A 144,179-nucleotide genomic window follows, 5' to 3' on the forward strand; every position below is an offset into this window, starting at 1 on the left:
GCAAGCAATGAAAAAAGCACGAAATCGCGAATATGCATTAAAGCGAGTGGCATTTTGCGGACCTCTGTTACACAATCATACACCCAACATCGATGATGTGAAAATATTACAAACGGAGAACCATTACAACTACAGACTAATGCTAGAGACGCCAGAGCTTCGAAATACTCGCTCGAATTCTACTCGCGTGTGAAATTCGAGCGAGTTCGGGCGGGAGTACTCGCGCTAGTAGAAAAAGTAAATCGAGTATATTACTTTTACTCGGCACTTGCGAAGCATATTTCAGACTTGCTCGATTTTACTCGCGAGTGAAAAGTGCTTGCGAGTACGAGTACTTGAAGAGTACGAGTTTTGCATCGAGTAGGAAAAATTTATTTATTTTTTGTCCGTTTGTGTGTTCGGAGGTTCGGATGAGGTTGTTAGGAGGTTCGAATTAGGTTGTTCGGAGTTTCAGAGGAAGTTGTTCCGAAGTTCGGAGGTTCAGAGGAGGTTGTTCCGAAGTTCGGAGGAGGGTGGTTGCAGTTTTAGAGAAGGTTGTTCCGAAGTTCGGTGAGGGTGGTCTGAGGAAGGTCGGAAGAGGGTGGTCGGAGGTCCAGAGGAGGTTGTTCCGAAGCGCGGATGTAGGTGGTCGGAGGTCCAGAGGAGGTTGTTCCGAAGTTCGAAGGAGGGTGGTCGGAGGTCCAAAGGAAGGAGTTCGGAGTTCCGAACAACCTCCGACCAACCTCTTTCGAACTTCGGAACAATCACCTCTGGACCTCCGACCATCCTCTTCCGAACTTCGGAACAAAACCTCCTCTGTACCTCCGAACAACTTGCTCTTTCCATATTCAGTCCACAGGAACATAAAAACCTGTTCGCTACTACATACGCATCAACCCACAAACAGCAAAAAATATTTTTTCACTCGATTTTACTCTTCGAGCAAACTCGTACTCTATTTCGAGTATTTTCACTCGAACTCTTATTTTTAAACCAAGAGTGCTCGCGATTGCTCCCTAATAAAACAAAAGAGTGGAGAGTAAACTTCTTGAAAACTCGTACTCTTCGAGTGCTCCCACTCTCAGGTATTTTTCACTCGCGAGTAAAAACGAGCAAATCGGACTTTTTACTCGCACTCTACGAATACTCCCACTCGCGAGTAAAAATGAGCAAATCTGAGCTCTAGAGATGCTACACATAAAAATTCTCACAACAGTCTCCCGGTATGACTACTATTGCGGCCTCCACAGCAGCTATAAAATTTTTTCACGTCGATAAATGAAACATTTTATACAACGAGTTTTTCGCGGTGTTACATGAATTTTGGTCAAAACAAAGGCCAAAAGGCCAGAATTTCGTGGATTTCGTCGTTATCACCGGTATGTAAGTACATATAAACGATTTATTAGTATCGATTTATTGGTATGTTAGTATTCCCTCCACAATAATATTAAATCTGTTGAAATCTAGGAACTGCTCGCAATTTTTAAGACATAGCTTTATAATTTGGTACAGAAATACCTATTACTCCTAGAATGTTTGGTATTGCAAATGAGCTATATCGGTCCACGTTTTTATATAGCCCCCATAGAACAGTACCTCCCGATTTTCGGTATTTTGGAGGTTGTGGCTTCAATATCCCACCGAAATGTCTAAAATTTGGTATTTAGTATTCCGTGGTTGTACAAAGTAACCCAGAGTAGAATTTTCAGTATAGGTTCACATCTTCATATAGCCCCCATTAAATCGTAACTCCCAATTTTCGGTATTTTGGCTGTTGTGCTCTCAATATCCCACTGAAATGGGTGAAATTTAGTCTTCGTTGAGGGTATAATTTTTTAAGATCTCAGTCACATGTTTCTTCCGAATTGGTTGTTAATTTAAATTTTGTGTTCCCAGAATATAGAAAGCTTGATCGCAAAATATTATCCATGTAGATACGGCATTTAGTTTTGCCGGTATTTCCCAATTTTATGTATTTCACGTTTTTTTGTGAAATTTTCGACCCGATGCACAGTGGTGCCACTTGTATGGGAAGGTGCGACAAAAATATTTATAATCGTCGGATCAATCTGATTTTTTCAGTATATGCTAAAAATAACTAAAAAATACTTTAGCCAAAAATCATCAATATGGGTCCAGTTTTTCCTATAGCCCTCATGTAGCGGTACCACCCGATTTCAGGTATTTTGAAGCTTCTATCTACATTCTCGACCCTAATAGCCTGTACTTTGGTATTTGGGGTTCCCAATGGTCAAAAACCTTCTGCACCAAAAATTGTGGTCTTAGGTTCAGGTTTCGGTATAGCTCTTATATTACGATACCTCCCGATTTCAGGTATTTTGAAGATTTTATCAACATTTTCGGCCCAAATTGGTTGTAATTTGCCATTTGGAGTTCTGAATGATCAAAAACCTTCTGCGCCAAAAATTTTGGTCTTAGGTCCAGGTTTCGGTATAGCCCTCATATTACGGTACCTCCCGATTTCAGGTATTTTGAAGATTTTATCACCATTTTCGGCCCGAATTGGTTGTAATTTGCCATTTGGAGTTCTCAATGATCACAAAACCTTCTGCGCCAAAAATTGTGGTCTTAGGTCCAGGTTTCGATATAGCTCTCATATTACTGTACCTGCCTATTTCAGTTATTTTGAGGTTTTTATCTTCATTTTCGGTTCGAATTGGTTGTAAAAACGTCTCCGACTGGTATCATCGTGGACAGGAAAGGAAAAAATTATTGCATTTGAGGTCACAGTATTTCATGGTAGGGGATATAATAAAGTTCGGTCCGACCGAACTTTACAAACTGATACCTTTTACTTGCTAAATTTGATTATACTAATTAAAAAATTGCCGACTAGTTAATTGTAAAGGACGGCGTAAACAAATTTAAATATTCTGAGCAATAAGTCACAGAAATAATGTGTACTCTATGCCAGTTATGGCTAAAATATAAAGAGAAATATACAGCTGTTTGTTTGAATAACAACAAAATATTTTAAAGTGGATATGAAATTGATTAGTTGCGGGCGAAGGGTAGGGAATACTATAGTTTCAGTTGTCACCAAACAACTTCATCAGTTCCCTTTTTCGCCGACTCTGTATCGATAAACAGGTCAATAAAGCCATCTAGCAAATTAAATAAAATGAGAAATTTGCTGTATGGCCCTAAAGCTGTTTACCCTACAATTTGAGTCGAACTAAACAACATACCTATGTTCGTATTCTTTGCGAAGCAAAGACGACATAAAAACAGTGGTGGATATGAAATTTTTTAGTTCAACTCAAATTGTAGGGTAAACAGCTTTAGGGCCATACAGCAAATTTCTCATTTTATTTAATTTGCTAGATGGCTTTATTGACCTGTTTATCGATACAGAGTCGGCGAAAAAGGGAACTGATGAAGTTGTTTGGTGACAACTGAAACTATAGTATTCCCTACCCTTCGCCCGCAACTAATCAATTTCATATCCACTTTAAAATATTTTGTTGTTATTCAAACAATTGAATTACAACAAAATATGGACTCAAGCTGAAATAAACACAAAGATGTAAAATTCTGCAGTCCAACAATAAAAAACGCCAACATCATTTGTTTAGCATAAAATGTTCCAATTAAAGAACAAAACTTTATGTTAGCTATACACAGAGTTTATGTGAATACCGTATAACGTGTAACGTAACTTAAATTTCCAATTCAATTCATATGTAGGATAGATTTACACATACACCAGCACATGTAGACACACTCACTTATTCAAGCAATGGTTCAAGGTAAACCAAGCAATTACGTACAATTGTGCAGAAGTAAATTCCGCAATTAAAGGACACCCAACAAGAAGTTTGCTTCGGTTGCCTTGGCAGCAGTTGTATAAATGGGTAACAAACAGTTTGTAAACAATACAAACCCGAATATACCAGAAATAACTGAGCCAATGAAGCAATTACTGTAATTGCCATTCAAAACAGGTTACGAACATGATGGTACTACTTCAGTTTTCGCTCTGGGGCATAAACATTACAATTTAAAATTGTGTAAGAATGGCGTAAGTCAATTTTAATACATTTACAACGTAATAATTTGTTTATGGCCAAAATATGGAAAAAAGCAAAGGTAAAGAACATGTGAATATTAGGGTTATAATATTTAACAACTATTAAGAAGCATAGCCGGATAGATCATGGAAAATGTTGGATAATGCGGTGGCTCTATCGAAAAAAACGTGTTAGCTCCCATATAGATGTACCGCACTGTATTGTACAATTTTAAGCTACATTTTCTTTCTTTATTGGCAATAATTTGGCATTTAGGGATCCCTGCGGTCAAGAAAATTTTCTACAAAAAATTGTGAACATAGGTCTAGGGATTAGTATAGTCTCATATAACATTACCCGGCATAAATTGGGAGTAATTTGGCAACCTTTTCAACAACCATAAGATTCAAAGTAATCAAAATATTTTTCTACAACAAGTAAGAACGGCGTTAAGTTAGGAACACCGAAAATTGTATACCCTGAAATAAAAAGGAACAATTCGTTTCCTTTCGTTTATGAAAGAATGTACTAGAAACTCTTCCTCCTACTTCTTGCATGAACACTGATATGTTCTCTTCAAATCATGGACCAATATTTAAAATGTTTGGCAACCTCAGATATTAAATTACAGCAATTTCGATTTGACAAAAAGCCCTCGAAATACATGACAGTTTTTCGGGAGCACAAAATTCATATTAACAAGCAATTCGGTAGAAAAATGTGACTAAAATGCTCAAACAATTTTAAATCGGGCTACCCTTATATACAAAAACGTTAACTTATACTATCAGATTTTTTGCAAGGAGTAACTTGAACCTGTAATAATATTTTGTATCTTTAGCAAAAAAATCGGTAGTACTGTTCTATGGATAACACGTTGACCTGTAAAAAATTGAAATTTCTGGAGGAAAGTTTTGTACCTCCAACCAAGACAATATATCAAATTTCTGTCATTTCGGTTGAACAATGTGGCTAACATGTTGGGTGTACCGTTCTTTGAGAGCTTTATGAAGACGTGGGCCTGTACCGACAAATTTCAGGTTGAAAGTTGTATATCCCCAAAGAAGGCTAAATATCAAATTTCAGTCATTTTCCAAAATACCGAAAATCGGGAGGAACCGTTTTATGGGGGATATATGAAGACGTGGACCTATACCGACAAATTTCCGATGGAAAGTTGTCTAATCTCAACGAAAACTAAATACCAAATTTCAGTCATTTCGGTAGGATATTGAGGCCACAACTTTCGAAATACCGAAATCGGAAAATTCCGTTCTATGGGAGCTACATGAATTTCTGGTGAAACGTTTTTTCCCCACACGAAGACTAATCGGTCGATTATGGATAGGAACTCTACTGTAGTTGTGGTAGTTGCGTTGCCAGAAGAGAAAAGTCATACAATTAAAATAAGTCAAACGAAAGAAATGTTTGTCAAATTCATTCAATATCAGTGTTCTGAACCTTCAGTTTAATTGTTAACAAGTATTCGCTTTAATGCGGAAATTGAAATTTCTATTATAAAATTTGCTGTCGGCAACGGAACTGAAGTTGGGTTGCTATCCATAATCGACCCCTAAATACTATATTTCAGCCACCACCTTCCAACCACAACCTTCCAAATACCGAAAATCGGGAGGTATCGTTCTATGGTGTCTATATGAAGATGTGGACATATACCGACAAATTTCAGGTGGAAAGTTTTATAGCCCCAACGAAGACTAAATACCAAATTTCCGCCATTTCGGTGGGGAAATTTTTGTGCACTCCACGATTATTTATTCTGAACCAAAATATAATAACACTGTGCAACATTTTTAAGGTAATTTTGTGCAAACAATTTGTGCTGTGGATTTTTTGAAAGTACAGACCCAAACGACAGAAACCCTAGTTGGGTTTTGTTGTGTCAGATCTAGCTTGGATTTTATCGCCCCATTTAAACATGGTTAAATATTGACTTTTTTAAATCAATTCTGGGCTATGTCTCTGAAACCTATGTGAATCTTCATCTGAACTCTGAAGCGAATTTATAGATAGGGGTAAGAATAAAATATTTGGAGAAATAATGAACTCGAAAAACTACATTTATTGCCTCAAATTTTATAAAATATCGAAAATTTCCTTAATTCGTATACATTTCGCACCATATCTCCAAAAAATATTTGCTGAGATGTAATACACAACTCTTCAGAACATACCATTGTTGTAAACTGCCTCTATGACGTTGTTTTCAGTCGACGACGATTTAATAAATATGTCAATAATGTGGTGATATCAGAAATGCGAGAATAAACTGTTGGCGTGAACTGTGTTTGAAATACGTGTTGTAAAAGGTATGATGCAAAATACCGCTGAAACAACATGAAGTTAGTATTTTAGAGTTTCAGAATGTTCTAAAGAATTGCTGGGAACTTTATTCGGAAGATTTTTGCAAACGGTTACTTGGTTCAACTCCTGATACTGACTAGAATTTCAGCAATTGTGTAAAATATTATATATTTTATCGATTTTGATGCCATAAATGGAGTTTTTCTTATGTGGTTTGTTCAGAAGATAAGTTCTACTAGTTTAGGGCTACAATATTGGCTACAACGGCAGTTAGGCTAAATTCCTAATCGTTTCCGAGATAAAACACCGATATATGCAAAAAACTGTAGTTTTAGCCCGGTTTAGATGAGGCCATAAAATCCGAACTGGATCTGACAGGACAAAACCCTACTAGGGTTTTTGTAGTCTCAATATGTACTTTCAAAAAATTCATACTAGAAGTTGTTTGCATTTTCAGTGTTGCATAGTGTAATTATCTTTCATTCTGTTATATAAGTCCATAATTTGTGTTGGGGAAGTTTTCTGACTTTAGACCGAAAATGTAGACAAAGCTTAAAAATTCCTGAAGTCAGTCTGTACTTTTATGCATATATGCGGCTATATTCTATGTTCATAATTTTGTGTGGAGACGTTTTTTGACAACTAGGAACAAGGGGCGTACACAGAGTGTTTTAAGGGGAATTAGCTGAAAATTTAATACTATTGTGGAGGATATAAAATTAATTTCGAAAATATGAGAAAAAAACGCAGTTTTGCTCACCTTTATTTTAAACACACAAAAATATCAAAAGCTCTAGAGTGCTTTTCGCTTTCGTTGCTAAAATATTGCTGGTCATGGTACTGGCAAACTAATTTTTTAGTTGTAGCCCTAATGTACATTCATATGTATTCACGCTCAAGAGAATCCTAATACATGTGTAGTAAGAATGCCAACAAAGACAGATTTTCATAAATTTATAATTATATATGAAAGGAAACTGTTCATTTCCAGTAAGCATTCATTCTGGTTGGTTCAGAATTTTATCCCACCATAAACATATTTTAAATATAATTTAATATATGTATTTCAACTCCATAAATTTGTTAATAATATACATATTTAAATATTTTAGAAGTAGTTGTCCTCACAAAATCAAAATAGCATTTTTTCAGTAAATGATCATTTAGGCAATTACATATTAATAACCTGATCCGTGGAGAAATTTATCGAAGCCAGCACAGGTTAAGGTAGGGAACATGGTCGGTACTCGTAACTATGTATCTATATCCCTAAGGAGGGGATTGCCTTTCTTTGATGTTGGCATGTGTTAGAAATGTGATAACGAAACGTCTTGCAATTTATCGCCTTCTTTATACCCTCCACCATAATAGTGTGGGCGGTTTTAAAAAGTTTGTCATTCGGTTTGTAACACATCGAAATATTCGTCGGGGACCCTATGAAGTATATAAATATATATTATTTGAAGAGTATAAAATTCTAATTCGATATAACCATTTCCATCTGTCTGCCGTTCGTCTGTTGAAATCAAGATACAGCTCGCAATATTTAATTTGGTACAGAAATTTAAATGGGATTAGTATTGTAAATGGACTATATCGGTCCACGATATAGCCTCTACAGAATAGTACCTCCCGATTTTCGGCATTTGAAGGTTTTAGCCACACTGTATTACCGTAATGGCCGATATTTTATATTTAATCTACTTTGGGGCTACAAAACTTTGCATCCGAAATTTGTCAATACTCGTATAGGCATATGTTTTGTAGTACCGCCTATTTTTAGGTATTTTCAAGGTTTCAGCATTATCCTACGTTCGCTTTATGTATAAACTTCTCTATAACGAACTTCCCTGTAACGAATACACTAAGACCTCACTTTGTGTTGTTTTCGAAGTTGCATCGTTGCTTAGTTGATACCAATTTTTCACTATACGATGTTGCGTTGTTTTAAGTTTGAGTGGCTAATTTCTTATACACTCCTCCATAGTATTTAGGGCATATTAAGATACTTTTTGTTTTTGTTTCTTGAACAGCGTAAAATTCTAAGTCGATTTAGCCATGTCCGTCCGTCCGTTTCTTGTAATCACGCTATCTTTCGAATAAATTGAGATAAATGCCCGAAGATGAAACCCACTTAAAAATAAAAATTCGTTTTTTGATGGAATCTGATACATAAAGCTAAAATAAACGATCTGGCAAAATTTTAACCTTCTACGTTCAAAAATAACAATCCTATTCAAGAAATGACATTTCGGAAAATGTGATAATATTGCAGATTTTGTTGTAATAGCGGATCCCAAATCCAAGCGTTTTCGCGGTATTAGTTTCATCACTTACTACCGTTCGTGCACACTGAAAGAAAAAGCTTCATAATATAAACGAAATCTTACGTTCCATCAATGAAATTTGTCATTGATTTTGAATAAACGAAAAAAGTTTCATTGAGTTTCATTGAAGTAAAATTAACGAATTTGTTCATTATTGCAATGAAACTTCTTCATTGATGCAATGAAATCTCTTCATTAATGCAATGAAACTTCCTCATTGATGCAATGAAATATCTTCATTAATGAAATGAAACTTTTTCATTGATGCAATGAAACCTCTTCATTAGTGCAATGAAACTTCTTCATTGATGCAATGAAACCTCTTCATTAGTACAATGAAACCTCTTCATTAATGCAATGAAACTTCTTCATTATTGCAATGAAATACTTTCATTAATATAATGAAATACTTTCATTAATACAATGAAATACTTTCATTAATGCAATGAAATATTTTCATTAGTGAAATGAAATACTTTCATTAATGTAAAGAAATACTTTCTTTAATGCAATGAAGCCTTACGTTGGCTCAAAATCAATGATACATTTCATTGATGTAACGTAAGATTTCATTTATTTTATGAAGTCATTTCATACTCACGTAATGCATAAAAATTAAGTCAACGCTAAATATGTTTAATTCATTTTATTGCAATTAGTTTTGACCATGGATACAATACGTCATTTTTGATTCCTTAGGTATTAACTAAATACATTAATGATACCATTGGTCGTTGTCATCTGTAAGTAAAATTGAAAGAATAAATAATTTGTTACTAAATAACTGGTTTTCTACACAATAACTTACCTTCATATTTTGCAACTTAGTCATCCCCTGTGTACTTCCATGATGTTGGGATACATAAAACAACTTTACATATAAAAAACTATATGAAAGAGTTTTAGTTTAATATTTGTATTTTCTTTTCACATTAAACACTTCATACCTACTTTCAACGAAGTTTATGATCCTGTTGGGCGTTGTCATCATTAAGTAAAATTGAAAATCATAAAAACTGTTAGTAATTTATTTGTCTTTATTTGTCGCTGGACACCAAACTCTTGGCATTTTCTCCGTCATTCCATTCTTCTTTAGATTTTCTATTGCTTGCATCTATTACAAAGAGAAAAACCAAATAAATGTATATTCACTTATATAAACAAATGAATACATAAAACTTAACAGAAATAGTTTGTCTAATATTTACATACTTACTTTTCTAAGTTAAAAACACGAATCGTAAAATTTTTATTCATCCGCACATGGCGGCGTTATAATGTCAACTAAAACAATGTTGTTGACAGTTTGCTGATCAACTTTTTGGCAGACAGGGTTGTTTTGCTTAATCTTGTTTTCTGCTTGTTAAACGCACACACGCACATTCACACCGCACAGCTGGAATTTACTTCATAACAACAATGAAATACATAACAAGGAACGATAGAGAACAACACACCGAGAGAATAAGCCTTGATACCCAAGTAGAAAAAAATTAGACAAACATTTTAATGAGAATGAATATGTATGTATATCAAAGCCAATCGCTAGTAAAGCAAGTAAGGAATTTCTGTACAGTTACGCTTTTAGAGACGCTTCTGCTAATATTCGTACATACATATGTATGTTTGATGTATGTGATTCTATACACACATATGTATGTACTTGGCAGATTTATAAATGTGTACTGTTTATGATTGTGGAATATTTAAAACATTTGTTTAATAAGGAAAAATAATTAGAAGAAAAATGATAATATAAGGGTCATACTATAGATAAGATTTCAGACCCTTTTTTCATTCCGCAAAATAGTATTGGGAACTTCAGAAATGTTTCAATTATTTAATGAAACTCTTCCATTTATTTAATGAAAATGTTTCATTTATTTAATGAAAATGTTTCATTTATTCAATGAAACTTTTTCATTTATTTAATGAAACTATATCATTAATTTTTGGAGCCAACTAAAAACATCAAATATATATAATTTTCCACCATTTTCTTAAGAGATGTTTGAATACTAGTTTTTTTAAGCACATACTATTTAGCGCAGTTTCAATACTCACATATTTTTTAAAATTTAAAGAAATTAGAAGTTTCATTACATCAATGAAATACGTTTCATTTATTCAATGAAACCAAAAATCATTAAATTTTTGTTAACGTAAGGTTTCATTGCATTAACTAAACATTTCATTGTATTAATGTAACATTTCATAGCATCAATGAAAAATAATCAATGAAACCCGTTCACTGATACAACGAAGCATTTTTCTTTCAGTGCATGATTGATAATACTCAAAAGACTCGCACTCATAAGATTGGTATTCTGTAAAACAGTTTTTCATTTTATAACATTTTTTGCTATGTTATCTATATCACTGGTAAACGGTTCCAACAAAAATTATGAACTTGGGTCCACGTTTTGTTATTGCCCTCATATAACTGTACCTCCTGATTTCAGGTATTTTGACCGTTTTAGCTAAATTTTCTGGCCGAATTAGACCAAAATAGTTACAATTTGGCATTTAGGGTTCCTAGTGTTCAATTAATAAAATAACCAATCTCCGAACTTTACATGATTTCCAAAGAAAATCTTAATTCGGTTTGCGTCGTTTTACTTTTAGGCGTGTTTTTGGAACGTATCATCGACGAAAAGCGAGGTCTTGGTGTACTTATCTATAACGAAGTTGTCTTTAAGACACAAGTAGTACTTCTCAACATGGGGGTAGCGAGGTATGTGAAGGGGATCCTACAAATAGGTTCAGTTATATGTAAAAAATTATACATATGACGAAAAAAACAAGCATTTGCACACAAACAATCACACACCTATCTGGCTTTTATACCAAATGGCTTAAGGCGAACTGAACCAAAATAATTAATATTTAATTTTATATTTGACTACTATCGACATCACCAACATCAATATGCTTCTATCTCTGTGAGAAAATTTCGTGATGATCCGATGAAAATTACGACCTGTAGTGTGGTTGCAGAAAAAGTGGAAAAAAGGGATGCATTACCGACTATTGCGATATCTCTATTATTTGACCACCTACGCCAACCTAATTTGCATAATTTTAAAGATGGGATTTTTTACTTTCTTAGTCAGGCTTTGCTTTAAAAAGATCCCCAACCAAAGGTGTGATATCCGTCATTATTATTAAAATGGCAAAAATGAAAAGTTGGGTTCTATTAACGACTATTGCGATATCTTCGTTGTTTGACCACCTACAACAACCTTCGTTACATGGTTGTAAAGGTGATATTTTCTACTTTCTCACCAGGTTTTGCTTTTTATATACGCTTATAGACGCTGAGATATTTGCTTTGGAATAAAATGTTGACTTTTTCTCCAAATAAATTTTTTGCTCATTCCGACCCGTAAATATTATCCGACCATCACCAAAATCAATAGGCTTCTTCCTCTGTGAGACCTCCATTAACCCTTAAAATTTCGTGACGATCCGATCAAAATTGCGACCTGTAGCGTGATTTTCAAAAAAAAAAATTGAAAAATGGGATGTATTACGGACTATTGCCATATCTCCGTTATTTGATCATCTACGCCGACCAAGTTTGCATCATTGTAAAGATGGGATCTTCTACTTGCATAGTCAGGCTTTGCTTTTGGAAAGTCTTCAACCAAAGTTATGATATTCGTCATTATAATTAAAATCGCAAAAATGAAAAGTTGGTTTTTATTTGCGACTGTTGTGATATCTTCGTTGTTTGATAACCTACGAGAACCTATTTAACATCATTAGAATGGTGATATTTTCTAATTTCATTGGCAGGTTTTGCTTTTGCTATACCCTTATAGAAGCTGAGATATTCGCTTTGGAAAAACGTTGTCTTTTTATCCAAATAAGTTTTTGGGCCATTACGACCCCTAAATATTATCCGACCATCACCAAAATCAATAAGCTTCTTCATCTGTGAGACACCCATTAACCCTCAAAATTTCGATCCGACCAAAATTCCGACCTGTAGCGTGATTTCCAAAAAAATGGATAAATGGGATGTATTACCGACTATTGCGATATCTCCGTTATTTGGTCAACTACGCCGACCTAGTTTGCGTCATTGTGAAGATGGAATCTTCCACTTTCATAGTCAGGATTTACTTTTGGAAAGTCCCCAGCCAAAGCTGTGATATTCGTCATTATAATTAAAACCGTAAAAATGAAAATTTGGTTTTTATTTGCGACTATTGTGATATCTTCGTTGTTTGATCACCTACGAGAACCATCATTAGAAAGGTGATATTTTCTACCTTTATTGTCAGGTCTTGTTTTTGGTATACCCCATATAGAAGCTAAGATATTCGCTTTGGAAAAACGTTGTCTTTTTATCCACATAAGTTTTTTGCTCATTCCGACCCCTAAATATTATCCGACCATCGCCAAAATCAATATGCTTCTTCCCCTCCGGGACCCCCATCAACATCCAAAATTTCGTGACGATCCGATCAAAATTGCGACCTGTAGCGTGATTACAAGGTTTAGATGGATAGACGGACGGACGGACACACATAGCCAAATCGACTCAGCTCGTCGAGACATTCATTTCGGTATATATATAAGTATGGGTCTACGACCATTATTTCGATGCGCTACAAACTTTTTGGCCAAAACCAACTTATAATACCCTCCCCACATAGAGGTGTAGGGTATAAAAAATGAATTTTAATTGACCTATATATTATTAACATAACATTTTGTGTGAAGTGTGTGAAAACGAAGCAGCAGATAATCAAAACAGATAAATGAAATATAATGTTATCGAATGCTAGCAATTACAACAGATATATTCAGCAAACTTTCTTCAACTTACCCAATTGCTAAATAGAAGCTCACCTCGTCCGAATGCTTAGAAGTGCAATGGAAACGAATTGCCCACTCCATGTAAAATCAGAATTTTTCGCGAAGAGAATAATTAATGCATCATTTGGGCATACGTTGCATTATGTATTCGAAATATAGAGAAATATCTCTTTCCTATCGCATAGAAGACACTGTCGGACGTATATGTTTGATTACAGAACAACGGTGATCAAATTGTTGAGAAGAGCAATGAAATAGAAAATTCCAAAGAAGTCGGCCTTGTGCTATTTGCTCAATAAAATATTTTTACAACACAAATTCATTAGAACCAAGTAAGAGAACCAGACCAATCCACGTTTATTCCACCACATCAACCTCAACAACAAAAATTGTGGACATAGGTCCCCGTTTTGGTATAGCCACCATTAACCGCTACCACTTGGTTTCTGGAATTTTGAAGTTTTTATTTACATTTTTGGCCGTCATTGGCTGTTATGGTTATAAGTCCAGGTACCGGTGCCGGACTTTAGGAAGCTACATTTTCAGACCAAAATAGCAGTACAATTCTACTTAGGGTTTGTCCATCCCGCAAATACTGTTGACATGGGTTCACGTTTTGGTATAGCCCAGACATGACAGTATCGCCGGAATTAAAGTATTTTACAGTTTTTATCTCTGCATTTTCTGTTACCATTTTGCTATAAATGGTAATCAGGATTCACAGTGGTCAGAAAACTTTCCCGCCGCACAGTGTGAACATTGGTAATTTTTTAATAAAAAGGAATGTAATTATTTCATTTCAGTTGGGAATATTTCATGGTGGGGGGTTTAAAAGGAACTTGATGCTTACTTGTTATTCTTAAATCCATCTTGCCTTAAGCAAGTTGACCAACTATCTTCCCGACATTTTTATCACAACTATTTGTAGTTATACCCTACACCACTATGTGGGGAGGGTATTATAAATCGGTTTTGACCAAAAAGTTTATAACGCATCGAAATAATGCCAATGAAAGTAAAATATATCACCTTTACAGCTATGTACAGTAGGTTGCCGTAAGCGGTCAAACAAAGAAGATATCGCAATAGTCGCTAATAGAACCCAACTTTTCATTTTTGCGATTATTATAACAATGACAAATATCAAAACTTTGGTTGGTGACATTGTGGCACTGTACCTCCTTACACTTTGTAAAAGGTAACAAGTTCCGAAAATGTGAAAAACCATAGTTCGTTTGAAAATATAAAAATTGGGTTTTCAAAAGTTTTCACATGAAAAATTAAAAATGGAATTCTGAAAATATTATTGAAACGAAAGGTCGACAATTTTAAAAAAAGATTTGAAAAAATAAAAGTTTTTTTGTAAAAATTAATATAAATTTTGCATTTGACCGAATAAGCTTCTACTTAAATTTCCGTTATCCTTCATCATCAATAATCTGGCGAATTATTTAAAAGAAGTTTTGTCCCGTGCATATTCCTTTATTGGAGTTTGGTGAAGATTGTTTTATTCAAAGGAGATTGTCTGTGCATATTCCGCTGTAAGCCTATCCAATTTACGCATGCCAATGGATCAATATCTCTCAAATTTGTAAATCTCTGAAGCTAGCAATTTGATACAATATTCGATTTTTGAGCTAATGGGTATTTAGTTAAGCATATGCAATCATTACGTCATTGAGCCGAAATATTCCGGAGACTTTAACCACAAACATCACTTTAGCATGGAAATTAAATTTTTATATGAACTTATTGAAGAAACATTTTGTACAACGCCAATTCGTTGTTAGAATTAGAACTCAGCAAATCCTAGTTTCAAGAAAACACGAAGTCCTTATCACACAAAATCACTTATGTTACTATATTAATCAATATTTTACTCTGATGCAGCGATCGCTTCATGGCAGAAGAAAATACGTAAGTTAATCTCATATCTTATAATTAGACAGCGGAATTTTATGCAACCCCTATTTTTGGTCCGATTCATGTCAAATTTTGAGACTGGGCATATTTTTGGCTTCTGATTACATTGCAATCGAAACATATGACATATGCAAAATTATGCAAAATGCATAAATTTTTGCATATGCAAAATTTATGCATTTTTCATATTTTCTTATGCAACAAATATTTCAATAATAGGTATAAAAATGTTTGTGTGTACAATTTTTCTGTTTAAAATTCTCTTCAGACAAGTCAATAAAATAGAGAAATGTATAACCACAGCAACAACCTTCAAAATACCGAAAATCGGGAGGTATCGGTCTATGGGGGCTATATGAAGGCCTGCACCCAAACTGACAAATTTTAGGTGGAAAGTTGTTTACCTCCAAGGAAAACTTAATACCAAATTTCAGCCATTTCGGTGGGATATTGAGGCCACAACCTTCAAAATACCGAAAATCGGGAGGTACCGTTCTATGGGGGCTATATGAAGACGTGGACCTATACCGACAAATTTCAGGTGGAAAGTTTTATACCCACATCGAAGACTTAATACCAAATTTCAGCCATTTCGGAGGGATATTGAGGGCACAACCTTCAAAATACTGAATATCGGTAGGTACCATTCTATAGGGGCTATATGAAGACGTGGACCTATATCGAGAAATTTCAGGTGGAAAGTTTTATACCTCCAAGGAAGACTTAATACCAATTTTCAGCCATTTCGGAGGAATATTGAGGCCACAACCTTCAAAATACCAGAAATCCGGAGGTACCGTTCTATTGGGGGCTATATAAAGGCGTGAACCTATGCCGAGAAATTTCAGGTGGGAAGTTTTTTACCCCCAACGAAAACTAAATACCAAATTTCAGTCATTTCGGTGGAATATTGAGGCCACAACCTTCAAAATTTGGGAGGTACCGTTCTATGGGGCTATATGAAGACGTGGACTTATCCCGACAAATTTCAGGTGGAGTGTTTTATACGCCCAACGAAGACTAAATACCAATTTTTAGTCATTTCGGTGGGATATTGAAGCTACAAGTTTCAAAATACCGAATATCGGTAGGTACCGTTCTATGGGGGCTATGTGAAGACGTGGACCTATCCGGACAGATTTCAGTTGTAAAGTTGCATACCCCTAACGAAGACTTAATACCAAATTTCAGCCATTTTGGTGGGATATTTAGACCACAAATCCTTGAATATATTTTTGCATAAGGTTTTGCATATGCTCATTTTATGCAGATATGTACAAATATGTCAGAATATGCACGATATGCAGAATATGCAAAATATGCAAAAATTTCTGGGCATAATTCGTTTTATTTTGTAATAAAACGAGTTTCTGTCTAATCAGATTTTCTCTACGACCATCCTAACTAAATATGCATTTGCATAGGATTCCGCAGTCTACTTATAATATACTTAGATACAACTATTTTTATATTATACACTAAAATAACAAACATTTCCATATATCCTTAATCTTAAAAATACATTAATTCTAAAGACCACCATCTGTGGCATCGAAATATTCATAATCATATCCATTTTGTCATTTTTATTGTTTTGTACATACTCATAGAATTAATTTTTTTGATAATAACAAATATGTTAATGTTAATGATGAATTTTAAATAAATACCGCATTATTATTGATGAAATATAAGGTAATCTGGGTAAACATGATCACTTAATATCTCGACGTCCTTACGCTCCTACTTTCTTTGACTTCCTCTATCTAAATTATCTATCTTCTTTAAAATAAGTTATGTAACTGGCAGTCCGAAAAACCCTCGCATTTTCCCTGAGCAAGGCCGGATCGGAGTTTAGGACAGCGGTTTCGTTACATAATTTTTGGCGCCCAACGTGGGGCACAGCATCTTTAAACATTGGTCATTTATATCTATACCAAACATTTGTACTTATACAGAATGTTGTGCCTCACATTTTCAATCGAATTGCTCTTTTGAATTTTGGAATTGCAATTTTGGCAGTATGCCAACTTTGACCAAATTCAATAAGCAAATCGATTATCCTGATTTTCGTTGATTTGGAACATTGGAATGATGTCTTAAACACATTCTTAGCCAACCAATCAGAATAAAGGAACAGCAAGTTTTGTGCTTTGAGATTTTATAGTTTGGATCGCATTTCAAAATATACTTAAGCATATATTCTTGGTAATTATATTTCGTAATAAGTTAAAGAAAGTTTATGGAACTAACATTATATCAGGACTTGTGGTTGTGTTTCCCGTTTGCCTTATGGAGTAGTCAACCTAAACGATTTAATTTAACTACTACTATCGAATATTGTATAATTTGTTTGTCGATACATTTTATTATTATTTTTTTTTTTTACAATTCGAATATGCCTTTGGTTCGAAGCCCAAATGCGAGCAGAACTGCGAATTTAATTGAGGATTCAGATATTGAAGAAGTAGTTCAACCGGAAGAACGACAAATTGAGGAAGTTGCAGCAACAGGAGTTAGGACAAGACAACAGACTCGTCGAGAAGCTGAGATGAATCGTCCGACTGCAGATGAACAACCAGCTACTTCGGGTGGTAATACAGATAGTGATCAATATATTCAACAAATAGTTGAGAATTCTTTAGCAGACTTCCGCAGAGAAATGTCGGAAACTATATGTAGGGAGTTGAGAAATGTCATGTCAAACGTTAATTTGTCTTCGGGTTACGTAGGTTCAGGAACTAGTATTAATCAAAATACTAACTCATTCGATCCCCATAGAGGATCCAGTGGATCTATGACTAATCAGCCTGCATTATCAGCACATGCAATTTCTGATAGTATCACCACTCCTTCTGAAAAGATAGCGAATATGATAAATAACTGGCACATTACTTTTAGAGGAACATTAAATGACGTTCCCATAGAAGATTTTATATATAGGGTTAGAACTCTAGTCACACTTCATCTGAACGAACTTCATCGGTCTTCTTTGTAAACACGCACATATTTTGTTCGACGGCAAAGCAAAGTCGTGGTTCTGGCGTTTTCACCGTGAAACTCAAGGTACATTTTCATGGCAGAACTTATGTGAAGCGTTAAGAAGACAATTCCGGGACGTTTTGACCGATAGTGAGATTATGGAGGATATGCGTCGAAGGAGGCAAAGAAGTAACGAAGGTTTCGAAGATTTCTTAGACACATTAACCTGTATGAGGGATCGGCTACAGTCCCCACTGTCCGAACAAGAATTTGCACAAATAGTTATAAGAAATCTCCGCAATGAACTTCGATACGAATTGCTCCACGTAAATATTCCGAACCTCTCTGTTCTACGTTCAGAAGTAAGGAAACATGAGAGATTTAATGAAGAAATAAAACAATGGCCCATTCGTTATAATAATCTTGGACTTAGAAAACAAATTTCAGAAATTGAGGTTGATAAAAAGGAAGAAGTAGTTGAAGAGGACGTGGATGTTTTGAACATGTCCGTAATACGCTGCTGGAACTGTGAAATGGTCGGACATAAATACCAAGACTGCTTAGCACCGCGACGCATATTTTGTTACGGTTGCGGAAAACAAGATGTATATAAACCTAGCTGTCCAAATTGCTTATCCAAGTCTAAGTCTTTAAACTCGAAAATGGATGTGAGTCACCCAAAGGATTCACATCCACGTCAAAAACAAAGGAACTAGGGGGCGTTAAACTGAGTGAAGAAAGACCATTAAACGAGAAATTATTATTTCACAATCAGTTGAGATATACCAAAGAAACAGCTCATAAATCTAAATACAAGTCTCGTTCTGCAGCTAGAATGTACATGTTTTGGAAAGCTCGTAAGAGTCTTAAGAAACATTGTATATCTTCCATGAATATGAACAAAAATGACGCTCGGCCTTTTGTGAATATTAAGGTATTTGGAAAGACATATTTATCTTTATTAGATAGCGGAGCTTCTATTACATGTATTGGAAGTACTCTTGCGGACGAAATTATTTTGAAGCAAAATTCAAGCCTTATAAAATTTCATGGGGATGTTAAAACGGCAGATGGTCAGAAGCAACGAGTTGTAGGTATTGTTACTGCAGAATTAACGAATGGTGATGCAACAAAACCCTTGAAAATGTTAGTTATACCAAGCTTAAAACAAAATTTAATTTGCGGAATCGACTTTTGGAATTTATTTGATATTAAAATTATACATAGTGTTTCTGAAATATCAGCCGTTGAGGCAAATGAGGAAAGCTTAGAATTTACTCCTTTACAACGGCAACAGCTGGAATCGGTCATTGCAATGTTCCCTTCGTCTGAGAAAGAGGGTTTGGGCAAAACAACGTTGGTAGAACATAATATTGACACAGCAGATGCCAAGCCCATTAAACAAAAGTTCTATCAAATTTCTCCAGCCAAAGAGAAAATTCTGTGTGAGGAAATTGATAGAATGCTAGATCTAGGCGTAATAGAAGAGGCAGATCACTCTCCATGGTCTTCACCTGGAGTATTGGTGATAAAACCTGGTAAAGTCCGATTCTGTCTAGATTCGCGTAGACTAAATGAAGTCACAGTCAAAGATGCATATCCAATGCCAAATATAGAGGGCCTATTATCGCGTTTACCACCAGTATATATAATTTCTAAAATCGACCTGAAAGATGCCTTTTGGCAAGTCAGCCTTACCAAAGATTCAAAACAAAAGACGGCTTTTTCGATACCAAACCGACCTATGCACTATAGGTAATTTGCCCTGTTTTTGAGGCAAAAAGTCGATTTTGCAACTTTTAATAATAATAATTTTTTAGTTGGCATTGAAAAAAGAACATGTCAAAATTTATTAATATGAATGATATTTTTCAAAATAGCGCCATTATCGCGGTTTAAATTGCAGTCAAAGTGAGAGTTTCGAAGAAGAACTAAAAAAATATATAGTGTAAGGCATATTTCAATGTACTTAAAACCGCGGAAAAATAAACCAAATATAAATATATGTAAAATGGAATAGATTGGCAATTGCGAGAGGAATTTATTTCAAATATAATATAGCTTTAACAATTTGGGTCGCGAGCAAAAAACACAAAAAGTCAGAAATAAATATTTTATTTTTCCTAAACTCACTTCATATAGACTTATACTAAATTGGCCGTGTTTGGCCGTGATTTTGCCACCTAGAACACATTACTGAAAGTCTTCTGCATTGGTACTACTAGGTTTCAAAACCCGATTTTGCCCGTTTTTTGATATTTATGAGATTTTATTATGTTACTTCTCAATAAAAGTATTAAAGTTGTGGAAGTTTGGTTTGAGGAAATAAATAATAAGTGTAAAAAATATTGTTGTTTACAATTTCATTGCAAGTAAAATTAGTAATGGCGACAAATTGTTCGGTATATCCGTGGTTTTCTATAAACGGTGCGGCAGTAGTAAGCTTTATTTTATCTCTCTATTACATATTAATCATTAATACGGTTTAAATGAGTACTAAACTAGTCTTTATTAACGTATATTCAAAAAATATACAAAACTGTAGTAACAATTCGTTGGAAAATCTACTCGCGGGGACAAAATTTGTGTTACTTACTACCGTGATCGTTTTTATCAGTTTGTTGTGTATAAGAAAACTAATGAAAATGGCATTGGAAAAAATAGCTTTGTTCGTTATATGCGTAGTTGCTTATAACCGTTGTTCCTTATATCCGAATTTATCCGTAAAAATCTTTGTTTTATCTCACTTTTACACATAAATAATTTAAAAAGTTAAAAAATCCTTTAATTCCGCTATTATTAATTTTTGTCTCAAAAACAGGGCAAATTACCTATAGTGCTATGTATCAGTTTTGTCGAATGCCGTTTGGGCTTTGTAATGCCCCTCAAACTTTATGCAGACTTATGGATAAGGTCATACATTACAAATTAAGGAACCACGTCTTCGTCTACTTAGACGATTTATTGGTGGTGTCCAACTCATTTGAGGAACATATGTCTCATTTGTTTGAAGTGGCACAATTGCTGAGAAAAGCCGGTTTGACCATAAATGTCGGTAAGAGCAGCTTCGGTCTAAAAGAAGTTAAGTACTTGGGATACGTAGTTGGGAATGGATGCATTATGACTGACACAGAGAAGGTAAGAGCGATTTTGGAGTATCCAGCACCTAAGCACATTAGGCAGCTACGCCAATTTCTGGGTATGGTTGGATGGTATAGGAGATTTTTGGAAGACTTTGCCACCATTACGTTTCCTCTAACCGAACTGCAGTCGAAGAAAAGGTCATTCAAGTGGTCATCGATCGAGCAAGCAGCATTTGAAAAGCTGAAATCCAAGCTTGCGTCTGCACCTGTGCTAGTGCATCCTGATTACGGGAAAAAGTTTATTGTGCAATGCGACGCCAGCAGCACAGGACTAGGTGCAGTATTAGCTCAAGCCGATGAAAACGGAGTAGAAAGGCCTATTGCATACATGTCAAAGAAGTTGAATGGTGCCCAGCGTAACTACACAGTAACTGAACTAGAGTGCTTAGCCGTAGTAGTAACGATTAGAAAGTTCCGAATATACATAGAAGGACATGACTTTACTGTAGTAACCGACCACGCGAGTCTGAAATGGCTTATGCGACAAAAGGATCTCAGTGGTAGGTTGGCCCGGTGGGCACTCAAACTTCAAGGGTACAACTTCAATATAGAACACCGAAGAGGTAGAGAAAATGTCGTACCCGATGCTCTTTCTCGGAAGTTTGAAGCCGAAAATATTGCTGAAATAGACACTAATGTTATACCGGCCATAGATTTACAATCAATAGCATTTGATTCAGCTGAGTATAAATCCCTTCGAGAAAATGTTGAACAGACAAAATTACCAGACTATCTGGTGGTCGATAAGTTTGTTTATTTTAGGGCCAATTTTGATGAGAACTCTCAATGGAAATTGGTCGTTCCAAAAGATCTCAGAGAAAGTGTAATATTGTCATGTCATAACCCACCAACATCAGCACATATGGGCATTGCGAAGACTTTGTACAGAATCCGAAGATTCTTCTACTGGCCTGGAATGGTTGCAGATGTGAGAAAATTTATTAGGAATTGCGAACTTTGTCAGACGTCTAAAGTGCCAAATCAGAGCTTGCGGCCGTTAATGGGTAATATGTCGGAATCTCAGCGTCCATTCCAGAAATTATATGTCGATTTAATCGGTCCATTTCCCCGCAGCAAAAAGGGCAATATCGGCATATGCATAGTATTGGACCATTTCTCGAAGTTTACCTTCTTGAAACCGCTGAGAAAATTCAGCACTAAGGACATAATAAAATTTATAAAGGAGGACATTTTTCACTGTTTTGGCGTGCCAGAAACTATAGTTTCGGACAATGGCAGTCAATTCAAATGTAAAGAATTCCATAACTTTACAACAAGCCATGGCGTTAGTCATGTATTTACGGCCGTCCATGCTCCTCAGGCTAATGCTAGCGAGAGAGTAAATAGATGCATTAATGAGGCACTCAGATCCTATATTCGGAAAGACCAACGCGAGTGGGATGAATACCTTAGCAGTATTAACTGCTCACTCAGAAATAGCATTCATCAGTCTATAGGTATTTCCCCTTACTACGTGGTATTTGGTCAAAATATGGTCAATCACGGAGACGACTACAAATTAATGCGGAAATTGGACAATTTGTCAGACGGGCCTCCGGAATTGAATAGATCGGACAGATTTTCTTATCTTAGAGATATGGTACTGGAAAAAATGAAAGTAGCATATGATAGAAATGCAAAATCGTATAACTTGCGCAGTAAGAATAGAACATTTCAGTTAGGACAGATAGTTACAAGAAGAAATTTTCCACAGAGTAGTATGATAAATCATTTTAATGCGAAATTAGCACCAGTTGGAATAAAAGCACGCGTTTTAGATAAAATTGGAAACTGTAACTACAAATTAGAAGACTGTGAAACCAAAAATATAAGTGTATTTCATGCCAAAGATATTTGGTGAGGTACACATAATAATCTTTTTTTTTTTTTTGTAATGGTTGATGTAATTTGTGGCACTGTACCTCCTTACACTTTGTAAAAGGTAACAAGTTCCGAAAATGTGAAAAACCATAGTTCGTTTGAAAATATAAAAATTGAGTTTTCAAAAGTTTTCACATGAAAAATTAAAAATGGAATTCTGAAAATATTATTGAAACGAAAGGTCGACAATTTTAAAAAAGATTTGAAAAAATAAAAGTTTTTTTTGTGAAAATTAATATAAATTTTGCATTTGACCGAATAAGCTTCTACTTAAATTTCCGTTATCCTTCATCATCAATAATCTGGCGAATTATTTAAAAGAAGTTTTGTCCCGTGCATATTCCTTTATTGGAGTTTGGTGAAGATTGTTTTATTCAAAGGAGATTGTCTGTGCATATTCCGCTGTAAGCCTATCCAATTTACGCATGCCAATGGATCAATATCTCTCAAATTTGTAAATCTCTGAAGCTAGCAATTTGATACAATATTCGATTTTTGAGCTAATGGGTATTTAGTTAAGCATATGCAATCATTACGTCATTGAGCCGAAATATTCCGGAGACTTTAACCACAAACATCACTTTAGCATGGAAATTAAATTTTTATATGAACTTATTGAAGAAACATTTTGTACAACGCCAATTCGTTGTTAGAATTAGAACTCAGCAAATCCTAGTTTCAAGAAAACACGAAGTCCTTATCACACAAAATCACTTATGTTACTATATTAATCAATATTTTACTCTGATGCAGCGATCGCTTCATGGCAGAAGAAAATACGTAAGTTAATCTCATATCTTATAATATACTTAGATACAACTATTTTTATATTATACACTAAAATAACAAACATTTCCATATATCCTTAATCTTAAAAATACATTAATTCTAAAGACCACCATCTGTGGCATCGAAATATTCATAATCATATCCATTTTGTCATTTTTATTGTTTTGTACATACTCATAGAATTAATTTTTTTGATAATAACAAATATGTTAATGTTAATGATGAATTTTAAATAAATACCGCATTATTATTGATGAAATATAAGGTAATCTGGGTAAACATGATCACTTAATATCTCGACGTCCTTACGCTCCTACTTTCTTTGACTTCCTCTATCTAAATTCACCGTCTTCTTTAAAATAAATTATGTAACCGGCAGTCCAAAAAAAAACCCTCCCATTTTCCCTGAGCAAGGCCGGAACGGAGTTTAGGACAGCGGTTTCGTTACAACATTCCAAAAGCAAAGTCTGACTATGAAAGTAGAAAATCCCATCTTTATAATGCATTGCACAGAGGAGAAACCTATTGATTTTGGTGGTGGTGGGTTATTACTCAAGGTTCGGAATGGGCAAAAAAAGATCAACGTTTTATTTCAAAGCGAATATCTCTGCTCCTGTAAGAGGTATATCAAAAGCAAAACCTGGCAAGGAAAGTAGAAAATGTCACCTTTACAGCGATGTAAAGTAGGTTGTCGTAGGTGGTCAAGGGTACCAGAGAGGAAGAAGCACATTGAGTTTGGTGATGGTCGAATAATATTCAGGGGTCGGAATTCAAAACAAACGTATGTAAAGAAAAATCAAAGTTTTTTTCTTAAGCGAATATCTTTTTAAATTAGCATTGATGCTAAAATATCAGAGTTATTGCAAAAGGCGCTATCCCAATTTTAATCTTTTGAATTTTACCAGTCAAAATCTTATGCACAGGGGTAGTGGCGTAGGGTATCACATAGTTGGTTCTGTGCCGACAATAGCTTTTGTTCACTTGTTTTTTTATAAATATGAACAAAAAAGTGCTAATTTTCTTGGTTCGAATACTTACTTTACTTAATCAAATTGTATGTATTTGTTATGCCAGTTTTTAACTAACTCTCTAACTCATTTTTGTGTTACCGGCAGAAATCGGTAATATTAAAATGCCAAATTATGGCAAATGAAAGTTGACAGCACTCTTGCTACCGATAGAACTTCACTACTACTTTTTATTGGTCCCTTTTTGTCGGTAACTCAAAAAATGAGTTATAGAATCGCACTACTGAATGCAAAATTTTACTCCTGTCGAAGTTTATATATGTATATTATGAAGCATAATATGGATTACAATTCTATACCATTAACTCAAAAATACAGTTTTTGAATTATGCCATTTTCTGAAAAATTAGCAATATGTACTTCATTAGTCATGCAATTACAGTACAAACAAAATTGAGATGAATGTGATTTCGTGCCGGTCTCTTCGGATAAGAAACGTTACTATGTTGAATGCAATGAAAACTACATCATTAATCACAATTATGTCTATACATTCATTGACGTTTTTCAGTTCAGTTAGAGTGTAATGAACTGTTGGTATTTAAAGAGGAGTATGTGTATATGGAAAATCAAACAATAAATGAATAAATACGTAAAACAGAGATTTATTTGATATTTTGTACAATTACACACACACGTACAAAATTTTCGAGAAGTACAAATTTTTTAAACAATCTGATTTTAAGAAATTGTAAGTTTTTATCTATATTTTCTGCCCCAATATGCTATAATTTAGAATTTGGGCTTCCCAGTGGTCATAAACTTTTTCCGCCTAAAATTGTGCGCATGGGTCCAAGTTATAATATTTATAAATTTTGTACCTACATTTCTGGCAAAATTTTCTGTAAATTGATATTTAGTATTCCTTGTTTTCAAAAACTTCTCCACCAAAAATTCTGGACATTTGTACAGTTGTTGGTATAACGCCCATATAACAGTAGCGCCCAATTTAAGGTATTTCGAAGTTTTATTTTCTCAACGAACTCGGCGTAATTTAACATTTGGAGTTCTTAATGGTAAGACAATTTCAGCCAAATACTGGTACCGGTCAATCGGGTTCTTAATGGTTAGAAAGCTTTCGTGCACATCTTTTTTAAGATAGATCATGATTTTTCTGACCGATTAGAATGTTTACTAAAAGTTTTATAAAACAAGTAAGAAAGTGTCTGTCAACTGTGCTGACGGAGATATATATATATATCTATATATATATATATATATATATATATATATATATATATATATATATATACACTGACCAAAAAAAAGGAGCTCCTAAACTTCACTTTTTTCGAATTTTGTGTGGAAGGTACCCGAAGGAGTGGACCGATGTAGCCCATATTCCAACCTGATACATGACTGGAAGAAGCAATACGACATGCAAAGACTGCACCAATCAGAAACTCCATGCGAGAATTATCTTGCGGATTTGCCATTTTGGTTGGTGCCGTCAGTTTTTAGGCCAACATCTCAGGAAATGCAAGAAAAAAAATTGTACCGTCGTAAAAAGGCCGCAACAACAACCTACTGAAAAAAAATCAAAACGATCCGAAAGGAGCTCTAAAACTTCACTTTATCCGAATTTTTGCCTGGTTTCGACCAGGGTTTCGGAGTCAGAGTCTACGAGTCGGAGTCGAGCAATTTTGCTGGAGTCGGAGTCTGAGTCGAAAAAAAGAACTCGACTCCGACTCCGGGCAATTTTTTCTACAATATAAAAATATAACATTAAATTCGGGAAACCATTTTTTATAAATCATTATTTATTTTAAAAGATAGATAAAAAACATATAAGCAGACGGTATATTTTAGAAATTTAGAGAACGATTCATAAAGATATTTACTGTCCTTTGAAGTCTACGCTTTTCATCTCTATTTTAATTACAAATTGCATGTCCAGAATATTTTTGATCCAGTTGATCCTTTATTTTTGTTGCAAGCAAAAGTAATGTTCCATGGAATTATTATTGGACATTTAACGTCTTTTATATAAGCCTTACAAGTCTTCTGTCTTCTCACAAAAATCTACTGATCTTCTCATCTTGTCTTTTGTGAGATGTCATCTTTGTATTCTACTAAAGGAGCTGTTGGACTCCTATGAAGGACATTGTGGTCGCTATGGGAAATCTTACTGACATCAAATGGAAGCCAACGTCTGGGGGTAGAAAATTGATGTTGGGATTGAAAGCGCCTATTGAACATATTAAAACTCCAAAAGACCCATAGAAGAAGCTTCTGAGTTATGACGTAAAGATTTTTTATTGACCCCCAATAATGCTTGAGTAAGTACCCAGCAAAAATCCCCATTACAAACCTCGTTTCCCACCCATTATTTTAACAAAGGCATGTCGCGCGAAATATCTGGTTATTTTGTAACCACTGAAATAGGTAGATGGTAACCGCTGAAATAAGTAGATACTGAGTAGATTTTGACTACTTATTTCAGTGGTTACAAAATAACCAGATATTTCGAGCGACATGCATGTTAAAATAATGGGTGGGAAAGGAGGTTTGTAATGAGGATTTTTGCTGGGTAGCTTTATATCTTTGTTTGGCGATACCGTTTCATCATTTTGAGATGAAATGTTTTTAGATAAATGGAATGAATAATCCTTTGTAGATTATTTTGTGCTTTTAGCTCAGTTCCTTCCATGTCTTTCTTGTTTTTGAACTGAAAAATAAACACAGGATCGGATTTTCTTCATGAAAAAATATACAGAAATGTTCCTCCGAAAATTTTGGTAAGGACGTCAAAATCGATCGATTTTAAGGGGTTTTGGTCACTTACAAATTTTACAAAATCGAACATTTTTATTAGCTTATTTTAAAGAACAGGTAGATTAGAATACTTTTCAAACGTTTCGAGTCGATCGGACAAAAATTAGCTGAGATATGAGCGTTAAAAAGAGAAAATTCATTCTGATTTGTATGTATCATCGAAGTTTGAAACGCGGTTTTCTCAAAATTACATTTTGGAATGTAGGGCCCACTGTTGCTCAAAAATGGATGATCCGATCTTCATATGTTTTTGTGGAATTACTATACATATTACTTAAGCGAGAGACTTTTTAAAAAAGGCGTAAAAACTATCCATTTTTTAGTTAAAATCTAATAGTCGATTTTGACAGTTCACAATTTTTTCAAAAGTGGATATTTATACCCTATACCACAATGTGGAAAAGGGTATTATAAGTTTGTTTTGGTAAAAATTCATGTAACACCGCGAAATATTCGTCGGAGACCCCCAATGTGGTATACCAATCTTCATATCTCGACGAGATAAAGCGATTTTGAGATGTGTGTCCGTCCGTGCGTCCGTCCGTCCGTCTGTCCATTATAAATTGTAAACACGCTCCAGGCCGCAATTGTGGACCGATCGTCACGAAATTTTGTATGGACGTCGGGTTCGGATCAGAATAGATCCCTATTCTTATTGGTGATGATCGTGAAATATTTAGCGGGTGAAATGGACCAAAAACATAATATTTATCCATTTTTCTAGCGCTTCTGTAGGTCTCAATAATCGTCCGATCAACGCGTAATTTTAAATAAGGTAAGAGTATATCACAAAGGAGAAGCTTGCAATTTGAGATGGCGATCCGATAATATTTCGAGGGTTAAATGGACCAAAACTTTTGTGTGAAAGTTGTGAACATTTTTAATATACAGCTTATATCTTAATTCCTGGAAGTGACATTGCAGACAAGTGAGATATACTTAAAAGTGGAACGCTTGACCTTTCAATTGATGCCAATTATGTTGGTGTGCATGATCAGATAACAGAGTTACAGCCTAATATATTCCGTTATTTGTTTGTAGTGTAATAACAAACTCGCTAGAAGTCGCAATTATACATCAATAGTCACGAAATTTTGCACCGGGTAAGAGTATAAATCGAAAAAGATGCCTACAATTTTGAATGATGATCTGATATTCTTTAGCGGGTGAAATGGACCATTACTTTTGTATGAAAAATATAAAAATTTTATTTTTGGTCGATATTTTAATTCCTTGAGGACATATATATTTCGCAAAGTAGCCTACATATGGGAAAAACTACTGACCTTTCCTGTGATGTAAATTGCAATAAAGTGTTTGGTAGATAACGGGCCTACTGCCTAATATATAATGGGTTCTGTGTAGAGAACCTCATTTTTATCCCATGCTACATATTGTCTCTCCAAAAGTTTATGTAACACCACGAAATATTCGTCCTAGACCCCTTATTTGGTATGCCAAAATTCATATCTCGACGAGATAAAGCGATTTAGCGATGTGTGTCCGTCCATTAAAAATAGTAAACAAGCTTAAGGCCGCAATTATGGAACGATTGTAACGATTTTTTTAAGGAGGTTGGGTTCGGGCCAGAATAGATATGATTAGTTTTTGCTGATGATCGTGAAATGTTCAGGGAATGAAATGGACCAAAAACTAAATTTTAACCAATTTTTTGGCGGCTCTGTAGGTCAAAATAATAACCCGTAAAATTTTAAACAAAGTTTGAGTTTATGATGAAGAAGAAGCGTACAAGCCAACGTGAAGATCAGATAATACTTAGCGGGTTAAATGGACTGAAACTTTTGTGTGAAATTGGTAAAAATTTCAATAACGTAGCGGTTAAACAACGTAAGTATTAGTACTACATAAGTGGGTTTCATTACATTTTAGTTTGTGTGAACTAAATTTTCCTTTCCTGCTACAAAAATGTCTTTGTCATGCTAGATAACTTTTTGGTTTTGGTACTAAGTATTATACATTACATCTCTGATATTTGATAATTAAATTTTCACAATCATTGATAAGAAGTTCCGTGGAGAGCGATTGTCCAGGGATAGTGGTATAGGGTATCCCATGGTCGGCTCCGTCCGACTATAGACTTTTCTTACTTGTTTTTTAATCCATTTAGCTTAAGTACAAGTTTATTGGTTCTTAATGATCCCACAAAAAATATGCTGATCGGTTTATTCGTTTTCGAGCTACAGTGGGTACCGCAAAATGCTTTAGTAAAAACAGTGTTTCTAAGGCGGCCATTTGTCAGGAAAGAGCACAATATTTTTCAACAAATAAACAAAATCCAGATAGATAGATTTTTCGTGCTCAATAAGTGGCCATAACCCCTAAACTTTCAATTATTGTTTTTCCTTTTTATGACCAAAAACGTAATTTTATTAAAGCCAAAAATTGAAATTGTGTCATTGTCCACCATTTCAGTAAAATCTAATATTTTTTTTTTACAAAATCGATCGATGAATGCCTAGATTTTGATGCCCTTGTTAAGCCCACACAAAATATATGATAATCGAATTATTAGTTTTCGAGCTAGAGTAGGCACCGCAAAACGCTTTAATAAAAACAGGTTTTCGTAGACGGCCATTTGCACAAAACTTCTTAATAATTTGTTGGCTTATATCCGTTTTAAAACCTGGTTATGAATTGCTTATAATTTTTACTGCATATAGTCCTTTTGATTTGTATTGTTCCTTCATTTTCACATAGTCTTGTGCCAGACTAAGAATATTTTCATGAGAATGTTTTGAGCTTATGGGTAAGAAGGGAGAAAGGGACCTCCTTCACCTCCACTCTATTCAAAAAGTTAAAAAATGTTCAAGTTATATTTTCAATGTCTGGCACATGAGATATTTTCTCACGAAGAAAAGTTCCTCCCAGAATATTCTCGCGCTTGTATTTGTTGCTGTTTTCCAATGTAAGATTCAGTAGAAACAATATGGATATGGATTTTACTTCATATTTATCTTCTGAAGTTAATTACGGATGTCCTTTCTAAAGAATATGTTAGGAAACACTTATAGATTAGCTTATATGGGCCCAAATATACGAAAAAGTTAAAATTTTTGCACATTTTATTAGTTTTTAGCAGTACAGGAATTTACACTCGGAGTCGACCCGGAGTCGGAGTCGGAGACGTGAAAAAATTGGTCTGGAGTCGGAGTCGACCCAAAAATACCTCGACTCCGAAACCCTGGTTTGGACTAAATCGGTTGCTCTCTTCGAGAGTAATGGTTCACACCATTTTACAGAAAAATTTAACTTTTGTGGGGGAGGTACCCGAAGGAGTGGACCGCTATGACCCATATTCGAACTTAGACTAAGTTTGGACAAAATATTACGATACACAAAATTTGGTTCTAATCGGTTGATCCGTTCGAGAGTTCTTATGCGCACAAGCCAGACGGACGGACAAACAAACATTGTTCCACAACATCCCATACGGGACAAGGGAGACTTCTCTCATATCAATGAGTGCACCCCGATTCATATTAGCTCAATGATATGGGACCTACTGTTTATCGCCGAGTCCGAACGGCGTGTCTAAAGACACCACTTGTAGAGAAGTTTTACAAGGCTGAAATACTCAGGAAATGTCGCCACCATTTCTGAGGGGTATTTTGCCACCGTTGAAAAATGTTTGATGTTGCCTGGCCGGGGAATCGAACCACCGACCTTCTGTGTGCAAGGCGGGCGTGCATACCATTGCACCACGGACGGACGGAAATGGCTAAATCGACTCCAAATTGTATGAAACGAATTTCGTCCAAACATACTTGGGATCTAAAACCGTTGTTTCGATGAGGCACATTTTTGGTCGTATCAAAGTGTATATACCCTTTCTAGTCTAAAGTCTGAGGGTATAAAAAGACCGGTCGTATATTAGAAGAGTATAAAAAGTTTGGCCTTATCGAACACCATAATATGGAGGGTATAATTCAATTTGTCATTCTGTGTGTTAAATATTCGTCGGAGACCTCATAAACCGATATAACCGTCCGTCCGTCTGTCTGTTGAAATTAAGATACAGCTCGCAGTTTTCAAGATAGAGCTTTGTAATTTGATATAGAAGTTTCTATTACTCCTAGGACGTTTGGTATTGAAAATGAGCTATATATGTAGGTCTACGCTTTGATACAGGCCCCGTAAACAGTACCTCACAGTTTTCAGTATTTTGAAGTTTGTGCTCTTAATATCTCACCGAAACGACTGAAATTTGGAATTTGGTGTTAGTTGAGGGTATAAAACTTCCCACCCGAAATTTTTGGGTGTAGGCCCCCGTCTTCATATAGCCCCCATTGAACGGTTCCCCCGATTTTCGGTATGTTGAAAGTTTTAGGTATCAGGTATCCCTTGCTCAAATCAGACAGTACGGGTCCACATTTTGGTATAGCCCTCGTACACGGGGGCTATTTAAGAATGTTTGAAGATCTTAATCACATTTTCTACCGAATTGTTTGTTATTTTGTGTTCCGAGAAGTTAGAAAACGTACTCGCAAAAATCCTATCCATCTCTGAAGCCATACGTTGAAACTTTCATACGAAACTTTCACAGCTTTTGGAAGAGAGCGGAGGTGAATGAGCTCCTAAGTTCGGTCCAGCCGAACTTATCGCCGTTCTTACTTGTTTATGTTTACTTCAGCGGTCAAAGTGTAACGTCAGTCACATCTCACTATACGAAAACCTTGACCATAAACATAACTATTTTTTAGTATATACACAATGCACAATATGCTTGAATAATAAATTGCATTCATGTAATCAATAATCAAATATTGTATGTATTCTGCCGTTTTAGTGGATGGATTGGAATCAGCTCATTGTCATGCGAGATTCACGTGCAAATTTTTAAAACAAACATAAGTTTTAGGTTCCTAATATTACAAACCTGTACAGACAGAGTATCCATTTGAGGTATGCAACAAAAGAATTGAAATCAAAAAAAAAAAAAAAAAATAAAAAAATGAATATCCTGTTTCAGAATATTAGCAAACATTTAAGTGGATGCAGTGGATGTTAAAAAAATCGAAAGTTGTAAAATCAGCAGTCCTAAAAGAATAATTTAGGACATTATTTAGTTGCACCCTACGATTGTAAGAAAAAATTAGAAAATTCTAAATTCTCCATTTTATATGGATGCAGTAGATTAATAGATTACTCAAAATATCGTAAATTAGAACTTTATGGCCCAATGGGTAGGTCTCACAGGTCTGCGCTTTGCGAGATTGAGCCAGAACACAGGAAAGTAAATAATGTCGGTTTTTTTGGAGTCCATAGAAGACGAAAATATCCAGATTACTTCGTAATGTGATTTTATAATGGTAACCAGGGTTTCGGAGTCGAGGTATTTTTGACTCGACTCCGACTCCAGATCAGTTTTTTCACGACTTCGGCTCCGACTCCGGGTCGACTCCGAGGGTGAATTCCTATAGCGCTAAGGGCATCCGTTCAAATATAATACTCAACTACAGAACATAAATATTAATAAAAATTCATATCAATATTGTTTCTACTGAATCTTACATTGGAAAATAGCAACAAAATACAAGGTAGAATGTATTTGTCGGTTTTTGCATGAAAATATTCTGGAAGGAACTTTTCTTCTCGCGAAAATATGTGACAATGGAGGGGCAATACAAATCGTAAGAACTACACGCAGTAAGAATTATAAGCAATTCATGACCAGAAAACGATAAAAATTTCAATTTTTGGCTTTTAAAAATGACGGGCAAAAAATATTTGAAAAATAAAATCGATCGATGAATTACTAGATTTTGATGTCCTTACCAAAATTTTTCTATAGAATTTTTTCAAGTTCAAAAACAAAAATGACAAGGAATGAACTGAGCTAGAAGGACAAAATAATCTACAAAAGGATTCTTCATTATATTTATCACAGAACATTTCACTTCAATGTGATGAAACAATATCGCTAAACAAAGATATAAAGCTACTTACTCAAGCATTATTGGGGGTCAATAAAAAATCATTACGTCATAACTCAGAAACTTCATTCCCAACGTGAATTTTCTTCCCCCAGACTTTGACTTCCATTTTATGTCACAATGTAATGAGTAGGATTCCCATAGCTTCCACAATGTCTTTCATAGGAGTCCCACAGGTCCTATAATAGAAGACAAGGATGACATCTCACAAAAGACAAGATGAGAAGATCAGTAGTTTTTTTTTGTGAGAGGACCTGTAGGTCTTATATAAAACACGTTAAATGTCCAATTATAATTCGATTGTCGTAGAACAGTACTTTTGCTTCCAACAAAATTAAAGGATCAATTGGACCAAAAAATATTCTGGACTTGCATTTTGTAATCAAAGTATGAAAAGACTAGATATCAAATGACAGTAAATATCCTATGAATCGTCTATCTATTCTTTTAACATAGATTATGATTTTTGAAAAAAAAATTGGTGTCCCGATTAATGCTATATTTCTATCAGGGTTTCGGAATTGAGGTATTTTTGGCACGACTCCGTCTCCAGACCAGTTTTTTTCACGACTCTGGCTCCGTTGGTTATTCCTTACATATTCTTTAGAAAGGGCATTCGTTGGAATATAATACTCAACTCAGAACAGAACAAGTAAAATTCATATTTGTTTAAAAAAATTAGAAAGTTTTTGCCGGTTTTACGAGATTTTTGCACGAGTATATTCTGGACAGAATATGGACATATGAAAATGAAGGGGTAATACTAATCGTAAGTACTAAATGCGATAAAAATTATAAGCAATTCATGGCCAATTTTTAAACTGGATGTAAGTGAATGTGCTTAGCCTTAAGAGAAGACCCCCAGTTGTAAACCCCAATAAAATCTATTTTTCATGCGGTGCTAAATCTAGCTCGAAAACTAATAAACCGATTGACATATATTTTTCTGGCCGATTTCTAAATGTTATTTCGAGAAAAACATGTTCATATCCAGGGTTTCGGAGTCGGAGTCGGAGTCTACGAGTCGGAGTCGAGTAATTTTGCTGGAGTCGGAGTCTGAGTCGAAAAAAATAACTCGACTCCGGGCAACATTTTTTCCACGTTATAGAAATATAACATTAAATTTTGAACAAGAACATTTTGTTAAAAATCATTATTTATTTTAAAAGATAGGTATAAGAAAACAATTATGCAAACGGTATATTATACTATATTAAAGGACAATTCTCAGGATTGGACCTTTAACCTCTTTCGTCAGAAGTCTTACTGGTCTTCTCATAAAGGTCCATAGGTATTCTATTAAAGACATTGTGATCTCTATGGGAAATCTTACTGAATACCCTATGACACAAAATGGAAGTTAAGATCTGGGGAGGAAAAACTCCTTTTCGGAATGAATGCCATCATTGAGAACCCCAAAGGATACCATAGCTGAAATCTCTGAGTCATGGCATAATGAATTTTTTTATCATTGAGAAAATAGCTTTAAACTCTGTTTGGAGATATTGTTTCATCATTTTTAGATGCCATGTTTTCAGTTAAAGAGAATGAGGAACCTTTCTGTCGAATATGCTGTCCTTCGAGCTCAGTTCCTTCCCTGTCATTTTTGTTCTTGAACTCAAAAAGTAAAACAAAATGAAATTTTTTACAAAAATGTTCCAACGAAAATTATACGAGGGCGGTTCGGAAACTTCTTAGCCTAGCACAAAAAGCGCGGTATAAACAGAAAAAAGTTAAGTGTTTTGGAAACTTCCATCTCTGTTATGAACACATGTTAAATTTTGTTTCGATCTGGCAACTCCTTCATATAGAAACAGGTGTTCAAAAAAGGCGCTTCCCCAATTTTTTTACAATGGAAAAATTAGAAATGCTTGCTGTCATTAAATATTTACATAAAAAAGGTTTATCGGGACAAGAAATTCATAATGATGATATGGTGAATGTGTTAGGTGAAAGTGCTCCTTCATATGCAACAGTAAGAAATGGGGTTGCTGAATTTAAACGTGGTCGTACAAGCATTGAAGATGAACCACGTAGTGGACGTCCAAAAACAGCAACAACAACAGAAATTGTAGCCAAAGTGCATGAAATTGCTAATATCATGGGCATCTCAAATGATCGATCGAGTCCATTTAATTTTGCATGAAGAACTACAGATGAAAAAGCTTTCTGCAAGATGGGTGCCGCATTTGTTAACAGTCGATCAAAAACGCATAAGAATGAACATTTCTCAAGCTTGTTTGGATCGTTTTAAGCGAAATAAAATGGATTTTAAGCGTCGTTTCATAACTGTTGATGGGACATGGATCCACCACTATACTCCAGAGACAAAAGAACAATCCAAACAATGGACTGAAGCTGGAGGAAGTGCCCCAAAGAAGGCAAAAACAATTCAATCGGCTGGTAAGGTTATGGCAACGGGGTTTTGGGACTTCAAAGGTATTTTATTGATTGACTATCTGCAAAAGGGTAAAATAATAAATTCAGTGTACTATTGCAATCTTTTGGATCGATTAAATGTACAAATTCGAGAAAAACGTCCTGGCTTACAACACAAAAAAATAATTTTTCATCAAGACAACGCACCAGCGCACAAGAGTGTTTTAACAATGGCTAAAATCAACGAATTAAAGTACGAGTTGCTTGACCACCCACCTTATTCTCCTGATTTAGCTCCCAGTGACTTTTACTTGTTCTCAAATCTAAAAAAAATTCCTTGCTGGCAAGCGTTTTACCTCAAATGAAGATGCAATTACAGTTGTAAACCACTATTTTGAAGACCTTGAGGAAAACTATTTTAATCAAGGGATAGAATTGCTAGAAAAGCGTTGGACTAAGTTTATTGAAGTTTCAGGAGATTATATTGAAAAATAAAAATATTTTTGAAAAACTAACTATTCTCTTTCATTGATAGGCTAAGAAGTTTCCGAACGGCCCTCGTATGTAGGTTTCCCATATCCATGAAATCGATATTGTCACGTTATCATTTCCTTTATCAGTTTTACCTGTTCCTTTTTTAAAAAAACCGTATGTTTATGAATTCGGAAGGTTACGCTTCTGAATTAGGGCATCATAAATTCGTTGTTGGTCAACGACAGATTCATCCCGCTATAACTCAGAAGTTTGATAAACGGCGAATCTTTCTACTAGAATTCATGAGGGCTTTATATGTAGACATTCAAATAACTGGATCTGTCCGCCAGGAACAGATGTAGTTCATGTGTATCCGAGTTTTCTATACAATCAATTGCATATACGAAATTCAAGGAAATACATAATCATTGGGGGCCACCGTGGTGCAATGGTTAGCACGTCCGCCTTGCACTCAGAAGGTCTGCGGTTCGAATCACAGGCCAAGCAACATCAAATTTTCAACGGTGGCAAAATTTCCCCTCAGGTGGCAAAATTTCCCCTGGCGACATTTCCTGAGTATTTAAGCCATGAAAAACTTCTCTACAAGTGGTGTCGTAAGACACGCCGTTCGGACTCGGCAATAAAAAGTAGGTCCCATATCATTGAGCCAATATGAATCGGCGTGCACTCATTGATATGAGAGAAGTCTCCCTTGTCCCATATGGGATGTTTGTGGAACAATTATTATTATTATTACATAATCATCTCAGCAAAATGTTCGATGCCAAAGATGCCATTCAATCATCGGTGCAAGTGATCTGGCATGTCATCTTTTTAGCATCTTCATCGATGAATTTTATATGAGCGTGGACCCCTAAAGATGCTATTCATTTTTGGACCCAAAGCGTGTCATTTACACCAATGCTTTGACATGTCATTTTCACTAATGCTTTGTCATGTCATTTCCACCAATGCTTTGGCATGTCATTTTCACCAACCCTTTGCAATGACATTGTCATTACGACGAAAGTTTTAACAAAGTTGTTTGCGATTTCGAGTCTCCGACAACATCAAACCTATTTTAAATAATTAATCTTATATATTTAGAAAAATGTGTATAAATAAAAACACAAAATTCGTCTCTATTGGATCGATGGAATGGGTTCAAATGCTGATGAAAAGATCGGATCTTTCACGACTTCCTTCGCATAGGTTCAAATGCTGATGAAAAGATCGGATCTTTCACGACATCCTTTGCATTAGTTCAAAGGCTAATGAAAACATCGGATCTTTCACGACTTCGTTTGAACCAATGCAAAATATGCCATGAAATCACGTCATCGCATGGAACCCCGTCCTTCAAATTTTGCTGGGATTGAGTTTTCATGAGAAAGGATCGGCTAAAAGTGATAAAGGACAATGAAAACATGACAATATCGATTTCTTGTCCTCGTGGACCGACCCGACATAAAATTTTCTTAGCAACATTTTTGTAGAATATTTTCATGCACGAAATCTCATCGAGGGCTAATTTTTCAGTTCCAGAAAACATCAATCTGTCTACGTGCTGGGTGGTGTACACAATATATCTCAAATATTTCAATAAAATTATACACTCCACACCAAAGTTCAAAATGTGAGCGCTGAATTTTAGTTTAAGGGGTGATCCCTACTTAAAAATTTTAGAAAAAAGTAGAAAGTAGAAATAGTTTATATACTAATATGTGGTCAGATTTTTAAGTCGATCGGAACAATATTGCCTTAGTATGAGCGTTGGATGGGAAAAAATTATTTTATTTTGTATGCAGCATATAAACTGCGTTTTTCTCGAAATCGGCCACAAAAATATATGACAATTGGTTTATTAGTTTTCGAGCTAGAGTTGGCACCGCAAAATGCTTTGATAAAAACAGGGTCTTGTAGATGGCCTCAAAACTTGATTCAGATGAAGAAAAAATCTGCCAAAAAGTTACGTCGTTTTCTCGGAAAAAGTCATGAAAAATGGTTTTTATTGAGCTTTACAACTGGGGGTCTCCTTTTAAGGTTATGCGCACTAAAATGTTGGCTTACATCCAGTTTGAAACTTGGTCATGGATTGATTACAATTTTTATTGCCCCTTCATTTTCACATATTTTGAAAGCTTACAGATTTTCTCACGTGGAAGAGTTCCGTCCAGAATATACTCGTGCAAAAAAGGAAAACCGACAAAAACTTTCTAACTTTGCTATTTTTCAATGTAAGATTCAGCAGAAACAATTTTGAAATGTTCGAATGTATTCGAACGAATGCCCTTTCTAATGAATATGTAAGGATAAACTTACACATTAGCCTTTATAGGCCAAATTGTAAGAAAAAGTTAAAAATTTGTGCACATTTTATTCATTTTTAGTGGTATAGGAATCACTCTCGGAGTCAACCCGGAGTCGGAGCCGGAGTCGTGAAAAAAAACTCGTCTGGAGTCGGAGTCGAGCCAAAAATACCTCGACTCCGAAACCCTGTTCATATCTAGGGCAATAATGTTCCAATCGACTGGAAAATTTGACCACATATTCTATGATATTTATCCTTTTTTCGTAAATTTACAAGTGGGGATCACCCCTTAAACTAAAATTCAGCACACACATTTTGAAATTTGGTGTCCTTTATTACTTTTACCCGATCCTACATAAAATTTAATCTTGTCTTACTTTTTCAGTTCATGACCAAAAAGAACATGGAAGGAACTGAGCTAAAAGGACAAAATATTAGACTATTTAACTGAAAACATGTCATCTCAAAATGATGAGACAATATCTCCAAATAGAGATATCAAGCTATTTTGTCAATCATTGTTGGGGTCAATAAAAAATTTATTACGACATAACTCAGAAATTTCAGCTATGTAATCCTTTGGGTGCTTAAAATCTTATACTTATAAAAGAGTTGAGTAATGATGACTGACTGACTCACTGACTGATAATCAACGCCCAGACTAAACGGCAAAAGCTAGAATCTTGAAATTTTGGGTGAGGGTCACTCTTGGTCCGAAGGTGTCAGATAAGGCTGGATTTTTGGAAATTCGAACTAGAACGGTACGAAAAGTACTAAAAGGTACTAAATATGGTACCCTTTGTATTAGGCCAACGCGAAGAGCTAGAATTCTGAAGGGTGAGGTTCACTGATGGAGAGTTAGAAAGGTGTACCAAAGGGTTTTTGGAAATTCGAACTATAAGTGTACGAAAAGTACTAAATGTTACTAAATTTAGAACCATTCGCTATTACGTGAACGGATATAGCTAAAATCTTGAAATTTGGAATGAAAATCAAGATTTAGAAGATGAGTTTATATAAGGAGGTGGTTTTGAAAATGTGTACTCATGTGTACGAATAGTACTAAATGGTACTAAATTTGGTACAATTTGAATTTGGGCGAACTGAATTTGGAATTACTATTACTGTTGGAGCGTAGGTTTGAGATATGGAGGTAGTTTTCGAAATTCGTACATATGGGTACGAAAGGTACTAAATAGTACCAATTAAGGTACAATTTGGATTTGGGGGAACGGATGGAGCTGGAATCCTGAAATTTAGAATAAGGATTACTGTCGGAGTGTAGGATAGAGGTATTTCGGAAATTCGTACTTTTGGGTACGAAAAGTACTAAACGGTACCAAATTTGGCACAATATGAATTTAAGTGATCGGATAGAGCTGGAATAGTGAAATTTGGATTTAAGATTACAATTGGAGTGTGGGATTGGGATACTTTTGGAAATTCGTACTTATGGCAACGAAAAGTACTAAATTCGTACTTGTGTGTACAAAAAGTACTGAATGGTACTAAATTTTATACAATTTGGATTTGGGTGAACGGATATAGCAGGAATTCTGAAATTTGGAATTAAGTTACTGTTGGAGTGTAGGATTGAGATAGTTTTGGAAATTTTTGGTTATTCGAATGCTACTAAATTTTGTACAATTTGGACTTGGGTGAACGGATATAGCAGAACTTTTGAAATTTGGAATTAAGATTACTGTTGGAGTGTGGGATTGAGATAGTTTTGGAAAAAACTATGGTACTGAATGGTACTAAATTTGGTACAATTTGGATTTGGGTGATCGGATACATTTAGAATCCTGAAATTCGAAATTAAGATTACTGTTGGCGTGTAGGGTTGAGGTAGTTGTGGATATTCGTACACATAGGTACGAATAGTACTAAATAGTACCAAATTTGGTACAATTTGGATTTGGGTGAACGGATATAGCTGGAATCCCGAGATTTAGACTAAGGATTGATAAAGTTTTGGAAATTTTTAGTTATGGGTGGGAAAAGTACTAAATGGTACTAAATTTGGTACAATTTGGATTTCAGTGATAGGATACATTTGGAATCGTGAAATTCGGAATTAAAATTGATGTTGGAGTGTTGATAGAGGTAGGTTTAGAAATTCGTACTTTGGATACGAATAGTACTAAATGGTACCAAATTTGGATTTGAGTGATTGGATATATCTGGAATCCTGAAATTCGGAATTAAGCTCATTGTTTGAACTTAGCACTGAGGTAGTTTTGAAAATTTGTACTTATGGTACAATTTGGATTTTGGTGATCTGAGTCAGCAATCCTCAAATTTGGAATTAAAATACCTGTTGAAGTGTAGGATTGAGGTAGTTTTAGAAATTTTTGGTTATGAGTGCAAAAAGTACCAAATGGTACCAAATTTGGTACAATTTGGATTTGAGCGAACGGCTAGAGCTGCAATCTTGAAATTTGGATATTTTTTTGATATATATATTTGGATATATATATTTTGTATATCTTATATTTTAAGACAAACGCAACAAATCGGTTGTTAATTCGTCGAGTTTTTGATTCACGTACGAACGCCATTTGAGTTTTATATAATAGATTATGAGATGTTGCATAAAAAACTAATTTTATAAAAATAAATTCATATTATATCGATGACTTAAAAACGGAATACAATCTTAGTATATCCTCCATATATGGTGGAATTTATAAAAACGTGCCGAAATTCAGTGTTCAGTGATAGCCTTTACACATAATATTTTGTGTGATACAATTTCTGTGGGTGGTTCAGATAATAAAACACACATAGTTCAGATACGTAATCTTAATTTTGTTGAAGTACACGCAGGGAAAAATATTTTTCGCTTTTGTTGGAACAACAATATCCATTTTTGTTCATCAATTTATTTGTTTTGTTCAAAACAACTTGCGAAATTCCTCAATATTGTAAAAATCATTGACAATACCGATGGTAGGAAATATCATAATCTAGAATTAAAAAAAAATCAATTGTCAGGCCAGAAAACCTGTTACTAAATTTTTTTTTATATGATTGTATGTAATTCTCATTTTCACTGTTCTCATAACTTTGATATAAATGTCACGTACAGTATTATGAATATTGACAAACACAACCCATTGACAGGTTTTGCCAGCTTTAACTAAAAAGACAATAAAGTGAATGAAGTGCTCCATAGCGTCAATCCAAGCACCTACTCCAACATAAGGAATAAAAAACCATAACAAATATGAAAGGAAAAACAAATTACACACGAGGAAACCTGCCACCCAAAAACACTTCTCTGATTGTGCCGGTATAACTCAAACATCAAAACCCAAAGAAGAATGAAAAAGAAGAAACAAATAAATACTAGAGTAGCATTGTTGGTGTACAACAAAAAAACAAAGATAAACGAAACTCACCAAAATTGTTTTGTTTTTCACCATGGCATCAAATACCGAGAGAAGATAATAAAATTGTCGAAGAAAAGAGAATAATATTGTCCAGTGGACAAAACCTATTGTTGGATATGACAAAATTGTTGTAATTGACAAAGACGATTGCCGGAGTCACAATACTACATACGAAATCTAACAATATCTTTACAACACATATTTTGCTCTTCGAATATTGTTGGATAAATCATATTTTTTTCTCTGTGTGTAGTATCATGTATTGACGTCTTGTGATCTACAAAAAATAATTCGTGATGATTCCTTTAAATAACGATAATATCAGAACATTTTACATTTGTGTGAATCATCGTTCGAACAACCTTATCCAAAAATAATTTTATAAAAATTTGAATCTAGTTTCAGCATACTCGTGTGTATTAGAGATGATTGAACAAACTCCAAAACTGTATAAAAAATTTTAAAATCAAAAATTTCAACGTAAGTACACTAGTCTAACCCCTGCATAATATTTTGATGAGTTTTTGTTTAAAATTAGATAAAATCTTAAAAAAAACATATAAGGTAATTCAGTAAATAAAAAATAATTTAAAAAAATTAAGTTTCAGTGTTTTATTTAGAAATGCACTTAAAACTAAAAAATAATTTGTCGCTTAGCCTCAATATATATATTCTTTCTCATTGTAGAATCTCTCAAATAAAACGCTTGCCGTTTAATTTTGCCACCATTCATAATTTAAATGCAAGCGTTTTATTTGAGAGATTCCATCATGAGAAAGAATATATATATTGAGGCTAAGCGACAAATTATTTTTTAGTTTTAAGTGCATTTCTAAATAAAACACTGAAACTTAATTTTTTTAAATTATTTTTTATTTTTAACTTTTTAGTAAATACAATTTTTGACCACTGAGATCCCCAAATGCCGAATTACAGTCCATTTGAGCAGAAAATGTAGATTAAAATGCTTGAAATTGGGTAGTACAGTTATATGGATGCTATATTAAACCTTGACCTTCGTCCACAATTTTAGTGGGGAAGTTCCTGGACTATTGAGAACTCCAAATGCCAAGTTACCGCAAATTCGGGCTAAAAATGAAGACAAAATCCTCAAAATACCAGAAGTCGGGTGGTACCGTTATATGGAGGCTATAGGAAAAAATGGACCCATATTGGTTTTGGTTTCATATTCATGTATTGTCATCTAAATCTGAAAAATGTGCAAAGTGTTAGTTCAATTGGTTAACTGCAACCGTGCTAAAAATCAGTTACCAGATTTTAAAAGGGGGTCAAGTTAGACACCGTAATAACACTGTAAGAATGGATCAATATTAGTTTTGATTTCATATTCATGTATTGTCATCCAAATCTGAAAAGTGTGCAAAGTTTAAGTACGATTGGTCTCCTGCAACTGTGTGAAAAACGAGTTACCAGATTTGAAAAGCAAAATACCGGAAATCGGGTGGTACCGTTATATGGGGGCTATAGGAAACAATGGACCCATATTTGTTTTGGTTTCATATTCATGTATTGTCATCTAAATCTGAAAAGTGTGCAAAGTTTTAGTTCGATTGGTCAACTACAACCGTGTTAAAGATCAGTTACCAGATTTGAAAAGGGGGTCAAGTTAGACACCGTAAAAACACTGTAAGAATGGACCAATATTAGTTTTGATTTTATATTCATGTATTGTCATCCAAATCTAAAAAGTGTGCAAATTTTAAGTTCGATTGGTAAACTGCAACTATGTGAAAAATGAGTTACCAGATTTGAAAAGCAAATTAGATAAAACACTGTAAAACAGTGTAAAAATGGACCAATATTGGTTTTGATTTCATATTCGTGTATTGTCATCCAAATCTGAGAAGTGTGCAAAGTTTTAGTTCGATTGGTCAACTGCAACCGTGTTAAAAATGAGTTACCAGATTTAAACTAAACATACACCAAGGCAAGTTAAATAAAACACTGTAAACACTGTAATAAAAAAAAACTTCTGCACACTTTGAAATATTTTTTTTATTAATTTTTTTCATAAATTTTACGTGAGGGTTTTTATCCAAAAAATTGATATATAAGATTTTAGCTAATCTTACATAAAAACCCATAATATGATATAGGGAAACGAGGTTGTATAGAAGTAATCAACCTAAAAGTCATCAGCCTAGTACACACGCCACGCGCTCATATTCATTAAAACAATATACATATTTGAAATGTTTTAATGTTTTTTAATTAGCGCTTGAACATATGTATGTATAGTCGATCTTGCGTTTTAAATGACATTATGTTTTGTACTACCCACTTTTACCTTCAGATTTTATATATTTAGAATTTGGCCACATTTTGCAAAATATGTTAATATTACTTGGCTCTTAAAGTTATGGGGGTCAGATACCACTTTACGAACAAATTTCACCATATGTCCACATTTTGGCATCTTTCCCAAATTCTTTTTTACTTATTTTATTTAGCTGTTTACACACGTTTGATCCTAACTCTATGTATAAATTGGTGTGTGTCGCACTTTGCTGAGAAAGTTCTTATTGACAACTGACCCTTTCTGTATAATAAAGGTTGGAAAACTTTTACAAATATTTGCAAACCATAATGGTTTGTCACTGCTTCATTGGACGTAACCAAATACATCCTTTTATACCCATATTTATGTAAATGTCAATCGATACAGAGATAAAACACCAATACCAATTGTGATGATGAACACAATGTAAACGATTTATTGTGACCTCAAAAGTTTTCAAAATTGAGTGCCACAGCTGTGAAAAGTGAATAAAAAGTTAACATATCAGTTTCCGTATTACATTAGAATCGAATTGGAACCCTTTGTTTCTGAATTGTTAGTATTTTTGGTGATATATTCTATTAAAATAAGTTTTTTTTACTATGACATTAAACGTGGGAAATACACTACCGGTCACTTGCATGTTTTCCTTTCATAATTGTATATACGGTTAACACGAGATATTTTATAGATTGAGTTTTATATATTTAGAAGGAAGGTGTATGTAACAAACTGATATATGTGTATAAAAATTATACAACGACGCACAGTGCGAAATATGGGAATTTTAGTCAAACTTTACTCAAAAATTAAAGTACATAAAACTAATGAGATTCTTGTTGAATTCTATTGCTAAGAGTCCCATGACTAATACCTCATATTCCGTTTTGCGATTTACCCCGCGAAACAACTAGAAATGCACTTAAAAGTTGCACTCTTGTTTTACAATATTTATTTTCTTAAAAAATTGCTTCTAGCTAGTTGTTTTGGTTGCTATTCGTTCCCCACAAATGTGGAATTTTTTTTATACCCTACACCACTATGTGGGGAGGGTATTATAAGTTGGTTTTGGCCAAAAAGTTTGTAACGCATCGAAATAATTGTCGTAACCCATACTTATATATACCAAAATGAATGTCTCGACGAGCTGAGTCGATCTGGCAATGTGTGTCCGTCCGTCAGTCCGTCCGTCCGTCCGTGTGTCCATCTAAACCTTGTAATCACGCTAGAGGTTGCAATTTTGATCGGATCGTCACGAAATTTTGGGGGTTAATGGGGGTCCCAAAGAGAAAGAAGCCTATTGATTTTGATGATGGTCGGATAACATTCAGGGGTCGGACTGGGCAAACACTTATTTGGAGAAAGGTCAACGTTTTATTTCAAAGCCAATATCTCTGTTTCTTTAACAGGTATATCTAAAGCAAAACATGACAAGGAAAGTAGAAAATATCACCTTTACAACGATGTAAAGTAGGTTGTCGTAGATGGTCAAACAACAGAGATATCGCAATAGTCGGGAGCACCCTAATTGCCGATTTTTTTGTAATCACGCTACAGGTCGCAATTTTGATCGGATCGTCACGAAATTTTAGGGTTTAATGGGGGTCCCACAGAGGAAGCAGCCTACTGATTTTGGTGAGGGTCGGATAATATTTAGGTCGGAATGGGCAAACACTTAATTGGAGAAAAGTTAACATTTTATTTCAAAGCCAATATCTCTATTTCTTTAAGAGGTATATCAAAAGCAAAACCTGACAAAGGAAAGTAGAAAATATCACCTTTACAACGAGTAAAGTAGTTTGTCGTAGGTGGTCAAATAGCAGAAATATGGCAATAGTCGGTAATGCATCCAATTTTCCGATTTTTTTTTGTAATCACGCTACAGGTCGCAAATTTTGATCGGATCGTCACGAAATTTTGGGGGTTAATGGGAGTCCCGAAGAGAAAGAAGCCTATTGATTTTGATGATGGTCGGATAATATTCAGGGGTCGGAATGGGCAAACACTCATTTGGAGAAAGGTCAACGTTTTATTTCAAAGCCAATATCTCTGTTTTTTAAGAGGTATATCTAAAGCAAAACCTTTCAAGGAAAGTAGAAAATATCACCTTTCCAACGATGTAAAGTAGGTTGTCGTAGCTGCTCAAACAACAGAGATATCGCAATAGTCGGTAATGCATGCCATTTTCCGATTTGTTTGTAATCAAGCTACAGGTCGCAATTTTGATCGGATCGTCACGAATTTTTGGAAGTTGATGCGGGTCCCACAGAGGAAGAAGCCTATTTAGTTTGGTGATGGTCGGATAATATTCAGGAGTCGGAATAAGCGAAAAGCTTATGTGGAGAAAAGTCAACGTTTTTTTCTTATGCAAATATCTCCGCTTCTGGTTGGAGTATTCCAAAAGGAATACCCGTCAATGGAAGAAGAAAAGATCGCGTTTATATTGATGCAAAGTATGTTGGCGTAAGTGAGCAAACCGAGATATTGCAAAATTCGGTAATATACTCAATTTTTCCTCACTCATTTGGAGACAAATTCAAAGTTTTATTCTTTGTGAATATATCGGCTTCTAGTAGGGGTATTCCAACGGCAAAGCCTGTCAATGGAAGAAGAAAATATTACCTTTACATTGGTGTAAAGCAGGTTGGCGAAGGTGGTTAAACAAGGGAGATACCACAATAGTCGGTAATGCATCCAATTCTTCCATTTTTTGCAATCGGATGGTCACGAAATTTTGGTTGCTTATGGGGGTCCCAGAGAGAAAGAGGCATATTATTTTTGGTGGTAGTCGGATTATATTCCCTAAAAGAAATGTTTACCAGTGAAAATCTTATGCACAGGGGTAGTGGTGTAGGGCATCACATGGTCGGCCCCGTCCCGACTATAGCCTTTGCTCACTTGTTAATGTATTGTGGTGAATTGCAGAATAAATCGCACATTTTCTGAGATGTAGGATATTTTTCTATAGACAAACAAAAATTAGCTGCAGGTTCGCTTTTAATAGTTTTATGACTATTCTTGCGAATTTCATTCACATTTTATAGAAAAAATGGTCAAATTTGAACAGATTTCTCAGGACATCGTTAAGTAACATTTATATATAAGATAAAATAAAATAAATTATTTTATGTTTTTAAAAAACCGGACGTGCGAACTGCACGTCTTACTTTATTGAGTAATAAATGGACACAAAACTTTTAACTTAATTTAATCATAATCCAAACCTAATTTTGCTGTATTCCCTCTACACGTGTAGTTTATTCAGCATTTCCCATAGTGAAATCCAATACTCCTCGTTGGCATATTAAATGAACTTATGCGAATACGTTTGTCCAGACGTTCACATGCAAACTAAGCAGATCATGTTGCGATATGATGTGATGTTTGGACAGTGGTTTGAAGAAATATATTTGATGTTAACTCCTCCCCCTTTAAATTTCATACGTCCCGTATGAACATTGGTTTGCACGAAAGTTTTCCTCAGAAAAACGGGATGTTATTTAGACTTGTAAATCTTTTATTCCTTTTTGAAGGTGTTGGCTTGTTTTCGATATCGATTTGCACCTCATCATTTTCTGTATTTCTTGCATCATTTCTATTTCTATATTGACGTACCAGGATTAACAAAATTAATAGTACGAGTGTCAAACCAAGAGCCACGTTTATCCAAATGTTTATGTGTTTGTCAAGCTTTAGAGATTCAATGGTGTTGATGTTATCGCTTCTGAGTGTTTTCATCATTTCCAATGATAAGGTCTCTTCCTGAGAGTGGGATTCGTCAATTTGCAGCAGCGCTGGCAAGGGTTTTGATTTTGCAATCTGTGTAGTTAGAAATGATCTTCCGTCAATGTTGAGGCTTGTATTCGAGTGATGAATGAGGAAGGTGCCGTTTAGGGAAATGGGGGAGTCATCGGCCATGATTTCTCCATTAAACTGATTAAGGAACAGCAATCCGTCTTCTATTTCTTCAACCGAGGGTATATTTTCGTTGTTTGTTACCGTGCATGATGATGGTTTACTAGTTATTAATTTGGGAATACAGCTCGATTCTGTTATGTTAATTATATCATTAAAGTTACAAATATTTATATTGTCAAAATGATTACAATTAGTTTTTAGGCCGTATATTTGTTTATTACAAATTAAAATGTTTCTGAAATTTATTTTATAAATATTGTTTTGAAATTTTACAGGTTTAATGATGTTTTTTCTACAATTTTTCTCATCTGTAGTAGGTATGCTTATGATATAGAGAAGTGTTTCTTGATTGGAAGCAATTTTAATATTGGCAAATTTCAGAAGTTCATCAATGTTGGAAAATGGTATTTCGGATTTTTCGAATATTTCTTCAAGTATTTTTATTTCCACATTGGAAAACACAACTGAATTCACTATGTTGGCTTTTGCCCATTGGATGGCAAATTCTATATTTGCTAGTTCTTCTTGAATTATTTGCAATGTTTGTTCCTCTTTAATTTCATTAATTATCCTATTTGTTTCATTTGTAATTGTATTTAGTTTCTCTATTGTTAATTGATTTATAATGGCTTGATTATTATTATTATTCTGTAACATGTTATTTATTTTTTGTGATATTATCTCTAAATCATGGTGGTCTGGTGTTCCAGCCAACCATTTCCAAGCACTGCCTAGCAAATCTATAGATCGCTTAGGTCTAAGTTTTGGTTTTAAGCGGGATAGGCAGGATTTTATTCGGGATGTATAGTGGAGTAGGTAAGGAAGGATGGGATGGTGAATGCCAATGTTTTTTCCAATTAGTGTTTCCATATTTATAGCAACATCTTCATAATTTTTCAAATCAAACACGTGTACTAGCTTAAATGTACCAGACTGGATTTTTGCTAAGCCAGCATCAATTGTAACCAATTTGGTGTTGGAATAATCCAGAATTTGAATATTTCCGGCACAATTGCCTAGAATCAATATAAACCTGTAACGAAAATGCTTTTAATTTCTAATATGTTTCTTATGGACGACTCTTCCACTTTGTGTCACTATCGTGGAAGTTCTATCTTCTTTTACTATTTCTTCTTTATATTTTTGGGTCAATTTGTTTCCCAATCTTTTATTGATTTTGACAAAAACAGTTTGACCAGGAATATAAGTTTTAGGTTCAGATTTTTTCTTATTATGAAATTTTAAATCATTTTTCTGCTTCTTTCGTAGCCTTTCTATATTTGTCTCCCGTGTCCGTTCATAATCCCCAGGTGAAAAGTCGACGGTTCTTCCAAAGAACAAATCTACTGGTTTTCTACCCACAGTCGAATGAACAGAATGATTATATTCATTCACTGCTCTTTCTACCAAATCATCAAAATTTCTACATATTTCCTCTTCTTTAAGGCATCTCATAATTTCAGCAAGCGTAGAATGGAAACGTTCAATCTGTCCATTGGCTTCGCTTCTGTATGGTGGTGTTGTGAATACATTTATGCCTAACTCGTCTTTCATCATAAAGAGTATGGAAGCCGAATTTAAAGATTTCTCATTGTCCATGACGATTGTTTTAGGAACACCAAAGAAAAATATAAGTTCTCTTAATGGTCTCCTTATGTCTTCAATTGATTTTCCATTTAGTATTTTCGCTTGCGCGTATTTAGAAAATTTATCCAAGGACGTCAAAATTACTTTTCTATCTGTAGAGAACAAATCTATGTGCACTACTTCTCCGGGATATGAAGGAATTGGAGTTTCACTTAATCTTGGTTCATTAGGGTGTCTATCATATTTGCTTTTCTTACATATGGAGCACAGTTTTACTATTCTTTTGATTTTAGACAACATACTAGGAAAATAAAATCTTTCTAAAATATGGGCCTTGTTTTCTACGGCATTTCTATGGGCTCGCTTATGAGTCTCGATTATAATGCCTTCTTCTTCATCTTCAGATGTAATGTCCTCGACAAATTTTTGAGTATAACGTGCCTTATAATTATCGAAATGATTTGGATACAATTCTTGTATTTTTCCCATTACTGATTCCGGAGCTTTAATGCCATTTATAACCGAAGGATTGAGGTATCTTTTTAACAAATTTGTTAAATTTGTGCTGTCAAATACCGGCTCTACAATGGTGTGCCTATGAAACCCAGGGAATATTATTTTAAACTGATAAGATGAAATTTCCCCAATAATTAAGAAGATCTGATTTTTAAAGACGTTAATAGGGGCATCTACACTAGGTATTAAATTTTCAGATGAGCTTTCGTCGCTGTGGACGGTACCGGTCAGAGTATTTATGCCAGAAGTCGGGGGTCTTGATAAGGCATCTGCAACTATGTTAGTGCTGCCTGGTTTATACCTTATTTCATGGTTGTAATCCTCAAGTATAGCTTTCCACCTTTTCATTTTCATATTACTATTTTTATTGCTAAGTGCATACGTTAGGGGCTGATGATCAGTGTAGATGATTACTTTTGATTTACCATATAGGTAGTTTCTAAGATTATCTAATGCCCAGACTATTGCTAACATTTCTCTCTCATTAGTGGCGTAAGACTCTTCTTCTTTTGAAAGAGCTCTTGAGATAAATGTTATAGGTCGACTTTCTTGGCTTAGCACAGCACCTATAGCTATATTTGAGGCGTCGGTTGTTAAGTGAAATTCTTTTTCAAAATTTGGATAGGATAATATTACTTCCTCAGATATTAACGAATTTTTTATTGAGTCAATGGCTTTTTTTTCTTCCTCCTTCAGATGTAATTTGATTTTACTAGATTCATTTCTAGAAACCCTTCCATTATTTCCTCTTAACAGGTTTGTTAAAGGTTTTGCCATTTCAGCGAATCCTTTTATAAACCGTCTGTAATAATTAAAAAGTCCCAGGAGTGAGCGAAGTTTTTTCAATGTATTAGGATATGGGAAGTTTATGATAGATTCTACTTTTTTGGGGTTTGTCTTGACCCCGTCAACCGATACTACAAATCCTAAGAATTCTAGTTCTTGTTTTAAAAACTCGCATTTATCTAACTGAACTTTCATGTTCGCTTTCTCTATAGTATGAAAGATAATATTAAGGTGATTAATATGATCCTCTTCAGTTTTGCTAAAAATTATGATATCATCTATGTAAACGTAGCATATTTTCCCTATAAAGTCGCGAAGGATGTCATCTAATGTTCTTTGGAATATTGCTGGTCCATTTTTTAGACCGAATGGGAGTCTAGTAAATTCATACTTCCCATTACATATAGAAAATGCAGTTTTTTCTCGATCCTCTTCTTTAAGTGGAATTTGGTGAAATCCACTTTTTAGGTCTATTACCGAAAATAATTTATTTCCTCCAAGATTAGACAGAACTTCTGTAATCTCGGGAATGGGATACTTGTCTGAAATTGTTATAGTATTTAACTTCCTATAGTCTATAACTACCCTATATTTCTTTTGACCAGAAGCATCTTCTTTCTTCGGTACCACCCATATGGGGGAATTGTATGGGGATCGAGACGGTTGTATAATTTCATCTCTTAGTAACTTCTTTATTTCCTCGTCAACGACTCCTCTTAAGGAAAGTGGGTAAGGATAATTTCTAGTGTACAGTGGGGTATCTGAAGTCGTTCTTATTTCAGCAACCACCTTTGTGGTATAAGTTAATTTTTCATCAGGATCTGTAAATAAGATAGGATGTTTTTTTATAACTTCCCCTATGTTTGTTGATTGCTCCTTAGTTAGGTGCCCTGTTCTTAATTCTATGTTGTTGACGTCTTGAAAGAAATGTTGAGATGTAGCTATTTTTCAAACATGTTTTATCCAAAAATAGTTCTCTGATGTGTAAATAACAGCGGATAATTCTCTCATGGAATCACTACCTAATATTGCATCAAATGTTTTTAATCCTGGCAAAAGGAAAAATTTTATGGGCTCTATTTTTGGTCCGAAAATACTTAAAAAAGTATGATGGGTTATTTTTATATTTTCGCTAACTGAATTTGCTGTAAAATGTCCTTGATTACCTATAGGATTCTCTACTAATTCGGGTTTAATGTAATTTTTATTACTTCCTGTGTCCAAAAGAATTTTTAACATTTTACCGTTCCTCGTTTTAGTTTTAAAGTATGGCAACGAGGAACTCCTTATGCAAAAAATTAAGATCCGCATTAAAATCTTCATTGGAGTATTCATCCAAGATATTATCTGGTACTCCGATTCCATATTGATTGTTAGCAATATCTTCAACAAATTCATTTTCAATAGCTTGAGAATAGTTTCCAAGCTCTGATTCATTACTTTCATTACCTTCTGGGACGCAGGAGTCCCTTCTTTCATCTATATGGTCGGATCTTTCTTCTCCTGTATTAATATGAAAATTTCTTTGAACCTTTGCTGGAACTTGGAATGATCCTGCTGCAGGTCTTTTGTTCGCAGGATTGAAAGGAGGCCTATTGGCGTAGTTTATTTGTCTTGTTTGCATGGAATGATCTATGTCCATAGGTTCAGATCGTTGAAAAGTCTGCTGACTTTTTGGAAAATTGGTTTGATATCCTGTATTCGGTGCAGAAAAATTTCTAAGTTGGTATGGGTTTTGAGTATAAAAACTATTTTGATATCCTGGATTTGGTGAAAAATTGTTTTGGAGTCCTGGATTTGGCAAAGGATAATTTCGTGGTTGATATGTCATTTGACTATTAAATGACTGCTGTACTGGTCTTGGAGGAAGTCGCGGTGGTATTGGCGGTCCTGCAGTTCTACCTATATGAGCTAACTGTGGATAAAAATTTGTAAAAGGTCCTGCGTTATTTTTTCTTACATTTTCCATTCTCCATGTCCATATGTCTGATTCATACGGTAGTTCATATTATCCAGTTTAAGACATATGTGTAGCGCTTGAGGCAATGAGGACGGTTCTCTAACGCTTAGAAGTCTTGGAAGATCCCCTCTTAGGCCCCTTATAAATGTATCAAGGGCCTTATCTCGATAGGCGTTAGTCATTGCCAGCATACTACTATCGTCTAATTCTAGACAAGCAATCTTGTCCAAAATCAATGATAGATGCTGGTATACGGCTTGATAGTATTCCGTTATGGACTTTTGACCCTGTGTCATTGTAGATAGTTGGTATTCTAGGGCTCCTATGTCCCTCTTATCAGAATAATGCATCATAAGGCATTTTCTAATTCGAGGCCAATCTAAAGGGGTTCTGTAGGAATCAAGTGCCGTATCTGCTTCTCCTACTATTTTTGTTCTAATTATATGCAAAATAGCATAATATTTACTTGTTCCCTTTAAATCTTTGAAAAGGTCTAATACCCTTTCAACGGATTTTCTCCAAGACCCAAACTCACCAGGTTTCCCTGAAAATTCTCTAATAGTTTTAACAATATCAGGGATTTTTTCAAGTTCCTCATATTTTACAACACCTATTGGGTGATCGCAATCCTCATCTAAACTTGAGTCTAATTTGAAAAATTCTGAAACTATAGCCTTGATTTCATCCCTCTGAGAGGAAGAAAATTTTGAAGTTGTACTCATGGCACTAAGTTTTTTTGTTAATTCATCAATTGATGTTTCTGTCATTATTTTTTTTTTTGAATTTTAGGAAAAAGGATTTTTAAGGATATTAAACAATTTCTTACCAAAAATAGCCTGCAATCATTTTTTGCTTGGAAATAGTTTTTTTTCGGTTTCTTAATTTCTACTTTTTAACGATTTTTGTATTATTATTCACTATAATATAAATTTTTATTTTGTTAGTTAATATTTTAAAATTTGCCTTTCAATATTCTTTTTCAAATTTATCTTTTTTCTATTTTTTTTTAACAATTTCTGTATTCTTATTCACTATGATATAAATTTTATTTCGTCAATTTATATTTTTTAAACTTGCCTTTCAATATTCTTTTCAAATTTATCTCTTTTTTTCTACTTCTTTAACAATTTTTGTATTCTTATTCACTTTAATATAATTTTATTGCCTTAGCTTATATTTTTAAAATTTGCTTTTCAATATTCTTTTTCAAATTATCTTTATTTTCCTCTTCTTAATTAATTGTTTAATTTCTACTTTTTAATTTGTTATTCTTATTTATTTACTTTTCAATGTATTTTTCATTTCATTGTTTATAGTTTTTCACATTTTTAATTTCTTAATTCTATTTCTATTTTTCATTCTTTTTCTTAATTTTTAATTATTTTTCACATTCACTTTTGACTGCAGTTTTTTCACATTTGTTCAATTTCTTGTTTGTTCTCTTAAGGTTCTAATGTTTTTTACTTAAGCTACATCGCGGCCGCTGTCTTTTTACAGACTCCCGTTTCCGAATTTAATGGTACTAGGGCGCACCATTTCCGCGATCTATAAATTCAAACATTTGCGCGTTTTTATTTTTTTTATTTTTTACGACTGGACCCCGGTCCTTGGTGCCACTACGGTGCAGACTTTGTAAGGATAAACGCGGAGGGGTCCCTGCTCGGGCGCCAGATAAAATAAAATAAATTATTTTATGTTTTTAAAAAACCGGACGTGCGAACTGCACGTCTTACTTTATTGAGTAATAAATGGACACAAAACTTTTAACTTAATTTAATCATAATCCAAACCTAATTTTGCTGTATTCCCTCTACACATGTAGTTTATTCAGCATTTCCCATAGTGAAATCCAATACTCCTCGTTGGCATATTAAATGAACTTATGCGAATACGTTTGTCCAGACGTTCACATGCAAACTAAGCAGATCATGTTGCGATATGATGTGATGTTTGGACAGTGGTTTGAAGAAATATATTTGATGTTAACTTATATACGTATATATTGTATACGTTGGATATATTGGCATATAACAGCCAAACCATTGAGATTTGCGATCCAACAAAAAGATCAACGGATTTTCTATTGATCCTTTTTCCTTTTAAAGGGGTGAATAATATCTTTCGAATAAGCTATTATTTGGTTAAGAGCACTGTGATACAAAAGTAGACAAAAAATTTTTGCAAGGGTTCTGATGCATAAATTAGGTATTGTCGGAGTCCATGGAAGACGAAAATACCTTTGGTTTCTTTATGTCACTTCGTTTTTTGATTTTATAACGGAAAATGTAGTGAAAAACGGGTTTTCTTGGATTTTGAACTTAAAACGGACATAACTTCTTTTTCCACAACGGACATTCACAGTTTATATCTTATATAAAAGGCGAGAATCATGTCTTTCTAACAAGCCATAATTTTTAAAAATCGGATAACAAATGGTTGAGTTATAGAGATTTATTTTATTTAGGAAAATGCTTTTCCTAGTGCTCTAGGCTGCGTAGAAGACACCAAACTGCGTAATTATATACTTTTATCAAAAAGGAAATTTAGTTAGCTTTACAAAATGGGGAAAAACAAAATATATTCGGTTGAAAAATGCGTGAGTTATGGAATTTTCTGTGTTATAACGTTTTGGGGTTTCCTTTATAGAGCACCAGGAAAAACATTTTCCTGTTTTTTAATGCGTTTTTGTCACACTTAAATCACTATAACTCAACCATTTGTTACCCGATTTTTAAAAATTATGGCTTTTTAAAAATTACAACTTTTAAATAAAAATAAGCTGTAAATTTCCATTGTGGAAAAGAGAAGTTATGTCCGTTTAAATTTGAAAATCCAAGAAAACCCGTTTTTCCCTACATTTATATATAAAATCAAAAAACGAAGTGATCCAAAGAAACCAAAGGTATTTTCGTCTTCCATGGACTCCCACAATACCGAATTTATGCATCAGAACCCCTGCAAATTTTCACTGTAGCACAGTGTAATTGGTTGATTGGTTAATAAATGACTAATTTATAGTGGTTGATTCATACCAATACAATTACTTTGTACTTTAATCGTTTTTTGTTTTGTTCAATATTAATTTTGAAGATTATGAGCAAATCAGTTTATGCAAAAAGCGAGGGACAAGGGAGACTTCTCTCGAATCAATGAGTGCACTCCGATTCATATTAGCTCAATGATATGGGACCTGTTGTTTATCGTCGAGTCCGAACGGCGTAGAGAAATTTTACATGCCTGAAATACTCAGGAAATGTTGCCACCGTTGATGTTGCTTGGCCTTAAAATCGAACCGCAGACCTTCTGCATGCAAGGCGGGTGTGCATATCATTGCACAACGGTGGCACCCAGTATTAAATCAAGTGTTTTGCTTCATTTCGGGTTTAAAATCATAAGAATTTGAGACATGCACTAGAAATCTCTACAGTTCTCGTCTGAAAGTGCAATTCCTTGTCCAATTTTCACCTGTACGCAGAGAAAAAAATATAATTGATCCAAGAATATTTGAAGAGCAAAATATGTATTGTAAAGATATTGTTAGCTTCTGTATGTAGTATTGTGACTCCAACAATCGTTTTTGTCAATTACATCAATTGTTTTTGTCATATCCAACAATAGTTTTAGTCCACTGGACTCTTCTTCTCTCTCGTTTCTTCGACAATTTTATTATCTTCTCTCGGTATTCGATGCCGTGGTGAAAACACAATGTGTAATCAAAGGCTTTATTAGAATTATTTATTGGTCTAAATAATCCACCTAATTTTTGCAACAAAATGTAATGTTCCATGAAAATATAATTATAATTGCACGTTTTGCGTAAGTGTTCAAGCTGAATCGGTTTATATAAACTTTGAAACACTGGTCTTAGATCCCACTTACTTACAACTTCACTATAATGTGGAAACTGTATTACAAATTTATTTTGACCAAAATCCATGTAACACTGCGTAACAATACTCCTCCTAGACCCCTTTTAATATTAACAATTAACTAAAGACCGATCGTCATGAAATTTTGTATGGAGGTCGGGTTTGACATCGATTTTAAGAGATAAGTTGCATATTAGAAGTGACAGGGTATCATCATTCTTGCAATAGTTGTTAAAGGTTTTTATTGAAAGAGGAAAATACTATCGGCCTAATTCTTGGATCTTTACTGAAGTTAGGTGCTTGAAAAGAAATGGTTCGTAGATGACGATCCACTCATTGCCGTAGTGGTATAAAAATCGGAAACCGTCAAAAATGTATATGTTGTATGTGGTTTTAAAATTGCAAATTTAACTCATATTAACTAAAACTTTATTATATTTTGAGTGAACTTACAACTCAGAGATCCAGCTTTAAGGTCGCAGGTCCAATATGAAATATCGCTGTAACAATATCGTCTTCAATGGCTTTACGGACAAATTTACGGCAAATGTGTACTCCGCTCCTGGAAGTCTAAACATTATAATTGTGAATTTTAACAGGAAAAAAATCTTTTCATATGGAAGGAAAATTACTGGATTGCAACTATATGTTTTTTTATTTTTATTTATTTATTTTTATTTTGATTCCTACACAACAAGATTTAAATCTTATAAGTTATATATTTTGTTGTATGTATTTTTTCTTCAAACTCAACCAACAACAAAATACCACCACATGCACAGCATGTTCGAAGATGGGGTTGGACAATTGAATTACGACTCACATGTAGGCGGTCTCAAGTCAATTGAGCTTGAATTTTTGCCACCCAATGAGTAATAAAATCGCATTGCAAATATCCACTATCCAGACAAGGATAGAGAAGGATTGAAGTAGGATATTAAATGTGTTGGATTCCGTGATATTGTTAGATGAAGCGATATCAGTGTTTACCAAAATTATTAACCTTATGGTCAAACAGCGCCTCAACCAGTACGTAGAAAACAACGACATACTCCCGACAAAGACATATGCATATAGAAAGCATGTATCAACCTCTACATGCATCAACGATCTACTACATTCCATAAACCTACACAAAGCGAATAACTCTAAAGTTATAATTCTATCAATGGATGTTTCCAAAGCTTACGAATGTGTGGATATTAACGTGCTTAACACTATCCTAATAGAACTGAACATTCCAAATCAAATTAGAGTTCTTTTTCTTTTTTTATAACTCAGTGTTTATTTATAAACTTTCTTATATGTATGCCTCAGTGCCCAGTTGGCATATTTGATGCAGTTGGCAACATTTTAAATACATAAAATTTCATAAGTAAATATATACATAAAAAATAACAATAAATATTAAATCTTCAAATAGTAATTATAGCATAATAGTAATACTTTCAAAGCTAATTAAACATTTATACCAGAAGTGACGACGCAAACAAGTGGATGATGAGATGAAAAGGCGCGGTATTCCAGAAAGCGAAGCAACAAATAGAGAGAATTGGAGATCTTTTCTTAGTTCGGTAAGGTAAGTAAGTAAGTACCGGAAGTGTTTCCTGTATAGAGCATAAATATCTTTTACACGCTGCCTTAAATTTCGAAATAGTCTGCAAAGATTTTATATCGGAAGGAAGTTCGTTAAGTCTTTTACTACCAATATAATCGATCCTCTGCTTCGTTTTTTCTAGCCGACATCGTGCCATTCGAAGATTGTTCTGATTTCTTGTGTTAACACTGTTTTGGTTTTGCGATATAGCGTTGTCTGGTGGCCAATTTGCCCGATATTTTTGAAAACAAAGAGTAGAGATTGATATATATGTTGTCCATGTATCGGTAATATGTTTGGTACAACATCATTATATAATGAAATTGTGGGATATCTTAGTGGAAGTTTATAAATAGTTTTCAATGCCTTGTTTTGCATACATTGCAAAGATTTTAAAGAATTGCTACCTTTATTGTAAGCATACACAATTGCTAAATAATTTAAGTGGGATTGAATAAGTGACTCAAAGATTAAGAGCTTGGTTCTAAGGTTTAACTTATTTTGCACTTTGTAGAGGATTCCTATTGCAGGACAAATCTTAGCTTTAACATTATCTATATGCATGTCTCTGGAAAGATCGCTCTGAAAAGTTACTCCCAAATGCTTTGTTGAAAGAGTTTTATGAACTGTCTCTCCATCCACATATATGCTAAACGAAATTGCATTACTTCTTGAAAAATAGGGGCGAAATCTTACTATTTTAGTCTTATTTGGAGTAATTCGCAGTCTCGTTCCTTTCTTACCTTCAATTCGACAGCATGCTTGTATGGGTAGAGTAAGCATATATCATCAGCAAACATTATTAACTTGCAGTCAAGAGATACATTTTTAATATCATTAATATAAATTAAAAATAATAATAATATGACCCATATGACTTTTTGCATCATTTATTTGCACGTATTGTTTTCTGCGCGTCAAATAATCTTTAAACAGTAACATTTCATTCCCTTTCACTCCATAATATTCCAATTTCGTTATTAAAATGTCATGATCTACCAGATCAAAAGCTTTGGTAAGATCGAAAAAAATACAATCTACTCCACTAAATCCCTTGTCAAGACCCGAACAAATATATTGGGTTACATTTAAGACCGCATCCATCGTACTGCATCCCTTTCGGAAGAAAAACAGCATGTTATAAAGTAAATTATTTCTTTCAAAATAATCTGATAATCTGTCAAATAAGACCTTTTCTATAATTTTGTCTACTATAGATAAGAATGCAACTGGCCGATAGTCTGCAAATGATTTAGCATCAGGGTATGTGGAAGATAACAAAATAGTGACTAATATTGGATATTTCTTGTATACATTCCTTTACAAAAACTGTGGAAATATTGTCATATCCAGGACTCTTTTTATTTTCCATTTTTGATACTATCGTCATAATATCATTTTGATTAATTGCATTAATTTTGAACTCGTGGTTTATTCTTGAAGAAGTTCTTAATGAATTTATCGAATCACCGGGGTTTACATCAATTTGATTCCTAAGTTCAGATACTATATTAAGAAAATAGTTATTTAAACAAGTTGCTTTATCACAGTCATTTACTAGAATACTTCAATTGGAATCATGCAAACAGATATCATCTCTTTTTGTCCTTGACAGAGTTCTGTTTATAAAGGTCCAACACTTTTTGGGATCATTCCCTATCTTCTCTAAGTTCTCCACATAATAACTTTCCCTAGATACTTTGCTTGCATGTTTTATGACTCGGCTGATTCGTTTTATTCGTATTCTCTAGAGTTGCATCTCTATTTTTTGTCCTTCGTCGTTTTTTTAACAGCCTTTGTTTAACTAATATTAGTTTTTGAAGGTTTTTATTAATCCACGGAGCAATATCATATTGCAACATTGATTCAGTTTTAACTTCTCTAGTTGCAGGAAAGTAGATTATGATCTGAAACATCACATTCTACAGAATCTATAAACAATTTTTCGAATAGATTGCTGAATATATGGTCAATACAAGATCTACTTTTTGGCCGTGTCACCAAGTTATGCGCATTATAACAATCATAGTTTTGAAACATCGACTCCAATTCGCCATAGTGAGAATTGCCAAACATATCTATATTCGAATCACCTAAAATAATAATTGGATTTAGTGCATTCCCACTCAAAACGTTTTCAATAATATTTATAAAATCAGCAACAGTCAATTTTTGTGAACGATAATAGTATATTATTTTCAGAGGTTTATTTTCAATTTTAAAATTATTTGAAGTACCCGCTATAATACCTACATATCTTTCACTTCTGCAAATATTTACAGAATACTGAAAATCCTCTTTAATATATACTGTGGTACCTCCATAACTATCATCTCTACAAGAATATACTGGTCTATATCCAGGAATAGAATATATTTGCTTAATAGTTTCTTGAAACCACGTCTCTTGAATAGCAATGATGTCAGGTAGTTTCGAAAAATAGATAAGAGATTTTTGAATTTGTTGAATTTATCAACTGAAGAAACACTTCTGATGTTAATGCTTATAATATGTAGATATTCCAAATTAATTCCATCAGAGTAATTTATGAAATTTTAAATTTTTTTGAAATATTGATTATTAATCATTAAAAATATATATTTAGTATGTATAACAATGTTAAATTTTCAATTTTAAAATTTTATTTATGATGGAGATTCATAGTCCGCTGCATCATCACCGTCATCACTCGATTCAACAATTTCAGCTTCTTTATTTTGCACCATTGATCGCCTGGTAAAATTTTTGTTCATTTGTTGCATCAAGTAACATTTGGTCAACATCATTTTCAGTTTTTATAAATATTTGCTTGGAGATGTCACTCTTATTGCAAAACACTTTTCCATCCCTGACATAAATATACTGGAATTCAATTGACTTAACGTATCTTTGCTCAGATAATCATTAACATTAATTTTGCTTTCGAACTCATCAGTTTTTTTATTTTTGTTGATATTTTTAGCTATTAGGCCTTTGATATTTCAGAGCAAATAAAACAGAAATTTATTGCTTTTTTATCCCGACGTTTCGTCGCTTATTTGGCGACTTTTTCAAGGGAATTCGTCTATTTAAAATAATGAAATTACAAATTACATTATATTACAAAAACACCAAGAACTTGTAAAGAGTTGTATTTACAATAATAACACTGTGATAAAAAAGTTGACAAAAAATGTTTGCAGGTGTTCTGATGCATAAATTCGGTTTTGTGGGTGTCCATAGAAACGAAAATACTTTTGGTTTCTTGGGGTCACTTCGGTTTTTGGTTTTATAACGGTAAGTGTAGCGAAAAATAGGCATTCTTGGATTTTCAACTTTAAACGAACATTACTTCTTTTCTCCACAACCGATTTATAAAATATATATAATTGTTCCACAAACATCCCAGATGGGACAAGGAAGACTTCTCTCATATCAATGAGTGCACGCCGATTCATATTGGCTCAATGATATGGGACCTACTTCTTATTGCCGAGTCCGAACGGCGTGTCTTACGACACCACTTGTAGAGAAGTTTTCCATGGCTTAAATACTCAGGAAATGTCGCCAGCATTACTCAGGGGGAATTTTGCCACCGTTGAAAATTTGATGTTGCTTGGCCTGGGATTCGAACCGCAGACCTTCTGAGTGCAAGGCGGACGTGCTAACCATTGCACCACGGTGGCCCCCACAACCGATTTGCACACCCTATTTTTCACTACAAAGGGGAGAATAATGCCTTTCGAACAAGTCATAGATTTTTAAAATCGGTTAACAAATGGCTAAGTAATAGTGGTTTGAGTGTGACAAAAACGCATTAAAAAACAGTTAAATGTTTTTCCTTGTGCTCTAGCCTGCGTAAACAACACCTAACAGTAAAACTATTTACTGTTAACAAGTAGGAAATTTAGTTGACTTTCCAAAATGGGAAAAACCAACGAAATCGGTTGAAAAATGAATGTGCTATGGCATTTTTTGTGTTTCAACTTTTTGGTTTTTTTCATATTTTCCTTTATAAAGCTTTTTGACATTGTCAAAGTCAGGTGAGGGGCCGATGTTCAGTGCGTGCTGTGCTAATGCTGTTGTTGCTTTTTGTTTTCCTACGTCCATTTTGTGCTCCCCCATTCTGATACTTAATGCTCTCTTCGTTGTGCCAATGTAGATTTTGTTACATTTTTCGTTGATATCTCCTTTGCACTGAATTTGGTAGACGACGTTGTTTTGTTGTTGTTTGTCGATTGGTGTTTTGGTGTTCGTAAATAGTGTGTTTAAGGTTACATTGGGTTTGTATGCAAAGTTTATGTTGTTGTTGTTAATTATTTGTCGAAGCTGCTTGTTGTCAAATAAGCCTGGTATGTAACGTACACCGTAAAAATATTTCACTTCTTCATTATCTGTATTGTCAAATGTATTAGACGTAGTATTAAATGTAGTATTGGAAGTAGTATTGGATATAGTATTAGAAATACTGTTAGATGTATTAGATTTTATTATATTTTCTTTCTTTATTTTGTATTTTAAGTCTTCTGTTAGTGAGTGTATTATCTTGATGGGAAAACTGTTGGTTTTTAGAATATTTGTTATTATTTTGGTGTTTTTATTATGGAATTGTGTGTCGCTGATATTGAGTATTCTATAGATTAAATTTTTGGCTGTATTGAGAATCTGTGATTTTGGTTGTGTTGCATTGTAGTTTATTATTCTGCCCGATGAGGTATCTTTGGTGTACCAGTCAAAGGTTTTTGTTTGTAATTCTTTGCCGCAAATTTCACAACAACAGTTTTCTTTTCATTCTTCTTATTCTCCTTCTTTCCAACAAAATATGCAGTATCCACTACACTCTCTTCTAAGTCAACTCCAACACATTTTGAGAGTGACAACACGGTATCCACAACACTTACATTTTCGTCTATTTCAGGTCACTGATAACACACTCGTTTTTTCACTCTCTCATCGTGGAAACAAACTTTGCAAACGTCACATTTAATGTAATCATCGCATTCCACTTTGATATCATTTTTACATCCACCACAAATAGTTTTTTTATTACCGACACTTCGGCGGTCGGTAGCTTTAGGCATGTTTATAAACTTGATTGCCACATGATAAAGTATCTTTTTCTCTTTAAGATGAATGTATCTTTGTGTTTTTGCAATTTTATTACACAAAAATATTTAAATATTTTGGAGAGCGATATTAATGCGGACAAAACACACGCCTATTCGCAAGGGTTGCCAACTCGACAAAGTTTGGATCAATAATTTTCTTTGCAAAAGAATTCTGAAAATGGGGAGTTCCAACATTGAGATTTACAACGGTATCCCTCAAGGCAGTTGTCAAAGCCCCACGCTTTTCAACATATATACCTTAGGTCTTCATCGTGTTTCGGCTGAAAACGTACAACGTTTCCAATATGCAGATGATTTTATTCTGGTAGCTCACAGCTTCGACTTTGAAAACACAAACAAAATCTTACAGTAAAAAGCCTCTATGCTTGTATCACTGCTCCACAAACTGAACCTCAGTGTTAATGTAGATAAAAGTTCGGTCATGTATGTCGGAGGTCGGAAAATCGCCCATATTATTCTTAATCAGTCTCCTGTAAAAGTGGTAACATCATTAAAGTTTCTAGGTAGACACACCAAAAATAGTCTATCACTACAGGAGCACTACGAAGAGGTAATGACACCGTGCCAAAACACCATAAATCCGCTGAAAATGGTCACCGAACCTAAACATGGGATAAGTCATTCTTCAATGGCTCACAGGCCCACTTACATTAACAAAAAACTAACCAGTTTCCAAAACCAAATATTGTTCCATCTACACCTAATCATGTTGTATGTGCTCTGGCTGGCATACTACCAACACCTCTAAGAGCACAACTTCTAGCTGCGAAAGAACTGATAAGGTTGAAAACATATAATGAATCTCTCTACCAATACTTCAACGAAAATCCATCGCAAAAATCGAGGCTATGTCTACAACAAAATTTCAAAATGTTTTTGACAAATTAAAAATTGGACACAACGTCATGTCCTCAACTCAAATCAAAATACTTTTCAGTATTTTCAACGCATCTAAAAACTACGCCTCTGCTGAATACATCAAAGTCCACTACCTTCAACTGATCAATGACTTACATTCGGAGGGCGTATCTATATGGGCCACCGACGCGTCCGTCACTACCAACAACAACGGTTGTTCGGTATGTAATACATCGTCTAATCAAAATTTCTTTTTAAAAATCCAGAAAAGGTTTCTTCACTAACTGGAGAACTTCACGCCATTGAAAAAGCTGTGGAAATAATTGTGGAAGATGGTATTAGAACTGCTGCTATATTCACTGATAGCAAAAATGCATGTCTTCTCATTGAGAACAACTCTTCAAAGAACTACATAGCCTACAAAATAGCTCACAAAGTCATGAACTCCAGCTTACAAAGTCTAACGTTAATATAAACTCCATCCCACATTGGGATAACACCAAAAGTAACTGCTGACTTTTACGCGAAACATGCAGCAGAATCGGCATCCATTATTCCCCTCAGTCTATCCGCTACAGATGCAGTAAAGCAAATTGAAGCTGCTCTATGGAATAAATTTGTCACCTTATATACGAGTAAAGATACATCTCTGACAAAGGGTGCATATTTTTATAACTTTTTCCCCGAACCGACAGTACAGCCGTGGTACAAAACATCACAAATGTGGCCTGAAAACATAAAAACAATCCACAGGTTATTTACTGGTCACACCAACACCAAAAAATATTTTCACATGATTGGCCTTGTTGACACAAATCTATGTACAATTTGCCATGTCGTTGAAGACGAAAAGCATTTGATTTTCCACTGAACAAAGGAGTCAATACAACATTTTTAACATATTCTCCAACCTATCGGATGTCCAAATATGTTCAATACTTAAATGAACTTGTTCGTTTCATCACTTGTTGTAATTTTGGTTTAATTTTTCATAACACATCATATTGATAACTTCTATCATAATTCGTTGTTTTCATTAAACATTTGTAAAAATTATACATTTATAAATGTCAAGAAAGATGATGCAAAAAAATGAGTACTCCATATGGTTCAAGTAACCAATAGCCAGCACTGGTTGAATGCGGTACACCAACCCACTTGACTTGATGAAGTACAAAAAAACCGAGTTAGATTTAAAATTTATGTGGGTATTAAAAACCCCAAATAACAGACTATTTTAAATAGAAGCATATCCTTTGACGTAATATGTATATCTGCTGAAGAATGAATTACATATCGTTATTTTTTATTATTTTGTTTTTAAATCATTTATATGTTTGTATATAGATTGAAAAAGTAAAAATTTAATTTATTTATTTACTTAATAAAACAAAGTATTTAATTTATTTAATTTAAAACATAATATAGTTTCACCTCTTTTATAAATATCGTTTATAACGATTATCGCTTATAGCGTCCGATTTTGGTCGGTCCCTTGACCGGCGTTATAAGCGATTTCGACTGTAGTTGACTTTACCTGTCTGCAATGCTAGGGCACGTGCTTAGAATATTATGTAAAGTTTTCAGCCACCTTATTGGAATTCAAAAAAATTAACCCGATAATATATTATCCTTCCAATAAGGACCTGTAATATGTATAGTATGGCAATCGCCTCTAATATGGAATTGATGTCAATTGAATAACACTGTGCAACATTTTTAAGGTGATCTTGTGCAAACAATTCGAACTGAGGATTTTTTGAAAGTACAGACCCAAACGACAAGAAACCCTGGTTGGGTTTTGTTGTGTCAGATCCAGCTCGGATTTTATGGCCGCATCTAAACATGGTTAAATATTGAGTTATTAAAGAAATTCGGGGCTATATCTCTGAAACCAATGCGAATCTTGTTCTGATCTCTGAAGCAAATTTGTAGATAAGGACAAGAATAAAATATTTGGAGAAATAATAAACTCGAAAAACTACATTTATTTCCTCAATTTCAAAATATATGCAAAGATTCCACAATTTTTATACATTTCGCACCGTATCTCCATAACCGTTAATTTTTTCTGAATATTTTCTTTTGAAAAAATATTCCCGGGAATGTAATACACAACACTTCAGAACATGCCATTGTAAAATGCCTATATGCCGTTGTTTTCAGTAAATTTTTCAACGACGATTTAATAAAAATGTCAATAAAGTAGTGAAATCCGAAATGCGAGAATAAACTCTTGGTGTGAACTGTGTTTGAAATACGTGTTGTAAAAGATATGATGCAAAATACCGCTGAAACAACATGAAGTAACCATTTTAGAGTTTCAGAATGTTCTAAAGAATTGTTGAGAACTTTATTTGGAAGATTTTTGCAAAAGGTTACTTGGTTCAATTCCCAGTAGTTTAGCCGATACTAACCAGAATTTCAGCAATTATGTAAAATTTCCTATATTTTATAGATTTGTATTCCCTATATGGAGTTTTTCTTATGTGGTTTCTTCAAAAGATAAGTTCTACTAGTTTAGGGCTACAATATTGCTAAAGACAGGAAGGCCAAATTCCTATTCGTTTCAGAGTTAAAGGCCTGATAAATGCAAAAAAGTGTATATTTAGCCCGTTATAGATGAGGCCATAAAATCCGAACTGGATCTGACAGGACAAAACCCTACTAGCGTTTTTGTAGTCTGAATATGTACTTTCAAAAAATGCATACATACTAGAAGTTGTTTGCATTTTCAGTGTTGCATAGTGTAATATTCAAACTTGCCAACCTATCTAAACACGGTTAAATATTGACGTTTAAAGTAAAAGTGGGCTATGTCTGAAACCTATGTGAATCGTCATCTGACCTCAGAAGCAAATTTGTAGATAAGGGCAATAATAAAATATTTGTGGAAATAATGAACTCCAAAACCTACTTTTATTGCCCCAAATGTTATAAAATATCGAAAATGTCCATAATTTATATACACTTCGCACCATATCTCCAAAACCGTTAATTCTTTCTTAATGTTTTCTTGGAAGAATATTCGCTGGAATGTAATAAACATCTCTTCAGAACATGCCATTGTTGTAAAATGCCTCTATCACCTTGTTTTCAGCATATTTTTCAACGACGATTTAATAAATATGTCAATAAGGTGGTAAAAACCGAAATGCGAGAATAGACTGTTGGTGTGAACTGTGTTTGAAATACGTGTTGTAAAAGATATAATGCAAAATACCACTAAAACAACATGTAGAAAGCATTTTAAAGTTTCAGAATGTTCTGAAGAACTGCTGAGAACTTTATTTTGAAGAATTTTTTCTATATTTTATCGATTTTGATGCCCTAGATTGAGTTTTTCTTGTGTGATCTGTTCAAAAGATAAGTTATACTAGTTGATGGCTACGATATTGCCAAATACAGTAAAGCCAAATTCCTAATCGTTTCTGAGATAAGGTCCCGATAATGCAAAAAACTGTAGTTTTAGGCCTGTTTATATGAGGCCATAAAATCCGAACTGGTTCTGACAGGACAAAACCCTACTAGGGTTTTTGTACTCTCAATATGTACTTTCAAGAAATGCATACTAGAAGTTGTTTGCATTTTTAGTTGCATAGTGTTATTAATAGTACCAAATTTGAGGTATTATTAAAGTGGTTAATTTTGACTGTGTGTGTAAACCATTTAAAATATACTTTTTAATGTAATTTAAATTCAAAACCTTTCCTGGAAAGTTGGTGTCCAGGAGTAGTGGTGTAAGATATCACATGATTGGCCTCTTCCTATTATTGCTCTCACTTGTTTTGACTTATTTGTTGTTTTATAGAAGTCCTGCAAATCTTCTGCTAGTAGTCCACTGGTCGTCTCATCTTATCTTCTATGAGAGGACCTATTGGACCACTATGAAATAAATCCCCCTGATCATCAAAATGAAGTCCAACATCTTTTCTACGTAAGTCCTAAGATCTTCTATGAGGAAACATACTAGACTTCAAGAAAGAGATTACAGATAAAAAGACCTATGTGTTGGCTGGTGTTCACGATAAATCTCCAGATAACATTTTTCATTCCACTCCTTCGGCTACAATTTTCAAAATGTGTGGGCTTACGTTATGTACTACAAACTTTTGGATTGGATCCAGTTTAAGACCTGGTCTTAAATTGCTTACCTCATGTAGTACTCATGACCCAGAGCATAAACACACTTACATAAATTTACAATTTTTGTAATTTGAATTAACAATCCAAAGAAGATTTTGTTGTCATATCCCACATTCTTTAACAAAGTTTTTCTACCTGATAACCTCTCATACAAGCTTTAACATTCTGATTCTATTACTTCATGATTTTCTCTCCCTGAATGTTAAATTATCGACATTGCCATCATTCACCTCCACCATCAATCTGTGAAATCTATATAGTGCTTAAGGTAGGTTATTCAATTTAAATGCCGAATTTTTATCCAATTGAATTTTGAAATGATAATCTGAGCTTATATACCCTTACATATATTTCGGCAAAACCGACTAAAACTTTCTAACTTGTTTCTGTTGCTACTTTTCGATGTAAGAAATAGCAGAATCAGTATGGAACATGCATTACAAAATACCTTAGGGAAAACAACATGTATGTATGTATGGTCCTAGTATATGAAAAAAAATTAAAAATGGTGTATGTTTTATTCATTTACAGCGGTATATGAAATTGCCCTCGGAGTCGAATCCGAAGTCGGAGTCGTGAAAAAACTGGCCTGGAGTCGGAGTCGAAGGAAATATAGCTCGACTCTGAAGCCCTGGCTTTACCAGACCGAGGGATGTGGATCGATGGAGCCCTAACGAAAATTACAGCGAGAAGCTGCGGGTGCGGTAAACATTATATGGATACCTGGGCATATAGGGATTAGGCGGTAACGAGATGGCAAAACAAGGCAGAGAGCAACCTATTGTAAGTCTAGATAACGCAAGAACATCACGTCTAGAGCTAAAGGCATGAACAAAGAATGCACATACAATATATATCCCTCTGGAGTAGTGAGGAGAAGGACAAAAAGCACACAAATACTATTGGGGAAACCCAAAAAAAAGACATTAGTAGGCTGACAAGCATCCTTACAGGATACCTGGGTAGCTTGTGCGGAAAACAGTAAATGTAGAGTATGCGGAGAGGACGACGAAACGTTGGAACATTCTCTGTCATTACAAACCTGAGAACCCAGATATTAGGGAAATACATAATAACCCAGTCAAAATAGACATTGAAATATCAAAAACTCCCACAAAGCTTATAAGGGAAATATGAACATAATCAGACGAATCGGCTAAAATCCGGTTCACTGTTTATTCGAGCCGAAAGGCCAGACTAAAAACCCGGGTTAGACCCGGTTCTACTTAACCGATTACTGCAAAGTCGATATCGTTTGAAAGCTTATGGAAATACCTAACACATAGTTTGGTTATTTTAACCGGTTCGCCTCATAATGTACTTACGCGGCTAATTTTTAATTTGGCCTTTAGATCGCAATATCTCGACAATGGAAAGAATTTTTATACCCTCCACCATAAGATGGGGGGTATATCAGTTTGTCATTCCGTTTGTAACTACTCGAAATAATCATTGTAGACCCCACAAACTATATATATTGTTGATCAGCGTACAATTCTACATCGATGATACATGTACGTCCGTCTGTCCGTCTGTGGAAATCACTCTAGCGTCCGAACAGGTTGAAGTATGTGGATGAATTTTTGGTCAAATCTGTTATATGTACGTAGGACTTTTGGTATTGAAAGCGGGCTATGTAGGTCCACGTTTTCGTATAGCCCCCATACAAAAGAGACGGGTGACGCGTCGTCGTTTTAAGGAATTTCGAAGATATTTGTCACATTTTACCACCGAGTTGGTTGTAATTTGTTATTTTGTGTCTCCAGAGGCTAAAAAACATTTCTACCAAAGTGTTTTTATATAGCTTCACGTTTTGGTATAGCCCCATATAACGCCCAATATAGAGTAAGCGTCAATTTCAGATATTTTTTAATGTATTAGTACCATTTGAACACAGAATAAGTTGAACCTTTATATTTTTTGTTTCCAGAGGCTAAGAAACATTTCTACCATAAAATCTTTATATAGGTCCACGTTTTGATATAGCCCCCATAGGACGATATCTCCCGATTTTCGGTATTTTGAAGGTTTTAGCCTCATTATCACACCGAAATGGCTGAAATTTGGTATTTAGTCTTCATTGGGGGTATAAAACTTTCCCCCAGATATTTTTAGGTACAGGTCCACACCTTCATATAGCCCCCATAGAACGGTTCCTCCCGATTGTCAGAGTTTTGAAGGTTGTGGCCACATTAATACACCGAAATGGCTGAAATTTGCTATTTGGTCTTTATTTGGGGTAAAAAACTTTCCCCCAGTAGTTTGTAGGTATAGGTCCACGCCTTCATATAGCCCCCAAAGAACGGTTCCTCCTGATTTTCGGTATTTTGAAGGTTGTGGCCGAAATGGCTGAAATTTGGTATTTGTTCTTCATATGAAATTGGTCGGTATAGGTCAACGTCCTCACATAGCTCCCATAGAACGGCACCGCCCGATTTTGGCTATTTTGAAGGTTTTAGACTCATTAATCCACAGAAATGGCTGAAATTTGGTATTTAGTCTTTTTCTGGGCTACAAACATTTCCCTCAGAAATTTGTCGGTATACGTCCACGATTTGATGTACACCCCATGGAACGGTACATCCCAATTTTCGGTATATTGAAGATTTTAACCTCATTATAACACCGAATTCTCTGCATGTTGGTACTTAGTCTTCGTTGAGTATGTAACACTTTCCACCTGAAATTTGTTGGTATAGGTTCATGCCTTTATATAGCCCCCCATAAAACGGTACCTCAGGATTTTCGGTATTTTGAAGGTCGTGTTCTTAATATACCCCGAAATTTGTGAAATTTGGTATTCAGTGTTAGCTGGGGGTGCAAAATTTTCCACCTCAAATTGTCGGTATAGGTCCATGTCTACATATAGCCCCCATAGAACGGTACCTCCCGATTTTCGGTATGTTGAAGGTTGCTGTTCAATATCCCATCGAAATGGCTGACATTTGCTAGTTAGTCTTCGTTCCCCACCGAAATAGCTGATATTTGGTATTAAGTGTATGAAACATTCCACCCGAAATGTGCCGGTATAGGTCAAAGTCCGCAAATAGCCCCTATAGGACCGTACCTCCCGATTTACGGTATTTTGAAAGTTGTGGCCTCAATATACCACCGATATGACTGAATTTAAACTGCCATGGGCGTATAAAATATTGCAGAAGAGAATTACCAGTATAAGCAATTTTCTTAAAATAACCCCATAGAAGCGTACTTTCCGATTTTCGGTATTTTGAAGGTTGTGTCATCAATATTCCATCGAAACGGATGAAATTTAATATTTAGTCTCGGTGAGTGATATAAAACTTTCCACCTGAAATTTCCCGGTATTGTACCATGTTTTTATATAGCCCCCATAGAAAGGTCTCTCCACATTTTCGGTATTTTAAAATTTTAGCCACATTATTCAAAGGGAATAACTGAAATTTGGTACTTTTCTCCAGAAATTTTTCGGTACAGATCACCGTTTTATATAGCCTCCATAGAACGGTGCTCCCGATATTGTTAACTATCCAAATCCATAATATCCAGGGTTAGGTCTAATCGATAGTGCCCAATTTTATGTATTTCGCTTAATTCGGAAAATTGGAAATATTTGTCCATGTTTTGCAAAGAACATAAATGTCGCCCCATATGAGCTGTTTTGAACTGAATATTATCAGCTGAGATATATGTACTACTCCTGCAATAAAATTAAGAGTTTTGTACTTTCATAAACATAATTGAACTAATTGTTCCAATTCACTTCAATACAGTTCGTGGTGGAGCTGTCTACCAAAATTCAGATTTGTGGGAATTTTTGCTACTTCCCTCTTATACGCATGTCTATTTTGACTGGGCTATAATACAAGCACTCGAGTTTAAAAACGTAAGAGTATAAAAGCTATTTTAGAAAAATGTTTAATTTACTTGTTATTGTGATTCTTCTTATAGTTTTCTCTATAAATTTAATATTTTTCATAGTTTTTTCTTAATTTAAGATTTAATTGGAAGGTTAGTTATGTGTACCGCATTCGTAATTTAAATAATTGTCCCAGCAAAATTTGAAGGAAGGGGTTCTATGAGATGACGTGATTTCATGGCATCTTTTGCATTGTTTCAAAGGAAGTCGTGAAAGATCCGATATTTTCATCAACATTTGAACCCATTCCATCGATCCAACAGATATGAATTTTGTGTTTTTATTTATACACGTTTTTCTAAATATATAAGATTAATTATTTACAATAGGATTGATGTTGTCGGAGACTTGAAATCACAACCAACGTTGTTAAAACTCTAATCGTAATCATAATGTCATAGTCCGGTCAAAATAGACATTGAAATAGCAGAAATTCCCACAGAGCTGAATTTTGGTGGAGAGCTAGGGTTTGCCATTAGAAGCAACGTCCTAAAAGTCCCCATCGATCCCATGTGTGCAAAAAAAATTATTCGGGGTCAAAGGTCCAATTTTAAGGGTTTTTTAGGTTTTTGGATTTATTTTTTGAAAACGGTTGATCTAATCAAAAAGTGACTAAAGTAAATATTGTATCTACAAGTTTGACTTTTATATTTTTTTCCTAGGAGGAACCATTCTTGAGATATAGCTGTTCTAAAAAACACATGATTTTTATGCACTTATAATGGAAATATGCACATATTCAGACGAACCGGCTAAAATAAACGAAGTAATCGGGTCTGTCCCCCAAAAAATATATATTTTCTTGAAGAGCGAAATTATAGCTATCTTCTAAAAAAATCCAACAAAATCGGAGCGTGTTTAGTAGAGTTATTCAATGTTTGAGTCATTTGATGCAAAAATAGCCCATTTAACCCACATGTATAATCTAAAGCCCAACGGGAACGACCCTAACGAAAACTTTCCGATTTTTTTAAGTTTTGTCTGAAGGTAGGGTTTGTTGCGCTGATTACAGAAATGTATAATTTTCAACGGTTGCGGATCCGGTTCGCCGGTTATTCGACCCGAAAGCCAAATTTAAACACCGGGTTAGACCCGGTTCTACTATACCGATTACTGCAAAGTGTATATCGTTTGAAAGCTTACGGAAGTATCTAACACATAGTGTCGTCACTTTAACCGGTTCGCCTCATAATGTACTTACGCGGCTAATTCTTTATTTGACCTTTAGATCGCGATATCTCGAAAATGGTAAGTCTTTTTTAAGAATCATAAAGACCATTCTTGTAGACAATTATTGAATCTACACCTTTTACTTTAGTCGGCTTCTGCTAAGTCTTACCGTTTTTGAGAAAAAATAAAAAAAAACTGAATAATGCCTCCAAAAATGACCCTTGACCCCGAATAACTTGTTTTGCACACATGGGATCGATGGGGACTTTTAGGACGTTGCTTCTAATGGCTAACCCTAGCTTTCCACCAAAATTCAGCTTTGTGGGAATTTTTGCTATTTCCCCCTTATACGCATGTCTATTTTGACCGGACTATCAAAGCATTGATGGAAATGACATGCCACAGCATTGGTGAAAATGACTTGTCAAAGTATTGGGTCCAAAAATGAATAGCATCTTTTGGGGTCCACGATCATATAAAATTCATCGATTTAGATGCTAAAAAGATGAAATGCCAGATCACTTTAACCCATGATTGAATAGCATCTTTGGCATCGAACATTTTGCTGGGTGTGTAAATGATACATAAAAACCTTTTCTTTGTCGTATTTCCATCCTGTAGTGAAATTTAGTATTTTTATTCAAATAAAACTCATTTACAGAAGAACTTGTTTATTCAAATGACAAATCAAATGTGAGAAAACAAAATATTGAGAAAACATTCATAATCGGAACTGAACATTTGTAACATTACATTAAAAAATTCCGATAAGTAAAATTGTACCAATTATAACTATAATAGTAATGAGTAAATATAATATATAAACAGATCAAGTAAAGTTTAATTGTGTGGGGAAACATAATAGAAAGATATTAATTAATTAAAGAGCATGGAAAGAAGGAATAATGTTTGGTTGTTGAAGCTCTTTTTTCATATATGGCATTCACATATGTATATTTACATTTTATTTTGTGGACACTTTTTATAAAATTTATTTTTATAATCATTAATTGTAAAACTTATTTTTTCCATCACGATTCTTCGTAAGTAATGTTGATCCAAATCAATCACAGTGACAATTTAGATTGGAATTCCAATCCTATCAGACATTGACATTTAGACTAACAATAAAAATGAACGATTGGGATACACTGAACATATTTTTTGATCCCAAGAAAAGTTTTTAATCGACAGCAACAAAAACCTTAGCATCAATCTTATAGAAATATTCAAGTTTTCAGACAAAATTCTTGTCACATACAAAATAAATACAGATTGCTTCAAATATTTTGTTCAGTCCTTTGTCTGGAGAGATATACACACAATCATATCGATAGTACAGATTTGTTACTTATATATGCTATTTACATATCTACGTACATACATACATACATATATGACATATCTTCGCTTTGTAATAGTTTTGCTCAAGCAAATCTTTTGAGTAAAAAGTTTTTAAAGTGTGAAAATGTTTCATTGGTTTCATTTAAAGAGAGGTGTGCTAGTTTTGTATCTGGAACGGAAACGGCTTTTATAATAAAATTGGGTTCTTTATTTGCTATTTTGTGCTACATTTCTAAGCGTATCTGTAAAGTTAAAGACAAATGGAAAAATTCGAATTACAAATGAAATAATTCGAATTACAAATGAAATAATTTGAATTACAAATGAAATAATTCAAACTCCAAATGAAATTCTCAAATTACAAATGAAATAATTCGAAATTCAATTAGAATTCTCAAATTACAAGTGAAATGTTTCGAATTACAACTGATCTGACCGCCAGGAACAGATATAGTTAATGTATCAATAGCATATGCGAAATGCACTAAAATACATAAACATAAACAGTTTTTATGAGAAAATATCGGGTAAACGTGACAAAAAGACAATGAAAATATGACAATGACGATTTCTTGTCCTTGTGGACTCTACATAAAATTTTCCTAGGATCATTCTTATAGAATATTTGCATGTAAGAAATATCAGCGTGTAGTAATTTTTCGGTTGGATAAAACATCTTTCTGTCCCTCTGGCCTGGGTGAATGCCCAATATATTTCAAATGTTTCAATAAAATTGTCCACCTTCTGGTACAATTCCACTAAATTTCAAAATGTGTGCGCTTATTTTTAGTTTAAGGGGTGCTCCAATTTCAGAAAAAAAGTAAAAAGTATAAATAGCATAGAATATGTGGTCTGCGATTGCATTGACTTCCTCAAAGGAAAGCGAACCTCGGTCGACCGATCCAAAATCACAACCAGTGGTTGTGAAGAGGATGAGGTCCTCTGAGGAACAACCTCCTGCTGCGAAGAAGTCTACGTCATCACAGCCGGTCAATCCGTCTGTATCGTTTACTTCGGTGATGAGGAAGGCTAGTGTGAGGATCACTGCTGAAAAGGTTAAAACCTTGTACGTCAGTAAAGGCGAGTAAGGATAACGCGAAGCCTAGTGTTTTGCAGACTCCTAGCTCGTCCGTAAAGGAGAGTAAGGACAACGCAAAGCCTAGTGCTCTGCAGACTCACTGCTCGTCCACGAAGGTGTGTAAGGACAACGCGGAAACTAGTGTTTTGCAGACTCCAAGCTCGTCCACGAAGGCGAGTAAGGACAAGACAAATAGGCTTTGTCTCTGCAGAATCCTTGCTCGTCAAATCCAAAGCAGGATGACATCAGTGCTCGACGGATTGTCCCGGGTGAGATCCGGCTGGCGATCATAGACAGGGCTGACCCCAATGGGTGTATCAGCGACTGTCATTGGTTGCTAGTAGAAGGTAATCTTAGGGACATCTAGGCCAGGCTGCTCTTTACAAGATAGTCAAGGTGATTAGTTGTGAAAACAAGGAATCGGCAGATTTCCTTGTTAAAACAGTTAAAGACATTGACTCTCTTTGGGAAGGCAGCAATCTGGCGGTTGTATCTTTGTCTGAAATATCATGTGGGATGGTGACCTCAGTATGGGGTCCCTGCTCACTCAATGGAGCTAGGACGAATACTGAAGTTGGTTGAGAAACAGAACGTCGGTCTTCAGATGGAGAATTGGAGGATTCTCAAGTCCTTTAAGAAGAACGACGGACTGGTCATCAAGTTTGCCACTGACAAGTCCGGAGAAGAATTTTTAAGAAGTCAATTAGGACGATTATGTTTCCGAATACCACTAAAGCACCAATAGGTAGTAAGCGGCAAAAACTTAGCTTTGTGCAGATAAATCTGCATCATTGCAAAAGCTGCTGCTGCTGAACTACTGAAAACCCTCTCGACACTGGATATCGACATCGCCCTAGTCCAGGAACCTTATTTATACAGTGGATGAACTAGGGAGCATAGGCTTGGTCATACTTGGATGTGATGCTAATGCCTACCATTTCCACTGGGGAAGCAGTGACACAAACGCCAGAGGTGAGTACATTTTCAATTTTATTTTAAAAAAGAGGATGTCACTCACCACGTAGATTCAACCACGTATCAATAAAATAATTTTAATAATGTAAGACATATAACAATATTATTGAAAATATGCATGGCTGTGCTGTTATTTCTAACAATTAGTTTAGAAATATATTTGCTAAATCATAATGAAATATTTTTTCTTTTTAACTCCTTTGGGAGCACAGGGCCTTTACAAAGTTTTTTCCAACTATTCTATCATTCGCAATCTGTTAAATTTCATTCCAGCTAATACCGCTGCTCTCTACTTTTTTCATCAGGCTTCTTTTCCAAGTGGTCTTTGGCCGACTCTTCCTTCTGTGCCCCTGGGGGTTCCAGTATAGGACCTGTTCCTTTCGCAATGTATGACCAATCCATAGCCACTTACTCCTTTTTATTATTATGGAAATAGGTTCTATATCGCTTTTTTGTATAGATTTTCATTGCTTACTACATTTGGCCACCAGATTTTTTAAAATAGATCGCATCTATTTGTGAAGCTTTGCAATTTGTTGTTTAACGTTGTTGTTGTTAACCAAGATTCGCAACTCTACAATAGTACTGACGGAACGTTTAATTTGAATAAGTTGATTTTTGACTTCGTTAGTATAACCGTTGAGTTTCAGATGTTTCTGAATTCAATGTCAGCCTGCGCACTGTTTTGGGTTGAAATCATGCTTCCCAGATAGCAAAATTTGTTTATGAACTCTTATTGTTCGTGCCCAAAGAAAAAGTGATTGTTGTTTGATGCTTTTATTGCTAGAGCCTTTGTCTTTGCGATGTTAATTCTTAAACTGACTTTCGCTGAGTGGGCAACTAAGTCGTCAAGTTAGACTGGATATCTGAATGTCTGGTGGATAGTAAGCAAATGTTATCTGCGTAGTCTAGATCCTCAAGATGGCTACTTATAGTATACCACGACGGTTACCTGCGATTGTTTTCTTCATCACATTATCAAGTACAAGGAGAAGTAGTAGCAGCTCTGCCTCACACCTGATTTTGGACGGAATGGGTGCGATAAACGGCCATTGTGTAGGACCCGGCAATGGAATCCGTCATACTGAGCTTAAATTTGTTGAACTATAACTTTGTTTAAATTTGTTTCTGTTGATATTTTTCGATGTAAAATACAGCAGAATCAATATGGAATATGCATTATAAAATACCTCAGGGAAAACATATATAAGCACGACTCCAGAGTCGGAGTCGTGAAAAAACTGCCCTGGAGTCGGAGTCGAACTCCGAAACCCTGGATAGTACTATATATTTTCTTTAAGTGTTTTTATATTGATATCAATGACATTCACAGTTTTCTATAAGCCACCCATTTTGTTGTATTTTCGGGTAAGTTTTTGACATTTTTTAATAATGACTCTACATGGTACATGTTTGCTTCGTTGTTGAAAAACTTGTCATTCTAATGTGTCGCATTATTTATATTGTACCAAATGTACGTATTGGAAAAGTCTTTAATTTTAATTTTTGGGATTCAGCCAGCTTTTAATTTTATATGCAAGGTATCATTAACTTTTTAAAAGTTATTTTTTTTACTCTTTGTACCTTTTTGTATCCAAGTGGTTACACTGTACCACACCAAAATTATTCGGGGATTCTATACGAATTCGTTTTTTTATTTCTTAAGATTGGAATCCTAGTGCGTATGATTGTTATTCATCTATATATATAAAACAGTAGTGAGGTGAGTGACTGACTGATTGACTGACTGATTCATCAGCGCCCAGACTAAACCGCTGAAGCTAGAAAGTTGAAATTTTGGGTGTAGGTTGCTGTTGGTGTGTAGGGGTGAGATAAGGCTGGGTTTTTGGAAATTCGACCTAGAAGTGTACGAAAAGTACTAAAAGGTACTAAATATGGTACCCTTTGTATTAGGCAAACGGTAAGAGCTAGAATTCTGAAATTTGGAATGAGGGTAACTGATGGAGAGCTAGAAAGATGTAAAAAAGGGTTTTTGCAAATTCGAACTATAAGTGTACGAAAAGTACAAAAGGGTACTAAATTTAGTACAATTGAGATTTGGGTGAACAGATAGAGCAGGAATCCTGAAATTTGGAATGAAGGTCACTGATGAAGAGTAACGATGAAAGGTTTTGGGAAATTCGAACTATAAGGGTACGAAAAGTACTAAATGGTACTAAATTTAGTACAATTTGGATTTGGGTGAACGGATTGAGCTGGAACCATGTACTTTACAATGAGGGTCACTGATGGAGTGTAACAAAGAAAGGTTTTTTGAAAATTCGAACTATAAGTGTACGAAAAGTACAAAAGGGTACTAAATTTAGTACAATTGAGATTTGGGTGAACAGATAGAGCAGGAATCCTGAAATTTGGAATGAAGGTCACTGATGAAGAGTAACGATGAAAGGTTTTGGGAAATTCGAACTATAAGGGTACGAAAAGTACTAAATGGTACTAAATTTAGTACAATTTGGATTTGGGTGAACGGATAGAGCTGGAATCGTGAAATTTGGAATGAGGGTCACTGATGAAGAGTAACAATGAAAGGTTATTGGGATTCGAACTATAAGTGCGCGAAAAGTACTAAATGGTACTAAATTTAGTACAATTTGGATTTGGGTGACTGCATTGAGCTGGAACCCTGTAGTTTGCAATGAGGGCCACTGATGGAGAGTAATAAAGACAAGTTTTTAGAAATTCGAACTATAAGTGCACGAAAAGTACTAAATGGTACGAAATTTAGTACAATTTGGATTTGAGTGAACGGATGGAGCTGGAATCCTGAAATTTGGAATAAGGGTCACTGAAGAAGAGTAACAATGAAAAGTTATGGGGATTCGAACTATAAGTGTACGAAAAGTAATAAATGGTACTAAATTTAGTACAATTTGGGTTTGGGTAAACGAATAGAATTTGAATCCTGAAATTTGGAATGAAGGTCACAGATGGAGAGTAACAAAGAAAGATTTTTGGAAATTCGGACAATAAGTGTACGAAAAGTACTAAATGGTACTAAATTTAGTACAATTTGGATTTGGGTGAACGGATTGAGCTGGAACCATGTAATTTACAATGAGGGTCACTGATGGAGTGTAACAAAGAAAGGTTTTTTGAAAATTCGAACTATAAGTGCACGAAAAGTACTAAATGGTACTAAAATTAGTACAATTTGGATTTGGGTGAACTGATAGAGCTGGAATCCTGAAATTTGGAATGAGCGTCACTGACAGAGAGTAACAAAGAAAGGTTTTTAGAAATTCAAATTAAAAGTGTACGAAAAGTACTAAATGGTACTAAATATAGTACAATTTGGATATGGGTCAACGAAGAGGGCCGGAATCCTGAAACTTGGAATGGGGGCCACTGATGAAGAGTATGAAAGATGTATGTATGAAAGATGAGTTTAGTATGATTTGGATTTGAAGAACTGGAATCCTGAAATTTGGAATCAATATTACTGGTGGAATATGGAGGTAGCCATGGCACAATAATACAATTACAGCGGCAAAAACAGCTGATCTTCATACCAGTTGTCAAAATGCATTATTGTGAATAAAATCACATACAAAATGTAAACAAGCATTTCACAGTAATGCATTATTGTGAGCAAATTTGACGTTTTGTATGATTTGATGAAGTACTAAATTCGTTACAATGTGTATTTGCGTGAACAGATTACTGTTGGAGTGTAGGGTTGAGGTAGTTTTGGAAATTCGTACTTAAGGAAAAGTGCTAAATGGGACTATATTGGCTATAATTTGGATTTAGGTGAACGGATAGAGCTGAGATATGATAGTTTTTGAAAAGTCGTGTAGGAAAAGTGCTAAATGGTAAAAAATTTGTACCTTTGGTATTTGCTATATGGTATAGAATTTTGTACAATTTGTGATTATGTAAAGGAGTAGAACTGGAATTTTGAAATTCGGTATTAGATTATCAATTTGTGTTTAGAGTGGAGGTAGGGAAGAGGTTTTGAGAATTCGTACTTTTTTATACAACAAGTACTAAGTAGTACTATAAAAGTAGTACTGGAAAAGTGAATTGGGGTCGGGATATATGTTGAATATAAGGAAGTGTTTTTTGAAACGTTTACCTATGTGTACGAAAAGTTGGGTAACATGTTGGTACTGAAACCATTTTGGTATTGTGTAAACAGTTAAGGTACTAAATTTGGTGTTGGGTGTAGGAACAAAGCTGGGATTATATAATTTGGAAATACGCTATTTGTACAAAAAATACGAAATGGAAAAATTTTTGTTATGAAGATCGCTCAAATGAGTTAAAGTTGAGTTGAGGTTGAAAAATTTTACTAAATATTGTTCCATTGATTTTATGTTAACGCAAAGGCGTTTCAAAATGATGTATTGAAATTAAGCAGTCAAACGTTAAGTATCTTTTCAAAAAATGTTTTTTGTTCTGACCGCTTTGGTATGCTATTTTGAAAACGTGGCCCAATGCGGCAATTTTGTTAACTAGAAGGTATTTACCCCCTGATAAAAAATCCTAAATTGAAATGCCTCAAAAAATTTACCGTTATATACGGTTGCCATACCCATGCACATTAAGTACAATTTTTTGTTAAACATTTTCTCTAACCTTTCATGCCACAAATTCCGATTTTCGGTTGGAAAAACTTCAAAATACACTAAATATTCAAAATATCTCTTCTAATAAACGTAGATTGAAGTGGAATTTTTTAAATTAAATTTTTGTATACTCTGAATATTCAAGGTCCAAATTTAAAGAAAATTGGACGATATAGATTTGTTCTTCTTTTAAAATACACTAAGTCGAGGGGTACAGTTATATGAAGATATACGAAAACGTGAATTTTTATGGCCATGTTGAATGCCGAAGATTTTACGGACCTATTCTGGGCGAAACTGCTAAAGCTAGAACCTTGGATTGTGAATGTGCGTTATTGTTGTTTGAAGGGGTGAGATAAAGTTTAGTGTTTGGAAATTCGTACAGGAAGGGAATGCTGTGTTAGTGAAGGTGTAAAATCAGGAGTCAAGTCAGAAATTTGCAATATGAGTCGCTTTTGGTGTATGTCTGTGATATGAGGTCGAAGTTTTGGAAATTCGAAATAAAGAATATGGTAGCTGCTTAGGGACTACAGTGTACAACACTAAAAGGAATTAAATCGAAAACATATTGGTAATAGTGTTCACTATTTCCATATTAAATATTGTTTATATAGCATTTCCAAATTAAATGAAACCTTTTCCAAATTGAATGAAACTTTTTCCAAATTGAATGAAACCTTTTCCAAATTAAATGAAACCTTTTACAAATTAAATGAAACCTTTTCCAAACCAAATGAAACCTTTTCCAAACCAAATGAAACCTTTTCCAAATCAAATGAAACCTTTTCCAAATCAAGTGAAACCTTTTCCAAATTGAATGAAACCTTTATTTTTATTGAAAGAAATAAACCAGAATATTTTGATAAGAGAAAGAAATAAGAAATTATATGGGTTTTCAACGATTTTTTACTTAAATTCTAATCTTAAGTAACGACATAAAAGTCTAACTCGCTGCATGTTTTGCTTCCTTGAACATAAACATTTCGTAATTTTTGGGCATCAATTAAGGTTATAGCGAAGTAATCCTAAAGAGAGAATTTAGGTTTAAAATAAAAAAAATAAATATAACACGTCTTCAGTCAAATCGAATGAGAATTATTTTCGTAGAGCATTTCGACGTTCTAACTCGCTTCCTTCAATGTCCTTTTCGTCCCTTATTTTAAGAACCGCTATAAAAGTACCACATTATGACATTTTTCAGCTTCGAAATGTTCTGCAAAAATGTCGATCGATTTTGTCGGGTTTTCATGGTCTGTTGTTTGAGCTGTTCGATACAATGCTCAATCACGTCAACGGTATTACGATCTATTGTCCTATAGCGTAGTACGGCTCTGGCACACAATTTTATTTTTGAAATTTTTTTCAGGATAATATTTATGCAATAACTTAATAAGTAAACGAATATACATTATGATAGAATTAAATCGGTGTAATTTTAAATTGTAAATAATGCCATATTCAGCAATGTTGAACCCAATAGTAAAGGCATTTTCAAAAATAAAATTGTGTACCAGGGTGGTACTACGTGATCAGACAATAGATCGTAATATCGTTGACGTGATTGAGCATAGCAACCAACAGCTCAATAAACAGGACTGCTCCAATTATGTAATGAGTATGTCCATTGAAAATTCCACAAGTAGCAAATCGTGAACCACTTCATTAGGTAATACAATTAGCATCTGTTATTATTAGCAATTTTTTAAACCTTAATTCTCTCTTTAGCATTATTTCGCTATATCCTTAATTGATGCCCAAAAATTATAAAATGTTGAAGTTTAAGGAAGCAAAACTTGCAGCGAGTTGCACTTTTATGTCATTAATTACGATTAGAATTTAAGTAAAAAAATTTTGAAACCCCATATAATTTTTTATTTCTTTCTCTTTTCAAAATATTCTGGCTTTTTTCTTTCAATAAAAATAAAGGTTTCATTCAATTTGGAAAAGGTTTCATTTGATTTGGAAAAGGTTTCATTCAATTTGGAAAAAGTTTCATTCAATTTGGAAAAGGTTTCATTTAATTTGGAAATGCTATATATATTTTGTTCCCTTTCCGCATACGAAGTAGCGGGCATTTGCTAGTTAGAAATATTATAACAACAATTATACATGTTATTGGTATCAAAAGCATGTCATTTTATTTTTTGACTATATTTGGTACCATTTGAACTGTTTCGTATAAAAATGTATGCATTCGAAGCTCATTTCGTCGTCAAGAAATCAATCAATCAATGATCCCCATACCATCTTTCAACATTTATTTGATACACCAAATAACAGATGTAGTGAATTTAGTATCATTAGAACTATTGGTATACTAACATTACGCATTTCAAAACACTTTTCATTATCTTCAATGTTGACACCAACCGCGATCAGTAACCAAATTTCAGGATTCTAACTCAATAAATTCCAATTGTGAATTTAGTACCATTATGCCTTGTTCAGACTGACGGTGTTTCGCTCTCTATTCGTTGTTTGACCCCAAATTACGATGTAATTACTTCATTTCCCATACAAAATATTGAGAACGAACAACGATTTGTGTACATTGTTCAATTTAAATTACTCTCAGAACGACGATAAAATATGTCCCATCTCTAACAAATGAGAGAATTTATCGAAATAAATTAATTATGACATGAAAAATACAAAATTTAAAAATTTATTAAAAACCCAAACATTTTTAGAAAAACTTCAAAATATGAATGAAAAGAAAACGATTTAACGACTAGTATACATTCAAATCATACCAAATTTTGTCTTCTCTTTCATTGCATTTACATTTCTTGTCCATCGTTTCAAATTCGCGTACAAATTTAGAAACAAAAATCAAATGCCTGCCGGAAAGTCTGTATACCAAAAGGTTATTTTGGCAGGTCTCTCTCTCGTTAATTTTTAAAATAGAAAAATTTGAAAATTTACTGAAAACACCAAAATTGTGAAAAAAATAGAAAACATGAATGAAACTAAAATAATTTAATATTAAATAGATATCTGAAAGAAGGACAAATATTTTTTCAGTTCATATCAATTAACTTTACCCGTCTTTTGGCTGAAACTTTCTTTAAAATCAGTAAACAAAAGCTATGAAAATATGAATCATGTTGCTGTGAATGATGTACCATGTCGTATGAACGGGTTAATTCGTGTACGTAATTATGAGAACGAACGACGTTATTCAAATGCTGGTATGAACATGGCATTAGGTACTTTTCATATACATACATTGAGAATTTCTAAAACCATCTACTTTTTCATCCTACGCACGAACACAATCTAATGTCAATAACCTAGGCTTTCTTCGTACAGCAAATGCCAGTTGTACTAAAGTTAATGTAATGCAGAACTTTTCGTACGAATTACGAATTTCAAAAACGCTTCCTTATCTTCTCCCTACACGGCAAACCCCATACTTAATCTTAGGATACTAATCCATTCGTTCAGCCAAAATTATTTATATTTCCTTTTTATAGACAAGATAAATGAGTTTTATAAAACTGTAATGTGTAATAAAAAAGAGGAAAATTTAAAATCTTATTTTACATTATTCGGGGTTTGTTTTCGCAATTTTTTCGCAATATATAGGCTTAGTGTATTATGTGTATAGCTGTGGGCAAACCGGCTGGTACTTTTTCCTTGTTTATTTTTATTATCTTTAGCTGTAAATTTCTTCATTCTATGTTTTTGTTTCTCCGAAATCTATCAAAATGCTTCACAGTTATCTATGGTTGAATTTGCAATTAGAATTGCTTCTTTTCAATTGAAATTGCGTTCGCAGTAAAATGTAAGAAAATAACGTTTACAGATTCACAAGAATGTATGTATGTATACGTATCGAAAAGCATTTACATAATTGATTGGAATTATTCCTGGTTGGAGAATGTCGCTTTTACATTAAAAAAAAAACGTTGAAATATTGAGGGATTCCCATTCCACATTGATGACGGTCCTGATATCAAATAAGTATTTTAAATTCGAATAGGTATATATTTGCCATTCGCCACAGTGTTTATGGTGTAGTAAATTTGCAGTGTCCCGATGAGTTACAACATCGAAAAACTTTTTTAGATTCTAAAATTTAGATCCAAATTTTTTGGAAGTTGGTTTTAGCTAAAATAATTTTTTTTTAACATTTATTTAATTATTTTTGTTGTATATTTTGGTACATTACTAGTGGCGTATTATGTTTTATAAGAAAATGATAGTTCTTGTTAAGTTAATCTATCGTATAATAAACTGTCGGATTGCATTTGAACTAATATAGTTATTCACTTGCATTCTGGAGAGAGTACACTGGTCACTGGACTTTATGATACGTTTGTAATTAAAATCAAGGACATAAATATAGTAGTAGTAGCTTTATGTCTTTGAACAGGTTCTCCTATTTTGTTGTTGCTGTAGTATGCAAGTTAAAAACCAAATTTTCACAATTTAGGTCCTACATTATTCTAGATTCTGAATGTAATTTAATTTATTTTTTAAAGATTTATATGAACTATGAGTTAGAATAAATGAAATTTATTCCAAGATTTTTTATTATTTATTAATTTCTGTGATGGAAAAAATAGGAAATAAACATCTGCGGATATATATCTAATTGCCTCACAAAGGGACGCGTTATAAGAAAAAAAAAACTTCTAGGCGCAGCATCCAGTTAGTAAACGCGAAGAGATTTGAAACCAGGAGTTTTTTCTCAATGGAATTGTAAAAGAAATTTGAAATTGACCATATATATTTTGGTTCCTATGTTTTAAGGATACTTGCTAATTAGCAAGGTTTTATAACATTTTTAATAGTTTTTTTTATTTTAGAGTCCCGGAATCTCTGAATTGAATTTATATCATATAAGCTGATCGAATCCGATAATAATATAAAAATATTTGTAAAAAAATACTAGTTACACATAATCATTTACCTATTATACGGAACTTCTGTGTTGTATGTGGTGGGATTTCGGCGCTGTTAGCTCTTGAATTTAAATAAAAATACCTCCATGCCAATATAAAACACCTTCTCCGTCTTATGTCAACCTTTTTCATCTATTATCTTTTGATCCAGCTACCAAGCACATAATTTAAATGTTATATTGAAGTCGCCGAAAACTACAAAAACAATTCGAAACATTTATTGCGCAAAGTTTCTATGAATGGCAGTTTTATACCCTCCACCATTAGGATATATTAAAGTTTGTCATTCCGCTTGTAACACATGGAAATAGTCATATAAAATATACATATTCTTGATCATTATAAAATTCTATGTCGATTTATCCATTTACGTCCGTCTATTGTAATCACGCTATATTCCGATTGAATTGATATGGAGGGCTGAAATTTTGTACACACTTGTCAATTTCGAAGATAGGCTATATCTGTCCAAGTTTTGGTATAACCTCTATATAATGGTACTCCCTGTCATCAATAAACTTCTCTACCAAAAATCCCAAATTACGATACTGCCCGATTTCATGTGTGTTGACGGGTTTAGCCACATTTTCAAAGCTAAACTTCTCCACAAAAAATTATGTATATAGGTCCTCGTTTTGTTATAGCCCCCATATAATGGTAGCAACCGAGTTCGGAATTTAGACGTTTTAGCTATGTTTTCATACCGAATTAGCTATGCTATGGCATTTAGGGTTCCTAGAGTTGAATTAACTTCTGCACCTAAAATTGTATGCATATGTCTAGAAAACTAATTTTGTCCATATAAGCCCAGAACATTTCATGGTGGAGGGCATCAAAAGTTCGGCCGGCCGAACGTAACTCTTTTTAACTTGTTTAACTTCCTGTCAAACGTAAATATAGGTTGCATACGGATCATGAAAGCTACTTGCAGCAGGACTGTATAAAACACAGAGGAAATTTATAAAGTTATGCTTGTTCCCAACTTATTACTAGGAAAACGAGCAAAAAGTTAACTGTCAAAATTATCACTTTCCAAGGTAGGTGCTTGGAGGATAAGCGCAATGAAGAAGTTATAATGTTTCTTCATCCAATTTGTTGTCTTTTAAGTTAAACCTGGCAAAACTGGGCCATGTGCTGTGTTTGTCAGTACTCATAAAATAATACGTAACATTTATACCAAAGTTATGTGGAAAGTGTATATGAGAATTATGTACGACCAAATCAAAAATTTCAGTAACAGGTTTTCTGGGCTAACAATGATTTGTCTGTCAATGATTTGGTATAGCCCCTACAGATTCAACGTATTTTGAAGCAAACTCATGATACAAAATCAATATATTTTGTTTACGGCATAATTATTGTGTCTTCTTCTTTTTTAGTCAGAACAGCTGACTGACTTACTTGTTTTAATGTCAGTCGATCGAACAGATCTAAAAATCTCATATATAAAGGACAATGTGTGTATGTTTGTATGTTCCGTATAGACTCAAAAACGGGAGAACCGATTTTCTTGAAAATTTCAGAGAATGTACAGGGAACACCCGTGTTGCAAATAGGGTATATATTTTTTGAATTTCGGAGGGGCGTGGAACCTCCCCTATTCCTTATTTTTTAAAAACGTTATTTTAGCAAGCCCATTTTTAAATAAGTTATATGTGCAACCAAAACTACTGAACCGATTTTCCTAATAATTTCAGAGAATGTACAGGGAGGACCCCCTATGCCCTATTTTTTAAATACGCTATTTTAGAAAAACTTAGGAACGTGTCGGTTAGAAAAATTCCTACCCGAGGCACTTATTTGGGGCCTTAAGACTCGACCACGCCCACTCTTTTAAATATGTATGTATGTTATACACCTATGGTCAAAATAATAAGTACAATAAGTACAAATATTGGAATGCATATTTTTCGTTCAATTCAGGAAATGTATTCACTGCAAAACACAGTTCAGTCTAAATTTAATTTTTGCAACATAAATGACACTTAAAAAATAAATTTTGTGTGGATCTTCAAGACAAACAAACTTCTAAATGCGATATTAAGAAAAAAGTCATAAAAATGGATGTACAAAATAGTAAGTACATTTTGGAAATCATTAAATTAAATTAGTATATTCAATTGTTTTAGGATGGATTGTAATTAAGGATGTTTACATTATTAATATTTGGTGTTTACACCTTTATTTTGAACTATTTTAAGTATTCTGTTTGGCGTATTGCTGTAATTTTCAAAAGTTATTTAATACCACATTTTTGTATACAATTCCAAATTTTATGTTTATTTTGTATCGATTGTGTTCCCAAGTCACTGTTTTAAGTGACTGCAGAAATTTACTATTGCATTCATGTCCTATTACTACCTAGGTGAGTCAAGTAACCTTCTTATATTGTCTTGAAACCAATCCATGCATGTTTTTGACCGTTTTTCTGTTGAAATATCCATGCAAAAAACATATTTTCTTCTGTTTGTAACAACATTTTGTTGACCAATATGTTTTTATACCCTCGGCATTTGTGCTAACGAGGGTATATACACTTTCATACGAGGAAAATGTGCCTCATCAAAATAATGGTTTTAGACCCCAAGTATGTTTGGACGAAATCCGTTTCAGACAATTATGAGTCGATCTAGCAATGTCCGTCCGTCTGTCTGGCTGGCTGGAGCGCAGCAATACCGGTCCAGTACTTCCCCCCAATAATAAAAAATGTCACTAAAATGGCATGTACGATATCTTGGTCCATAGTTTGGATCGCCTAATAAGTTGTCCAAATTTAGTTTAACTTCTAAAATGGTCAACATTTGTCCTCTCCTCAAGGTACCTCCCCCACAAAAGTTCAACATTTGTGTCTAAGTGCAGTTTAGGGTCTGTTCGAAGATCCTTTGGAAATGTATACCGATGCTATTTATTGTGGTCATGCTTACAGCGATATTATGTTATCCGTGGATAAGTCCATGCTTCTTGGCATACTAGTCCAAAAGTTATATGATGACCCACTGAAAGGACTAGTGGGCGCGACTTCTATCAAAAGGATATACCTCCCAAAATAAGATCAACTTCCATAATGGACTATGTCGGTCAATTCCATTAAGTACCTCCTCTGCAACACTGTTAACCTTTAATCCTAATCCATTTTTTCGTCGGCAAGTTCAAATATCCAAAAAGGAAACAAAATACTGAAAAAACCTAAATACATTAGATGAAAGTTTCAATTCACATATGCTGAGGGTATACCTCTGTCGGAAAAGCCGAATGATGCTTTTTTACTTGTTGTATTGGAAATGGGTCCCAGCATCTGTAATGTGATATATTGGAGAAAGACCATACCAAGAAAAATGACACTGGTCAACACAACTTTTGTTTCAACCGAAGTTTTTATTGTTTCTAAATGAAATCGGCGAGTTATTTTCAAATCCAGTCGAGGTTTTTCTTCATCAGCTCTTGTTCTTGACATATAGCTCAAAATCGGTTTCTACGAGTTTTACCCAGAATTTTGCTATTTCCGGATACAAACAAATATTTTTGTGGGTTTTTCGACACTAGTATATAAAGGAGATGTTGTACGTTCGATACAACATGAAATAGTTATAGTGAATATATATCAAAAGAATATAGAAAACATACGACGGACCTTGTAAAAAATTGCATATTTTGAGTACTTTAAGCTGTGATTACGTCATCGGGGGAAGTCATAGGATCTTCATATGGCATACCGGATATAATAAGGGTGTCTATTATGTAGTCTAGTATTCAAATATATAATATAAAGTTCATAGCGCCCATGATTCGGTCATAACCTAAAAATCATCATCACAAGGTCCGTCGTATGTTTTCTATATTTTTGACAGTGTTTTATTTAACTTGCCTTGGTGTGTGTTTAGTTCAAATCTGGTAACTCATTTTTAACACGGTTGCAGTTGACAAATCGAACTAAAACTTTGCACAGTTTTCAGATTTGGATGACAATACACGAATATGAAATCAAAACCATATTGGACCATTTTTACACTGTTTTACAGTATTTTATCTAATTTGCTTTTCAAATCTGGTAACTGATTTTTAAAACGGTTGCAGTTGACCAATCGCAGTAAAACTTTGCACACTTTTCAGATTTAGATGACAAAACGTGAATATGAAACCAAAATCAATATGGGTCTATTTTTTCCTATAGGCCCCATATAACGGCACCACCCGATTTCCGGTATTTTGCTTTTCAAATCTGGTAACTCATTTTTCACACAGTTGCAGTTGACCAATCGAACTAAAACTTTGCAAACTTTTCAGATTTGGATGACAATACATGAATATGAAATCAAAACCAATATTGGTCCATTGTTACAGTGTTGTACAGTGTTCAATTTTACATGCTTTTCAAATCTGGTAACTCATTTTTAACACAGTTGTAATTGACCAAGCGAACTAAAACTTTGCATACTTTTCAGATATGGATGACAATACATAAATATGAAATCAAAACCAATATTGGTCCATTTTTACACTGTTTTACAGTTTATTATGTAGTTTGCTTTTCAAATTTGGTAACTCATTTTTCACACAGTTGTAGTTGACCAATCAAACTAAAACTTTGTACATTTTTCAGATTTGGATGACAATACATGAATATGAAACCAAAACCAATATGGGTCCATTTTTTCCTGTAGCTCCCATCCAGCGGTACCACTCGATTTAAGGTATTTTATCGTCATTTTAAGCCCGTATTGGCTTTTTTTTTACAACTAGGGTTTCCAATGGTACAGAAACATACCCATTAAAAATTATGGACATAGGTCCAGGTTTTGGTATAGCCCCCATATAGCGGTATCGCCCGATTTCAAGAGTTTTAAGTATTTTATTTTCATTTTTATACCGAATTGCGTGTAACTTGGCATTTGGAGATCTCCACCAAAAATTGTGAAATAGGTCCAGGTGTTGGTATAGCCCCCATATAACGGCTCCACCCGTAATATGGGGGCTATACCTGAGAGATTACACCCGACAACACAGCTGTGCTGCAATGGTTCAAAAATCGAAATGTTAAAATATATACTATCAAAGCACAACGCGCCAATTGGGAAACAGAGGTTTGAATGAAGTCATCTCTAGTGACATCAATAAGACAGCCGGATTACCAAAAACTTGGCAAACTTTTGTTGGAGCTAAAGTGATGTTACGATCTAACATTGATCAAACAAAGGGATTAGTTAATGGAGCAATAGGATTTATAACGAACATAATTTGGCCTCACTACCGCAGAGAACAAATGTACGAAACAGATATGCCGTCAGTAAGGGTTGACTTTGATAGAATTGGTACACATGTGATTCAGCCAAAAACAATACAATTTTCTGCTAAGTGTAGTTACGGAACTGCTAAAAGAAGAATGCTTCCACTGATACTATCATGGGCCTCAACTGTTCATAAATTACAAGGGTCAACTGTGGACTACGCAGTGGTGTATCTAAGATCCAAGCTTTTCGAAGAAGGGCAAGCATATGTGGCACTGAGTCGTGTAAGATCGCTGGATGGATTAAGAATAGAAGAACTGGATTGCTCGAATCTAACAGGAAAGAAGCCATGCAATAACGAAGCCTTAACTGAAATCAACAGGATGAGAAACTACCAACCTAAATCAATTTTTACTAACATTATACATTTAATTAATAAATGTAAGCCCATCATTAAATATCATTTATAATCTCAAGTATATACAAATAAAATTGAAAATTTTAAAAATGTTTTTACAAAAAAATTAAAAATAATTATAAAATTAATAAGTTTCAGTGTTCTATTTTTAAATGCACTAAAAACTAGAAAATAAATATATAATTAAAAAAAAAAATAAGTAACAGTGTTTTATTTATAAATGCACTCAAAAGTAGAAAATAATTTTTCATGATGAAACCTCTCAAATAAAACGCTTGCATTTGAATTAAAAATTGTGACAATATTGAACGGCAAGCGTTTTATTTGAGAGATTCCATCATGAAGAATTATTTTCTACTTTTGAGTGCATTTATAAATAAAACACTGTTACTTAATTTTTTTTAATTATATATTTATTTATATATATTCACCATAATTATTTCAAAAACTGTTTGTATCGAACGTACAGCGTCTCCTTAATATACAAGTGTCGCAAAAGCCACAAAAAATATTTGTTTGTATCCGGAAATAACGAAATTCTGGGTAAAACTCGTAAAAATGAATTTGAGCTATATCTCAAGAACAAGAGCTGACGGAGAAAAACCGCGACCGGATTTGAAAATAACTCGCCGATTTAATTTGGAAACAACAACAACTTCGGCTGAAACATTCAACTTTTTCAATTTTGTTGACCAGTGTAATCAGCCTCACACTATTAGGTTGCTACCTCCGTGTTTAATTGGATTTTTGTGACTATTATATGAAATTCCTCCCCCTTGAGATTGAAATTCTTTTTGCCGCTATTGTTACCGAATAAATTTATTTTATTCATTTTAATTTCATTGCTCTAGAAGAAATTTTGCAAATTTTTTCCATGTACGTTTTTCCGGACCAACCCATATGATTTTTAGCTAAGGAGGACCTCGTCAACACAATTTTTCCCGAAACATTTGAACGCCTTTTGTTAATTATTCTGGTAATTTGGTAGCCCCTGGTATTCTCCGAGCTATTCGGGTGAATATAACATTACCTATGTCAACAGTAATCATCCAAGATCAGTTTAATAGGCCTCTTTAGCAACAGCAACAATGGGAGTTTCGATTGTTGTTTGTTGTCGTTTTAGGCCTACACCGTATTTTTTAGTTTTTTTTTTTTTTGTTTCAATGTGTTTTAGAAAGAAACCCAGTCGATGATTTTTTACCTCATTTCTTAATTTTGTCGCCAATCTCCTTTCTTCAGGGTAATAGTGCTCATCTCCACCTATCCATCAATTAATTTTCATTTTGTGTTTGTTTAATATTATTAGCACAGTTAAATTATTAACTAACCTTTATTAAAATTTACTCGGCAAATAATAAAAAATCCAAAATGTACTTATTTTTTGGCAACCAAATTTTGGACTTTTAGACAAAAGTGGCACAGAAACAAAATGTTACCAATTTTTATACCCTACACCACCTTGTGGTAAGGGGTATTATGTCTTTGTGCATTAGTTTGTAACATGCAAAAGGATACGAGATAGACCCATAGTTCCTTTTAGGGATATACATAGAATCACTTTCTGAGTCGATTTACGCATGTCCGTCTGTCCATGTAAACAAAGTACAGGTCGCATTTATTGTCCGATTCGCATGAAAATTGGGGAAGATAGTTTTTTGGCCAAAGGACGAACGCTATTTATTTTGGTAAAAATCGGTTCAGATTTGGATATAGCCCCCATATATATGTCTTCGCCCGATTTAAGGCATTTGGTGCACTAAACACGCTATATATATCCGATTTCAATGAAATTTGGAATGTGCGACGGTATTTAGTCTAGAAATAAGTGTGCCAAATTATATAGAAGTCGGTTCAAATTTGGCTATAGCTCCTATATATATTTTCGTCCGATTTAAGGAATTTGGTGCACGAAACAGGCTATATATGTCTGATTTAAATGAAATTTGGAATGTGCGACGGAATTTAGTCTAGAAATAAGTGTGCCAAATTATATAAAAATCGGTTCAGATTTGGATATAGCCCCCATATATATTTTTGCCCAATTTAAGGCATTTGGCGCACGAAACACGCTATATATGACCGATTTCAATTAAATTGGGAATGTGCGATGGTATTTAGTCTAGAAATAAGTGTGCCGTATTATATAGAAATCGGTTCGAATTTGGATATAGCTCCCATATATATTCTCGGCCGATTTTAGGTAATGGATGCACGAAACCCGTTATATAAGACCGATTTCAATAAAATTTGGAATGTTTGCCGCGATTTGGCCTAGAAATAAGTGTGCCAAATTATATGGAAATCGGATTAGATTTGGATATAGCTCCCATATATATTTTAGGCAGATTTGAGGTATTTGATGCACGAAAAACGCTATATATGTCCGATTTTGATGAAATTTGGACTATGTGACGGAATTTGGTCTACAAATAAATGTGAAAAATTATATCTAAATCTGTTCTGATTTGGATTTAGCTCCCATATATATTTTACATATGCACAGTTGTGTAGGGTATTATATTGTCGGCCCCGCCGACTTTGATCCTTTCCTTACTGGTTTCGTTTTTATGCTTGTTGCATCATTGATTACAAATAGAAGTTTCGAAATGTAAAGCAATTTACATCTTATTCGAGAAAAAAACGATGGTTAAGCACAACATCAAATATAAACTATGATGTACTTATTATTTTGGCCATATGTGTGTCTGCAAAACTCCCAAACCGATTTCAATGTCATTTTCAGATAACGTGCAGGGATGACCCTTGGTGGAAATAGGCTATATATTTTGTTTAATTTCGGAGGAGCGGGTTATCCCCTGTTACCTATTTTTTAAAAGCGCTATATATGTAGAACTTACGAACGTCCCCTTTTCCCCGACCCTGGGTACATATTTTAGCTACAAGACCCGACCACTCCCACATTCTTAAATATGTTACAAATCAATGGAAATACCAAATGTTACGCTTTAGTCTTATTGGAAAGCAAACATATCGATAGCTATAACTTCATCAGATATATAAGATATATAATAAGAAGGTGGAATAGCGACTAAGTCTGCCTTAATGTTGCCACCGAACATTCATTTCAGTGAAGGGCACAATGTAATATTAAATAGAAGTTATCATCTGGAACGAATGTACGATGGCACATAAAAATTCCCTAGAAGCTTTAGATCGATTCTTGAAGGATTTAAGAAGCTATTGACGTTTAGATTTTAGACAAACACTTCCAGTTACACCATTTCAGCATATGATATGAATGCATGCCTCAAGTCATCAGTTCTTTGGCGGTATAATAGAATTGCATATCAACACCAACATTTCTTAAGATGTTTTTGTTCATAGCCACTTGCAGATCCCGACTTAATAGCGATGCAAGGAAAATATAATTGATGACTTAAGAAAAGGTAACATAAAACTGTTTCAAGGGCCAACAACGCGGACCCGGTCGGCTAGTTATACATAAAAAACCCTCATCCTGTATTCATTGGTCAAAATTACCAGAAGCGATTTAGTAAATAATTCACAAAACGTTGCGGCTAGCTAGTCAAGGACTATTGAATTAGAATTAGAATCTTGTATCACGTGTATTAAGGAAGAAATCAAGAGTTATTTTGACAATATTTTTAGTCCATTCAACCCCCTAAATATTATCTGATTTAATTAAATGATTAAATTGCGAACTTCTTCTTTTTCTTTATCATTTAAGTTATTTTGACATTCTAGTTATTTCGCGTTGACCACATTCAAATTGCGACCTATAGGGTAAAACCTTTGTTTTTGATCCATTTCGCACCCTAGATATCTTATGATAATTACCAATAATCAACAACACACATCGCTAAATCAACCGCTTTATCTCGTCCAGATATGAAAATATATTTCCGCGGTGTTACATGCATTTTCAGCGAAACATACTAATAATACTTTACAATACAAACTTTTAACTACTTCCATTATATTCCACATTGTGGTAGATGGTATAACTAATATTTTGCTTCCCTTTAAATCGATTTCTGACACTTTTCAGAGATTAATTTTTCCCTTTTTCTGTAACATTTAATATAATGGCGCATTACATTGTTATAGTGCATAAAAGTAAAAAAAGTTTTGACATACACTCTATATGCAAACTAACGCTGAGACGACTGTAGTTCCTCATAAAGTTATTGGGTGGATACCACCATCCCTTGACATTTACCAGCTGCTAACCAAAGTGCATACCATGTTATTATTACATTTTTCAGTGACCAAACTTTTTCTTGTTCCATTAAATGTTGGCTACATTACACAGTGACATTTATCTCACCAAGTGTTGAAATGTTCGCCACTTACCGCAAATTGTCAACAACAGAAGTGCCATCATCATTTTTGTGCTACGAAGTATTTAAATATTTTAACAACACAACGAAAAAAGCAAAAAACCCTCTGATGGGTAGTCTAAAAACTACATAAATCACCATTAGATTTTGCCTCGTCATTGTCTAACATCTTTAATGTGAATATACCATTTCAGTGGTCCATTTAGAAACCTTAAAGATTGACAAATCGCAAGTCAATGTTTTAATTTATTTTCAGTCCTTCAGAATGAAGACCAATAATGGAGAATAATGGAAAATAAATTAATCGCGATGAATTTTAAAAATAGATGAAAACAATAAAAAGAATGGAACTCATAAAAAGAATTTGAAAGTGACATTAGACTACATGGAAATTTTCAAGTGTATTATTCTTCAATAAATCTCTATTTGACCCGACCCACATTACATTCTTTGCCATTGTATATTTGTTTAATACGCTTCTAATCCCTTAGAAATTTGTCAGAATATTTTCTTAGAAAAACTTGATTCCTCTAAGAGCGTCAAAGTCGCTTTTACTTAATGTCAACACTCGCTTAACTTATCCGTTTGCTTCCTTTGTTTGTCCCTTCTCTAAAGTTCTTGCTTGTTGTTTCTTCTTAAGTTTAACTTTACTAAACTTAAGATACAAGGGAAAAGGACACAATTTTAATGTCCATGAGATGACGGATGGGGTAGGTTATAATGACAACATGTAACTATGGAATGTCAAAGTTATTTTCTGTTTTATTCTTTCTTTAAGTTTTCGTTTTCAGCCCACACCGAAGAAAATAATTATTTATTCCCTTTTAGAGGCTGTAGTACAATTGAGTCGTTGTCGGATTGAATTGAAATGCCATGGGTTACATGGTATCCTGAGTAAAAGACAATTACCATGTTAGATAATTACACTTAGAACTAATTTGCTAATTATGGAAGAAAGGGAAATATATCCAATACATTATAACTCTTTAGAACCCTATACCCTAAAAATTAAAAATGTTAATTTTCCGGTTCTTTAAGTCATTAATGCCAAGTTTACACTGGTGCTCCAAACTCCAATGGATTTCAAGAAATCCTGAAATACCCCGGTGTTTACACTTGTTTTTTGTTGATTTCAAACATATTACAACCAACAAGGAAGATGCATATCGCAGCTGATCGAACCTGAATTTTCAGAACAAGTTGTTGTAAATTGAATTAGTCATCAAAAATAAACGACAATATAGACTTTAGAACTTTATTTCGAAAATTATCGTAAAATTAACTATATATCATATTAATTTTGTATAGTACTAACAAATGAAAAAATAAAAAACGGTTTTATCGTTCAGACATCATAATAATAAATTTTAATAGATAAAAGTTGTGTTCAGAACCTACAAAATATTACTACTAGTTTTCCGGTTTAGCGCTAAAAGTGCGTTCCCGTACTTCGAAATCTAGCAAGACTTGCCCTTGTTATTAAACAAAAATAGCGCCGAAGATCAGCCTCTTCTACTGTTTTCTACCATACAATTTTGGACAAGTAGAAACTAGCAGCATGTTCATTGACAACTAAATACGATACCAGATACGCTGATTTTGACATTCCTGCTTCGGTCTTCTCCTTTGGATACCTCTCACACAAAATTCGGATAAAATTAAGTTTAAGAGCTCCTCTAGGATCGTATTGAATTTTTTTTCAGTAGGTTTTCCTTGTGGCTCCCTTTACGACGGTATAATTTTTTTCATGAGCAAGTCCATCCATACTTCCTGAGATAATAAGTTAATAAAAGCTCCAAGAAACCCTGACGACACCAACCAAAATGGCAAATCCGCAAGATAACGGTAGTAGGGAGTTTCTGATTGGTCTAATCTTTGTATATCGTGTTATTTCATCCAACCATGTATCAGTTTGGAATATGGACTATATCGGTCTTTCGGGTACCTCCAACAAAAAATTAAGAAAAAGTGATGTTTAAGAGCTTCTTCCTGTTCGTTTTGAACATTTCAAGCAGTTTATCCTTGCGGTCCCTATTAGAACGGTACAATTTTTTTCCGGAATAAGTCCATACCTCCTGAGATAATGGCCCAAACCCCTTTTCGGCACATCCTAAAATGGATAGTGTACAAGATAACTCACAAACTATTTCAAAAACTTCTTCCAAACTTAGTTTAACTTTCGAGTACACCATGAATCAAAATCAATATATTTTATTTATTTATTTTGAACTTTTGATTTTTGTAATAAACCAGACGTGGATTTTACGTCGTCCGATGTGTATCTTATGAGTGTGCTCTGTACAGCATCCGAGTTATTGGCGTCTAAGGGCCAAAATTTAATGCGTGAATTAAAAAAACACATGAAAAATTCTCAAGTATCGTACAGGTACCTTTGAACACCGCGTTATTTTACTTTTTATGTGCCAATCACTTGAACCGTGGATATAGATACTTTGAAAATAAATGGAATCCTTTATACGCGATTAAAATATTCGCGAAAAGGTGAGATACGCGAGCAATATTGGATGTCAGGGCACATCCTCGGTTTTTGAAAAATCTATTTATTTATAATCAAAATGAATGCTACCGAAATTGGATGCGAATTGCGGGACTTTTACCCACTTTACGGGTTTTTGCATTGTATAATGCTGTTAGTTTGAACCGTTTTTATTAACTGAAGAAAAAATTTCAATGCCTACATAAAAGTTAGGAAAATTGACAAATTCATATTTCAATGCCTTCTAGATACATTAATGCCTTCTAAGGCCAAAATACAAAGTGTATGAAACATGTATGTTGCTGTGCAATACAATTGAATTATATATAACACCAATACTCCTCCTCAACATGGATGTTCTATTACATAAAACATAAAGAAATTCTAAGACAGTGCAATCAATTTTACAAAACATTTAACACATTTCGCACATTTTTCCCCAAAGTGCGTTCCCGTACACCAAAAAGTTGCTAAATGTTCACTTCTCTTTGAACAAAAATGGCGCTGAATAGTTTTCTCTTTAGAAACTTTTTACACGACAAATTTGGGCAAGCAAAAATGTGCAAGATGTTTGCCGGCTTCTGAATGGCTGACACATTTGTTCCAGTTTTTTGACGTTTCTGACATTTTTCCGTTCCCGTACATTTTGGAAAAATGTGTGTGTTGGACTCATTTTCAACAGATTGCTCTTTTGACACTTTTATCATTAAACAAGTAAGAAAAGCGTTAAGTTCGGTCGGGCCGAACTTTTTATACCCTCCACCACAAATTTCAGCCATTTCGGTGGATTAATGTGGCCGCAACCTTCAAAATACCGAAATTCGGAAGGTACCGTTCTATGGGGGCTATATGATGTCGTGGGCCTATACCTACAAATTTCTGGGGGAAAGTTTTATACGCCTAAAGAAGACTAAATACCAAATTTCAGCCATCTCGGTGTGATAATGAGGCTAAAACGTTCAAAATATCGAAAATCGGGAGATATTGTATTATAAGGGCTATATCAACACGTGGACCTATATAAACATTTTATGGTTGAAATGTTTCTTAGCCTCTAGAAACACAAAATACAAAGTTACAACCGATTCTTTGGTTAAGTGGGTCTAATACATTCAAAATATATTAATATTCAAATATATTATATTTATAAGGGGCCTTATGTGGCGTCTATACAAAAACGTGGACCTATATAACCCAACTTTGGTAGGAATGTTTTCTGGCCTCTGAAGACACAAAATACCAAATTACAACCAATTCTGTGGTCAAATGGGTCTAATACATTCAAAATATATTAAAATGACGCGTACTTTATAAGGGGCCTTATGTGGGGGCTATACCAAAACGTGGACCTATATAACCCAACTTTGGTAGGAATGTTTTCTGGCCTCTGAAGACACAAAATACCAAATTACAACCAATTCTGTGGTCAAATGGGTCTAATACATTCAAAATATATTAAAATGACGCGTACTTTATATGGGGCCTTATATGGGGGCTATACCAAAACGTGGACCTATATAACCCAACTTTGGTAGGAATATTTTTTGGCCTCTGGAGACACAAAGTACCAAATTACAACCAATTCGGTGGTAAAATGGGCCAAATATCTTAAAAATTCCTTAAAACGACGACGCGTCACGCGTCATTTTGTATGGGGGCTATACGAAAGCGTGGACCTACATAGCCCACTTTCAATACCAAAAGTCCTACGTAAATATAACATATTTTCCCAAAATTTCATCAACCTACGTCAATCCGTTCGGACGCTAGAGTGATTTCCACAGACGGACAGACGGACGGACATGGCTATATCGATGTAGAATTGCACGCTGATCAAGAATATATATACAGGGATCATGAACACTCCCTCCACTTCTTCGGAAGCGGCAAAGAGGATCAGATCCCCCGAATAGCAGAACACTGTAAAGCCGACGAAGAAGAAAAAGAGCTCCACATCCCCAAACGTTTCGAGTGCACCGCGTCAAGTACCACGCAAAGGAGACTGTTCCGAGAATCCTTTGGCAGAGGGCGACAAAGTCAGCTCGAACGTGAAGAGGGTGTGCCCAGCCGCGGAATCGACTGCAGTGCCTGGGGATTCTGCGAAGAAATCCCGGACCCGGCAGAAGAGGAAGAGGGCTGCGGAGACTGGTAGAGAGCCGCCATCTTACGCCAAGGTAGCCAAGAAACGCTATAGGGACGAACTCTGCTATGCAGTGATCGATACCAATAGAGGTTCCGGAAAGCTACCCAAAGACCATCTTCCAGCAATTGAGGAAATGGTCAACAATAAGATATTGGATCACATAATGATTGGAGGTGATCCAATTCAAATTATCAGCAGTGGGGTCAAAGGGGACGTATTGGTGTTCCAATTTGCCCAGCATGCAAACGTTGCCGCCCTCAAGGATATTATCAGCAGCATAATACCTCCATGGGAAAACGGCAAACTAAAGTTGGTGAGGAAAGACCAAATTCCTCAACTAACAAAAACTTCAGTATTCGTCAGAGGATGGGGCAGCATGTTCGAGACGGAACGCATGCTCGAAGTCTTTGGTCGTCAAAACAAGGACTTGGACGTGAAGAGATGGGAGGTCTTCCACAGGGAGGAGCAGGAGGACGGAACTCTCCTTGTGGTCGGAATTGACCATCTCTCCATGGCTAGTCTGACAAAGACTAAAGGCAGGGCTTTCTACATCTCCAACGCTGTCCGCTTCAAAACAGGAAAGGCGGTAATCGGCGAAAGCGAGGAAGCCAAACAAAAAAGCGAAGAGGTTTTACCTCCCTGCAACAATGAAAAGGGAGTCGATGCCGTAATCACCGACTTTCAAGAAGCCCGTTTACTGGAGGACCAATGATTGAGGTCATCCAGATAAACCTCCATCGGAGCGAGACGGCAACCATGGCCCTGATGGAGAAAATCAATACAGGTAAAATCCATATTGGCTTGATCCAGGAACCTTGGACTATTCAGAACAAGGTCTCTGGACTAAACCATATAAACTACCAACTGTTTTATGCAAATACGGGGTCTCGACCGAGAACCTGTATAATATGTCACAAAAACTTAAGTTTTCTTTTCTCTCCAGAGTTGTCAACATCGGACGCAACTGTGCTGAAGCTGGGGAATGGAAATATACCTTGCGTCCGACACTACCACCTACGTCGGAGCTGCAGCGGTTGGTGAGGAAAGCAAAACAAACAGGTAACGAAGTACTAGTAGGTAGCGATGCTAACTCACACCACATTGCGTGGGGTAGTACTAATACTAACAAAAGGGGCCAAGCCCTTTTAGATTTCTTGAATACTAACGACCTAATAACCCTTAACATAGGTAATAAAGCCACATTTGTTAACAAGATTAGGGAAGAGGTATTAGATATAACAATATGTTCCGAAAATCTTATAAACGAGGTGCAGAATTGGAGGGTCTCGGAAGAGCACTCCTTCTCGGATCATCGTTATATAAGATTTGAACTAACACGGCCACCGCCGAAACCTATAAGTTTCCGAAATAAATCCAAAACCAATTGGATAAAATTTGGGAAACTAATAAAAGACAGGCTAGGGCACGATAGATATGAATGCCTAAGCACGGAAGATATAGACAGAAATGTCAACATTATAACGGAGGTCTTAGTAAAGTCATTCGAAGAAAGTTGTCCCCTTCGAGAGAGGAAATCTGCCTACGAAAAACCCTGGATGACAGGAGAAATTCGTAACAAAGGCAAAGAGGTCCGAAGGCTTTACAACAGAGCTCGACGAAAGAAATTAGCTGTATTCTGGGACAACTATCACACAAAACTTAAAGAATACAACAAAATGACTAGAACAGCAAAGCGCAATTCCTGGAAACTTTTCTGTGAACAGGTAGACAGCGTAAATGATGTATCCAAAATAAAAAAGTTTCTATCGAAAACCCATACACAAACCGAGATCATGGTGAATGATATGGGAAATAAGATGGAAACAATCGAGGACACGCTGGGGCTTTTGATGAATACACATTTTCCGCCGAACACTGCGACGCACGCAGGGGTGCCGGTAATGAGAGAGGAAGCACCAACAATTGATGAAGCGATGGTAAAGGATGCCATCAAGAGCTTCAAACCCTTCAAAGCAGCGGGGCCGGATGAGATATTTCCGGCCTTACTCCAGAAAGAGATGGACTTCATTGCGCCCAAACTATCTGGAATTTTTAACGCATGCTTAAAACATGCGTATACCCCTAAAGCCTGGCAGGAGGCGAGGGTAGTATTTATCCCCAAACCTGGGAAGGCAAGTTACGCAATTCCTAAGTCTTATCGTCCGATAAGCCTAACATCCTTCCTGCTTAAAACCATGGAACGAATAGTCGACACCATGATTAAGAGCAAGATTCCAAACGATATGCTTAAATACAAACAACATGCATACGTTAAAGGTAGATCAGTGGAAACCGCATTACATGAGGTTGTACACCACATCGAGAGAACCTTCGACAGGAAGATGTATACACTATCGGTATGCATTGATATCGAGGGTGCTTTCAACAACGTCAGCACCGAAACCCTTATCCAATCCTTAGATAAGTTTCAGGTGAATCGGGCCCTTAGGGACTGGATAAGCCACATGCTAAGGAATAGATGGATAAGCTGCGGGCTACTTGACGTAAAAATAAAGGACAAAGTTGGTCAGGGTACGCCACAGGGGGGGATTTTATCCCCACTCCTATGGGTCACTACCATAAATAGCCTATTAAGGACTTTAACCGATGAGGGATGTGACCCAGTCTGTTATGCAGACGACGTTATAATACTTCTGAGGGGTAAGAATCCAAACTTGCTATGCAGAAGAGCTGAATCAGCCCTAAAACTAGCGTACAACTGGGCTAGACCAAGAGGTCTTAATGTAAACCCGGAAAAAACGGAAATATGTCTGTTTACTAGGAAAACAAAACTGGGACACTTTGAAGAACCAGTTTTCCTAAACAAGACGATCAATATTTCCAATAAAGTCAAATATCTGGGAGTAATTCTGGATAGGAAACTTAAATAGAAAGACCATATTCAAGAAAGAGCCAATAAAGCTCATAGATGTTGGTCAACCTGTAGAAGGGCTATAGGCGCCAAGTGGGGTCTTAATCCTAAGATGACACACTGGCTATACAAAAGCGTAGTTAGACCTATTCTAACATACGCTTCAGTAGTCTGGTGGACAGCTATGGATAAAAAGTGTAATATTAAAATACTACAGAGAGTCCAACGAATGTGCGGTCTAAGTGTAAGCGGCGCAATGAGGACAACATCAACGAGGGCATTAGAAACTATTCTATATATACACCCAATAGAAATCCAGATAAGGTATGAAGCGGCTGTCGCAGCTATTCGACTTAAAGCGATGGACGAGTGGATCAGTAAGGACCACGTAACATACCATCAAAACATTCTACAGGTAACAACGGGAGAGTCAATGGATAACATTGTATCGGACCGTATACCTGAAACTTTTGTAGCTGCCTCATGCGAGACATTAATTCCAGACAGAGACTCGTGGATCGGCGGAAATCTAGCACAAATGCCGACTGGAAACTGTCGTTATACAGACGGCTCAGTGCTAGGTGGGAGAACGGGACTGGGTCTCTTTATTGAAGAACCAGAGACCGAAATATCTCTTCGTTTGCCGGATCACAATACGGTCCATCAAGCGGAGATCCGAGCCATCACAGAGTGTCTGAACTGGCTTAATGCCAACACGAGGCCAACTACTGTAAACGTCCTTACGGACAGTAAAACTGCAATCAAAGCAATAACATCCAAGACAGTAAAATCACAAACAGTCTTGGATTGTATAAATTCGATCAACAGCTATACTCAGCAAGGCACGGTGCGTATAATATGGGTACCGGGACATGCGGGGAATAGAGGTAATGAGATTGCAAATTCTCTGGCAAAAAAGGGAAGGGAATTAGCAACCGTAAACTTGGCGAACGCAAAGCCACTAAATGCGTCTCGGCTAGAGTTAAAAAATTGGGCAAAAAATGCCCACTTATCCCTATTGAATAGAGAGGAATTAGGGAAAACCACAAAAATCCTATGGGGAGACCCAAATGAGAAAAAAACAAAAAACCTATTACTGCTAGGTAAAGCAGAGTTGAGTAGACTTACAGGTGTTCTTACAGATCACCTGGGTTTACAAGCTCATCTGCAAAATATTAATTGTGCAGGCAACAGCGTATGCAGGGCATGCGGAGAGGATGATGAAACATTGGAGCATTTTCTCTGCCAATGCCCCGCTTTCGCAAACATCAGATCCCAGTTTTTAGGGAACGATACAATACCAGATCTTAATCAGGTAATTGTAGACGACCTAAAACAATTACGGGATTTTGTTAAGGGAACAGAGTTCCTTAATTAATTTATAGTAGGTCCCCTTCTTCAAAAAAACTTAGACTAGAGCGCACAACAGGCCTACTTCATGGCTTATGTGTATGTCCACCAGGACATGTGGCGAGTACTCGCCCCTCTTTTCAACCTAACCTAACCTAGCATGTCCTGAATATATTGCATTTGGCTTAGTTTAATAAAACCCGTACTGTTCTCTCGTTCGATCTCTATGCCCAGAAAATGTTGCAATCGTCCTTTGTCGCTGATATCGTATACTTCTGCAATCATTGCCTTTATTTGCGTAGTTTGTTGTTTGTTCTTGCAGGCTTTGATGATGTCATCAACGTAAACTGCCACTTAGATAATTTCGTTACCTTCCTATATTTTATATAAGCATGGTTCGTTTTTTGTTTGTTCGATTTTCATGCCTCTTACCATTTCTCTGGAAATGAGTTCATCCAAACTTCTGTAGTTTAAATGGCCGTACCGATTATACCAAAGATTTTCTGTCATCATAAATACCTTTTTTGACGAGTGTCTAACACAAACCTGTCATCAATTTTTGACTCTTTCAATATAATGTCATTAGATTTCGTTGTAATGACAGCAGTCGACTTGGTAAATGTAGCTTTCAATATGGTTCACTGCCTTACTAATGGAAATAAAATTTGCTTGTAGCTCTAGAGAATATAACACATTTTGCAATTTGATTTCACAATGTTCAGTTTTTATCAAAACTTCTACTCCGCCTACAGCTCCCAAAATATTATCACCAGCCTATACACTTCTTTTTTCGGGCTCCTCGAACTTGGTGAATAATATTCGGTCATTGTACTTGTGTGCTGTTGTCCCACTGTCCAAATACCACAGCGATTTATTCAGCTTACCTGCTTCTGCAACAGCTATCATAGTGAATGACTGATGTTTATTCTTGTTTTGATTTGCGTCACACTTATTTGCATAATGCCCAATTTGGCCACATGAAAAACATTTTCCTTTGAACTGCTTCGTCTTTTCACCCTTACCTTAGAATTTATTTTTTGGTGTATATCCGGAAGCTTCATCGCCCTTTTTTCGATGCCTGTTCGATTTTGCGGCAAAAACTTGTTGTTCTGGCAATTCATCATTTCCAACTGGCTTTTTCTCTCGGCTTCTTCCAGCAGTTTCTGCTTTAGTGTTGAAAAACTCGGCAACTTGTCTCGTGTCTCTATAGCCACCACGAAATGTTAACATTGCCTTGGAAGGCTCGTCAATAAAATAATGGATAGCAGCTCCTGATGAATCTGTATCATAATTTCGGATAATTTGTCCGATATTTCCACAAATTCATTGGAATGGTGCGACATCTTACCGTTATCGTTTATTTTGGGATGTTGCGACATCTTACCGTTATCGTTCATCACCTTCTGCATTGGCCCTTGAGGTTTGTAGACTGCTGCAAGAACTTTACCCGCGCCTCCAACGATTTTTTTTAATTCTTGATAACATTCAATTGGTATGGTTTCGCGTTTCAATTTTCGTATCCACGTTGACAATTCCCCATTGTCCGCAATGAATAAGCACACTTTTCATTTGGATACGCCAGCTTTTATAATTGCATTCATCAAGCTTTTCAATTTGGCACATGGAATTCATTTTCGCCAATATGCCAATATAATTCAAAAAAATATTCAAAGGCTGGTACCATAACCGGTAGGTTTGAATCGTTTTCATTGACTGAATAAATATTTTCAATGCATGCATAAAAGTTAGGGATATTGACAAATTCATACACAGAAAAAAAATTATTCAATTTATGAAAAGTGTTCAAAAATAGTTTCCAATGTTCAGATTTTTACATTGTATGAATCTAATTCATAAAGCAATAAATATAATAATAATATAATTGTTCCACAAACATCCCAGGCGGGACAGGGGAGACTTCTCTAATATCAATGAGTGCACCCCGATTCATATTAGCTTAATGATATGGGACCTACTGTTTATCGCCGAGTCCGAACGGCGTGTCTAAGACACCACTTGTAGAGAAGTTGTACAAGGCTGAAATACTCAAAAAATGTCGCCAACATTACTGAGGGGTATTTTGCCACCGTTGAAAAGTGTTTCATGTTGAATGGCCGGGGAATCGAACCCACGACCTTTAGCGTGCAAGGCGGGTGTGCATACAATTGCACCACGGTGACACGGAGTCAATGTGCGTGTAGATACGATGGAGGGGAGGAAAGAAAAAAACAGTAGAAGCAAAACCACAACATCTACAGTCAACCAAAAAAGTCTACATACACCCTATAAATCTCGAGTTTTAAGGGTAAGGAAGCATTTTTATGAAAATCAAACTACATAGTTCTATTTCATATCCCTAATAAACAATACTACATACAACAAAAATATATTCCATAATACGAATAACGGTAAATTCTATAAAAATTAAAAAATTAATAGGGAAAAAGTGTACATACACCCAATGAAATATTAAGATTACCGTGAAATTTATGGAATATGAAATACAAATTTTACATTTTATTGCTTTATCGATGTCTATGACATATTTTCGACAAAATAGGAACATATTTGTGGATTAATTGCCGTTATTTATTGTCAGACTTCGCGTATAGCTCGTTAAGGCGGAGTTTTTCAGTCTAGTAGTTTATGAAACCCCAGAAAATACAGTAGGACTAATAATTTTGGGATCCAAGAGCGCTATGAAGTTTTTCATGTGGATTATATATGCTCCTGAGCTTCGCTAAATATACGAATTCCTGAATTTTCTTATACAAATGTATTTGCAACAAAAAATGTATTTGCAACAATATGTTTAACCCTTTCATTGTTGCTGTAATATGCACATTCACGGTGTTCTTGAAACAATTTTAAATGGAAGGTGCTTACACCTCGGAAGTTTTTGCGGATTCTGAAACTACAATGTTTATAGATGGGAAAAATCAAAAAACAAAAAAATCGCCGAAGCGCTTTTCAAATAAATCGCGATTTAAGATGCAATTTTTGGGGGTTGTTTTGGTTTTCACTATATTGCTTAGAAACCGCAAGTCCTGTCAAAATGGGACTAAAGAAAATATTGTAGCAGTGAAAATTCTCTACAAGATCGACCTTTATGGTATTTTCGTAGTTTTTACCATTTTTGGGATATAGAAGTTCAAATTGGGACAATGCACTGACTGTATCCCCACCTTATAAAATAATGTCATGAAGGGTGCGCCTTAAGTAACTTTTGATGAAAAACGCTTACACAGGGGAGTTTTTTGTGAATTCTGAAACAGCAATGTTCATATATGAGAAAAAACCAAAAACAAGAAAAAATCGCTGTAGGGATTTTTAAATAAATCGCGTTCAAAATTCACATTTTTAGGTGTTTTTTAGGTTTTCATGATTTTGCTTGGAAACCGCAAGTCCAATCAAAATGGAGCTAAAGAAAATGTTGTAGCTGTGAAAATTCTCTAGAGGTTTGACGTTTATCATATGTTCCCAGCCTGTATCATTTTTGAGATATAGAAGCTCAGTTTACAGTTTTAGGTTTTTTTTTGGTTAGAGTTTCGCGATTTTGCTTAAATACGGTAAGTCTTATCGATATGGGAACTGAGAAAATCTTAAAGCTGTGAAAATTCTCTACAAGACTGGCTTAAGTAACTTATCCAAAGTTGTACCATTTTCTTAGATATATACGTTTAAGTTGGGAATTTGCAGTCATGACATTGTTTTATAAGGGGGCGATACAGAATTGAATTGAATTTGAATTGTCCCAATTTGAACTTCTATATCTCAAAAACGGTAAAACCGACGAGAATACTTAAATCGCGATTTATTTAAAAAGCGCTCCGGCGATTTTTTTGTTTTTTTTTTTTTTTTTTTGATTTTTCTCATCTATGAACATTGTTGTTTCAGAATCCGCAAAAACTTCCAAGGTGTAAGCACCTTCCATTTAAAATTGTTTCAAGAGCACCGTGCATTAGAAACCCAATCTTTATAATTGATTTCATATATTTCTACGCGTTGTTTAGATACTGTACGTTTTTTTAATTTATTTTTAGGGGTTTATAAAGACTCCGAGTTACTATAATTTAGAATTGCTTCCAAATTTGTTGATTTCCACGAAAATAAAAGCAAATTTTTGAATTTTTGCTGCAACGGATGGGTGATGTCATATACTTTTACTGATATAATTGTACATAACTTTTCTAACTACAACAAATTTATTTTAAAATATTTTTTCTTTATAAGAAAATAAAAGCCGCTATAACTTTTGCAGTCTTCAACCAATTTCGTCAACGCGTACAGATTTCAAACCAAAACGTTTCCCGCCTAGAATGGTCGGTACAGGACAACGGGTATCTTCCAATTTTCGGTACTTTGAACATTTTAAATTTTATTTTAATGGCTAAAATTTTGTTTTTACTTCACGTTGGGGGTATTAAGTATTACCGCGGAAAATTATCGGTAAAGGCATTGAACTGTACCACACGTTTTTGGGAATTTTGAAGGTTTAGTCACATCATCCAGACAAACTAAATAACATTTCGAATTTCGTGGTTGAGGATATACTTATTTCGGCAGAAATAGCCGCCTACCTATTTTTGATACATTATCTAACCTATATGGCTAAAATTTGGTATTTAATGTTTGTTGGGGGTATAAAATATTCCTGCAGATAATTTTCAAAATAGTTTTATATAAAAAGGTACTTTCCGATATTTGAACTTGTTTAGGGTTTTAACTGCATTATCCAATCGAAATACCTGGAATTTGGTATTTATGTAATTTGTTACAGAAGTTTCTTCTTCTTCTTTATTTGCCGATCCGCATTCGGATTTTGGCGATCATACAATAACAAATTAAGTATTTTTAGCTGTATATATAGATATATGTTTATGAATATGTTGTGGTAAATTATTCAGCAATGGTGATCTCTCTATTCCTCGCAGCGTTGATAAGGCTTCTTTCATTTGGTTGATTTGTCCACTCCAAAATGTTTTTTATCCAGGATATTTCTCTTCTTCCTCTTGGCCTTTTTCCCTCAATTTGACATTTAATTATGCTCTGGATGACAGAATACTTTTCGTTTCTCATTATGTGTCCCATATAGGATATCTTCCTACTTTTTATGATATAAAAAGTTGTCGTTTAGTGTTCATTCTTCTCAGGACTTCTTCATTTGATTCTCGGTCAGTCCAAGGAATTTTCAGTGTTCTGCGATAAATCCACATTTCAAATGCGTTCAATTTTTGTTCGTCTATTGACTTTATTGTCCATGTCTCGGCAGCATATAGTAGAGTGGACCATACATAGCATTTTATGAAGCGCATTTTTGTTGTGATGTTGACGTCATGACTTGTTAATATTTTACGATGGTTTCTATTACTCCTAAAATGTTTGCCAAAAGTAAAAGTAGAAGAATACATAATATAGATTGTACTTTTAATGTATTACTTTTCAAATCCTCAACTACATCCACCTTGACATCTTGAAGCCGGTTTTAAAGGTTTTTTTTTTTGGTATTTTTGTCTTTCCTGCGACGCTCATTCGGTATTTCTAAAAACCAATCATAAGATTCAAGTTCTCACGATTATGCATAATTTGATATACATACTCGTATGTATATTGACTTTGTAGCCCATATAGCATCACAATATTGCCAAAGGCCAAAATTTCGTGCGATATTTTTTGAAAAACCGTACTTTTTGGGTACAGTGTTTGCAATATCATTTTGATAGTGCTGGGACCACAAGATATTTTAGTCGTTTTGACCGGTCAGTCCATTCACCAGAACGGCCGAAACGGCTACTGCATAAGTAGAAACATTTTTATAAAAGAATTACTGCTGCGCTAAGGTGTATTCGTGCCAAAAAATCAGTATTTAAATAAATAGACTTATTCTGTTTTAAACAAACACAGTCGATATGTCTGAAGAGCTGCCCAACTAACAGCGAAACCAGTCATATAATTTAGTGGCTGTGTGGGTTCGAGTCCTTGACTTTCCTTTTTAGAGATGGCATTTACCGGGTATTTGCCCTGTAAATACCCACACGGGTATTTACTATATTGAATCGCCAATACAACATCTTACACCTTATTCCTGGGTTTAGGTTGTGAAATAATTTAAAAATGTATAGTTTTACAATACTTTAAACAAGTGGGTATTTACCCAAGGTTGGATAAAAACTCTATAACTGCCGAACCACTTTACGTAGGCTGACTAAATTTTGCTCAAATGTTTCTTATGTCAACTGAACTTCTGGTATTGAAAATGGTCCATGTTTTGATATAGTCCCCATATAATCGTACCTCCCGATTCATATTGGCTGTAATTTGGCACAGTGAGTTCTCAATGTGTAGAAAATATCCTTGCAAAAGTTGTCAACATAGGTCCACGTTGGGGGGTAGACCTCATATAACCGTACCTTCGATTCCAAGTGTCTGGTTTAAGTCTCATTTGGGTAATTTGGTATTTACGGTTCATAGTGAATAAAAAATGTCCTTACCAACATTTGTCGACGTTGATTGTAAAATGTGGCTGAGAGGTAGAAAATACCTTAAATCGGGAGGCACGGTTATATGGGGGCTATATCAAAACATTGATCCAGAGTCCCCATTTTCAATACCAGAAGATCAGTTGACATAAGAACGATTTGACCCAAATTTTGTCAGCCTACGTCAAGTGGTTCGGCAGTTAAAGAGTTTTTACCCAACACTTGGGTAAATACTCGAAATCGGGGTACCCTTAAATGGGGGCTACAAGAAAACGTGGATCTATGTTGACAAATTTTAGCAAGGATATTTTCTACACATTGAGAACTCATTGTGCCAAATTACAACCAATATGATTATAAAATGTGACTAATAGTTAGCAAATACCTTAAATCGAGAGGTACGGTTATATGGGGGCTGTATCAAAACATGGACCCATTTTCAATACCAGAAGGTCAGCTGACATAAGAAAGAGTTGTTCCACATTTTGTCAACCTACCGCAAGTGGTTCGGCAGTTATAGAGTTTTTACCCAAAACTTTACCAACTTGTTTAAACTATTGTAAAACTATACATTTTGAAACGATTTCACAACCTAAACCCAGGAATAGGGTGTAAGATGTTGTATTGGCAATTTAATATAGTAAATACCCACAAATGGGTATTTACCCAATTTACCGGGTATTTACACATTGGGTATTTACCCACTGTTCATATCTTTTCCTTTTTCACTTGCAAAAAAATGTCGATCATCAAGCTTAACTCTAAACGAGAAAATGAATAAAAATCATAAAAATTATCTTCGCCCAAACAGGTAAAATTTCAAAAACTAAAAAAACAGTCTGAGCCCTGCTGGGATTTGAAACCACGTCCTTGAACATATGAAAAAATGTTATCACGGCGTGTTAGCGTCCAAAGCCAAACTAATAACTTCAAAGGCAGCGCAAAAGAGCGTTTGTCATGAAGAAATACAATTCAACGGCCAAATATCCGTTGTTGTATAAAAACACATTTGCATTTGAAAAACCAAAAGTTCTAGGACAGTGAAGGCATTCCACAGTCGATATGTCTGAAGAGCTTCCCAACTGACAGCGAAACCGGTCACATAATTTGGTGGCTGTGTGGGTTCGAGTCCATGGCTTTCATTTTTCACTTGCAAAAAAAAAATACTATCATCAAGCTTAACTCTAAACGAGAAAATTAATAAAAAAACACACAAATATTTTAGCTAGCTGTATTCGTTCGCATTTTTAGCTGGTGTTCATAATAAATCTAGTAGTAGGTATCTGATTTGCCTAAAATGTATACATCATTATTTTTCTGCTACACTTGATTTTTACTTGTTTCAGTTAAAGGTGATAAATTGTATTATATCGCTATCAATCAGTTAATATTATGTTTATTTGCTGAAAATTTCCTCAGGCATTGATGCCAAAAATAAATCAAAGTTTTTTTTAATCCAAGCGATGAAAATTCCAATCTACATAGACCATGTTGACATATTCCTAACCCTGCGTTTACAAATGCCAGTATTGGCAAGACAATAGCAAAAATACAAACCTTTTTTACAAATACATTTATAAATTTTTAAATATGTATAGTGAAAATTATGAATGTATTGGTGAAAATGGTTTGTAACTTTGCTATTGTCTTGCCAATACTGTCTGTGTGTAAACGCCTAGTAAACCTCACAAATTTTTCACAACAGATGTCCCTGTTAACAGCTTTGATGGTTATGCTTGAACGAACATCCCCAGAGCAAAAGGAAAAGGCATAAAGAAATGAAATATGACTATGAGTTTTTCTTTTCTGCGAGTTTTGATGACGATATGGAAAGTTAGGCGTGCATATTGGTGTTGTTGCTGGAGCTAGAAGTTTTGGGCTACATTTGTGGGATAAAATACATTGTCGAAAAGTAAACGTATTAAGAGAAATTTGGTTTGTTTTGTTTTCGTTTGTTTTGCGGATTGTATAACATCAATTCATAATACGTTACAAAGTTCAAGTATATTTGAGTTTGCTCAACAAAATTCCCGACAGACTTTTACTTTATTAATTAGTCATTTATTTAAAACCAAAAAGTTTGCATATATTATGCACGAATCTTTACCTTCATGTGCATGGCAATAATATGGCGCCATGATATTATTCTGAGAAAAGCAAAGGATAATATTATCCTACGGGTTTCGAAATTAAATTAATTAAAACAAATAAGTTGTTGATAACACTTTAGGGTCAGAGTAACAACAGTATGAGCATATAAATCTTCTTAAAAGTCATTACTAGTTACCCAAATTAAGGTATGGTGATGGACTGGTCTACATTTTAAATACATTTTACATCATACATAAAAATTAGCATGTTATCACACCTGTCATTAAATAGATTCAATGACCAAAAATAACCTACGTTGTGCACTATTAAAATTTATTGATTATATATTCACAAAAGTGAAGTGAAATAATCCTTGAAACTTGATCTCAGGCTGTTAGACTAGTGAATGCGGTTAATGAACTGTGCTTGAACTTTGATTTCAATAGGTTTGTTGGTGAACACCAGCGCACTATGTCGTGCGTAGATGGATTGGGATTGGGAAGGTCGGTCCACGTTTTGGTATAGCCCCAATATAGCGGTACTTCCCAATTTTCGATATTTGTAATATTTGGCTAAATTTTTCGACCAAATTGGCTGAATTTTGAAGTGAAGGATTCACAGTTGACTAAAAAACATTATCGATAAAAATAGTCATACTAATAAAAGAGTTAAATAATGATGACTGACTCACTGATGACTGACTCACAGTCATACTAATAAAAGAGTTAAATAATGATGACTGACTCACTGATTCACTGACTCACCGACTGACTGATAATCAACGCCCACGATAAACGGCTGAAGCTAGAATCTTGAAATTTTGGTTGGGGGTCACTTTTTAAGGTAATAAATATGGTACCATTTGTAATTGGAGAACTGGTAGAGTTCGAACTCTGAAATTTGGAATGAGGGTCACTGATGATATAATAGGCGTACCGAACGCTTTTTAAATTTTAAACTATAAGTGTACGAAAAGTACTAAAATTTACTAAATTTGGTACCATTAAATAAACCTTCGGCACAGCATTGTAACTATCCCTTTGAAGTCGCATTTTAACTATCCCTTTGGAATCGCATTTTACCTAACCTTTTAGAGTAGAATAGGATGCAGTCCAATTTGCATCCAAAGCACGTGTTTTTATGCAGTGCTTTGGATTGAATTTAAAGATACTAAGTAACTTGAACATTGAAAATAAAAAGTCTCTTATAAATTTTCTAAAAACTTGAAACCTTTATTACTCCATTTAAAATATATTTTTAAGAATTTTCATACTAAAAAATTAAACTGTATAATTAGTCATGACTTTACCTCCTTTATACTTATAATTTAATTATAAATATAAATATTAAAAAAAAATAATAAAATTTAAAGGTACTCTTCGGAAGGTGTTTTTATGCAGTTCAAAGATGCAATAAAAATGCAAAAAATGGCAAAATAATAAAAAAGAATTTATTTTTTGTGTAAAACAAGAATAATAAGAACTTTATTACATTAAACAGATTATGAAATTTCTTCATTAAATTCAATCGCAACTAAGTTTGCTTCGTCCGCTCTCCATTTAATCCAAGCTGAAATGTTTTTGCTTCATCTGCTAAAGGGGTTCTTGTATTGTCTTCCTATTACCAGTTTAGATTTCGACAAGTACTCCAACAGCACTTCGTTAGGAAATTTTTTCTCGTGAGTTACCGTAAAAATGTTCCTAACTTTTAATGCACACTTTTTTTTATCGTTGAAAAAATTCTGTAGTTGGAGGTATCTACAAATTGGCTTTCTTCCTAGGGATCACTAAGCAACTGCTTGTAAAATGTATGGAACGGAGTGCCTTTTTCCGGACTCCCTTGAACGGTATCCTGATGCAATTTAAATGTGAGAAATGGATGTCAATCGTTGGATCGCATCCAAATGCTGTTAAAGTGTAACCCAGCAAAATGTTCGATGCCAAAGATGCCATTCAATCATGGGTGCAAGTGCTCTGGCATGTCATCTTTTTAGCATCTTCATCGATGAATTTTATATGAGCGTGAACCCCAAAAGATGCTATTCATTTTTTGGATCCAAAGCATATCATTTACATCACTGCTTTGACTTGTCATTTTCACCAATGCTTTGGCATTAGAGTTGGGCAATCTCGTTCCTTTTACGGTTCGATCTTTTCCGTTCCGTTCCGCAAAAGGAACTAGGTCGTTCAGTTAGTTCCATAGTTCCTTTTAGTACCAACCTTTATATGTATACCCACACTCATACTCGTTCACTCAGTTCATATCGTTCGTGCTTCTTCTTCATCAAAACAAAAGAAAAATAAATTTTTTCGGCTTTCTTCATGGTAGTTTACAAATATTTAAAACAAATTTACAATCGTTTTGTTAATTAAAAATACTTCAATTGCTTTTTTTTAATTCGGCAAAGATCAGTTTAGAAGAAATGAAAAACGAAATGACACTATGAGATTTCTTATTCACTAATAGAAGACAGGGAGAGGAGAGAGAGAGACAACTGATGTTAAATGAACTGATGGAACTATCTGAAAGAGAAGAGCAAAAAGAATGGGAGAAAAAGAACGAGGGAGCAAAAGGAACTAGCTGAACCGCATAGTCGGACCTAGTACCGGTCGTTCCTTTTGTGGAGTAGTTCCTTTGAACTAGTTCGTTCCGGAACGACACAACTCTATTTGGCATGTCATTTCCACCAATGCTTTGGCATGTCATTTTCACCAACCCTTTGCAATGACATTATCATTACGACGAGAGTTTTAACAACGTTGGTTGTGGTTTCGAGTCTCCGACAACATAAAGCATATTTTAAATAATTAATCTTATATATTTAGAAAATTTGTATAAATAAAAAAACAAAATTCATCTCTATTGGATCGATGGAATGCTGATGAAAAGATCGTACATTCACGACTTCCTTTGCATGGGTTCAAATGCTGATGAAAAGATCTGATCTTTCACGACTACGTTTGAACCAATGCAAAAGATGCCATGAAATCACGTCATCGCATGGAACCCCTTCCTTAAAATTTTGCTGGGAAGGCATTGGAGTGCCTTTTTAACGACTCCGATTGAATTGCATCCAAATGCTGTTAAAATGTGAGGAAAGGATGTCATTCATTGGATCGCATCCGAATGCGGTTAAAATGTAAGGAATAGAGTGCCCCTTTCACGACTCCGTTTGAACTGCATCAAAACATGCCGTGAAAGAAGTAGTCTACATTCCACTATTTCCAATTTATTTTGCTGGTTATCTGAACGAATAGAGCTAGAAGCTTGAAATTTGGAATGAGAATCAAGTTTGAGAAGTTGGGTTGATACAAGGAGATGGTTTTGGAAATGTGTACTCAATTGTACGAAAAATGCTGAATGGTACTAAATTTGGACCAATTTGGATTTGGGCGAACCGACAGATTTGGAATACTGAAATTTGGAATTAGCATCACTGTAGGAACGAAGGATTAAGATATGGAGGTAGTTTTGGAAATTCGTACTTATGTGTACGAAAGTACTAAATGTGGTACAATAGGGATTTGGGTGAACGGATAGAGCTGGAACCCTGAAATTTGGAATTGAGATTACTGTTGGAGTGTAGGATTGAGGTAGTTTTGGAAATTCGTACTTATGGGTACAAAAAGTACTAAGTGGTACTAAATTTGGTACAATTTGGAATTGCGTGAACGGATGGAGCTGGAATCCTGGAATTTGGTAAGACTACTGTTGGAGTGTTGGATTGAGGCATGGAGGTAGTTTTTGAAATTCGTACTTATGGGTCCGAAATGTACCAAATGGTACAATTTGGATTTGAGTGCACGGATAGAGCTGGAATCCTCTTATTTGGAATTAAGGTTACAGTTGAAGTGAAGGATTGGGGTAGCTTTGAAAAATCGTACTTATGGATACGAAGAGTGCTTAATGGTACTAAGTTTGGTACAATTTGTTATTGAACGAACGGATAGAGCTGGAATCCCGAGATTTGGGCTTAATATTAATGTTATTATTTGGTATTAATATCAGTGTAGGGTTGAGATATGTGTTGTCGAAATACGTAGCATATGTATACAAAAATTACTAAATGACACTCAATTTGTAAAGGAGTCAGGGTGAGTGTTGGTGTGTAGCGTTGGTATATGGAGGTGGTTTAAGAAATACGTCCATACCATAAATATACGAAAAGTACTAAATCGTTATAAATTTGGTATTGGGTGTAGGAACAGTGCTGGATTTCTAAAATTTGTTCTTAGAGTCACTGATTGTGTGTGGGGTTAAGAAATCTTCTCCATATGTTACTTTGGAAATAAATACTATGAAAAGTTCTAAATGGTACATTATTTGGTACAATTTGTTTTTGTGTAAAGGGGTTTGGAATTTCAAAATATTTGGCGAAGGTTTCAGATATTCGTAGTTATGTATTTATATGTAAAGTACTAAATAGTACTATAATTGGTTTTGGAGACACCGATAGAGCTGGAAATTAAATAAATATAAGATGGTAATTTTTTTAAGCCTATACCCAGGTATACAAAAAGTACTAAATTTGGTAACATCTTGGTATTGCAAAATCGATAACATAAAGAGTTAATGCATACAAGTTCTGAAATTTGTAATGAAACACTAAATAGTACTAAAATTGATCTTACTTGTTGGAATGAAAATAGAGTTATATAATTTTAAATAATATTGCTAATTTACGTTAAGTTCCTATGAGTAATACACAATAGATGATTTAGATGTACTAAACATTGAAGCCCTGATATTGAATGAACTGTTGGGATTAGATCAGAATGGTTATGAAAATTCCCACTTAAATTGTATGACATGTTTATAATGTAATACCGTAGGTATTTGCTAATAAGTAAGTCTAAAGCTGTAAAATTTGAGATAAGGTCCTGAGTTTTGGCCTCGTGTTATGTCATTGGTCAGCGGGCACTTTGCCAGTAGACCCCATATAACGGTACCTACCTTTTTGGGATTTTGAAGATTTTACCTAAGTTTCTCGGCGAAATTGGGTGAATTTTTTGCATTGAGTGTTCCCAGTGCACTTTGCTGATAAAAATTATGGGCATATGTCCATATTTTGATATAGCGACCATAGAACGGTAACGCCCGATTTTCGGTATTTGGTATTATCCAACCGAATTAGCTGATATCAAATGTTCCAACACAGAATTTTTGGCATTGGTCCACGTTTTGACATAGACCCCATGGCCCGTGGAACGGTGCCGCCCGATTTTGGGTATTTTGAAGGTTTTGGCCGCATTATCTATCCGAAATAACTTTTCAGTCTTCATATATTTTTGTGGGATTACTGAATACATCAAAAATGTCTCTCTAAAAAAGAGAATTTGAATTAAAAAAGTTCTTGGTTCCATTTTTTTGTAAAAAATCGAAATTTCGGTTTTGACAGTTTACCATTTTTTAACTATATTTCAAAAATCCCCTCATTTAAATTCAAGATTACTAGGTACTTAATGATCCCACAAAAATATATGATGATTAGTTTTCGAACTTAAGTCGAAACCGCAAAACGCTTTGCTAAAAAAAGAGGGTAACCCCTCTGTTTAAGTTAGAATTGATCGTATCATTTTAAATTGACCCTATGAATTGCATAGGTGTACTCGTTGAAATCTCCTCATACCCATTTATTACACCCCTGTAATAGTATGAGAGATTTCAACGAATATTCTCTTGACAACCGCCCTTTTGAAGCATCAATGCAGATGTCAACACACAACAGCATAATAAATAATAAACGAAAAGATCGACCGCTTGAATTGCAAGCAACTTTTACCCGCGCTTTATCGTTTGCCTTTGTACATATCGTTGTACTTAATTCTTAAAGGTAATATTGTTTACCATTGAATAAACACCGGCAGTTGAGCCATACCTATCTACTAAAACTATCGTGTTTTATTTTCTATTTCTTTTCATTTCTATTGACGGCCACTCGTACGCATTGGGCGTACTGGCTACATTGGGGAGCCTCGAAAACACTTGTTCCCCCCCAAGTCCCTATAGTGCCTGCTAAACATTTGGTCCAATCGAACCGGATCCTCCAGTGAATTGGTTTACTTCTGGAATCCCACTAGAATACAGTCCACAATCATATTGCTGCTTACTATTATCGGTACGTATAGTGCATAGTGAGCATCAAAATAAATAAAAAAACAAGTGTTCGTTTGTTTGGTCGTTTTGCAACGTCACATATTCCCTTTTTTGTTAATCGGTCAAATTCCAAATCGTGGACAGACGTATGTACATACCTACGGGAATAAGAAACCAAAACAAAAATAATAATTTTCGTTTTAAAAATTTCGCATTTGTTTTTGTTCTTCGAAATTGTCATTTACTTTTCCTTTCTTGTTGCAAAAAGTGTAGAAAATATTCCCTAAAATATTTCTAATTTACGTTGATTTCGTTCTCGTTGTCTTAAGCAGTGTAAATATACTAAAATATATTCATAAATACACTGCTTACATATTTACACTGCACGGCCTATTCGTGGTCTCTTCTGCTTTGATAAACACACGTTCGTATATCAACATACTCCAGCATCGTCGCTTTGTCGTACCGTCTAGTGTATATATTTGCTTGCATGCAAATATATACACACACGCATGTACGCATAAATATTAGTGTTGGGCAATCTCGTTCATTGAGCGGATCGATCTTTTTCATTCCGTTCACCAAAAAGATCCGGGTCCTTTACTTCGTTCGTTGGCTCTTTTTCGTTCAACAATACATTTGACTGTATTATTTTCTTTTGAAGTCGTTCGTTCTTTGCTGCATATGACTCCGTCGTTCTTTTCACCGAATCGTTCTTTTGAAAATATTCGTTCACGAATGACACATTGTGTGCTAATGGGGGTGGTTTTGTTTCTGAACGTAGTGGTGGTGGTTTTGATATGAAAGAACCAGATGAACGAATGATGCAAAAGAAAGATATAACCGAGATGTGGTACTTAATGAGGTGAGTTACTGAGCGAGAGTAGCTCTCTGTTTTGTGTGAAAAATTGTGCTGCTTGCGCTAACGCAGCGTTTGTTTAGAGTTTGACTGCAAAACCAATGCTGCTAATTTTGTAAGCAGGAATGACTCGTCCATCGGGGATCTAAATGAACGATATAAAAGAATGAGCTGGATACGGATCCGTTCGTTCTTTTCACGGAATCGTTCCTTTGAGCCGGTTCGTTCATGAACGACGCAACTCTAATAAATATTGCATTTTTGGGCATTCCTCTTTCTGTCGTGTCCGTTTTTATTGCACAGTCTCCTGCCGAGGTATTATTACACAGTACTCGGTCAGTAAATTAGTACTGTGACACACTTTATTATATTTTATGGTAAATATAATAAATCGGTGTCAGGGAACATTTTAATAACATTTTTGGAATTGCGTGCACCCTAAAATAGGTCAGTTAGATCTTTTCTTGTGTAGGGCGTTATTTAAAAATATTTATTGCGATTTGTATATATTTTGGAATTTCAATATAGTTTGAATTTTTCGTGGAATTTTTGGGCACAAATACGCTACAATCGGTAGCTACTTGCACAAATTTGATATTGCATGCACCCTACAGTCAGTCAATTGGAGTTTAAACAGAATTTTGTGTATTTTATTGGAATTTCAACATATTTTGAAATTGTTGCATTTTTTTGGACACAAATACACTACATTCGGTGGTTATTTGTAAATATTTGATATTGGATGCACCCTATAATTGGACTTTTTCTTGTGTAGAGCGTATAGGGTAAGTGCACCAGTAGTCGGCACTTTAAGGATTCTCGTATCTTCAGCCGTATGTCATTCCGAGTCTAAATATCCAATCAAATTAAATTTAAGTTGTTATGATTCGTTATTTTGTGTAGTTTTAGATTATATAAACAATTTTTTTGATTATTTCTGTTCAACATGCAAAAAATACAATTTTAGTGAAATACTGCTTTTTCACCAGTAGTCGGCACCATTCCCCAATAGTCGGCATGATATGATCCAGTAGTCGGCATGTTATATTTAAATAAAGAAAAAATGCATACTTTACATTTTTTTCTTAAATATTTGAAAGAACAATAGCTTAAGCATTCGTTATTTACACATTTCAAGTTTATTATATACATTTCTATTGATTTTTCTTCAAAAAATAAGGAAATTTTAACATATTGTTTAAATAAATTAGTTCGTACCCAATAGTCGGCATCTATTACCCAGTTGTCGGCACCCCACAACGTACGTACTTCAAATCATGCCTAATATTGCTTAAAATCGCTAAAGTTCCTTTCAAATTGAAGCTATTTTTTTATTAATTAGCCTTTAAAGTATTTCTTTAGTATTTTTTATAATTTTTAGCTAAAAGTAATCGATAAAAATCAATGTTTATAACCCCATGCCGACTTCAGGCAAATTTTATATTTTTTTGTCCCTAAAGTCGGCATCAGCAAAAATTTCACAATTATAAATATTTTTTAAAAATTTCTTTTTCTAAAGTGTTCTTTTAACAATTCTCTACCTACATAACACAAATCTTGTGGAAAATTTCTTCATTTTCAAATAATTACAGAGCTTATAAGGTTAACATCTCCAAAATTTTTTCTTAAGAAACATGCATTTTCGGTTGTGTTAAAAACCCTCACTGACAAAAACTTAAATTTCGATATAATAATTGGTCCTAGCTCAATGAAATTTTATAAAAAGTTAGCTGACAATATTGTTGAAGCATTTTTAAGATTATTTTCCTATTATATTTTCTTAATTTTTAGTTATTTGAGTTCAAATTCAAAAGGTGCCGACTACACCTACATGCCGACATTAGGTGCACTTACCCTATTACTCATACTTTTTGTGAATTTTGCAATTTTTTTCTGGAATTTTGATATTGTTCGAATTTTCTGTTGCATTTTTTGGACAAATATACACTAGAATTGGTAGTTATTGGTGAACTTTTGGTAGACATTAGACATTTTTGGTCGATTTATTCTAAAATAATACCGCCTAGTGCCGTTTTAGGTAATAATTTTGTAAATTAAATGGTAGTTTACAATTTTTACCTACATTTTGGAATTTAAATATTGTTTTAAATTTCTCATTGCAAATTCTCTGCAAATAGGTTGCTGTAGATTCTTTAGTTGTCGACAAGGTTTTTGTTTGCTTTTCGTTTGCAAAATATAGTGAATTTTTGGGATTTTGAATATTGTTTCAGATTTCCGATTTTAAATCAGCACGCTACAATTGGTTGTTTGAGAATTTTTCCTTTTGTGGAAAGTAATATATTTGTTTTTCAAAGTAATATATTTAACAGACCTTCATTTTTTGTTTCTACATTTCATTCACCATTTGGTTGGTTTACTTTGTCTTTTTTGACTAGTATGGCTTTCACACCTCCATATTTATTAATTCGTGCTTCCAAGTCTATCGTGACATTCACTGAACACTTCAGTACATTAAAGGAGGACGAACTTGACTTTTATGGTCTCGAAGTTTATTGTGAGGAAATTGAGAAATTGTGGAAGAACTTTCAGGAAACTTTTAGTAAATGCCTCTTTTCTGTAGAAAATCCTGAAAATCTTAATTCCATATATGAGGAGTCGCACAAGAAATATACAAGTTGTTCCTCAAACATAAATTGCTTGTTGTCAAAGTTTAGTAGTCCTTCTAAATTGTCCCTGAACTCATTGAAAAATAGTTCGGTAGATTCCTTAACGGAATATCCAGGCGATATTTCTTCGGAAAAACAGTCTTGTGATATAAATGTTAAAAACAAGAGATCGCCGCATCACACCTCTCGAGATGTGGGCACGCAAGCGACTAGTTCCACAATATTTGGTATTGGGAATCCTAGATTAGGGTCGAGCTTTTTTGTTGACTCTTCAAATTTTGATAGAATTCATAATCTTGCGTTACCTCCTTCGGATGTTGAGGTTTTCGATGGAAATATTCTAAATTGGCCCACTTTCAGAGATTTGTTCAGTGCGGTTTATATAAATAACTCCCAGTTGACAGATATTGAACGCTTGTGTCATCTGGTGAGTAAAAATAGTGGTGAGGCTCGAGAAATCGTCTCGACGTTTCCTCTAACTCATAGGAGTTTCTACCTTGCGTGGAATGCATTGAATTCCACATTTGATAATCCACGGTTGCTTGTCCACAATCAATTGACATCATTGTTTTCGCTTCCTGTACTAGATCAGGAAACCAGTCCGGGACTAAAGTCAATACAGCGAGGAATAAATAGTTGTCTTTCGGCAATGGCAATTTATGAAATACCTACGGATAATTGGGATCCGATTGTGGTTTTCATTTGTTTACAAAAATTGCCTAAGATTACACATGCTTTATGGGAGCAGAGTGTGAAAAATAAGTCTCGTCTTTCGACTTGGAAGGAGTTAGATGCATTCTTGACAGAGAGAATTCGTACTCTTCTGTGCTTGCATGAGATGAGAAGTGTTGGCACTTGTTATAAATCGAATAGTGAAGTGTCTCCTAAATATTGTACTTCCTCTCCTCACACTTCTACTAGTCCCAAAAACTATTCGACACCTCTTCGTTCGTTTCCTAATTCTTGTTGCGTTCTTCGTGCACAGCAACAACACAAATTAAATGTTTGCCAGCGGTTCGTAAATTGTACGCCGTTGGAAAGATATAAATTGGTCAAAAGGCATCGTTTGTGTGTGAATTGTCTTCAGAAGGGACACGAAGTTAAAAATTGTGTTAGCCGTTGTTGTCGAAAGTGCAATCAGAGACATCACACTCTATTGCACAGAGATCGCTCTATTGTGAGCAGTCAGAGTCAAATTGTGACTCTGAAGAAGTTCGAAGTTGTCTGCTTCCACTTTTCGGCCTAGAACTCTAAATGGTAGTTGTAATTCTTCCTCAGCTTCTAGCGTTCCTTCGACGTCGGTAGATAATGTAGTTAGACAATCCTTCCACGTCAGGCAGAAAAGAAAAGTTCTATTGGGAACAGCGCTGGTGAATATCGTTCACCAAGGTGTCTCTTTTCCTGCTAGGGCGCTAATTGACCCAGCTTCTGAGTCGTCTCTCATTTCGGAACGACTTCAGAAGGATCTGGGACTCCAGGTCCAATCCAATAAATCGTCAATATCTGGAGTTAATGATACTGTCGCAGCTACATGTTGTAAAAGTTGTTCATTGAAACTTTGTAGTCGTGTGGACAGGTCGTCTTCTTTTGAGACTTCGGCGTTGGTAGTAGATTCCATATCAAGAAATCTTCCAACCTTTTCGGTCACCTCGGACCTTAAGTCGGATTTGTCGAATATAGTTTTGGCAGATCCTCAATTCGGCGAATCGCGCCCCGCAGATATTTTGATAGGAGCAGACTTGTAGCCGAAGATAATTAAAAATAATTCTCTTCGACTTTCGTCTGGTTCGCTGCTCGCTCAAAATACATCGTTTGGGTGGATCATTACTGGCCCTGTCCTATAAATTGTGGTTTTCGTAGATCGTACGGAAAATCGTTGTAAAGCGGCCCCAACCAAACATAACGAACGTTAGCTCACGTTGCACTATCGTTCGCGGGGTCCCTAATGGACCCAGGTCTATAGTGATCTGCACAACTGCTGGGTCCCTAATGGTCCAGCTGCTTGAATGGTCCCTTATGACCATATTTACCGCGGGGTCCCTAATGGCCCCATCGTTTAGTTTATAAGCCTATCACGTGGTCCCTAATGGCCATATAACCGCGGGGTCCCTAATGGCCCGGGTCCCTCATGGCCCATCGTTTAGCATGTAAGAATGTTTTTGAAAAAATGAAAAGCTAAAAACAAAAAAAAAAAAACAAAAATCAAAATTGTTTGAAAGAAAAGATGTAAAAGGTTAAAGCTCACGCCTGCACTGTACTAATACTTAATTACATACATCTAATATACCATTGTACTATCAATTTGTATATCGAATCTGTTAAAACATTTGGATGTTTCAAGGGAGGCGGCAAATGTTTAATTTAGAATTGATCGTATCATTTTAAATTGACCCTATGAATTGCATAGGTGTACTCGTTGAAATCTCCTCATACCCATTTATTACTCCCCTGTAATAGTATGAGAGATTTCAACGAATATTCTATTGACAGCCGCCCTTTTGAAGCATCAATGCAGATGTCAACACACAACAACATAATAAATAATAAACGAAAAGATCGACCGCTTGAATTGCAAGCAACTTTTACCCGCGCTTTATCGTAAGCCTTTGTACATATCGTTGTACTTAATTCTTAAAGGTAATATTGTTTACCATTGAATAAACACCGGCAGTTGAGCCATACCTATCTACTAAAACTATCGTGTTTTATTTTCTATTTCTTTTCATTTCTATTGACGGCCTCGAAAACACTTGTTCCCCCCCAAGTCCCTATAGTGCGGGCTAAACACCCTCAATGAGGTGGTCACTGAAAAAGAAAAAATAACATGTTCGTCTGCAAAGCTCTGCAGAAGACACCTTTAAACATTTGAAGTACTCACTTTTCTCCAACTCAAACAGCATATAATATCGATAAATTTGCTTTACAAAATTAATGAATTAAGAATTGGAGGCCTGGGTAACTGTAAGCATCATATGATAACTATAGTTATCATATATATGGGAGCTATATTCTAATCTGAACCGATTTCGGTATAATTTGTCCTATTTATTTCTAGAACGAATTGCGTCACGCTTTCCAAAATTCAGTGAAATTGGACATATGTAGTGTGTCCAAATCTGAACCGGTCTCGATAGAATTTGGCACATTTATATTTAGAACAAATTCCGTCAGACATCCCAAATTTCAGCGACATTGGACACATATAGCGTCTTTAGAGCATCAAATACAGAAAATCGGCCTAAAATATAGATAGGAGCAATATCCAAATCTGAACCGATTTCGATATGAGTTGCCACATTTATGTCTAGACCAAATCCCGTTACGCATTCCAAATTTCACAGAAATTGGACATAAATAGCGAGCTTGGTTCATAAAATACAGGAAATCGGCCGAAAATATATACAGGAGCTATATCCAAATCTGAACCGATTTCGATATAATTTGGCACATTTATTTCTAGACCAAGTTCTGTAACACATTCCAAATTTCAGCGAAATTGGACATATATAGCGTGCTTGGTGCATAAACTACAGAAAATCGGCCGAAGATATATATGGGAGCCAGGGACGTACGCAGGATTTCATTTCGGGGGGGGCCCAACTTGACCAAAAATCATGAAAATTGAAAATGGTGTGTAGGGTTACGTAAAGCTTTTTAAAGGTTTTGGTGTTGATTTTATATGAAATATTGACACAAAGTATAAAAATTCAGTAGAGAAAGATCACAATATTTAGGATACAATTTTAACTTTTTACAGAGTATTAAATATAAGTTAAATATAAGATATTTAGAATTGAATTGAAACCACGTTTGGTATAGTCGCCATATAAAAGTTGCGCTCCGTTTTCAGTATTTTGTCATTATTTCTGCTATCACAAGATTTTCAGTATTTCAAAGCTTTAAATCTAATTTTTAGAATATCAGCTGTAATACAGATTTTGGGATTCCTTTTTGTGAAAGGGCCTCCATGCAGAAAGTGGTTAAAATATATCCACGTTGTAATCCAATCCCTACCGAACTATATTCGCGAGTAGGACGAATTGAGTTGTACAGGAGTTATAGGGTATAGGGGTATAGTTCGACCCGAACATAACGCCTCATTTTTTTAATTACATATCGAAATACCCATACGACTTCTATAAATTAATTACCATTAAAAAGAAGAATAACACGAATCTGCGAGCACAGATTGGACTTCTATAATCTAGCTATTGTGTCGATAACCTAAGAATAAACTATTCTTTAATGCCATAAAAAAGCCAAATTTGATTAATTAAAAACTGTAGAAATTTAAAAACGGACGATACAGACTACGATTCATATCCAAATCCTTCTCAGAGTACTGTTTGAGACTACAAAACTCATGTTTGGACTAAGCCACAGCATGGTCGATCAAATATCTCAGAAACCAATTGGCAAACTCTAGCTAAGTCGTGACAAAATAATATAAGTCGAAAATTTTCATGATTGTTGTTCCGGCTGCATTCTTTACTTTTGGTATAATGTTAAAGAACGCCTTAACTAACTTTAATTGAAAGGTGCTTACACTTGGGAAGTTTTTGCTTTTTCTGAAACTACAATGTTCATAGAAGAGAAAAAAATCCAAAAACAAGAAAAAAATTGCTGGATAAATTTTTAAATAAATCGCGATCAAAGTTCACATCTTTAGGTGTATTTTAGGTTTTCACGGTTTTGCTTGGAAATTGCAAGTCCTATCGTAATGGGACTAAAAAATGTTGTAGCTGTAAAAATTCTCTACAAGATTGGCCTTTAGTACTTTTTCCTAAGTTTTACCATTTTTGAGATATAGAAGTTCAAATTGGGACAATGCACTGACTGTATCGCCTCTTTATAAAACAACTAGCAAATGCCCGCTACTTCGTATGCGGAAAGGGAACAAAATATACATAAACAATATTTAATATGGAAATAGTGAACACTATTACCAATATGTTTTCGATTTAATTCCTTTTAGTTCTGTACACTGTAGTCCCTAAGCAGCTACCATATTTTTTATTTCGAATTTCCAAAACTTCGACCTCATATCACAGACATACACCAACAGTGACTCATATTGCAAATTTCAGCATTGACTCCTGATTTTACCCAATCACTAACACAGCATTCCCTTCCTGTACGAATTTCGAAACACTAAACTTTATCTCACCCCTTCACAACAACAATAACGCACATTCACAATTCAAGGTTCTAGCTTTAGCAGTTTCGCCCAAAATAGGTCCGTAAAATGTTCGGCATTCAAAATGGCCATAAAAATTCACGTTTTCGTATATCCTCATATAACTATACCCCTCGACTTAGTGTATTTTAAAAGAAGAACAAATCTATATCGTCAAATTTTCTTTAAATTTGGACCTTGAATACTCAGAGTATACAAAAATTTTAATTTAAAAAAAATCCACTTCAATCCACGTTTATTAGAAGAGATATTTTGAATATTTAGAGTATTTTGAAGATTTTCCAACCGAAAATCAGAATTTGTGGCATGAAAGGTTAGAAAAAATTTTTAACAAAAATTTTACTTAATGTGCATGGGTATGTCAACCGTATATAACGGTAAATTTTTTGAGGCATTTCAATTTAGGCTTTTTTATCAGGGGGTTAATACCTTCGAGTTAACAAAATTGCCGCATTGGGCTACGTTTTCAAATTAACATACCAAAGCGGTCAGAACAAAAAACATTTTTTGATAAGATACTTCACGTTTGACTACTTAATTTCAGTACATCATTTTGAAACGCCTTTGCGTTAACATAAAATCAATGGAACAATATTCAGTACAATTTTTCAACCTCACAACTTTATCTCAAATTTTAGAGCGATCTTCATAACAAATATTTTTCCATTTCGTATTTTTTGTACAAATAGCGTATTTCCAAATTATATAATCCCAGCTTTGTTCCTACACCCAACACAAAATTTAGTACCTTAACTGTTTACACAATACCAAAATGGTTTTTGTACCAACATGTTACCCAACTTTTCGTACACATAGGTAAACGTTTCAAAAACACTTCCTTATATTCAACATATATCCCGAACCCAATTCACTTTTCCAGTACTACTTTTATAGTACTACTTAGTACTTGTTGTATAAATAAGTACGAATTGTACTATATTTAGTACCATTAAGTACTTTTCGTACACTTTAATTTGAATTTCTAAAAACCTTTCTTTGTTACTCTCTATCAGTGACGCTCATTCCAAATTTCAGGATTCCAATTCTATTCATTCACCCAAACCCAAATTGTACTAAATTTAGTACCATTTATTACTTTTCGTACACTTATAGTTCGAATCCCAATAACCTTTTATTGTTACCCTTCATCATGACCCTCATTCCAAATTTCAGGATTCCAGCCCTATCCGTTCACCCAAATCCAAATTGTACTAAATTTAGTACCATTTAGTACTTTTCGTGCACTTATAGTTCGAATCCCAATAACTTTTCATTGTTACCCTTCATCAGTGACCCCCATTCCAAATTTCAGGATTCCAGCTCAATCGGTTCACCCAAATCCAAATTGTACTAAATTTAGTACCATTTAGTACTTCTCGTGCACTTATAGTTCGATTTTCTAAAAACTTGTCTCTATTACTCTCCATCAGTGACCCTCATTGCAAATTACAGGGTTCCACCTCAATCCGTTCACCCAAATCCAAATTGTACTAAATTTAGTACCGTTTAGTACTTTCCGTGCACTTATAGTTCGAATCCCAATAACCTTTCGTTGTTACTCTTCATCAGTGACCCTCATTCAAAATTTCACGATTCAAGCTCTATCCGTTCACCCAAATCCAAATTGTACTAAATTTAGTACCACTTAGTACTTTTCGTGCACGTATAGTTCGAATTTCCAAAAAAACATTCTTTGTTACTCTTCATTAGTGACCCTCATTGCAAATAAAAGGGTTCCAGCTCAATCCGTTCACCAAAATCCAAATTGTACTAAATTTAGTACCATTTAGTACTTTTCGTACACTTATTGTCCGAATTTCCAAAAACCTTTCTTTGTTACTCTCCATCTGTGACCTTCATTCCAAATTTCAGGATTCAAACTCTATTCGTTTACCCAAACCCAAATTGTACTAAATTTAGTACCATTTATTACTTTTCGTACACTTATAGTTCGAATCTCAATAACTTTTCATTGTTACTCTTCATCAGTGACCCTCATTCCAAATTTCAGGATTCCAGCTATATCCGTTCACCCAAATCCAAATTGTACTAAATTTCGTTACTCTTCATCAGTGACCCTCATTCCAAATTTCACGATTCCAGCTCTATCCGTTCACCCAAATCCAAATTGTACTAAATTTAGTACCATTTAGTACTTTTCTTTCACTTATAGTTCAAATTTTCAAAAACCATTCTTTGTTACTCTCCATCAGTGACCCTCATTGCAAATTACAGGGTTCCAGCGCAATCCGTTCACCCAAATCCAAATTGTACTAAATTTAGTACCATTTAGTAATTTTCGTGCACTTATAGTTCGAATCCCAATAACCTTTCATTGTTACTCATCATCAGTGACCCTCATTCCAAATTTCACGATTCCAGCTCTATCCGTTCACCCAAATCCAAATTGTACTAAATTTAGTACCATTTAGTACTTTTCTTTCACTTATAGTTCAAATTTTCCAAACACCTTTCTTTGTTACTCTCCATCTGTGACCTTCATTCCAAATTTCAGGATTCAAACTCTATTCGTTCACCCAAATCCAAATTGTACTAAATTTAGTACCATTTAGTAATTTTCGTGCACTTATAGTTCGAATCCCAATAACCTTTCATTGTTACTCATCATCAGTGACCCTCATTCCAAATTTCACGATTCCAGCTCTATCCGTTCACCCAAATCCAAATTGTACTAAATTTAGTACCATTTAGTACTTTTCGTGCACTTATAGTTCGAATCCCAATAACTTTTCATTGTTACCCTTCATCAGTGACCCCCATTCCAAATTTCAGGATTCCAGCTCAATCGGTTCACCCAAATCCAAATTGTACTAAATTTAGTACCATTTAGTACTTCTCGTGCACTTATAGTTCGATTTTCTAAAAACTTGTCTCTATTACTCTCCATCAGTGACCCTCATTGCAAATTACAGGGTTCCACCTCAATCCGTTCACCCAAATCCAAATTGTACTAAATTTAGTACCGTTTAGTACTTTCCGTGCACTTATAGTTCGAATCCCAATAACCTTTCGTTGTTACTCTTCATCAGTGACCCTCATTCAAAATTTCACGATTCAAGCTCTATCCGTTCACCCAAATCCAAATTGTACTAAATTTAGTACCACTTAGTACTTTTCGTACACGTATAGTTCGAATTTCCAAAAAAACATTCTTTGTTACTCTTCATCAGTGACCCTCATTGAAAATAACAGGGTTCCAGCTCAATCCGTTCACCAAAATCCAAATTGTACTAAATTTAGTACCATTTAGTACTTTTCGTACACTTATTGTCCGAATTTCCAAAAACCTTTCTTTGTTACTCTCCATCTGTGACCTTCATTCCAAATTTCAGGATTCAAACTCTATTCGTTTACCCAAACCAAAATTGTACTAAATTTAGTACCATTTATTACTTTTCGTACACTTATAGTTCGAATCTCAATAACTTTTCATTGTTACTCTTCATCAGTGACCCTCATTCCAAATTTCAGGATTCCAGCTATATCCGTTCACCCAAATCCAAATTGTACTAAATTTCGTTACTCTTCATCAGTGACCCTCATTCCAAATTTCACGATTCCAGCTCTATCCGTTCACCCAAATCCAAATTGTACTAAATTTAGTACCATTTAGTACTTTTCTTTCACTTATAGTTCAAATTTTCAAAAACCATTCTTTGTTACTCTCCATCAGTGACCCTCATTGCAAATTACAGGGTTCCAGCGCAATCCGTTCACCCAAATCCAAATTGTACTAAATTTAGTACCATTTAGTACTTTTCGTACACTTATTGTCCGATTTTCCAAAAACCTTTCTTTGTTACTCTCCATCTGTGACCTTCATTCCAAATTTCAGGATTCAAACTCTATTCGTTCACCCAAATCCAAATTGTACTAAATTTAGTACCATTTAGTAATTTTCGTGCACTTATAGTTCGAATTCCAATAACCTTTCATTGTTACTCATCATCAGTGACCCTCATTCCAAATTTCACGATTCCAGCTCTATCCGTTCACCCAAATCCAAATTGTACTAAATTTAGTACCATTTAGTACTTTTCGTGCACTTATAGTTCGAATTTCCAAAAACCATTCTTTGTTACTCTCCATCAGTGACCCTCTTTGCAAATTACAGGGTTCCAGCTCAATCCGTTTACACAAATCCAAATTGTACTAAATTTAGTACCATTTAGTACTTTTCGTACACTTATAGTTCGAATTTCCAAAAACCCTTTGGTACATCTTTCTAGCTCTCCATCAGTTACCCTCATTCCAAATTTTAGAATTCTAGCTCTTACCGATTGCCTAATACAAAGGGTACCATATTTAGTACCTTTTAGTACTTTTCGTACCCTTCCAGTTCGAATTTCGAAAAATCCAGCCTTATCTCACCCCTACACACCAACAGCAACTCACACTAAAAATTTCAAGTTTCTAGCTTCAGCCGTTTCGTCTGGGCGTTGACGAATCAGTCAGTCAATCAGTCAGTCAGTCAGTCACTCACCTCACTACTCTTTTATATATATAGATGTCATGTATGGTGTCCTTAACTAACTTTAGTTGAAAACGGCTTACACGTGGGAAAATAGATGGAGGGATTTTTAAATAAATCGCGGTCAAAGTTCACATTTTTAGGTTAATTTTAGATTTTCAGGATTTTGCTGGAAGCGGCAAGTCCTATCGAAAGGCAACTAAGAAAAATGTTGTAGCAGTGAAAATCCTCTATAACATTTTCTTTAGTCCCATTTCGATAGGGCTTGTCGTTCCCACGCAAAATCGTGAAAACCTAAAATAACCCAAAAAATGTGAACTTTGATCGCGATTTATTTGAAAATTCCTCCGGCGATTTTTTTTTTTGTTTTTTTTTCTCATCTTTGAATAGTTACTGCGCCCACAAGCCATTTTAGTTGGTCTCCTTAGTATTTAGAGCTTTGAAGCATGGACTTTCCCCCTCAAAATTTGATATCGCAGTAAACAAGACTACAAGTGTCAAAAAAGTCCAAAGGATCAGTCATAAGCTGCACTTATGTTGAATTTTGAGAGGGACATACATGAAGATGTTGGCCACACATATTCTCTTGGAACTTGTTGTACATTTGGAAAAAAAATTTATTTGAAGAACTGGACCGATATAATCAATTTTGGGTTCGATATATTTCTGGAAGAAATACTGCGATCTGCAAAGTTCAGATCGAATCGATTACTACCATTTTAGCGACATTTTTTTCTTTACGAGATCCAAAACTTTTACCAAATCGGTTGATCCGTTCGAAAGTTATCATGCGCTCCAGCCTGCCAGACAACTGAGATACAGATGGACGGGCTGTCCGTCCAAACATATCGCTCATTTACTCAAAGAGTGGCATAATTAGCAATTTCTATTTTTTCTACGACTTCTGTTTTATCTTGTGTCAAATTTTCATGTTGATATCTCTAAAAATCAACGAGTTACAGCTTGTTTTCTAGGAGTTTGGCATAAATCAACAAAAAGGTTTTATGAGGTTATAGAGCACTAAAACAATTCGAATCATGCTTGATCTTGCACAGACATTTAGCACGAATATCTGGCAAGAACTGTACAAAAGATGATCCCAATAGTTATTTTATTTTTTGTGTATTCACCTTTTTAAGTTGGGAAGTCAAATTTCATTCCGCAACTTAAAACGCGTTTTTCTCGAAACTTGATTTTTTGAAATATAAATGAGCGATATGTGCAATTATAGGGAAAAAATATTTTGGATTCAGGATGAGTGTAAAGCCTCGAGACCTCAATATAGCTTGAATAACACATAACAAATATGGAGTATACTCATTACGGAATTCGTATTTAATAGTGGAATGATGTGGCATGAAGGCGTAATTCAGATTTCATTGGAAGTTTCTCCCAAAAGGAGTATACAAACAAAAAATTTAAAAAAAAATCTTACATAACTTGACTTGATGTACATTTTCTGTACAGAAACTTCATATATATAAGATAGATATATGTATAACTTTTCATTTGAAATCTCCTAACATAAAAAATGTTTATGACAAAGAAAAAATTTAATAATTGGTTACAGTAGCTTAATAAATGTTGTTCGATCAAACCATTTCGGGGGTGGCCCGGGCCCCCCGTGCCCCCCCCCCTGCGTTCGTCCCTGATGGGAGCCATATTCAAATCTGAACCGATCTCTATATAAGTTAGCACATTTATTTCTGGATCAAATTCCGTCAGACCCTCCAAATTTCAGCGAAATTGAACATATACAGCGTGTTTGGAGCATAAAATGTGGAAAATCGGCCGAAAATATATATTGGAGCTATATCCAAATCTGAACCGTTTTCGATATAATTCGGCACATTTATGCCTAGACCAAATTCCGTTACACATTCCAAATTTCAGCGAAATTGGACTTATATAGCGTGTTTGCTGCATCAAATGCGAAAAATCGGCCGAAAATATATATGGGAGCTATATCGAAATCTGAACTGATTTCGATAAAATTCGGCACATTTATGTCTAGACAAAATTCCGTTACATATTTCAAATTTCAGCGAAATGGGACATATATAGCGTGCTTGGTGCATAAAATACAGGAAGTCGGCGAAAATATATATGGGAGCTATATTCAAATCTGAACCGATATCTAATATATTTACTTCCAAACAAATATGAAGACAAGTTTAGTACATCCAAAGCAACCTTAAAAATCAATTTTAATGATCGTTACTTTAAATATTAAATTATTTGAAGATAGTAAATATTGTTAATTTTGGGAAAATATGGAGAAAAATGCACATTGCCAACAATTATCGGATTTCAACCCTCATATAGACAATGCTACTTGGCGTATCGAAACAAAATTCAAAATCCTTCTAATTGGAATGTTTTCTATCGACTTCCATTTATATATTTGCACTCCGAGGCACTTGGTTTTGCCCATTTTTGGCCGCTGTCGTGACACTGTGCAGCGTAAAAAGCGATTGCAGTATATGAAGAGCAGCAATATACCGTATACTGACGTATTAAAATTAACTGACGTATTTACATTATACATAATACACAAATTTCCATTAATGTAAGAATTTTAAAAGCCGATAGCCTGTGTTGCTAGTGCTTTATTACTATAATTTTATTATAATAAATATTTTAAATAAAAATAAAAATAAGAATTTTAATTTTTAGCCTCAATTTATATTAAAATACATACGGAACGAGTAAATTGTGGTCATCATAAAGGATGACTCGACACATTAAACGATGATGTTGAAGTGATCAGGTCATTTCAGAGAAGAGTTTGTGGAGCACAATGAGATCTAGTCTGATCGTTGCCCGATTTTATGTACTTGTTGCCTCAAAAATCCAATTTCTATCCAATTTTTATGCGACTTGGAAAATGTCACCGAATTCAAACTAGAAATAAGTGTGCCAAATTATGCTGAAATCGTTTCAGCTTTGAGTACAGTTCAAATATATGTGTTCGCCCGATTTCATGTATTTGACGCAACAAACACAAATTTATACAGATGATGAAATTTGGAAAATGTTACGCAATTTGGTCTAGAAGAAATTTCGCAAAATTATATTGAAATCGTGGTGGTGTAGGGTATCATATAGTTGGCTCCGCCCGACTTTAATTCTTTCCTTACTGGCTTAACTATTAATCTTGTTCCAAACTCGGACATTGAATGCCATCTTATAAAATGGGCAGAGCAATCACCGGGTATGCCCTCATCCTGCCAAATCTTGCTAATCAACTGACGCGAACTCATTATCAGCATTTCGCCACTTCCTGTCTGTTATTCAGTCGAACAATTACTGGTATCGCATCGAAATAATGGTCGTAGACCCATACTTATATATACCAAAATGAATGTCTCTGAGTCGATCCGGTTATGTGTGTGATCGGATCGTGGACAAAAATTTAAAGTTTTATTCTTATGCGAATATCTCCGCTTTTAGTAGTTATTTTCCAAAAGGAAAGACCGTCAATGGATGAGGAAAATATCACCTTTATTATGATGCAAAATAGTGTTGGCGCACATCCCAATTTCCCATATTTTTATTTGAATTGTAATGACGAGTATCTCAGCTTTTGTTGGATGCGTTTCAACAATGAAGACATTCTGAGCTTTAAAATGTTCCCAATTGCGTTACCAAAATTGGTGAAATGCTTGTGATGTTGAAAAAGATGCTGGGATATCCCAATTTCCAATTTATGGAATTTTATTTCCATATCAGATATTTCTGCTTCTATTGGACATATTCCAAGGAGAGAGATTGATAATGAAACTAAACCATCTGAGTTTTAAATTAACACAAAATGTGGCATGTTTGGTAAAATATCAGAGTTATTGCAAAAGGCGCTAAGCTATCACAATTTTAATATTTTGAAGTTTTTACTTTAATGACAAATACAGTTGAACCTCGATTATCCGTGAATCGATTATCCGGGAACCTCCATTATCCGTGATAGAAAAGAAATGTTGGACTTTTTTGCATTTCTTCTATTTGCGTTATAAACTTCATTACCAGGGAGTAAAAACACACTTTCCAATTAATTTGACTAAGCAAATAAAAAGTATACAAACGAAAACTGGATATTCTCCCGTATTACACAATTTGTGTATTTATGGTATCACAAAGTCAATTCAGATGAATCTGATGATGATGATATTATGTATCCTTCTAAAGTTTTGGTGGATTACCGTAACAAATTTAATTAAAATTGCATATTTTCATATTATTGTACAATATTATGTCATTTTTACCTAAAAATATGTTCAAAAACTGCATAAAAGCATTGCCTCCATTATCCGGGAATATCGATTATCCGTAATGCCTCCGGTCCCGACCATAACGGATAATCGAGGTCCGACTGAAACTCTGTTTCTATTTGGTGTATTAAAGGTCAAAAAATGCTAATCAGTTCGCCTTAAGTCATTTGGTATAAAAGCCAGATAGGTGAAAACTTTAGTATCTCCCTAAAATAAAGGTTTACGAGTGAAAAGCTTATGCACAGGGGTAGTGGTGTGGGGTATCACACCACTATGGCCTTTGCTCACTTGTTTTTCATTTGTATTTGAAAATTCTCCTAATCATTCAGCTCATTTCGAACGAGAGAAAAAACAATTTAAATTACTGTTCTGTTCATATAGCCCCATAGAGAAGTGCCTCCTGATTAAAGATATAGAGTCACATATTCAAACAATTAGGTTTTTTTTGACACTTCAGGCTCTCAGTGTATAGAAACTATTTTTGCAAAAAGTTATGGTAAGGAAATACACAATCAAACTGACGGACATTAATAAATAATGTCACTGGTATAGTTGAAACATGCTTGAGCCCGAACTCCATTCGTTCACAGAAGCATCTTTTTAATCTAAAGAAGCGCTTTAACTTCCAATATCAGTTTTTTTTGCGGTAGGATTTGTACACAGCCATGTCTTTAAATAATATTTTGCAATAAAATCCTGAAACTGTAAGCCACGACACTTCACTTCCAATATAACTTTTTATACACTGAACCTAGAAATGTAAAATGTTTAAGTATTGCAGTATTTTGTTTAAAGCTCTTCCCTGACCTCTCGGTGATGCTTATTTGTATGCTAATGAGCCATCATCTTAAATACTGGCCTAAATCCGCCGTTAACGTCGTCAAGTATTAATTATCAAGTTTTTGTTAATTATTTGAGTAGAAGTGATGTTCATCGCCCACACTAAATAGCAACTTCTTTACGTGGGTGATTCGCGTTAAAATTTAAAATTATTTTAAAGAATTATAAAACATGTTAATGCGGTGGCAAGTGTGGTTGTGAAAATCCTTTAAGTCCTACACCATTTTGTGAAAAAAGCTGCGTCAATCTTGATTTTTAATAACTAATTGTACGTTTTTGTATGTATTTAATAAATCCTTGCGAAACAAATGTCATAGAATCTCTTTCTGGCATACCGTTATAAAGCTTTCAAGCTATGTCCGTTGCCACAAAAAATACCTATTGTTACACGCAGAAAAATAAATGTTAGTAATATGTTTGGATGCAAACAAATATTTGTTTGATCCAAACATAATTTGTTTGTGTCCAAACAAATATATGTTTGCAACATTTTGTAACATAACTCAAATTTATTTGTTTGGGTACCAACATCTTTTTTATGTTAGAACATATTTTTATGGGTTGAGAAGAATTTTGTCAAAGAGAGTAACAACAAGGCTTTAGCGGCAGCGGAATGCTGTTTTATAATAAAGAGGTGTGTGTATGGTGTAATAGGAGACGCAGAAGCTTTAGTGGTCTGTATGCGGCCAAACACGTGTGTTTCGTGCTTTGTTGTTGTTAACCAACGTAGCAAGCGAAGAGGAAAAAAATGGTACTAATTAAGTTGTTCTTTTTCTTCAGTTTCCTAAATACAATCGTTAAGTGAAGACGGTAAAGTGAGTGAATAAATCAGTGTTTTGTCTTCACTTAGGGAAGTGGTGCTTTTTAGAAAAATCAATGCCCAATACATTTATAACACTGTGCAGCAGCATTTTTGGGGGGTGAAAAATCCTTTTGGAGATGAAAGCCCTTGATGGGTATACTAAGAACCCAAAAGGAAATTTTCGCCATAGGTCAAGTTTCTGAGATATCGCGCAATGAAGTTTTTGATTTTTTCCCTATAATACTTGGTAAAATAGCTCCATATCTCTGTTTGGCGTTGTTGTAGCTTCATTTTAAGGTGACATGTCTTCAGTCAAAGCGATTGGCGAATCTTTTTGTAGAACATTTCATTCTTCTAACTCAATGCCTTTCATGTCCTTTTCGTCCTTTATTTCTTGAACCGTAGTGAAAGCTCCACAAGATGAGATTTTTCAGCATCCACATATCAGAAGACTTTAGGTACGGTTCTCTTTGACAACGAATCGATTTTGCCCCCTTTTCATTGTCCTTTTTGACATTTAATCGGTTTTGGTTCAGAAATAAAAATAGGTAAAAAAACTTTTTAAGTTAAACGGTTTTATGTTAAACATACATTGCAATGCTTAAGATAAATGTACTAAAAACCAAAAAATAATAAAATAGATACAGTCGTGGGAATTATAAACATATGCATAGACTAGACTAAAATAACTACACTATAATTAGGCAGTTGTTCAACCGACAACGATGGACGTGTGATAAGTAGGGCTAGAATGTGGAAACAAGCTAGCAAGCTCAATTATAAGCGAGTTTTAGGGTTTCATAGTGGTGAGCGAGTAGTACTTTGTCGATTAAAGACAAACTACGAGCAGTGAAACGATTCCTCGCCAGCCAGCAACGTAAATGTCCAAGGATAAACTTGTTAAAACATCTCTTTTATTTACATGGAGTGTATAACTATTGGAATTTCCATGAGCAAGAAAATAGTAAGTAATTTCCTCACCGTCTGCGGACCAACTGCCTAACGACGAATTAAACGATTCTTCTATCGCACATTAAAGCTGAAAACAGATACAACGTTTGATTAAAGTTTTGCGTTGGGCGTCGAGAAAAAAACAACAACAACAGGGCGACGACGATACCAAAGTCCAGCGTTTATCTGTTTGCCGGCATATATTTCAAATGAATTTGAATTTTTCGGCATCATGCCCAACAGTGTAAAAACGGCCAAAACGACACAAAACTTTACCCAAACGTTGTATCTGTTTACAGCTTAAGTCGATAATTTGTAGACAATTGACGTGCCCCACGGTTTTATTTTAGTCTAGTCTATGCATATGTTTATAATTCCCACGACTGTATCTATTTTATTATTTTTTGGTTTTTAGTACATTTATCTTAAGCATTGCAATGTATGTTTAACATAAAACCGTTTAACTTAAAAAGTTGTTTTACCTATTTTTATTTTCTAGTTTTTAGTTTTTATTTCGCATTCTGTTTAATTCATTTAGTGCTTCATTATAGCAAGGTTTCTTGCCCGTTAGTTTATTGCAGTCCAACTCCTCTATACGTAGTCCCTGCAAATATCTTACTCTACTAAGAGCCACGTAGGCTTGACCTTCTTCAAACAGTTTCGCACCTAAGTATACGACTGCGTGATCCACAGTGCTGCCCTGCATTTTATGTATTGTAGAAGCCCATGATAGTATTAAAGGCAACACACATCTGTGTGTATCGCTCCCGTTGTTTTGTTAACCTGGCTTCATATTCTTCAGGCGTTTCTGACGCTATCATCTGTGTGTATCGCTCACGTTGCTTTGTTAACCTGGCTTCATATTCTTCAGGCGTTTCTGACGCCGTCATATTGCTCAGGTGTTTTTGACGATAATTGTTCCCGTCGTTTCTGTAATCGACTATTTCTATCACCTTCACTTTCTTTAGCTCGTTTTGCTTTATACTTTTCTTCCGCTTTTTGAAGCCTTCGTTTACGTTGTGTGGCAGTTTCTGTTTTATTTGCGTTTGTATTTTTTGTATTTTTTTTACCATTTTGTTCCCACGAGTAATGGACATTTAAACGTTCGACCCCCCAGAGGTCTAATAAAGGGGCAAGGCTATGTACAACAAGATGCGCCTGAGTCTTGAGGGGAAAACGCTAACGACATATGATTTTTATCCACCCTAATGCCATACAGTTCTCGGCGCGTTTTAACCTTTCACCTTAACTTGGGTGGTGTACCGCTAACGACGTATCATTTTTAGCCACCCTAACGCCACACAGTCCTCAACACGATAAAAAATCTTGACTTGGGTGGTGGATTCAGGTTGGATTAATCAGATACCTAAATTACAGAGTCAATTTCTAAATTTAAATCTTAATTATACGCCATTTAGTGGCTGCGCCCATCTTAAATATTGAGGTTGTATAGTGCACTGTATTCTTCTTGTCAAGGAATTGATAAAAAATTGTTATCAGCCATTTGGTAGCGGCGGCCATCTTAGATTTCAATTTTATATAGTACATTGTATTCTACTGGTTGAGCACTTTCATTTGATACCCATATTGATGGGATTGATAAAACATACGTTATCCGCCATTTTGTAGCGGCCACCATCTTGGATTTCAATTTTTTATAGTATATTGTATTCTGCTTGTTGAGCCCTTTCATTTGATACCCATATTGATGGGATTGATAAAACCTACGTTATCCGCCATTTTGTAGCGGCGGCCATCTTGAATTTATAATGATAATGAATAAACATAATTGTATTGTCACCAAAATCCAAAGTGTATACAAAATTTCAGATTAATCGGTTGACAGGAAGAGGGTGAAATTTGAATTACTAAATTTGACCCAAGAATAAATAAAACAAACGGGGTGAGCTAAATAAAACCATTTAAAAAAATATGTTTTGTTTTTCTGTATATTCGTCATTGGTTATTTATTGGTATGTATACATAACAATTGGTTATTTCTTATGTAGACATTTGGGGTGCATCTGAAATATTTACCACTAATAGCTCTTGTAATGATGAACATGTTAATAACAAATTTTCTTGGAGGATAAATCCAGTTATCTCAGTTTTTGATCCGGATATTCCGACATTAAAACCGATTTTTGAATCGGTTTTAAGTAACCGATTAAACTTATATGTATACCGTTAAAAAGCTTATAGAGTTGTCAATCAAATTAAATTAATTCGCTTCTGAAAACTTTGCTAGTTGCAGCTCTAGAACAAAAAAACCGTTTTCTTAAACCCTTTTTAAGGAAAAATATCAGTACGCGCAAATATGGATATCAAAGGCTGGGTGAAAAATTATTTTTGGCGATGAAAGTCAATGAAGATAATATTACGAGCCCGGAAAGACACTTCTGCCATAGGTCAAACTTCTGAGTTATAGCGAAATGAATTCTTTCTTGACAAACTATACATACCTACATGACAAAAAACCTAACGAAATTTGATCACGCCATAACTGAGAAGTTTGGCCTATGGCAGAACTGTCCTTCCGGGCTCGTAATATTATCTTCATCGACTTTCATCGCCAAAAAGAATTATTCGATATTTTTACTTAAAAACGGTTTAAGAAAACGGTTTTTTTTTGTTCTAGAACTGCAACTAACAAAGTTTTCAAAAGCGAATTAATTTAATTTGATTGACAACTCTATAAGCTTTTTAATCGGTTACTTAAAACCGGTTCAACAATCCGTTTTAATGTCGGAATATCCGGATCAAAAATTGAGATAACCGGATTTATCCTCCAAGAAAAATTGTTATTAACGTGTTCATCATTACAAGAGCTTTAGTGGTAAATATTTCAGAAGCACCCCAAATGTCTACTTAAGAAATAACCAATTGTTATGTCTACATACCAATAAATAACCAATGACGAATATACAGAAAAAACAAAACATATTTTTTTTCTGAACCAAAACCGATTAAATGTCAAAAAGGACAATGAAAACGGGACAAAATCGATTAGTTGTCAAAGAGAACCGTAACTAAAATCTTCTGAGCAACATTTTTGTAGAATATTTGGATGCTGAAAAATCTCATCTTGTGGTACTTTCACTACGGTTCAAGAAATAAAGGACATGAAAGGCATTGAGTTAGAAGAATGAAATGTTCTACAAAAAGATTCGGCAATCGATTTGACTGAAGACATGTTACCTTAAAATGAAGCTACAACAACGCCAAACAGAGATATGGAGCTATTTTACCATGTATTATAAGGGAAAAATCAAAAACTTCATCGCGCGATATCTCAGAAACTTGACCTATGGCGAAAATTTCCTTTTGGGTTCTTAGTATACTCATCAAGGGCTTTCATAATCAAAAGAAATTTTCCACCCCCCAGACTTTGAGTTCCGTTTTGTGTCACAGTGTAATCGAATCAAAAAGTGAATGGAAATATTTAATTGGACAAGGAAGAAATCGCATTTAATATGGGTAATTACATCAATACATGTTTCATATACATACACACAT

Source organism: Musca autumnalis, unplaced genomic scaffold (genome assembly GCF_047663935.1).
Source record: "Musca autumnalis isolate F117 unplaced genomic scaffold, ASM4766393v1 scaffold_4, whole genome shotgun sequence".
Lineage (NCBI taxonomy): Eukaryota > Metazoa > Arthropoda > Insecta > Diptera > Muscidae > Musca > Musca autumnalis.